Raw genomic sequence first — 138,767 nt, forward strand, 5'->3', positions numbered from 1 at the left:
TATTCAACACCATTACAATGTTAACTTAGTAGATAAATACTTTGTTACATTACTGTTGTTACAAGAAGTTCGGTGACCCAGAAAAATCTGCATTACCAAAAAGTTTTTCAAGAGGAATTAAGAGCAGTAACTCGTGCATAATAGCCGGGACATATTCTGGACTCTCTTCTAAAATATACTGTATATATTCGAATGAAAAAACGCAGTGGTGTAACGGGAAAGTCTGGTATTTTAAAGTCAGTGAAACAAATGTAAATGAGAAGTCATAATCAGTGGTTCCTGTTTTTTGTTCGTTAATTCTACCATTCGGATGACCTTCTATGTCCTTAACTCCTGTCCGGTAAATTTGTGCAGCTTTAACTCCTTTGAATGTACTGGGAGACAATCACAAGGAGTAGGAGGAAGCAGTGCATTAAATGAGGAACTTCAAAAAATAAAGTACCTCGCGTTAGTTGTGCTGCAACATTTTAAACGTTAACAAAACCTAGCCGTTACAACTTTAGCTCAAAAAAATGCACCACAAAACAAGGCATGAAAGCTGCAAGTAGAGAAGTTAACAGATCACACAAAACTATGTTACATGTCAACAGACATACTTTTCACTAACACACTGTGTTATTACCATGTGATTTTAAAATGGACTCTTACCGACATCTACTGTCCAATTACTGGCACAGCACACTTTCAGCTCAGCAAGAGAAACTTTACAAAATGAGTATTCATTAGATGTAAGCAAATAACCGCAAACTCAACTAAGTGTCTTAAGGTTGGAAGTACTGGAAAGCTTTTTCTCCATTAAACCAAATTTCCTTGATTTCTATACTATTCATATTACAGCATTCTGTAGCTTGTTGGGTCTTCCAAAAACATTCACCCTCCCATGCTTTTCTCATGACAAAACATTTCAATATCAGCAAATCTGTGAAAAGAAACTGAAGAAAGAGTACCTCCATATTCGGAAGTCATTTTTGATAAAAAGTTGTAGTTCCACTAAATAAATTTTCGTGAACATTATTTTCCTTTAAACATTATAGCATCAATATTTTAGCTGGTCAGTTCCTTTTACAGGGAGAAAAGGGAGGAGTACAGTTAAAGAAGAGGGGGCGACAAGTTGCAATAGAAACTACAGTAACTATATATACAGTACTTTACTACCTCCATACAGATAAGTAATTATAAAGCAGTGCTGTCACATCTCAAAAGGTTGCAGCATCTTTCAATGCCGTTTAAATCAGGATAGAAACGGCATCCTGACGATCAAAAAAACAATATTTGAGAATGACCACGGTTGGGGGGGGGTTTGGTGAAGAGTCTAACAGTACATTTAAAACAGTCTCATTTTTATAAACTGATGATTCTGGCAGGATAAATATGGGCTAAAATCCAGCATTTCATTCAGCACAATGAATTCTAAAGTGCACCTACAGGAACTGTTCATGACTCACAAAGATTAACAAGTGGCACATTTCCATTATTTTTATAATAGAAAACATACCATGTTAACAGGTTTGAAGCAGGTGAGGCTCGCCTTTGAATTAAAATCCAGTTCTCTACCCTGGTAAGTCGATTTTTGAACCACTATTGATCCCATGATTCATTTTCTACTGTGCACACCACAAACCTCCCCTCCTGGCCTCTTTCATCAACTATTTCTGCACAAAATGTGTTAAGAAATCCAGGGACATGAACAGAACATTTCTTTAAAAAAAATGATGTACATTTATTTGGGTTACTCCTTTGCCAGCCATCACTCAACCACAAAAAAATAAAAAATTAAAATTAAAACACTGATTTGACCATTTAAAATAAAAGTCAAGAGATGGCTGAATGGGTTACTCTATGGCCATCTGTAGTTTATTGTAAAATGTACACCAGTTACAAAATATCTAGAAAAAAATTGCATTTGAGCCAGCACACCAGCTTGTACACTCACTGCTATTCATGTTCATATGAAGTTAATATTTCAGCAATACAGGGTTCACTTAGGGAAGAATATGATTCCTTTTAATAGAAATAAACTGGGGGGCAAACATACAAATATTTCAGGGGTTCAAGTAACTGTTCAGACCCTGTCCTATCCCACTGATGTTAAGTACAATGGTCCTTTAAGAACTGAACATGTAAAGTACATGAGATGCTGAACACAGATATATATCTATAAAACAGACAACATATTATTTGTGCAACAACACAGAAACACTTCTGGGAAATTCCTTAAAGGTAAGCAATTTCAAAAGGAGGCAACAATGTAAACACTCATTTAGTTGACTAACGCGCTGATCGTGGACTGGTAGCACACACTAAACCCGGGACTTTCAAAAAGTTTGAATTGGTCTGAAGTACTGACACTAAGAAATGGCTGTATGCAATTGAAAACACTCAATGACAGGCAAGTTCTGGGATTCTAAATACCTCAGAACTACAGAATTTAATTTAAAAAGGAACAAAACCGATTCAGATAGCATTGAACAGATTGAGTTTCTGTACCACTGAGAATTCTTTATGCTTTAGTCACTGCTTTAAAACACAAATCCTGCTCCCACTACTGTCGAATAAATTAAAAATAATCTTGTTGATCCAATCAAATTTCTTTTCCTGACACCGTTGAATAACATAAGATATTCACAACTAGCAACTCGTTTCTGAAGAGCTAGGGGAAATTTTGTAAAAAAATAAGATGAATAATCCAGTGTCACAGTGTATTAAAAAGTATTAAATTCAACAGGCAATTTTAGTGTAAGGCATGACTGACCTACCACTTCCGAAAATTAACGGTTACATAGTGCAATGTAAAATATATATATATACACACACATATAAATTGACATTGTACTATTACATGGAGAAAGTGGATACATTTTGATTTTGGAGGGAGTAAACAGGATCTGAGATACCAAAAGTCAGCTTCAGTCATTCAAGTCTTATTCATTTTAATACATAACAAATTCAACAATCGCTTAGTCCGTGTGTCGCACATCTGCACAAGTGAGCTGATTGTAGTCCTTAGGAATTAAGCCAGTGCAATGAGACAGTATGCAACATTTCTTGTACAATCAGGTGGGGAGGAAGGTAAGCACACAGGACGAGAGTATCTAAAGGAAAGATTAGGAACCTGCTTGAGATGCTGTGGAAGCCTGTTGCCAGTTACTGGAAATATCTGGGGGTTTCACTCGATTATAACTACAGGTTGAATCTGAAATGGTGTTACAAATTTAAGATGATCCCAAGCAGAACATTTGCATATATGACACATGAACACTGCTTGGGTTTCTTGCTGAATATTAAACAGATACAGTTTGTTGTGCAAAGGCTGGTAGAGACAGACTTCCTAGCATGTAAAAAACACATTTACTTCGGATGACAAAAGCAGCACTCCCCCATATAAAATCTAACGAAGACCAGAGTGAAATCCATTTGACAAGTTCTCCGACATACCATCTATGAGCACCACTCCCCAAATTAAACTTCACGCATTATTTTTCTGTTTCTCGTTTGCATTAAATGCGCAAGGTGTAATAAAAAAGGGACATTATTTGAACCCCTGAATGTTTTAACAAGTGATTCTTTTGCAGCAAATCAAAACGAAGGACTGGAAAAAAAAAAAAAAACACAGCTCCCACAACCCTCGCCCCGACCCCTCCCCTCGCTGACTCTTTAATACTTTTCTTTTTTAGTTTTGCGGTTTTAAGACGTTATTTTACATTTTACAATTCCCGGAAAAGGCGTGAATCAGCACTGACAAGGAAAACGTTTAATTAAAATTTTACCATCATTTACCATAGAAACTTCGCGCCCCTTCCCCCCCTCGCCCTCCCCCGAGTTTATCCCAAATCCAGAAAGGGCCGCCGGGAGCCAGGAAGGGGATGCACAACATTACATCACGTCTTTGTGGTGCCGCATTATATGTTGGTTCTTTTCTGAGGGCCTCCTGAAGCCCTTCTTGCAGTATTCACAGCGGTGCGGGTAGTCCTTGGTGTGAATGGATATGACGTGCCGCTTAAAGCCTGATGCGTCCGTAGTGTTGTACTCGCAATACTGGCACTGGTACACTTTCCGGCCACTGTGAGTCTTCATGTGCTTCTTGAGTTCGTTCTGCTGCCGGAAGCCCCTTTTGCAGCGTTTGCACTTGAAGGGCAGGTCCTTGGTGTGGACCGACAGGATGTGGCGGCTGAGCGTGAAAGGGTCGGAGATCTTGAAGTCGCAGTGCCTGCACTGGTGGACCTTCTTGCCCTTGTGAGTCTCCGAGTGCTTCTTGAGCTCCGAGGGCCGGTGGAAGCCCTTCTCGCACACCTCGCACTTGTGCGGGAAGTCTTTGGTGTGCACCGAGATGATGTGCCGCTTCAGGTCGCTGGAGTTGGTGCTCTTGTGGTCACAGTGCGGGCACTGGTGAGTCTTGTGGCCCTGAAAGATCTCCGTGTGTTTCTGCAGCTCCTTGTCGTCGGCAAAGGCCTGCGGGCAGTGGCCGCACTTGTAGGGCAGGTCCGTGCCGTGCTTGCTCTTGATGTGAGTCTTTAGGTTGGACTGGTCAGCACAGCGGAACTCGCAGTGCTGGCACTGGTACGGCTTCTCGCCCGTGTGGGTCCTCATGTGCTTCTTCAGCTCCGAGGGGTGCCGGAAGCCCTTGGCACACTCTACGCACACGTGGGCAAAGTTCTTGCTGTGGACGGCCAGTAAGTGGCGGTTGAGCAGGCCCTGCTCAGCCGTCTCGTAGTCGCAGTACTTGCACTTGTGCAGCTTGGGCTCCTTGTCGCGCAAGATGAGCTTGTTGGAGCTCAGGGGGCTGGCCTCGCGGTAGCGGCGCGTGTACTCGGTGAACTCGTGGATCTTCTCGGTTTTGATGATCAGCTTGTGGCTCTCCAGGTGGTTGTGGAAGCTGGCCTTCTTGTTGGTGGTGAAGTCACAGTCTGTGCACTGGTACTTTTTCTTGAACATGTGGTCTGGATGGTTCTTCATGTGCCGCTTCAAGAAACCCCTCGACTTGAACTTCTTCCCGCAGATGTGACAGGGGTAGACGGTCAGAGGCTGCCCATCCGGACCAATGATCACCGCTGAGGAAGAAGAGGTAGTGGACAGTGTAACAACTGTAAAACAGCCCACAATGTTATCAAAGAGTAAGGCTTTGTTCAGGGTGCAAAAAATGCACATTGCCAAAGCCTACCAATCAAACATCACAGCAGTGCTATTTCGGCTGTTACACGATCGAATGCCTAACGGGACTTTAAGACACGTTGGTGTCATATCACACTGAACCAGCAAGAAACATTACAACAAAACTACCCCTCAAGCTCTTCATCACAAGGACTGCTCAGCTAACTGCTTTATGTAAAACAAAGCACAAGGCTTGCACAGAATTCAACAGTTCGGAGCTCGGAGGGACCCTTACCGGTCTGGCACTGTCGTGTCTCTCCCCTCTTCTTCTTCTTGGCCTTTTGCTTGAGTGCCCTGCTGGTGCTGATGCTATCGCTAATCTGCAAGTACTGAGTGGCTGCTCCATTCTTGTTCTCTAACCTGGTGTCAAGGTTGTTACCTGGTCAGGAGAGAGAATACAGTGGAAAAACCTGTTCCGAAACAGACCTAAGACAATCTGATTCCTTGGTGTTTTATTTTAACTACGTGTGAGAACTAGATCAATGGAGTCTAGCAATACATCTTCCAATATGTCAGAACCAATTTCATAACAATATCAGAAATAAATTAAACAAAGTTACCCTTTCCATTAGCTTACATATTGTCCAACTAGTTTTGCTTTGCATATAGGCTATACTGGAATTTCCTGCTGACTATCTTGAATCTGAAGCATTGTAAATTATCATGGTACTTGTACAAACGTTTTATACCTACCCTTCACAATAAATGTTTCTTTTTTTAAAGCTAGCCAATAAAAACAGCAAATAGCAATACCAAACTCATCAGGAAAGCATTAGGACATTCATTTCAAAGATCGTAATTTAAACATCTCCTCTTCACAGCAAACTTTCCTGTGTGCTAAGATTTGCAGGAAAAAATAAGATATCTTACAGGGCTTTGGTCAGGTATGTAAAAGAAACAATTAAATTAATTAATCCTGAGGTATCAGATTGCAAATATATTTACCATATGCAGCTGCCCATGCCACAGGAACGAACGTCTTGTTAACCGTAGAATCATCCAGCTGAGTCTCCTGCATAGCGGGAGCCTCCTCTTCTCCGACAATCACCTCCATATAAACCTCATCTGCAATCTCTGCACAATCTGGATAGGAATGGAAACAGGAACTGAACCCCCCCCATGACATTCGGGTTTAAGCCTCTAAAGGACTCAGCAGGTGGACCACGATGGACTTTCTAGAGCCTCTCTTTTTATATACAGACTTAGGCTTTTAAATTGTTAAATTAGGCTGCACAGATTCAGAATATTTATCACCCGGGACAAATAGAAAAGCAAAATGAAGCAAATCAAAAGCATGATGTCAGGGAGGCAAAGGGAACTGAGAATATACTCACTGATATCTTCGTCTTCCTGAGAGGTGTCCTTGACTGCCATATAGACCATCTTCTCCCTCGGCAGCCGTCCCACACTGCCGGGCTCCAGCACCGCATGGCCATTGTGGAAATCGCTCTCCGTCACCACCTCCGTGCCTCCTTCACACAACAACAACAGTTCTCAAGACCTCCTTACTGCATCTCAAGAAACAGTGTAGGACTGGCTGTGTATTAGGCCAGCTTTCTTCTTTCAATATCAGACAATAAACACTGTCTAGACATTTATACCTACATTGGTTCTTTTCATATAAAATGTCTTGCAACAAGGATGCAAGATTAAACTTATCAGTTTCAGTCACAGGCCAGCCATAAAAAATATAAAATTTTAAAGATTAAATGTCTACAAATTCATTTTATAAACTATTTTTAGCTAAAACTATCTATTTTAATCCCTCTGACCCCTGTCATTCACAACCCTGTTTTGTCTGCAGCCTACAAGTAAACATACAGCACAGCAAAATGCAAATGACTCACCTATTTCAACATCATCTTCTGCTTCAGCCTTGAAAATGTACACTTTTATGACCTCTGACCCAAACCCATCTTCTTTCGAGCCATCGTCCTGCGTCACCTCAGTACTGATCTTCAAGGGCGTGTTTCCTATGTCCAGCTTTTCCCCCACATCATCCACTGTCAAGAAACAACAGGCGTGTCAACCACACACATGCAGAATCAACTAACAACTTCTAGACTTAACTCTCTCAGCTGCCTAGTCTCATCCCAACAAAGCAGTTAAAAAACAAAAATTCTTACATCTAACTAAAGAGATGCTAAACATAGCCAGGGCAGGAGGACAGGAATGGCAGATGCCCGTTTCATGTCCTATACTTCGGAAGGACCATCATTTAAAGGAAAGCGTTAAAGCAATTGTCAGCTACTTATGAATCCATCACTGACAAGTTGCAGTGGTCACACTGACAAGCAGCCCTGGTCATAAAGTAAAGACACTCACAGGAGATCATCAGGTAGTCCTCAGAGGTGCTCTTGCCATCTTCATCGTCCTCCGTCTTTATGGTGACAGTAGAGGCCGGAACACCCTCATGCGCCTGGATCACGGTCTCCGAGTCCGAGTTTGTGACCATGACCTCCTCAGACACCATCTCGTGGCCCAAGTGGCCGTCCTGATGGGACACGAGGTCAGCCACGAATACCTGGTCGGGCACGCGGACAGACTCGGCAATAAGGTCCGTAGTCAGCACGTGGTGGTCAGCATCCAGCGCCTCCTCGATGGCCACCTCGGCCCCCAGCACGGACTCCGGGACAATCACGCCATCCGCGGTCACCACGTCGCCTTGTCCGATCTCGGGGCCCTCCACCACTTCCGCCTCCAGCCCGTGCTCCAGGGTGATGCCCTCGTCCGTCACCACATCGGACACCAGCACCGCCTCCGGCACCGACACCACGATGTGGTCTCCGTCGATGTGGGCCATACCACCCATGCCTGCTACTGAGAGAACAAATCAGCCAGGTGAACCTCTCTTAAAAACACTTAAGAATTCAATTGCAGAAAAATGACCAATTGGAGCTTGTACCCATTTGCGTCATTATCTAGCTCTGCATTTGGATACCTACCGAAGTCTTGCATTATCATTGTGTGAGGCATTTTCGAATCCTGCGACTGTAGCTCCAACCCCCCTCCTCCTTGGTCCATGTTCTTTGAGATCCCAAAAGCTTCAGAGCAGAGGAAAAAGACAAGAAGCTCCATTTCTTCCAGTCTTTACCAAACACGAAACCACTGACGTCTGCGCTGTAACTTAGCATCGCTAACAAGTCTGAGATACTACACTGCTGCCTGGTTATTGCTGCCCAGTTTATGTTATATAAATGTCATTACTTCATTAAGAACACTACCAATTCACATTGGGCTGACTGCTCACAAGGAACGCCCTGACCACTAAAGTCAGGTCCAAGTGTCATTCTCAACCAGACTGGTTTTGATTTTGATTCAAGACGCATCAGCCAAGACTCCCCATCCTACAGAGTCTTTGTCACCTTACGTCTGTCACATTTCATCCTCAATCAATAATTTAAGCCCGAGTTCCAATAAGCCACCGTCCGTGTGCCATGATCGGATTCACAACCACCGCATGTAATTCAGAATGAATGTCAAACCTACCTTCACATTTGATGCAATGTTCTCAAACAAAACAGAAAAATATTTGCCAGATTCTTTTCTTGCTTCAAGGAGGTAGGTACCTAGGAGAAAGAAATGACTTGGTTTAAACAAAGCCACTTGGTCAAAGATTCTGAACGTATACAACCGTTCCAGCTAGTGATGAAAGATCACACAGGAAGGAACAAAGAGGTTTCTTTTTAGGTTACAAACTCAAGTGCAGTTTTTAAGAAAGCCAACATGCTACTCTCACGTGCTTACAGAAACTTCACTGCACATGGTGTTAAAACTGTATTCTATCTGGCACCAACTGATCAGCTCTGCTAGCAGCCAGTAGGCTTCCAAGACATAATACTGGAGCAATTCAATCTCTACACAAAGAAAATGTGAAAAATAACTAATTACATGGCTTAGTATTCAGCTGCAGACAGCCCCAAATAAAGTGACTTGTTACAAGTTAACAGGTATCACTGTATCAATCCCAAAAAAAACATTTCTACATGGTCTTTCAGTAGTGAGCCATCCTTGTAGGTTCTAGGGTGGCAATGGTGATAAAGTATAACTGTCCACTGCATTTACTAATGACTTAAATATCATAACTTAAGTGTTTAAAAGTCTATAATGACTTACGTATTTCCAAGTCTCTACATATCATTGTTGTATTTAAAATGACCAGGTTTCTCAGATGCATACCTGCAAGCACTTTCACTCACACAGACTTTTCTAAGTACTTAGAAAACAAGGCCATTATATTTTGTCTGTGTTAAAAAGACAATTTAGGCCTCTACCTAGGGAAGCTCTACCCAGATGAAGCGAAGTGTGCTCGCATCTGACTGACATCCTTTCCGCGACGATGATGTGATGTGATGAGCACCAGATCACACCAATGAGGCAAGCCTGCCAGTGAACAGCATGAGAAGCCTACTGCAGGGGTCCGTCAAACAGTTACTCTTACAGATCACCTATTTCTAAAGAATGGCAACACCTGTGAACTACTGATGAATCAAGCATGTTACCTATACAGTTAAGGGAATGCAAGCCCTTGAGCTGGTCAAACCTAGGTGATCTCAAAATAACTTAATTTTGCAAATCACCCGTTTATTTGTTCACCATCAAACTGATCCCTACTTTTAGTTACTGGCGACCAACATAACCTGCTGGACCAGGCCTCTCCAGGACCAGGGTTGGACATCTCTGATCTAATGTACCAGTACCTGATAAGCTAGAAGAAGTTGATCAACTGGTCCAATTAAGCCAATAATTAGCTCACGCCTGTCACTACAAGGCCAGCTGGACTAGAAACTTGCAGACACACTGGTCCTGCAAGAAAAGGACTGAGTATTAATGCAATAATCTCAGTCCTGATACCTTCCAGTTTGCAGCCATTTACCTTCCTATGGGGCTTCTCACAGAAAGTGTTCAACAGGATTTAAACTCCAACTCCAATCTGCCACAAATGGGCAATTACGTCTCTTACAAAAACCGAACACAATTTTATTTGGGGTTCCTTTCTAAAAACAAAGTCTTGGGATCGGTTTAAAATTGTGGTCTTTTTCACTGCACTGATTGGACAATTTTCAAAACGGACATGATCAAAGATCACGTTATTGGGCTAAAGGCAGAAAGATGAAATACTTTATTTGTAACAGTACTGAGCTGTAAATGTAGCTTTCGGTTCTGTCTTCCTAAACCACTCCACAAAGGTACGTTAAGGTCAGTTTTGCTATTAATCAATTCTCAAAATAAATGGAGTGCAGTAAATGCTGCTCAAATATTAAATCGGAACCAATAAGAGCCATTTATCCCTTTATTAATATTATAAGATTTAATGTTTTTCTTGTACCACGTTTTCAAGTTTTTCTGGGGTTCCAACAGAAGTAACAAAGAGAAAAAAAAAATCAGGAAATATAAAACACACCAGTGTGTTAAGAAACATTGATTTTTAAATACAACTAATTACAATATCAAGAAACCCCCAAATATAACCAAATTTACGCAATCATGGGGACGTTACGTATCACTGCTCTGGTGTTTCATATTTCGAGTTTAGAAGCAGACTGAGGTTCGGAAAGCTCACAACTCCTAAGCTGTGTGTCTTAAGGTTGCTCATCGTAATGTGGAAATGACAAATAAGGACATGTGCGACAGAAATAATGTTTTTAACTGCTGCAGCATAACAAACATCAAGAAGGAAAACATCACCAGTCACGCTGTGGTTTAGCCCGCTGAGCCAAATAGAATATAAAACCGTGCAATTTGAAAAGCTAATAGGTTTATTTAAAAACATGACAAGTAATATACACGGGTCTTTGTTCTTAAAATGCGATAGCAGCCATGCATAAGCAGTGCAACAGCACTGACAGAATGCAGCATGTGTACCACAGGTTAGCGCGCCTACCGCCAAAACAGAAAATGCACGCCTTCTAAACTCATTCATAGAATAGAAGTGCAAAGTTTAAAATGTGTCAAGTTGAAACAAGTTTTTTTTGTATCCATCTGACAATACAAGTAGGCATGATCAGACGAATGCAGAAAAGACGGCTTACAACAGATTAAACACACCGATTTGCATTCGCACCTACACCCAAGTTTGCAGGTGCGATCGTTTGCCCAGAAAATATTTTAAAAAAAGACACTCGTGGATTTGGAATAAACTCTGAGGTTGACGCAAACGCCAAGAAGATTCGTATGTTTTGTATTTTTTTAAAGCAGCAAACAGATCACAAAACACTGATGTTGCACATTCACGAAAAAAAATGTATTTAACTGCGCTAATAAATGGAAGGGCTTATTTTTTTATTGAAACGCATGAATATGCCTATTAATCAGACTTCATACAGTTCTCATATCGCACACACTGCCCTTCTGCTCTGCCCCTGTCAGTCTGGCTGCCCACAGCTCCCCGCTGCAGACAGAAAAACATGGCGGGTTCCCTTCGCTAATTATCTGCAGGCGGGCTGCCACCAGACACTAGATCGTTAGTGCACAGAGCACGTCGCTACACCCTGCAAAGCCACAAGTACAGGGCCCTTATGAAGTCGCGATTCGGGTCTCTTTCAACTTTATTTCACGAGAATCCCCCCAACACCGGTGCTTTCTGAGACGTGAACGTGAAAGGCGACCTCAATGCAGACGAAGCCGCTCTGCGACAGACAGACAGCCGACATTTTGTTTTCCGCCATTTTCTACCTCCTCCTCCTCCTCCTCCTGAAGCAGAACCCCGATTCCTCTCGGCGCGCCTGAAACGTTTACCTTCGCGTTTTGAAACCGCCGGCACGGCTTTCTGGGCGCTCCCCGCGACGCACGTCGCATCTATCGCACTCGGGGCCGCAGGTTCGGCGCCGCGGCGGGGAAAAAGACGCGGGCGAGGCCCAGGCCGCTGCCGCCTTTGTTGTGCGGCTTAGCGAGTGGGATGAGCGAGGCCCCAGGCCGCGCCGACTGGGCCCCGGCCGCCCCGCCGCCGGCTCCCTCAACGGTTTCCCCTCGCGCAGACCCCCTTTACCTGCCTTCGAATTCCCTCCGTTCGGCCTCGAGGAAGGTTTTCTCCCTTCTCCCCTTTGTCTCGGGACTGTTTTGCTATTTTTTTCCGCCGCGCGGACTCCGAGGCCTGCACATTCTGGATTCTCGAACTCTCTTTCCCAGGCCTGGACCAATCAGGCTGCGCGCTGACGGGAGAGAAGAGGGGAGGGAGGGGGGGAGGAGGAGGAGGTGGTGGTGTGGGGGGGGGGGAAGCACACACAGCGCGCGCGGCCTCCTCCGCCGCAGATCCCCGTCTGTTTACGTCACTCGAGTGAGCGGCTCCCGTGCTCTTTTCTGGGTTAGACGCTGCAGGGCAGCAGCGCAGAGGAGCGACTCCTCGCCATAGAGACGGAGCGGGGGAAAATGGCGGCCCTGCTCTTTGCTGATGCTGCCGGGTGAAAGACTGTGCTGTCGGTGCGCGTGTGTGGCTCAACCCCTTCCCAGCCATGAGCGCGCTCGGAACACTGACGGGTTTTATTGATTTCTGATTAAATGATTTCTAAAAGCCTTGTGGGCTGTTCGCTTGCAGCCTACCCACGTCCATATCCTCCTGGGGCTTATATTTTAGATACGGATAAATATAACACAGAATTGTTGGTTTTAATTTGCCCGCAACTATATTTTGTCCCGTTAGGAATGAAAAAAAAAAACCTCGCAAAATCTCGATTTTGCATAAAGCATAAAAACAGACCTCCTCTTTAAATAGCCATTTCAATTAACTTCTGCGAATTACATTTTTAGAAATGAGATCTAGACCTGGTCCGTAAACATTACAAACGAGAAACTATTTTAAGCGATTTTTTGTTGTTGTTTTTCCTTTTTGGCGAAATTTTTATATAAAAATGTCATTTAAAAAAAAAGGCAGCGAAGAGTGTAGTAAATAGCCGATCGCTACAATGAATCGGTAACTGAGAAAATTACTAGAGCCTAACACAATTTAGCATATTTATGGAGTACATAGAGCGGCGTATGAAGCAGACGGCTCGGTGAATTAATAGTCGGGTAAATGATAAACGTCAAAGATGCTCGGGTGGGAGCTGAGAGGCAGGCAAGCATGCTGGGAAATGTAGTCCTGCTCGGGTTGGCCGGGGCGGGGCCAGGAGGGAAGTGTAGTACTGGCTGTGGAATTCAATACGTTTCCTAGGCAACCAGGCTTTTACGACACCCCCAGACAATCTTGGCACGGCTTTCAGGGTAAAATGAGGACATGTTCTTCTGCCAGATAGGTGCATTTTTAAAAGTCCCCGTGTGTGGTTAACCAGCAAGGTGAAAGGCAAACAACTTGGCTTTGAAGTGACATGTCAAGGAAAATGAATCCGTTTTCTCTGAAGGGAGTGCTCTGTCATCCCCCAGTCCAGGCAGAGCAAACTGAAGGAACTGATGCTGACCATTTAAGATCTGTGGCTTTATTGGGGACAAGGAAAGCCCTTACATCTGTGAAATAGTCAAGAGAGAACGATATCACCCCACAGAACGCGCAGTCCTCAACACAGTGAACTGTTTAACCAACAATGACCCTAGTGGGGGATCAGTGGCTCCTAATGCAATCGGTGCTTGAAAAACATCACTTGTGACATTTGACAGCTTTCTCAAGCCACTGCTAAGCTTCCACTCTGAGAGCGAGAGCTTGTGAAAACACAGAAAACAGTATATGCCAGAAATGAAAATCAATCACTCCTCTTTAATTGGCTTTGCGACATACTACAGAAGCACTGCACAATTTATTGTAAAGTTTCAACACATGAAATGTCAATACAAGACAACAAATTATCCCACATATCAAACATTTTTTTTTTAGTTTCAGCTGAGGGCTAAACAGTAGGTACAGTATTATTAAATACATCTGACATGGCATAAAGACCAGGAAACGGGAGATGCAAGGAATTGTATTGCCGTGGACAGCTTCCCAGAAAGAGCTCCGCCTTCGAAAGAAATTGTTCGACTTACTTAAATGTCGGGTCTAGGCGGGTTTGTGCGTTGAGAACAAATTTGCATTCTTAACACGTCTGGAATTTGCTGCTCGGCGTTAATCTAGTTTAAGTGAACACTAATCCCTTAGTTAAACACGTGGCTCTAAAAAGATGAGGTTAAAAAGAAGTTCATTTTGTGCGTGTGTGGACTGGCCACCCCTCCAGCGTGGGGGGGGTATCCCCTCACACCTTATTTTTCCGGGACAGGCTCTGAATGGCTCCCACCCACTCCGGGAAGAGACAGCTGTCTGGTAATGGATTTGGCGGGAGACGCGTGTACTGCTCAATATTAAATGTCTAAAACTTATAATAAATTAGAGTTACTACTACTACGACTAATTCCTTACAGTTATATAGCGCTTTTCTCGACACTCCACTCAAAGCGTTTTACAGGTAATTGGGAATCCCACTGTCACCACCAATGTGCAGCCACCACCTGGATAATGGGATGGCAGCCTGAGTGCGCCAGTCTGCACGCCACACACCAGCACTCGCAAAGACAGAAAACCTAATATGTGTGTGTGTGTGTTAGGAAGTGGGGAGTTCTCTCTGAACCAGAAAATAAATCTTCCGAATTTCACGAGTCATCGGTGTGTTTTCCATCACAGCCCACAGCTCTTGCCAACATGAAGGCTTCAGCTTGTCCTGTCATTCTGATTTGGAAGGGAAAGTGCATCTTAGTGCAACCGTGGAGAAGCCGAAAAGCAGCGACCTCCCCTCTCTCTGGGGGACCCTACTGCTGTCTGATCTGGGGCCTGGGCACCTGCATCTGTGTGTTGTAGTCTGACTGGGGGTACGCAGGTGTGGCAGCACTTCTGTAAGGAAGTACAGGCACAGCTCCTCTCTGCAAAACAAAACCAACACGTCTCACTGTCAGAGCGACACAAAGAGAGCAGGGTCTTCCCTACAACACAAAGAAGAGAGCAATATTGATTCGGGCAACTCGTAACTCCAGGGTTGTGGGTTCGAATCCCAGGCCAGACTCTGCTGTTATACCCTGGACAAGGCACTTCACCTGAATTTCTCTGGTAAAATACCCACCTGAACACATGGGAACAATGTAAGTCAACTTAGAACAAAGTGTCAATTACATTAATTAAAAATAACAAGAAAAGGTACTCATAAAGACAGATATATGTAGGGGATGCCTTTTCTTTCAATCAATCAATCAAAGTTTGATCAAAGTTAGTGCAGCAGTAATTGCTGGCAATGAAACGTCTTTATAATGTTTTTTATAAGATCACTTTATTGGCCATATACAATTTGTTTTCTTGTATTAGGAATTTGTCTTTTCACATACCCCAGCTTGCTCTCCATGAGACACACAGACAGGGAGAGAAGCTAGGGGTCAGAGCACAGGGTATATAGCACCCCTGGAGCAGTTGGGGTTAAGGGCCTTGCTCAGGGGCCCAATGGAGTAGGATTCCTCTGCCAGTTGCGGGATACGAACCGGCAACCTTCCAGCCACAGGAGCAGATCCTTAGCCACAGAGCCACTTATTCAGAGTCAAAGCTTCATTGCTATGGAGATTGATTCCACAGATTGATCTTTAGAAATAAATCAGCTAGCTGAATGTTTTCTTATTCTCATCATTTTTTTTTTAATAATCCGGAATAACCAACTATTTTTTGCCACATGGGTAATTACCAGAAAGCCACGTGATCAGTTGCCAAGCATATGTGACAAGTGTGCAGGCCCCTGGACTGGGTGGTGGTGTGTGGGGTACCGCAGGGACCTGTGTTAGGACCACTGCTTTTTTTAATGTACATCAGTGATTACGACTTCCTTATTGTGCTAAAAATCAAGAGGCACCGGACAGTTGCGCTCTGCCACCTGGGTTGCTACATGTATTGCGCACACATCGTTCAATCTCACATTTTAAAAACAAAAATTACAGAAGGGTCTTTCTAACGCTTCCAAACTCTCCATTACTGCTTCCCTAACAGCTCTTTTATAGGCCAGTTCATTCAAAATTACATTGTGCGTTCCACATTTCAACATCCCTTTTCGTTCACGATCTCCGTTCCAAGTCTCACCTTCCTTGGCTGAGTTTTAAACCAGTATCAGGTGTGTCACTACGACCGCCTCGCTGTCATGACAGCATGCCACTTCATACTTTGTGGTGGGTTTTTTCAATGATGTTCATTAAGAGCACCGAGTCGTGTAAGGAGTTCCCTGCCTTGAATAATTGCTTAATTATAATAATGATAATAATTGCTTACACTTATATAGCGCTTTTTTGGACACTCCACTCAAAGAGCTTTACAGGTGATGGGGACTCCCCTATACCACCACCACCAGTGTGCAGCCCCACCTGGATGATGCACCAGAACGCTCCCCACACACCAGCTCTCAGTGGGGAGGAGAGCAGAGTGATGAAGCCGATTCATAGATGAACAGCCGCATGTTCATCTATGACAATAAACATCATTTATTGTCTGTGAACAGCCGCCAAGACAATAAAGACTGCGTAAGACAGCGACACAAAGCGCCCGCCTTGCACTTCATCTTCCTTGCAGGTTCTGTGCTCGGGTCTCTGTGCTCACTTGAGCGGGACAGCTGGCCGATGTGCTGTAAAGAAGCTGGGCCACACCCACCGGTATTGCTCTGTGTCCGGGAGAGGGCAGTGCGGACTCGTAGGTCGTGTCCTCGTCAGATCCGTCAGACAGGTTCTCCCGGGGGTCCCTCCGGACCGGAGGTGCGCCACTAGGAAACTGAGGATGGGAGAACTGGCCCTGCGTCGGAACCTGGTCTTGGGTCCGGTCCTGGGTCCGGTGGGGCAGGTAGCTGGAACCGCAGGAGAACAGTCAGCAGCAGAACGTGCGGCTTCCCAAACTGCCCCTGCATTCGGATCAGCTGCTGCCCGCCTTGGGAGCCATTCAACTAATGGTTAATTGGCCCAGTTTAAAAACATCCAGCCATCACATAGCTGAACGTGGGAACGTTCAACAGCTCCTGGTCTGTGCCTGTTGAAAATAAATTCATTTTGCGTGAGGACCATTTTGTCCTCTGGAGAGGCTTCAGACAGCTGAATTCTCACAAGTCAATGAGCAATACACTATACAAATGACCATATAGCATCTTTTACAAGAGATGGCGCTGCGTAACATCTCACGCCTAACAGTACGGGCTACATGGTGGATACTGATGCTGTACACAAAACAATTCTGAGGTGTCCGTTTGCTACCAATATACAGTGCCTTGCGAAAGTATTCGGCCCCCTTGAACTTTTCAACCTTTTGCCACATTTCAGGCTTCAAACATAAAGATATAAATTTTTTATTTTATGTGAAGAATCACCAACAAGTGGGACACAATTGTGAAGTGGAACGAAATCTATTGGATTTTTGAAACTTTTTTAACTAATAAAAAAATGAAAAGTGGGGCGTGCAAAATTATTCGGCCCCTTTACTTTCAGTGCAGCAAACTCACTCCAGATGTTCAGCGAGGATCTCTGAATGATCCAATGTTGTCCTAAATGACTGATGGTGATAAATAGAATCCACCTGTGTGTAATCAAGTCTCTGTATAAATGCACCTGCTCTGTGATAGTCTCAAGGTTCTGTTGAAAGCGCAGAGAGCGTCATGAAGACCAAGGAACACACCAGGCAGGTCCGTAATACTGTTGTGGAGAAGTTTAAAGCCGGATTTGGATACAAAAAGATTTCCCAAGCTTCAAACATCCCAAGGAGCACTGTGCAAGCGATCATCTTGAAATGGAAGGAGTATCAGACCACTGCAAATCTACCAAGACCTGGCCGTCCCTCTAAACTTTCAGCTCAGACAAGGAGAAGACTGATCAGAGATGCAGCCAAGAGGCCCATGATCACTCTGGATGAACTGCAGAGAACTACAGCTGAGGTGGGAGAGTCTGTCCATAGGACAACAATCAGTCTTACACTGCACAAATCTGGCCTTTATGGAAGAGTGGCAAGAAGAAAGCCATTTCTCAAAGATATCCATAAAAAGTCTCGTCTAAAGTTTGCCACAAGCCACCTGGGAGACACCCCAAACATGTGGAAGAAGGTGCTCTGGTCAGATGAAACCAAAATCGAACTTTTTGGCCACAATGCAAAACGATATGTTTGGCGTAAAAGCAACACAGCTCATCACCCTCAACACACCATCCCCACTGTCAAACATGGTGGTGGCAGCATCATGGTTTGGGCCTGCTTTTCTTCAGCAGGGACAGGGAAGATGGTTAAAATTGAGGGGAAGATGGATGCAGCCAAATACAGGACCATTCTGGATGAAAACCTGTTGGAGTCTGCAAAAGACCTGAAACTGGGACGGAGATTTATCTTCCAACAAGACAATGATCCCAAACATACAGCAAAATCTACAAAGGAATGGTTCACAAATAAACGTATCCAGGTGTTTGAATGGCCAAGTCAAAGTCCAGACCTGAATCCAATCGAGAATCTGTGGAAAGAGCTGAAAACTGCTGTTCACAAACGCTCTCCATCCAACCTCACTGAGTTCGAGCTGTTTTGCAAGGAAGAATGGGCAAGAATTTCAGTCTCTCGATGTGCAAAACCGATAGAGACATACCCCAAGCGACTTGCAGCTGTAGTCGCAGCAAAAGGTGGCTCTACAAAGTATTAACGCAAGGGGGCCGAATAATTTTGCACGCCCCACTTTTCATTTTTTTATTAGTTAAAAAAGTTTCAGAAATCCAATAGATTTCGTTCCACTTCACAATTGTGCCCCACTTGTTGGTGATTCTTCACATAAAATAAAAAAATTATATCTTTATGTTTGAAGCCTGAAATGTGGCAAAAGGTTGAAAAGTTCAAGGGGGCCGAATACTTTCGCAAGGCACTGTAAGTGGTGCTCTATTTTTTCCATGTCTAAGTCTTATTGGAGAGTTGTTTTTCCATCTGAAAAGCCTTGGAGAGGCACGGCAACCACAGCGTTGCTGTATGTGGCTGAAGGGTCAGTATGCGGCTGCGTGATGAATTCCTCAGCACCGCCCCCTCACCTCCTTGGCCAGCCCTGGCCGCGAACTGGCGGGAGCTCTCCCCTGGGGGCCAGTGGTGGCCGATTATCTGGAAGGGGGGGGTGCAGGTGTGTAGCCTGTGGTCGTTGGATACTCTGGAAGGGAGAGGAAAGGTTAACAGACGGGCCCTGTCGGAGCCTTAGACCTTGGCATCTTCAACCCTCAAAACGAAAGGAGTTGAGATTTCCAGCAACACTGCAGCAGGATCCTGAGAACGTCGGAACAAAGATGAAACAAGACCCAAGGGCTCAAGGGAGACAATGTGAAGCAGAAATCAGGAAGCACTTCTTTACACAAAGGATTGCAGGGGCATGAAACTGACTGCCTGGCCTAGCAGAACCTACAAATCCCCTTCGATCCTCCAGGATACAGCGGAATAAGATCCTTGGATCAGTAAGATGCTATTTTATTATAACCAACTAAGCAAGGTGGGGTGGAACACCTCCTCTGATTGAACCCTTACTTGTGTTCTTATACACTCCAGCTGGAGGCCAGTCATGCACAGTATAGCGAGTATTTCAGCACTGCTAGAACCACCGCAAACACTGCAGCAGCAGTATTCCAGTAATCTAATCTTTTTTTTTACATTTTCTGTCCAATAGTGTCCTCTAGTGGACTCCAGTGTAAGTGTACTGGCTAGAAACCTACTCTTTGACAACCATGAAGTCATGTCTATGTGAACTTATGCGGTAGATTTCACACTCCTGACTGATCCTGCTATGACCCTCACAGAAAATGATATTAATTTGTGTGTTTTAATGTGTTTCTTATGTTTTCTATCAGATCTGGTAAAATGATCAGGGATGCACAGAGTAAAAATAAACTAATGTTCTTATTCAACTGTTTCATGTTCAGACTTAGAGTACAAATTGGACAAGGGAAGACACAAGTGGAAACTACATTTAAAACTGAGAACAGGAGGCACTTATTTACACAAACAGTAGTGGGAGTGTTGAACAAGCTGCCCAGTCATGCTGTTGAAGCCGATACCCTGTTTCACTGTTTCCAGTGGGTGGACTGTCAGGTCCACACAGTTCCAGAAACAACTGCATGAGATCCTGGGATCAGTTAGTTACTAACAACCATATGGGCTGTATGACTTCGCATTCGCAGCCTACAGCTTGTGCGCCATCGTATCGACTCGTTTTGACCCACCTTTCACTGGGAAACGGATCGCTCTATACAAGTGTGAGACCTGCATGTTGTATCAGAAAGTATTATCAGCCCAGAACTGTCCAGCACGCATCAGATGGTACGGGGGCACTTAGCCAGTGGGAGCACATAGACTTCACCCACATCCACTCATCTCTGAGCCTAATCCCAGTCCTGATCAACCCCCCCCGCCCTCCAGAAAACAGTGTCTTGGCTCAGCCTGTTTCCTACCGCCCTCCAGGGCTGCCCATGCTGCCAGTGAGAACGTTCCGGCTCAGGGTCGAAGGCGGGATTGGAGTACGGATTCACGGCTACGGGCCTGGCTGGGAGGCTCGTGGACAGTCTGGGTCCTTTGCTTTGCCTAGAGGGAACAGGGGAGAAACAAACCAAAGCAGGGAAACGCTGAGCGCTTTGCAGCAGAAACGCACAAATACCACAGTGGAGCATATTCCATAACCCCCAGAATGCACCTCACTATGGAAACATGCCTATTTATTTGTGTGTGTGTGTGGGAAAAGGTGATGTGTCACAATCTTTGTAGTATATGAAAATAACAAAAGTTAATTTGACCTGTGACCTTTGGCCATTTTACTGTCCAGGAAGGCTGGAAGTATCGCTAAGGATACCAGTCGTACTGGTTTCTCACTCTTCTCCCCCATTTCCCCATAAGCATTATAGGAGGATAAAGGCACGAACTTCCAGATTCAGAGACAGTTTCTTTCCACGGGCTTACAGATTACTGATCTCTACCTCTACGGATCGGCTCACACTGATGTTTTTTTTTTTTAATTGAATGTTATAGAACTTTTTGTCGTTGCTGCTTCTGTTCTGTGTTTATGTTTTTGGTGATTCCTTTAAGGTCTTTGTATTGGAGCACACCTGCGAATAAGCACTTCATTGCACTTGCGCATCTGACAAATAAACTGACCGGGACTGAACTGTGATCTGCGTATTAATGCTCAGTGCATTAGTCAAGCACAGCCGCAGAAAATAAAAAATAATTATGTTGACGGCCCTGTTTTGCCATCTCTCTGATTTAGCCCGCTGGTCCTCAGCACTCACCTCTCCTCCTCTGCCTCTGGGCTCTTTGGGGCTCTCTCACACAGCCCCCAGTAGTACACGCACTGGACCGCCAGTCCCACCAGCAGCGCCAGGCACAGGCCAGGCAGGGTAGCCACCAGGATCAGGGTGGTGGTGCTCCACTCCTGCTCACAGCCCGTTCCCAGGTACCAGTAGTCGACACTTCCCTGTCTGTAGTTGTTGCATCTGCGGAGGGGCAGGCAGGAAACACGCAGAGAGGGGTCTTTCTTTTAGTGATTCACACTGCGTAAGAGAGGCTAGAAACGAGAGCGGGGGTCCCCCCCTCCCGCTTGGAGTGAGCAGCTCATTGATCCGAAGATCTTCGACCCTGAGGGAAGCCAGCAACCAGGGTCCGGGCTTCAGCCACATGGCCCGGGAAGCGAGTTCCACACTCCCAGTTCATATACACTGCACCTACCCCCTTTCGATACATTTTCTTAATGAACATTGTCAAAGCCTATACTCCTATTTTGTCCGCTAAGAGGCAAGTCCGGGACGATTGGCCGTTTGAGAAAAGACGAGCGCACGGCCGAGCAAACCCGTCAGCGAACGTCACGGCCCCGTGCCAGCACCAGAGCTTTTAGAGCCTTACGAGCTTGAGGCCACAGCCGTGTCGTTTTTTTCTTTCGCATGCTGTCTTATACACGTTCCAGGAGGCCAAGGTCCCCCTGCGATGATCTAATGTCTGCGTGTGTGTTTCACACACAAGAGAACAGGATTGAGACGTTGCTGTGCCCGGGGCACGGCGAAGAGCTGCTGTATTCTCTTCGCTGTTATTCCATCATTTAGGAACCACTTTTGCTGGAGACGACTTAGACATTATTATAGGAATCTGGAAAATAATCTTAGAAATAATTATAGAAATCACGGGTATCTGGAATGATCTTTTGGATTAAAGGAATATGAAATTACGTGAAATATGAAATGATCAAGATTCATCTAGATTAAGATGATAAATAATCATTGAACTTGTGGAAATCTAGAATAAAATAAGGAATGCTATAAATACGGAACAATTTTAAGAATTATTATAGGAATCATGGGTATCTGGGATAATCTTAGGAATTATAGGACTCTGTAATAACTATAAAAATGATAGAAATCTGGAACAAGATATCAAGTTACATTTTTGGAGCTGACATCCTCACTTTCTTCTAGAAACAGCAGGACCACAAAGATCCACAGAGCAAATAAAAATCGCTGGCTAGAGGGTCTCGTCTCTTTTCCAGCCGGACTCAGGCTGTTGTGTTCTCAGAGACGCCATTAGGACATTGCACCAGAAGGGCACCACCAATACAACAGAGAGTAATGGAAGCAAGAGTAAATCATGGAATAGTTCTTTCAGTTTAAAAAAAAAATACATGGTGCAAAGGTTATTGTACAATACTGATCTGAAACACAGTTTACAACAAGTGATACAATAAAATACACAGAGATTTAGAGCAGCACAATATCCTAAGATATAGTTCGAGTCGGGAGCCGCCCAAGCAGGCGTAGACTGCAATGGAACGAGTTAAAGATTGATTCTAGGCTGAATAGAGAAGAAAGGAGAGACGTCCCACCCGAAGAAGGCTCCACAGCTGAAACGTTTTTTTTTTTCTCTTTTCAGCAGGGAATCAACCTTTAACTGGTTCCTCTGCAGCCTAGGCATGCTCACTCACTGAACAGGTGGGTTTTGAGTGAGCTTTTAAATGAAAGTGTACAGTTTTGGTCCGTAGACAGGGCTTTCTGCAGCGGGTGACATCTTTCTAGTGTTTCCCAAACCCTAGCACCAGGGGGCGCCCTGTGTCTGCCGGGCCTGGCTGCCAGTTCATATACACTGCACCTGCAGTTGAGCAGGGAGGAGCAGCTCTGAAGCTATGAAGGAGCGAGGTACAGTACGGGGCTGATACCATTGATCACAAATCCCTCTTGTGTATTTAGGAGCTGTTTTGGACAGTTTTAGATGGAAAACCCACCCAAATCGACTAGAAAATAAGAATTTAGGTGGAACAAAAGCTAGAGAACACACAGACCCCCTCCTCACACCCTCCCATCAGGACCAGTGCTGGGAGCCATGCAGCCTGGTCACATGCTGGGGGGGGTCGGGGTCTGTGGTGCTCTGTACACTCTTCCTGGCCAGGTCATGCTGCACCTGAACTCTTACCTGCAGAAGGGCTTGTGATCCTTACAGGAACACTTCCCTCGGTCGGCCACACACCCTGTATACTGCAAAGCGTTTTTGCATTCATTGAAGTCCTCCACAGATCCGCAGAACACTGAAAACAGATCCCAGACACAATGGAAGGTGAGTGAGCAGGAAGAAAAAGAGAGTGTGTCCCATTTTCGGTTTGAAGCCTGGAGCTTTCGGAAAAGCATCTTACACTCCTGACAAACCCGTTGGAAGTTTCTTATGTTTTCCTTCAAGGAAAACTTGTCCACGAGGGACTTTCCAGGTGAAAGAAGGAGCTCTTTCTGTCTTTGGATGTTATTTTTCTGCCTGGATGAGCTCTGATCACCTGTGCAAGCAGATGGTTTCATTTTTAAACAAGGCCTGCATCCACCCATTTTGTAGAGCTCATTGGATAAAACCCACAAATAATTCAGATAATAACCCAAATCTCCATCAAGTACAATGAGTGATCAAAACAACGATCTAGAGGGACTCTTGAGAATGGCTTCATCTGGAATGAGCATCTTTGTTTTCTGCGACGTTTCTGCAGAGCAAACAAACTCATTCAAGCTACCCAGCTGGCTACAGAGAATGGTCTCAGATAAGCAATCAAACCATCTTTTTAAAAGATGTGACAAAAACCAACTGTAAATGAAGGTGCCTACAATCACCGCTGCATTTATATAGATGTACTATAACTACTGTAAATAATGTTTTCACATACTGTGTCTGTCTCATGTTTGATCATACATTAAGTGCTGTATGTTAGTACCTCAACCTGCTTTTACTATGGTATATACGGTATATATGGTATATGGTATAAGTTATAAAAGGATCAGTGTCATCCAGCACGATCCTACATTTCCGAAAAGACAACTCTACACAAAAATAAAAGTAGGTCTTTGTCGTTTGATCTGGTTTTACTCCCCCTGAAAGCTGTGGCCAGTTATAGGGAAAGCAGCGGGTTTCCTTACCATCTGGTGCGGCGGTGGTGCTGTTTCCGAAGGAAGAAGAGCTCAGCAGCAGGACGAATCCCAGCACGAAGCACCAAGCCATGTCTCCTCCTGCCCTGATGGTGCCCTCTGCCTCTGACAAGAAGTCTCCAGCTAGATCCTCACACGTGCACTCACACACACAGACATACATGCACTAGACCAGCTCCAGGGGCAAAGATCACCTGTTTCCCAGCTCTGAATGTGCTGACAATTATTAACCTTTATTGTAATTCCATTTTTCTTGCGTTTCTGACAGTTAAAAATCCATTTTTGCTTCCTTGCCTTCTGTATCTGTTTCCAGATTCTCCTCTCTTCTCTGATGCTCCAGAGCACACCTGCATATTGCCCTCCTTCCAGCCCTTAAGATAACAGGTGGAGTTTCAAACACGAAGCCTTAGGCATTGATACATTCCTCACCTCACAAATCCTTGCATAAACAATCGATTGCTCAGCCACTCACGGGGAAGGTGAGCCAGGTGTAGGCTGTGGTGAGACGTCAGGCTAGGTTTACCCTGAAGATGACTTTCTTGCAGCAGTAGTCCAGCTCGGCACCAGACAAACCGCAAGTCCGAACACATGGGGCCTCCGCTTGGCAGAAGAGCCAATGGGGAGAACCCAGAATCTGGGGGATCCCGGAGCTCACAGATTCCCGAATCCCCCCCCCGAGAGTCCACCTGAGCTGTCAATCACACAATGAACCTACTGTAACCATTTGCTTAGGCACATAAGGGGGTGTTTCCTAAGGCCGTTTACTGCTGATATTTCAAAACTTTCACTTCAGTAGAAGTACAGTGTCTTACAAAACACTTTGGAGCCTGGTAAGAAATTCTCCAATTAAGCAGTAATTATCTCCACTCTATAGCTGAGAGCTCTGGTCACCACAGCCCAGGGGAACCCTGCAGGAATGCGGTCTTCCCCACCTGGGGTTTGCTCTAGAGATGATGGGCCTTGTGGAGCATCACAGCCCTGCACTCACACCCAGCTCAGCACAGGACTTTGAGCAGCCGAGTTACTGGAAGTCAGAACGTGTTCTTGTTAACCTTGACCTACCCACAATATAAGGACAATGAGATGAGCGCAGCAGAATACATCACAGCACGATATCACAAGACAAATTCCTCCCATGATATGGCTTATTATACAAGCCGTTTCCCTGAAGGATAAGAACTGACCTCGGCAGAAGGAGTTCCCAATGATAGCTGGAACATTAAATACTTCAACCTACAGCCACGGGAACATGGAGTGCCTGTAAAGAAGACTTAGCCTTTTCACTCCTTTATTATTTTTTAAATTATGGATATTTCTAGGTTTTAAGACTCCCCTTTATTGAAAGGGGAGACAAAGCAAAGTTATTACGGGAAAAGTAATTTAAAGAAACATGAGATCATGTGCATCTCTCTTCTAAGAGAGGAACCAGAATGGCCATGATTGGATGCAGCACAAGAGCAAACATCTAAACCAGCTGACCTGGTCACGCAGAACAGTAAGAGGACAGAAATGAAAGTTTTTCCAGGGATGCATTTTTTTTTAAATTGCAGGCACAGTTTCAACCCCTTTTACAGAAGCAGATTTTCTTCATTGATTTCATTAATGATCCACTAGAAAAGTTGATTTCATGGAAAGAAGCAGTACAGCACCTTATAAGAACATGTACAGTTCTCCAAGAGAGGGGTCCCCCAGACATTTGAGCTCTCAGTTACATACCCAAACCCTAATAACTGCTAATCAATATCATAACTGATAATAGGATTAATCTAAATTCTTCCCCAGCTTCAGGCTCCCAAACACAGTTTGTCTTTTAACTAATGCGTTTCATAAACGTCTGCTTTATCAACAGGTCGAGTTGAAAAACATCTGACGGAAGTTCCAATCAAGAAACCCATTGGTTCAATGAAGTAAAGGTCTGGATTTTACTCCGAGAGTTCCCTCCTTTCCCTCATGGGAATCAGTTCGACACCTGCCAGAGGCCAGGCCCAAAAGAGAAGAGAAAGGTCAGGATTCGTTGTGGAGATCATTCTTAGCGACATTCATTTTCCCTGTTTCAATCGCTTCACAGCTGTCGAGTCCACTGTGAAGTGTTCACCTTTCTTCCCGGCCCACGAACATCTTGCAACTTTTCCAGGACTGACAGCAGTGCCAAGATACTTCCGAAGTTGTAAATAACCTTCTGTACTGTCATGATAAAGAGTTGCTGCTTTATTTCCTTTTCACGTGTAGCAATGGCTCGACACGTTGCTGCTCTTTCCTGGGGAGGGTCACAGACAAGTCAGAGGCCATTCTGGCGGTATAAGGCGCAAGGGTGAGGGGGACACCAGTCTGTTGTGAGGCCCACGTGCTCAAACACGAGGCCAATTTAAAGATGCCAACTAACCCAGGTAGCATGCCTTTCGGATTTGGGAGGACAGCAAAGCCATTGGAGACAACACATGCTAGCACAGAGAGGACATGCAAACTCCACACGGAAGGTACCCCAGGCCGGACCCAGGAGGCAAGAACTGAGAGGCTACCCCATCACATAACTAAACTTTAAAAAGGAAGAGCAAATTAAGGGAGATATAACAGAAGACGCAGATCTGTAACCCGAGTCAACCACCTCACCACAGATGCACTCGCCACTCCCAGCTTGGTTCTTCACAACCCCTCACCAGGACACCAATGCCAGGATGCCAACGTACTCAAGATACTGACATTCCCCGTACACAATAGGGACATCACTACTCAAAGTTAGTAAGAAGAACCGTGACAGCTTGCTTCTCTCATCTACAAATGCGCCACGGCATGTCCCTCTAATCCAGAAGGCCTATGCAGTAAAGAGGTCTGTTGATGTTTCACCTGACTATCCCCTGTGCTAAAACAGAATTGGGTTTGCTGAAAGAAATAAGGAACTGAAGAAAAAAAAATGCAGAAGCTGATTAAAGTTTCATATTTTATTATCGAGATCTAGAAATTGATCATATGCAGGGACTTTCCAACGGACTTTTTATCTTGTTTCCAGAACTCCTTCCTTGTTACATTACAATTGCTACATCCCCAGTACAGCTGTTATGCAGTACTGCTGCACAGCACAACTACAGAGCAGTCTTCAGGAAAAAATATATATATTCGCAGACACACACAATACTCATGACAGGCAAAAAACTCAGCAAATTAACTAGATCCTGGATTTCAAGATTTATTGGATGAGGACTCTGCAAATGGTTATGCTTTCTATTTTATGGTTATGCTGCTAGGCAAGAAAAACAAAATGAGAATTTGCAATGAAAGCGATCACAGGGGAGCACAACACCTGTAATCATTTGAAGTGCTGGATCTAGTGCATTTGAGAAGCTGAAACGCTGGCTTTGATCCCCAATTAAAGGATAAGGATAAGAAAGATCTGCATGAGATCCAACCGGAACAGGAAGTCTGGAAACCTGCAGACAGGAGAACAGGAAGAAGCCCTGACACCTGCAGACAGCACCAGAGGTGAAACAAGGAAAAGAATAACTACGTTACGAGTATTTTTTTTTTTATTCCACTGGAATGCAGTCATGTCAAAAATACCCACAGGCAGTCCTGGCAGACTGCAAACCTAGTCCACTTCTTCCTCCTGGGTTCTGTATTGATGTGTGCAAATTTAATCACGTGCCCATTCATCTTCCCCGCACAGTGTCTACCCAAACACATACATAAGCTAAATATCTAGCATAACAAAATGAGAGGTGGACAAAATTCTGCAAATATTTGTAGGTCTAGGCTCTACACCGGGGGAGGGGGGTGACTCAAGTGTGGGGAAAACAAATGCAAGTGCCTGCTGAGTGTTTAACAGCTTGACCCCCCAGCAGCAGAGCCCCCACTATCTCAGGCAAGCTCCTGCGACACGCCCACCCGTCAGCACCCTTCGGCGCCGAGTGATCCGCAAACTCCGGCGCACCCCGACCGACGGGCTGGCGGCTGGGGAGGCTGCCTCGCTGGCGCCCCCCCTCCAGGCACAGGGGTCCAGGACACGCCTTTCTGCCCCTGCAGATCCAATCGGCCTCCCTTGCTGGTACTGTTGCACATCCTTCTGATTTAAATTTGCACATGGAAGTGATGCAGCAAAGGCACAGTCTCGGGGGGGGGGATATCGCTTGTAAATTAAGGGGTTTCTGGCAAAGGCACATCACCTCCATAGTCTAAGTCTGCATAGAATCAATAACAAATGTGATGTTGCCTGGTCGGGGTGGGGGGAAGGTTTAGATTTTTATTACCAGAACCTGCAAACATTAATGCCATGTAATCTTTAATTTGTATGTACTGCAGCTCTTAAATAAGATGTGTTTTTCGGCCCTGACAGCGGTCGGCAGGAGTCCGGACCGGCAGCCCCGCCTGGTGTCCGAGTACCGAAGGGGGACAGTCGAGAGCAGACGGGGGGGTGAGGTTCCCTCCCGCTCAGCTGCGCGTGCTGTACAGGTCTGCGTCTTCAGGGCTGGCCTGGCCGTGATCCGCCAGCCTGGGGTCAGGGGTGAACCGCGCTTTCACCGGGGCATCTGAGAACACAGAGGAGCAGAAGAGTCGGCGTCGGCCACCATGTGTCCGTTAAGCCAGTGACAGTCACACAACCACCACCACCACCACCACCACCACAGAGTCTGGCAACACAGATTCCGTTATTATTTTTAAAAACACATCATGGCTTTTTATGCCCATGCAATCTGGAAGCGGCGAATGGTGAGGCTTCCACCTCCTGTACTGCTCGGAGAGAATGAGTCCTGTAACCAGGCTCCTCCAACGCAGCCCCCTTCTGGCAAGGCCACTCGCCTTTTGCCAGGCTGCAAGCTCTACAGCTCCTGGTGGGTGAGGGAGTAGAGCATCTCCCGCCGATAAGAATGGTTACAGACCAGAGGAGGCCACTCGGCCCTCCAGTCTGATTGGTAGCTCACTGATCCCAGCATCTGAATGAAGCCAGGGTACAGGCCTCAACATGGCTAGGCAGCCCAAAATATACCACACTCCAAACAAAGCATTCATACTTTGTATTGCAAAGAGAAAGCGGCAAACTGAGAATTCTAAACTAAGGTGGGAATGTCCCAGTGCATTAAAATGAGCACCCTCCACTTCATTGATACACATTATCTGCATGCACCACCCCAGGGGCAAATGTTATCGTGCACCAGAGCTGCAGTGTCTTATATATTAAAGGCCTGACTCAGGTGACTGAGCAGAAGACTGCAGTGCTCAGGAGACGCATCGGGCTGTTCCTGTGCGTTTCTCTCTGTTTCATAGCGAACTGTGGGAAGGGTAGGGGTACACTCATTTACAGAGTGGGTCCCTTTGGTTGCCTGGCGTGCAGTGGTGTGGGTACCTGTGGGTGCGTCAGCTACAGGTGTCACCAAGCCGGAATCACTGGGCAGGACCTCTGGGGCCGAGGAAGACTCCAGGTGCTTTGGAGGGTCGCTGGCCAGGGGCTCAGGAGAGGCTGGGTCAGCGGTGAGAGGGCGGGGCTGTGTTTGAGGGGTGGGAGGAGGGGCTTCAGAGGCCACGCCCTCAGCCACAAGGGGGGCGTCAGCAAGGGGCGACTGCTGGGCAGCCTCTGGCTCAGGACCAGGGACAGGCGCAGGGCTGGGTTCTTCTTTTGCCGAGGCCGACCGCTAGGGGAGACAGAGACAGAGGGTGAACGTGCAAACGGACCTACAGCAGACTGCGTGACCCCACGCACTGGAGTTTGTTCAAAGACTTGAACAACCTTCTCTCTTTTTCCAGACAGATAATGATGCGTTTTATTATCGGGTTTAATATCCAAAAAGTAATCATTTAAAAAGCGACCGGTCCTGCAGCGGAACACGCACGGTGTCAGGCGGTGACCGCGACGCAGACTGCGCCAGTACCTCTGGGCCCGCCGGTTTGGCTGCGCTCCGTTTCCATAGCGAACTGGCAGCACCGCTGGTCCACTGGCTAGCCGCATACGCCTTCTTGCCCGTCACCTAGGAAACGCACCACGGTCCGTCAGCGCCTGGACTCCGCTGGCAGCGCCCAAGCCCACGAGGGGCACGGAGAGAAAGGGGCAGCACACACAAACGATAGCACGCACACGCATGCAGATATGCGCACACACATGCAAGTATGCACACTCCCTACCCACTCAAACACCTCCCTGGTTTGGGCCTGGAGCGAATGACAACACTGACTCGCCCACAGACTTATAACTACAGTTCGTTTGGACTTCCCACTGCACAGTGACAAGACACCCCACGCCAATAAACAAACAACAACAACATCAAGCTCTCGGGTTATAATTTGCAAAGGAAGGGTGCGTCGAAAGTTGGATTGCCAAGCAAAAATAAAAGCGTCTGTTCCGATCACACTGGTCAGGAACTGACCGGGAAACTTCAGCCCAGAGAAGGACTCGGAACGACAGCTGGTGTGCTAGGAGGAGGTGGGAAAGAGGAGTTACCTTCAGAAAGGCCACTGCCTGCGCTGGGTAGCACACAGCCGCCCCCGCTGCCACCAGGCCCGCGGGGAACACCAGCTTCTTGAAACGGGACCCTGAGCAGAGAGTTTCATATTCACCGTCACTCCTTCCACACAGGCAAAAACACCTCCCTATCGGCTCAGAATGCCAGACCCTTGTGAATTTAGCAAATAAAGGTGATCAAAAATACTGACAGAAGAATAAAACGGACCGCAGGAGCCAAAAAACACGAACCGTAGTTTCCCCAACTAGTCTTTGTTCTATTTCAGCAATACACAACATATGCAAAAACTGTAAACGACTGACGGAAAACCAACCAATCACCTTTCCTTGCCAAGACCAGGCCGGCCAATCCTGACACAGTCATGAGGCTGACCCGGGGCAGAAACCCTGGGGGCGGGTCTCTCAGGTAGATGTAGGTGTCTAAGGGAGAAGAGGTGAAAGGTGAAAGGTGATGGGGGCAGTGCAAGACTGTAACAGCACATACAGAGCGACACAGACCCAGCTCACCTTGCACAAAGTCGACGACGTTTATCACTCCTGTTTTGACTGAAGAACAGGCACCCTGGCGCGAGAAAAACAGAAGATATCGGAGCTCAAGACCTCCCAGCTCATCAGAGAGACTGCCCGGATGGCGCTAGCGGTCGTGGACATGCACCAGACACACGGTGGATGTGTCACTTGTGTCAATACGACAAATCCAATCAAACCGTTTTTTATTGGCTGAATGGGCTGGAGGGCAGCCTGCAGTTCGGGATGAGAGTGGAGATCTCTTCCCAGGGCCCTGCGAATTCCCGCCTCGCGGTCTGAGGGGGAGGACAGGACCCGCAGCTCCTGGGCCGGGCCGGGCCATACCTTGACGGAGCGGACGTAGGGCCGCAGCCCCTCCCTGGCCCCCGCCAGTCCCGTCTGCAGGCGTCCTGGCTGCTCCTCCACGAACTGCAGCTTCTGTGCGGGCGGGGCGTAGACGGACATCTGGCCACGCCGGGGGGGGGGCGGAGAGGGAGCGAGGGAGAGCCGTTAAAAACACCCCCCGCACACGAGAGTTGCCCGCTTGTCTCCTCGCTGCCTGTGCTCAACTCGCAGGACGAGCCCGGCGTGGAGGAGGAGGTCAAAAACACGTAACACTGCGATATTCCCAAGACAAGCGGGGCCAATTTCACTCTCAGGCAGCAGCTAGATCACCGGTATTCAGTCTGGACTGGATGATGCGATCTGAACCAGCTGTTCACTTACGTGGTCTGTATTAACACGGCGTCCAGGCCTTTCCTGATGGAGGACATTCCTCATGTAATCTGGGAGACCGCAGGACCGGCACAGAGGCGCAGTCATTAGCGTTGCTGCCGCGCAGCGCTGGGGTCCTGGGTTCAATTCCCAGACTCCCATCTGTGTGGAGTGAGTATATTCTCCCTGTGTTCCCATGGGCTTCCTCCCACAGTCCAAAAACATACTGGTATGTTTATACGCTTTTGGGAAAACTGGCCCTGGCGTGAGTGTCTGCCCTGTGATGGACTGGCAGCCTGCCCAGGGCGTCGCCTGCCTTGCACCTGTTGCTTGCTGGGATAGGCTCCGGCTGCCCACACAAACTCTTACTGGACAAAGTGGCTCTAGGGGCTGATGTCAGCAATACTGAAGAGGACTCCGGGTTTAACACCTGATGGCTAAATACTGGGAAACAGCAGCACTTAAGACCGATTAAGTCCACTTCCGATCCAGAAACTAAAGAGATCGAAGGCGGAATGAAGAGCCGTTCCCAGGAGCAGGGGAGAGCGTGCCCTGAGCACACAATGAGGGTACCTGCTTCGGGGACACGAGCCTCTCCTTCTCCAGCGGGTCCCCCGCCGCGCGCACCCGCAGGGCCGCGAGCCCCAGCGCCCCCGGAACCGCCGCCAGCGCCAGCACCTGCGGAGCAGAGCAGCGCCCCCCGCAGGCAGTAGGTTAACTAGCGCAGCGCTGCAGAAAACTGTGGTGTGTGGAGGCGGGGGAGGGCAATTATATGACAGAGATTTTTATGCACAGCAGTTACGCGGGGCACCTTGATTTTGCAAACGTTCTCGTGTTCAAAGACCTCTGGGATAATGACGAGAACTGGACACAAGAGCACGATCGCTTTGAACGCATCTTGCTGCAACAAGGGATTAAGCAACATTTTTATTAAATGAACAAGTAACAGGTTTATTCCATGCTGAAAAGAGAAGAGAGAAACACAACGTTTCGGCTGTGAAGCCTTCTTCAGGCGTGTGACACGCCGAAACGTTGTTTTCTCTCTTCTCTTTTCAGCATGAAATAAACCTAGTCGCAGACTACGCATACTAACGCAGCTACGCACCTGAACTATTTTTATTAAATACCCACAGAACGCTGTAGCTACGTTATCAACTGAAATTTTCAAGTTTGCTGCCACCTGCCGTTCTCGCAGAAGTGCGTCTCATCCAAATGACAGTATAATTCAACAGATTAGTTGTAGTAATCAAACGCAGTTTAGCTACTTTATTACTGTTCTTACGTGTCCTGTCTGAGATAGTCTTACTGAACACGACACACTCAGCAATAACTGCCGAACATGTGACTCACAATCTGATGGGTGATCAAGCATTAATATCACTTTCTAGCGCAAACATGCTTCATAATACTTTAGTTTTTGATAATCATAATTTTAAAGTCTCCACTATGCAGTTTTAACATAGCAAAAACATGTTTTTTGCAAGGCGAAAGAGGTTCAGATTGATGTGCTGCATTCACGTGGGTCTAAATGTTTTTATAACTGACAAAATAATTGAAATACAACAATACGGATAAAAACTGTCATGCGATTTTAATGTTTATATACCATATAGCTTCCTACATATTTAGAAAAAAATGCATGTAGTACGTCAATCAGATTAGAGTTTAACAAGACTGATGATTACTTGGCACACTTTAGACTAAGTGAAATGCCGGCAATCTCCAGCTGCGTCACAAAAGAATCACACTGTTTCCTTACAATAAAAGAAAAAAAAAGTTTCTCATTTAAGTTTTTAACTATCAATAATTTTTTCTCCAAATCTACTCGGGCGAAATGACAGAACAGTAGCTGACAGTAATGAGTCTCTCGAAAGCGATTTAAATGCTATTAAATAAACCCAAACATATAATAATACTTTAACATAAAATAAGATCTTAACCGTTCTTTCTTATAAAAAGGGGTTGGTGGGCAAATAAGTGAATGAAAGCTCCTGTTGCAAATATATCGGGGGAAAAGCTCCCCTCTCACCTTGGCTGCCATGTCACTCCGCCCACCGCTACAACTCGTCACGAAGGACAAAAAGGTTTTAAACCCTCCTTCGTTCAAAATGCGTTTTGCGAGAGACTGTATTCGCTCGAACTCCTTCGCCGATGAAGAGCTTAGATCAGAAATAAAGCATTCGCCTTGTTATTTTAACTGGCTTAAAAAAAAAACTATTCTCCGCCTCCGCTCGAATAACGACCGTGCACATAGTCCAAAATGACAGCTAATGTAATTTAACCAAGGTTGTTTTGATTGACGATGTAATAGATATTATTAGTGCTGCACAGAATCAGTGTATCGATTTCCAGTTTTAATCGTAAATAACGATTGAAACGGGTATTTTAAAGCAAGGGTTCCCAAACGTTTTCCTGGAAACCCAGTGTGTCTACAGCTTTTTACTCCAGCTGAGCTATTACGAACAGATTGCGCTCATTATTGACTTAATTGGAAAAGGTAAATAACTTCTCTCCTGAGGTGCTGTTGCTTTAAAAAAACCGAGCCAGCTTCGTGAATGAACAGTGAATCACGAACCAGAGGGGACAGATGGACACAGAGGCATCTCTTTGCACAAAGGGTGGTAGGAGAGTGGAACAAGCTGCCCAATCACGTTGATGAAGCTGATACCATGGCTTCTCTCAAGACACAGCTGGATGAGATCTTTAGATCAATTTGCTACTAACTACCAAATGGACTACATAGATCAAATTAAATTAACATCTCACACATTCCAGTATTCCTTTAACCAGGGGTGTCCAGCCTTGAAGAGCCCCAGTATAATAAATATAATAGACATTGCATCACGACTTTTAAATATCCAGTTCTATTAAACTGCGGCCAATTAAACAGGCGATTTGTTAAATTAAGTAGTTTAGAGATTATTTAAGATACAACTCAGGATACCCATCAACCCTCAAGGAGTAAAGTTGCTTTAATTAAATATTTTAGTTTGTTAGTCAATAACTTAGAAGTCTTCTTAATCTTGTTTAAAAAATCAGGTGATTTAGGGCGATTTGCTAGCTCCGTAAAGTTGGCCCCCCTACAGACAGCACAAATGATGAAACCCACCTCATTCGTTAGTGCTACGTTTGTGCCGGTTTGTGCCTTTGACAGTAGCGTTTGTGCTGCTTTCGTTCCCGAGATATAGAGCCTTGTTTTTCCGGTGATCACGTGACCATGCACGGTGACTTTGACCTCCAGTGACCCCGTCTGACGAGTTCAAGCGCTCTGTTACAGTTTAGCTCGTATCCGTAACATTATAAAGTCAATCAATATCCATAAGCATATGAGCCTCCTTAGATGTGAATAATACTAACACATGACGCATACCAACAAGTTAACCATCTATGACATAAACCTGTAGTTGTAATATATGTAAAATCACCGTGATTGTAAGATCTATGGTTTTTTATTTTCTAAGGCACGTTTTCCTTTTTTCCGCTGTTGCCAAACGCATAACTGCGGCATACTATCGCGACAAGACTTCCGCAGCATGGCATGATAGGGACCCAACGTATATCTCAGGTATATCGCGGCAGTGTATATCACGACTGGCGCCTTGCTTCCATGCCACCCTGGCACCGCTGTAGCAACAAAGGTCTCATATCAGGACATGATATACCCAGATAGGACGTGTCGCGATATATGGACTGTGTCGCGTCATGGGGTCAGCATATCCTGTCAGGGTATGTCCTATCGCAACATATAAACTTCATGTCGCGACATGGGGGCGGGGCATTTTTGTCGGGGTGTCATATCGCGATATAGGGCCTTTCATGTCACGACATGGGGGCGGGGCATTTTTTCATATCGCGATATATGGACTCCCTGTCGCGACATGGGGGGGTGGGCATTTTGGCTGGGTATATCATATCGCGATATGCGGGCTCCATGTCCCGACATGGGGGCGGGGCGTTTTTTCGGGGTTTCTCATATCGCGATATAGGGCCTTTCATGTCGCGACATGGGCGGGGCATTTTTGTCATATCGCGATATATGGATTCCATGTCGGGACACAGGGGGTGGGCATTTTGGCTGGGCATGTCCTATCGCGATATAAGGCCTTATATGTCGCGGCATGGGGGTGGGCGTTTTGTCGGGGTACGCCATATCGCGATATGAGGGCTCCATTTGCGACATGGGGGCGAGGCGTTTTGTCGTCATATCGCGATATATGGACTTAAAGATTCACCAGTCGCAATGGGTATCGCGATGTGATCGTGATGCAGGCACTCCTATCGTGACGTGCTATCGGAGTCGTGGACGCGCTGTGGATGCCATGACATTCTTTGTCTGTTATTCAGTTTTGACCTCAGTGCGACTTCTCTTAGATTGACCAGTAATTGGAAACCAACGCATGTGTTACTGTATATCCAGCGTGCTCATACAGCACACACGGTTACCCGGGGCTACAGTATTTGGACCAAGAAGAACATCCATCACCTGTGTATCTACATGTTCTCGGAACTTCCGCTGTGGCGCTTTGCCCAATCAGAGTGTCGATTCTCACTCTTCACCCAATCGCGGCCCGACCTGTTCGGGGGTTTAGCCAATCACGGGTCTGAGAGCTGTTCAAGCCAGCAGCGCCAGGTGGATCGGCTTGTTTACCGTCAATGAGAATCTATTTTTAAAATGCTTTACTTATTTGCAAAATAACTACATCGGCTTATTTTTTAACCTCTTTATTGATGTCCCGCACTCTTCGAAATAAAAACTTTTTTTGTATTTGCAATATAACTGTCTCCACGGCTTTCTGTGATGAATACATGGTATTTGAACATTTTTAATCGTATATTTAAGGTAGGGGAAACACCTTCTGCTTGAATAGAAATGTACAGTCTATGATCATTATATTATTATGCTCGTGCTTTCAATTTTGTTTTTATTGTTAAATTATATCGATCTTGAAACTAATACCTAAAAATTTAAATATGGGCTCTCGTGTTGTACCAGCGATAATTTGGAAACTGGTGTCTCTTCACCAGTGAAAGGAGTACACAAGAAATACATTTTCGAGAACATGGTTAACAATTAAAAGAAAACACCTAACCCAATGAACTAACATAGTATCTCCTCCCTAAATGTAAGACTCTTTATTCGCGTAAAGGCTGCAAAGTCTGGGGTCAACTGATCAAAAGATCACAACTGAAAGATCTGGTGGTCGTGACTTTGCTGTCACAGAGTGACGTCACAGCCAGGAAAAGAAGGCGCTATATCTCGGGAAAGAAAGAAGCTGGGAAGTTACTTTCACCGGCACAAACGTAGCACTAACGAATGAGACCGGTTTGGTTTCCCTACGACATTGAAGGGGGGGCTGAGTGACGTCACGACCCCGATAAAACAAGGCGCTATATTGATTATTGGGTCTCTCCGGCGTTAAAGAAATTCTGGGCGATGCGTCGGAAAAACACGAAACATTCCGGAGATTAGCGAAGGGAGGGAGCCGTGCTGGGCTGCTGCTGACATGGTGCCAGAGAGGCACTCTGAAACACAAATCGTTGTGATGCATCGTGCAGGATTTCGATTTAGCCCAGCATAACTACACAGTCACCATGAAGAGCGTATTTGTAACCGTAGGCACTACGAGCTTTGACGAATTAATAGCGTGCGTCTCATCCGAAGACGCCGTGCAGGTACATCCATTTTGAATGTTTCGCCGCCAGTAGTTAGCTTGGATAGCCGCCGTACGGGGCTTGTGTGGATTTCCTAAACAGTTTTTTTTTATTATTTCTTTTCGTTTTTAAATGTAATGCTGTTTTAAAATGACGCTGTGAGGAGTTCGACTTCGCTCTGCGTCATTTTTTCTGCTTTTGCTTTGTGAAGGGCTGGCGACCCAGAGCTGCAGAATGCGCTCAGTATAGAGGTGATGGCGGGTTAACTTTAATTACCCCACGTTGGGGGGGTTTATGTCCGTATGGCGCGCTTAGGTAAGCAGGGAGAAACTAAATTCAGCGATAAGCACCATAGTTCGTCTCGTCGAGGGAGTGACGTGTCGTTTTCACGGGTGACTCCAGGAGCTGTAGAGCTGTTCAACCTAAAGATGGCGGCGTCGTCCAGCTCAGAAATCCAAGTCGCCTGAAAAGTGTCCCACCTCGTATTCATGTTCCCCAGAGCGCTTGTTTTTTTAATTAACATCAAACAAAGGAGAGATAGGTATCCAGAAAGATGTAAAACGCAAAACAATACGCTGCCAGCGGTCATTTCAAATCGCAACACAAGATTTTTACATAACACCGTTTGTTTTTTGCCATGTTATTTTTCCAAGTTTATAACGGTGGTCAGGTCATTCGTTTCCATTTTAATAACATAATAACATCTCATCCATAAATAGTAAAGAGGGGAGTAGCATCAGTCCATTTTATTTTGTGAATATATCATCCCAGTGTTCTAAAAAGTAATTACAAATATGTCCCTTTTCCATATTCAGTTTCCGTATCTTGCAAAGCATAACGTAATATCAAACCCCTTAAATCGTACAGTCACATTTAAATGCTTAATGATATAGATTTGCAATTCTATCCCAAAACAAATGTCAAAGTTTATTTTCCACTAAAAGTGCTTATTACCACCAGGAGCTAAAGTCTGCGAGTCAGAGTCCTGAGAAATATTGTAAGCTGATCATAAACTCGTAGGCAAAATACAACATGAATTGCCAAGACCACATTAATAATGAAATGACATTTTCTTTAGACTGTGGCAGCAAGGCACCATGGGAAAGCCATGTTAGCACTTGGGACGATCCTGGTGAGCCAGGGCCTGACCGAGGCAGGGAAACAGCAGTCCTGTGCAGGGCGCCCACAAGCTGCAGGGACGATTCAGAGTCGCCGGTTCACTTAGCCAGCTTGTCTTTGGAAGGTGGGAGGGATTGGGAGAAAGTCCACACGGACGTGCCGACGCCACACAGAAGGTGCTCCAGGTCGGAGTCGAACCGGGGGAGACGAGGGCTGTGCAGCAGCAGCTCCAGGGCACCACCCACTCAGTCACTCTGAGAGCAAAAAAGCAGCCTTGGCGTGAGTGTTTGAGGAAAGCTATGGATATACAGTATAAAGGGCACGTGTTTGTGCTGAAGCTTGATTAAATGCTGCAGCAGTTCATAATCTGGAGCGTTTCCTTGCTCGTGAAGCCTTTCCTCTCCGGAACGGGATCTGCGCTTCCCGGCGGGGCTGTCCGTGCCCCCTCTGGAGACAGCCCGTGCCGTGAATCGGGGGGTTGGATGGGGGGGGGGCTGACGATCTCGTTAACCGGCACCTTTCTTCCAGGCCCTGCGGGCGCTGGGCTACAGCCGGCTGGTCCTGCAGATCGGCCGCGGTTCCGTCCGGCCCGACTCGGCCGCCTGCCCCGGGATCGAGCTCCGCGTGTTCCGCTACAAGGACTCCATCGCCGAGGAGATCCGGAGCGCCGACCTCGTCGTCAGCCACGCAGGTAACGATAGGAAGCGGGCTGGCTCCGGGATCTTGGAGATGGATTTGTTCCATAGGACCAGGGGCGCGAGAACGTTTGAAGGGCTGAGAACGACAGGAGGCCTTTAGGGCTGTATAGCTCATTAGGCTGCTGGAAGATCACTGGCCCCACTTTCTCGTCCATCGCCATCTTGAAAGAATGTCACCCTGCTACCCATCACTGGCAGCCCACTGGAGCTCAGCAGGTGTGAGCCTGGTCAGTACCTGGATAGAAGACTCCTGGAGACACTACTGTAAAAGGGTGCCGTCCTTCGGATGAAATGTAAAACCGAGGTCCTGACTCTCTGTGGTCATGAAAAATCCCAGAGCGTTTCTCGAAAAGAGTAGGGGTGTTACCCTGGCGTCCTGGCCAAATTTCCATGGCCTCCTCATAATCCCCATCTCTGAACTGGCTTAATCACTCTGCTCTCCTCCCCACTGAGAGCTGGTGTGTGGGGAGCGGTCTGGCGCATTATGGCTGCCGGCGCATCATCCAGGTGGGGCTGCACACTGGTGGTGGAGGAGGGGAGTCCCCATTACCTGTAAAGCACTTTGAGTGGAGTGTCCAGAAAAGCGCTATATAAGTATATTATCTAACGGTATCTGATTCAACTATTTGGCCTGGTATTTTATTCCAGAACCCTTTAAAAAAGTGCACCCTGTCTTCTCTTTTCACCACCTCTGGGGATTTTCAGTGCCTGCGTGAGGCCCACTGATTGTCTGAGCTTTCCTCCAGGAAGAAAGCCCACAGGAACCCAGCCTGTCTGGAAGCACATGGAACGCTTCCTCCCATGAATCGAGAGAGAGATTTGTGGGCGCTCCGTTTTCGTGACCGGTAGAGACGGGGGTGGATTGGGGTGGGAGCACTGCAGCAGTACAGAGTCTGTGAACCTTTCAGAGAGGAATGGCGGGAATGAGTTTGTTTTTCTTCGAGCGCAGCGCGACGCAAACTTGTCGGCCACTCGGAGGGCCCTTATAACGATGTGGTTGTGCCGCACGTCCAGCCCCAGCGTCAGTGTGCTGTTCTGTGCTGCAGGCGCAGGGAGCTGTCTGGAGACCCTGGGGGCGGGCAAGCCCCTGCTGGTCGTGGTGAACGATGGGCTGATGAGCAACCACCAGCTGGAGCTGGCCAGGCAGCTGCACAGGGAGGGCCACCTGCACTACTGTACCTGCAGGTGACTGGCCACTGGCGTGTCTTAAAGTCCCCCCCTCTGCATTTCCACACCTGCCACCTCTCCTTCTTCTTTCTCTCGACCTCTTGACCTCCCTCCCCAGTCTCCATGTACCCCTCCCTCACGATATCTCCCCCCCCCCCTTTTGTCAACCTCTGTGTGGGGCTTGACGTTTATTTCCGAGTAAAGTGCTTTTCTTGAAGCTTTTCTCTCTTAAGCGGTTCGTGTCCTAATTCAGAGAAACGCGCCACTCCCATTTAGTGTTTCAGACCGCGTACGTGTCTATAGATACACACCGTGCTGAAAGAATAGGTCAGCAGACTTCCTGTACAGCGTGAGGCGCAGATAGCCAAGGTGCAAAGACACACCAGCGGCTAACTCCCACTGCCAGCAGGATGAAAGGTGTGTCAGGCCGGATCGGGGAGAAGAGATTGTGTGTTGATTTTTGTGTTGAATCGTCAGGCTGAATCGACGCTGTGCTTTTTCAAGGAACGTCACGTGATCAGCCCCCTAGAACTGCCCTTGCTCTGCCGATAACTGCCCCTGCTCTGTCGATAACTACCCCTGCTCTGTCGATAACTACCCCTGTTCTGTCGATAACTGCCCTTGCTCTGTCGATAACTGCCCTTGCTCTGCTGATAATTGCCCTAGCTCTGACAATAGCTGCCCTTGCTTTGACGATAACTGCCCTTGCTCTGCTGATAATTGCCCTCGCTCTTCTGATAACTGCCCTTGCACTGTCGATAACTGCCCCTGCTCTGCTGATAATTGCCCCTGCTCTGCTGATAATCCCCTTGCTCTGACGATAACTGCCCTTGCTGTCGATAACTGCCCTTGCTCTGCTGATAACTGCCCTTGCTCTGACAATAACTGCCCTTGCTCTGCTGATAACTGCCCTTGCTCTGACGATAACTGCCCTTGCTCTGCTGATAACTGCCCCTGCTCTGTCGATAACTGCCCTTGCTCTGCTGCTCTTATGAGAAGCTGTAGAAGTTCGCCTGCTTCCTTCCTCCTGTCTCTCTGGGCTGTTGCTCTGCTGCAAGGTCTTTGATGTGCCGCAGTGTGTGCATCTGGTCCTGGCGTGTCTCTCTGTGTGTGAGTTGAGATTGTGTCAATGTGTGATTCGTACTCTTTCCTGAGGTGGAGGGGGTGGCTGTTCCCTCTGTGCTGTGTGCAACTGTCACATCACATGTTCCAGTCTTCCTTAATCAAAAGCAAAATAAAGCCAATATAAATAACTTAAGCGTGATAGTGAAAAAACAGTTTAACCGTAAGTTGTCGCATGCTTTTTTTGTGATAGCCCTCTTACAATGTTGCACATGACCTGTTCAGACGTTTAGCACAGGAGCAACAATGAAAACCACATAAAAAAATCCAAACTCTGGTTATCAAAGATGATGAAACTCTTGTCCGGCATCAGACTGCTCTGCAAGAATTTATGCAAAAGCTGCGGCCTCTTCAGTGGCACAGCGAGAAATGTACTGTGCCCTCTTCCTCGCTGGCACTGTAGCTCTGTCACTCAGTTATAAGGTGCTCGCGATATACAGTTATTAAATGTGCAGGATTGTAAGGGAAATGAGAGACTTGACTCTTGCAGTACGTCAGTAGACGGTTGTGGTGTAATAAACGCAGATGTGTGGCATTGCTCCTTGGGAGAGGCGAGAGGCGAGGGCCGTGAGGTTTAACCCTGGCGTCTCCCTGCCTTCCTCCCCCAGCACGCTCGTCGAGACTTTAAGGACGATGGACCTGTCAGCTCTGATGCCCCTCCTGCCCGGCCAGCCTGGCAAATTCGCCTCCTTCCTGGACAGAGCTGTGGGCCTTCGGTGAGTTTCCGGTCCGGACTCCTACAGCTCCTCCTCATGTGCTTGCAGCAGCTGAAGACACACACGCAGACATCTGTGAAGAGTTGACCACCGGCTGCCCTGACCGCCCGGCTGGACACTGGAAAGAGGAGAAGCTAGCCTGCCTGAGCAGCCCCCGCTGAAATCCCACACGCGGTGTTCCTGCATTGTGTTCTTTTCCCATTGCGGCTTTCCCAGCATGTGGAACGCTCCTCCGAATGGATCGAGAGAGAGATTTTTGGACGCTCCGGTAGAGATGGGGGAGGAATGGGGTTGCGATGAGTCTTTAAAACCGTGCTGAAAGCCTTTCTCAAAGGAATCGCGGGAATGAGTTTTTCTTTGACTTCATTGTGCATTGTGGACGAATCCGTAGCCACTCGGAAGGTCCTGAAAATGGTTAAAAAGAGCAGGAAAGAAAGCGTTAGTGCCTCGGGAGAAACAGCAGTCTTCAGCAGTCGAGTGCAAAAAAAATGAAATGGTTTTCATTTCTCTTGTGAGCTGGAATGTGACCAAATAAACCGTTAGCAGGAATGAGTTTCTAACAGTTGAGGGGTGGCTAATTCTGCTGATTTGCAGTATTTTGTGTAGTGCTCCAGTCATACTGAATAAATGCTATGTAAATATTTGTGTCACTGTGTTCAGTTTGTTGACTGGATTCTTTTACCCTGATCTTTGTGTGGAATTTCTTTTCCAACTGATTAAGCTTTGATCAGCGATGTCTGCAAAGCACAGAAAAATACCTGATAAAACTCGGATCGCTGTATCTCCAGATTCCTGAAACCCGGACTCCAAGTTCAGTGTTTATAAACTGCTTGTTTTGTAAGGTGCTGTATCAGTGGAATGTGTTCTGGTTATGTCGCACAAAGTCGGCGCCTAAAGCCTTTTCCACCAGTTCGCTTGTTTCCTCTCATGCACCCTGAAAGCCCTGCCATTTTCTTGGCCCACACTTCCTGCCATTGATCTAAAGAGTTTTTTTTATTATCTTTATCTACCCTTTTGCTCGGTCGGAGAGCTCAGGCTTCCCTCTGACCTGGTTGACCAGTCACTCGGACCTGAGCACCCACCCCCCTCCAGTAAAGAAGTCTGAGGCCGGCAAGGATTTTGAGGTGCAGCATGTGACCTTCGGAACTTTCCACAACCCAGCTTAAGCCGCTTTGCCCCCTGGGTCATGTAGTTCTTATGAGCTCTTCTGTGCCACCAAGAACTACAATTCTGCAAGTCTGGGCTATTCAGAGAAAGCAGTGTCTCAACACGAGCTGGCCGGGACGCTGGCCTTTACCAGTTCCTGTCCCAGGACGCAGTACGTGTTGTGTATAACTTCACGGAAAGTACTAAGGCCTTCCCCTGCTGCTGAAATGTAAACACAGTTTCGAGTCTCAGTGTTTAGTCTGTGTAAAAGAACAGCTCTTTGGTCAGCATCCCCGAAGCCCTCAGCTGAAACCTTCTCATGAGATAGTCAGACCTCAATCATCCTGTGAATCTCACGTTACTTTTTCCTCCAACATACTTGTGACACTTTAAAGTATTTATAAGCTTCCAGATGGACCCTTCCCACGGACTAGATTTTATCTGGTCCTCTAGTTCCAAGTCTAGTTCTTCATCATTTTTTGTCTGTCCCTTTTTTCAAAAGCTTCTCTCTCTTTTTTCAGATTTGTATTTAAAACTTAGTAGGTATGTAAAAATAGGTTATTTCCGGAGCCGACGATACCATTGCTAGTCAGGTGCCCCAGCCTGAACAGGAAACTGCAGAGCTGTCTGAACACAGCGCCACGAGGCTGAGCGAGAGAGGAGAGAGTCACAGTGCCAGCCCTCGCCGATTCAGACCGAGCTCTGTCCGGGAGCGCTGGGTCACAGTGGGATTCTCTCAGGATGATCACGGCAATCGCTCTCCTCCTTTCCCTCACATTTTTTCACCGATTCCAGGACATCAGCGCAGTGGGTGAGTACGCTCTTACCTTCCAACCTGTCCCCAGAAAAACAATTTCACCTGCGCCACTCGACCTCTCAAAACCCAGCAAAACCGATTTGTTCAATTTCTGTTTTCGAGTTTATTGTCTGACCTCTTGTCTTTTTTCTTTTTTTTTACGTGTGATGGATGTGAACGTAGCTGGTTCAGTAACAAGAACGGGTTTCAAGTTCCTGTTTTAAATTACTTTAGATTTTCTTTATGGAAATACTGGTACCTCTTACATCATGAGCATTCTGACAGGAAATCACTCAAACCTCTTGCTGTTTGAGAAAAAAAAACAGTAGTGGTGCAGTTTATGAGAGTCGTTAGTTGCTTGTTTGTTTTTTTTAAAGCTTCATGCTCCTTGTCATCTAATTTATTTGCTTGTGTCACATATGTGTACATAGGTATGTTTTTCTGTTTAAGGAAGACTGATTGTTAATTGACTTGGCTTGACAACCCAGGACCACAATCTAAAGACTTTAAAAGCTTCAAAGAATAATATAAAGAAAGCCATTTTCCAAACCAGAGCACTTTATGGAAAATCACATTGTTAATATTCAATAAGGATTTGATTTCCAAAAGTGCACAAAAGACATTTTTCTGAGTGAATTCCCAGACGTGCACCCTTTCAAAGGGGAGAAGTTGCGCCTTATTCATGCAGAACAAAAAGCCGAGTTTCACTGGAACACAGTTCCTCTCACAGAGTTTTGAATTCCTCATGGTGAGTGAAAGGGCACCGAGTCTCACATCCCTTTGTGCATCTCTCCCTGTTTGTTCCGTGGCTCTCGAATCCTCACAGCAACCTGCTCTTGCAGGTCTGTTTTATTCCGAACTCTCCCGAGTGACGCGCTATCTTTCGCTCGACACTGTATCAAATGTTCTACATAAACACATTTTCTAGGGAAAATGTAACATCTGGGGTGAACTGTTCCATGTCCCTGCAGAACTTCCTCCCCTGTGGGGAGGTGTAGTTTTAAAGATGTGTCTTTTGTTGTCTTTTATTTTTAAGCGTTTCTTAGGCCAGGGCTTCAGTCTGTCTGAACTTTTGTGGACTCACAAATGAGCCAAATAAAGGGGGTTTCCGCACCAGGCTAGTTGTGATGTCATTTTTTTCAAATCACATCTGCAACAAGTGCAACCAAAACCAAAAGCTGCTATCACTGACGGTAGTTTTATCAGGATTTTTCTATGAAATTCACAGGAAAGCAAAACTCAGTGTCTAACAAGGGTCTCCTTTTCTCTGCAGCAGTACCGTACAGAGACAGGATGTGTCACAGGCATTTTAGAAATGAAACAGCTCTTTTCTGAAATCTGCTAATCCTGGGTAGAAGAGCATTAATTGCTTTGTCTTTAAACTTTCTCTTAAAGAGGTTTGAAAATGTGTCCCATTTGGCGAATTCATCCCCCAACAATTCTCGTCAGGTCTGTGCGGACTCCAGCTAGCTCTGAGCCAGAAACCTCAGAACAAAACAGCCTGGTTAAGAAACCTTAAAGCAGGGAGCAGAGCCAGGAAAGTCTGAAACCAGTTCGAAATGACTTTTTTTTTATTCCAGCCTGAAGGCGTTGACCGTTTCAACTGAGTTTATCGTCAGTATTATCTGATGAGTACGGTTTCCTTTGCAAAGAAACTCCCACTCGCCTTGCGCACATCTCTGCTCTGTAATACAAGGACACAAGAGAAGTTACGAATGAGAGAGGCCATTTGGTCCCTCTGGTTTACTGTGGTCATGTAGACAATTGATCAAAGCACCTCATCCAGCCATTTCATGACAAAACTCAGGGTATCGACTTTAACAGCTTCTTCCAGAGTCTGGAAGATACGAATTGTTATGGAAACAATTAACAGGACTAAACAAGAGGATCACCTTTATGGAAATAATGTCTTAGGAAATAGTCATCATGGATTTAGAAAAGATACTGTAGGTCTTGCCTGACCAACTGGTTAGAGTTTCTTGAACAAGCATCGGTGGTAATGGACACACACAGAGCTCATGATAAAGTTCCCCATAAACATGAAATCTCAAATTACTATACATTCAGGCAAATGTGTGCATTTGGATTGTGAATTTGAGAATTATCTGGAAACAGAGTACAGATAAGGGGTCTGGGGTGATGTCACTAGTGGAGTACCACAGGGATCTATACTAGGACCAGTGCTCTTCCTAGTTTTTATAGTTTCCATGATCTAGATTCTGATGTAATTAGTAAACTAGTTGGGTTTGCAGATCATACCAAATTAGGAGGATTAGCTAGTTCTGTATAATTAGCAAATGAAATTCAGAAAGATTTAGATATGATTCAAGGCTTGGCAAACACTTGGTAAATGACATTCACAAGACAAGTGCAGGGTTTTTCATGCATGTAGTAAAAACCTAAACCATAAATACAAAATGTGAAACACATACCAAGAAGATTCTGCTTATGAAAAAGACTTGAGTGTTTCTGAAACTCTTTTGCTTACGTTTCAGACAATATAGAGAAGCGACAAAAAAAGGCAAACAAAATATTAGGCTACATAGTCAAAAAGGTAGAATTCAAATAAAGGGCTGTTGTGTTCAAATTTTGCAAAGCACTGATTGGGTCCCATTAAGAAAATCATACAAAAAATGATATTGCTGCTGGGGAGTTAGGCCTGGCCGGTCTTAATATAAATTGGACCCTGTGCAGAGTAGGGGGAGAACTAGGAAGATGAGAGATTTCTTCAGGCCATAACAATCCGATCCGTGAGACTGAAGTCATGGTCCAAGGACGAGGTCAGGTTAGAAGCCGTGGTTTCCTTTCAGAAAGGTTTTAGCGAAGGCGAGGTATGAACTCCAGAGAGAGAGACCAATACCGGGCCAGAGTGATGCGAAGTGAGGGTTTAAATGGGAAGGAATTTGATGGTAGAAAGATGGGGATAATTAGTTACCTCGTGCGGTGGCGCTTAGCGTTGATTAGGTGCTTGTGGCGAGTAGCAGCCGTAACAGAGTCAGTACAGAAAAAAACCAACCAGATGCATCCTAGGGCCTAAGGAATTTTCTCCACTCACCGGCTGGAGGACCTGAACCTTTTATGTCTTGATCAGAGAAGACGATGAGGGAACCTGGATACGAATTAGTCCTCAATGGCAAAACATGAACAGTGAGATGTGAACCAAAGGGCACAAGCAGAAACTGTGCGAAAGAGCATTTATAATGGGGAACTGGACACTTCTTTATTCAGATGGCTGTGCTCTTAAACCCTGCTTCTTCCACCAATCCAGTCTCTTAACTGTTTCAACCAAATGAGGGTTGTGGGGGGCGCCTGTTCCAGCAAGCTCTTTGATGTGGGGGAAATTTCCTGCAGCAAAGGCTTTTAAAGACCTACGATTAGGTGCCGATTGAGCCCCCCAGGCCCTGAGACGCCTGTGGCACCGAACGTGCGGATTCTGACCAGAGTCTGTGTGTTTCTGCGCAGAGCTGAGCTGCCTGATCCCCAACGAGGAGCGCATCCAGTGTCAGTGGACCAAACAAGGCCGGCCTGCCCTCAACTACACCTTCCACAGCAAGTGAGTCCTCTCCTTGAAAGCCTCCAAGTGAGAACTGCTGCACGGTGTTTTCCACTTACTGTAATGCAGCCAGACCGCGGTGAGAAGCATGCAGTCACAGGGGAAAGGATGTAGCTGGCACCTTGGTTTCAGAGTTAAGGATCTGTAAGCGGAGGTCTGCTGCCCTCACATTGAAACCGTACAGTGTTGTGTCAGTGCTTCAAGATGGTGATTTTTGCCGGTTCTGAATATTTAGTAGGTGAGAACTAGATTATGTATGAGAGGTCACCCAGCCCAGCTTGGTCATCTGGCATTCAGGCTTATTGTACTTGAGGTGTATCTTCACCTGCACTCAGGTTGTCACGGTGAAAACCCTTTCAACAACGGGGCTGTCTAACTCTGGGCTCGGTCCTCACTGTGCTTGTGAGTGTGGTTGTGTGTCTGTGTGTGTATGATTGTGCGTCTCTGTGTTTGAGTCTGTGCATGTGTCTCTGTGTGTCTGTGCGTGGGTGATTGTGCATCTGTGCGCTTGTGCATGTGTGCATACGCGTCTGTCCATGTATGATTGTGTTTATGTGTGTGTCTCTGTGTGTGATTATTTCTGTGTGTGTTCATATGTGTGATTGTGTGGCTGTGTGTGTGCATGTGTAATTGTGTATTTTGTCAGTGTGATTGTGTCTCTGTGTGCACAAGTATGTGTCTATGTGTGTCTTTGTGTCAGTGCGTGCATGTCTATGTGCATGCATGCATGCATGTGATTGTGTGCCTGTCAGTGTGTGATTGTGTCTCTGTGTGTACATGAGTATGTGTCTGTGTGTCTTTGTGTCTGTGCATGTGTGTCTATGTGTGTCTTTGTGTCTGTCCATGTGTGATCGAGTCTGTGCGTGTGTGTCTTTGTGTCTGTCCATGTGTGATCGAGTCTGTGCGTGTGTGTCTATGTGTGTCTTTGTGTCTGTCCATGTGTGATCGAGTCTGTGCGTGTGTGTCTATGTGTGTCTTTGTGTCTGTCCATGTGTGATCGAGTCTGTGCGTGTGTGACTGTGTGTCTATGTGCGTTGCCCATGAGTGACAGGCTTTTGTCCTCTGTCAGGTTCAAGAGCAAGCACAGCCCGGACTACACGGAGTGCCCACTGTACCTGCAGGAGGAGGGCTACAATGTTGGCTGCATGCTGCCCTACAAATCAGATATGAAGTTCAACCCCCTGTACACAAGGCTGTTGGCAGAAAACAAGAGCATGGTCCTGGAAGTGACGATCAACCTGCAAGGGCTAGGTAGGAGGCTGACGCCATGGCTGTCACACAGGGGCCACAGTGCAGATAAGGGGTGGCAGAGCGGAGCAGTGGGCAGGGCACTGGGCTTCTGGCCACAAGGTTACAGGTCCCTGACCCAGGGAGCAACAAGCACCACCAGCTGGATTAACTGGTTCCAACGTCTTTGTAATATCTGTAGCCTCTGTATGCACCTCTGAATAAAAGCATCAGCCAAAACAACTTACTACAACAACAGTGTTTTACATTAGCAGGTGTACTTGACTACAGTTAAAATGCTGAGCAAGAGCAAAGGACAAATGTGTGGTGAGAAAATTAGGGGAAAAGAAGTCCCCATGTATTTTAAATGGTATTAATGTGTTTGCGCTGAAAATCTGGGGCATGAATGACATTGATGTTTCTGTGTGTTCTGAGGCTTCTGCAGGTTCAGGAAAACCTGTTTTTTTCTAATTATATTCAAACATAGGCACCCTGCATCAGCGCTGTGCAGTGAAACACTCACATGCAGTTCAGGTACACTGATGGGTGGTGCAGACTCTGTTCCAGGTACGTGCTGCAGAGAGCTGGGCAGCCCGTGTGCAGCCCGTGTGCAGCCCGTGTGCAGCCTGTGTGCAGCCTGGCTGCGGAGGCCTACCTGATGGCGTCTGTTGTCTTGTGTCTCCGAACGCCAGTGCTGCTGAACCCCCCTGACAACCTGACGCTGGAGTTCAGCAACACCTCTGGGCTCTGGCTGTACTGGAACTTCACCAGTAAGCCTGGCTGCGTGGAGAGTGAGGTCCGATACAGGAACAACAAGGACACCGACTGGCAGGTAGGGATATTGCCCATACTGTCGTCATAAATAATTAGCCACCGCAAAAGAAGCAGCAGCAGTAATGATAGCTGTAATGATCATTTTCCCTTAGATAGCACTTCCCCTCCCAGAGAGCCTTGTAAATAGCCTTTATCCATCCCTGAAGAGCAGATCCCACCTGGGTGACGCGTGGTGGCCATTCTGGGCCAGCAGCCCCCAGCGCACCGATCAGATCAGGCGGAAGAGTGAGAAATCACTTCACAGAGGCCAGACTGTGGAAGCACGGGGTGGAATTTCACACGGCCATCCTTTGTATAATCTGGCTGCAATACATTATCCACCCAATTAAAATTGGGTGGATAATGTATTGACAGAGGTCTAGTGATGCTATATTGGACTAATTGCCTAAAGTGCATCAGAGAATTGCAGTTTCTTCTAGATCTAGTTTTTTATCTGGACCATTTTGATCATTTGTTTGCGTTCTGAGTTTATTTCCACCATCGCTGGATGAGAAAACTCCTGTCTGTGACAGATTTTGCCCATAAGTTCCCAGGACTCAGGCTTTTAAGTTTATGGTGCAAAAAACGACTGAGCCTTTTCATTGTGCACATGCATAATCCTGCATTTTAAAATCGAGGAGATTTAAGTCTCTCTCTCTCTCCCCCCAGATCTCCAAGCCAATCAGCGGCGCAAGCCCCTACAACATGGCCTTCCCCGATGAGAAAAAGCTGTACACGTTCCAGGTGCGCTCCCGGATTGCGCATCACTGCGGCTCGTCGGACTACTGGAGCGAGTGGAGCATCCCTCTGTCCTGGGGCAGCAACAGGACAGGTACTGCTTCTCCGGGATCTCCCACCTCTTCCCAGCCTCCACCTTCCTGTCCTCCTCTCTGCAGCCCTGTTGAATTTAAATTTCTTAACCTTTATTGCCCCTCAGGGAATTCGTCCTGCACATCAAGAGCTCATAACACCCATGAGGATAATACAACAGCATTACACAAAACAACATTTAACAACATCACTCAGTCAGAACTACAATCCAGTATCATAAGATTTAAAACAGAGAATTAGCTGGTAAAGTGTCTACAACAACAGTAAAAAGATCCCTGCGTCCAAACAATCTTTTCATTGTTGAATGAAATGAAATGAGATAAATACTCTATCTTATCTTTATACATAGGATCTGGTACCTCTTTTCAGACAGTAGGAGAGTATGTTCTAAAAAGAGTGTGAAAAGGGCCCACAAATACTGGTTCTATATTAAGGTCAAAGGTCTTGATAATGAAGATCTTTATGAAGGTGGTGGATTTCAAGTAGCCTCTGAGATACTGTATTCAGTTCTTTTAAACTATGAAGAGTTTAGCCTTTAGCATTAACTAGATGACCATCTGAGGTTTTATGTGCAAGATGAATAATATGTCGTTCCCTTTGACATGTTATTGAGTCGGAGGGCGCGATATTCCTATCCCAACGCCCTCACTTAAAGCGGGTCAGATGTTCAGACAGTTGGTCTGACCTTGGTCATGGCAGGAGTTGGGCACAGTCTGCCCAGGCACGGAGGTGCTGACCTTTCTGTGTTGCTATCTCTCTCTCTCTCTCTCTCCCTCTGGGCTGACGCAGAAAATGAAGATGACTCTGAAAGCCTGGTGAACCCCGGCAGCGCAAATTTGCTCCAGAAAGTGCTGTATCCCATCCTGGGTTGTGCCCTCCTCGTGACGCTGGCCGTTCTGCTCGTCCACAACGAGAGGTAGGCCCCACGGGAAACCCTTCAGTCCCTGGCCTGTCCAGGGCACTGCTTGAAGTGGTCAGTCACAGAATGATTTTTTCTTGTTTCACTAAAGCATCACAAGTAAGAACATTTCTGTCTGTCATATGCAGTTTGCATTTATAATCTATTCAATCAGGATCAGCACATCCTTTTTTAACCCCATTAATGCTCTTAAATATCATTAAGGCATCTGATATTTGGTGTCTATTTTTAAGATGCATACCTCATTTTAAACTATAATAACTGCCTTTTAAGCATCCTCTGTCCTGCCGAGGAGAAAAGTCTGCAACACTGTGTTTTAGAAACTTTTTGCAAACCATTCAAACTTTAAAAGCTGCAGATGTGTGTTTCAGACAGCACACAAGTGCATGGATATTTATTCCTGGAATAATGTTTGACAGCAGGAGTTTCGTACAAGACATGGCAAACAAATTCAGCCGTGCAAAGGCACCCTAGAGGGTGAATTAAATTATAGTCTAGTGAAATGTAAGGCAAAGGTTGAGGATCAGACAAGCTGTGTCACCTGGCAGCAGTGTTCCTATTCCAGAGGAAAAAAAACAGCAGTTCAATCATTAACGCAAGAGGAACCCCCCTTGTTTTGGAAATCCTGTCTTTTTAATTAGCAAGCCGAAAAAAGTGTCACGATTTAGGAATTTGAAAAGGGTGTTTTGCACGCTTAGGAATGAGCACCGAAAAGCTGAAGCCCTAATTATGGTTTTGGTTGGTCAGCAGAAGTCCCTCCTGTCTGCACCGCCAACTCACTAATAGAGCTGCAGACGGAAGGTAGTGTTCTGGTGGTTAGCTTGCAGACGCCACCCCCCTCTGACCTCTCTGTCCACTCTGTGCTCCTCAGGCTCCGGGTCATCTTGGTACCCATCGCCCCCAACCCGCTGAAGAACCTGGAGGACCTCTTGAATGAATACAACGGAAATGTCGAAGTACGGCACGGGAGGGCTTGGTTACAGCCCCCCCCCCCTCTCTCTCTCTCTCTCTCAGGGACCGCAGCGCTAAGCAATCCTGCTCCTACTGCGGAATGCAGCTCTGAACTTGCGGAATGCAGGGAAATCCCTTTTGGGTCTCTGTAGCGCTCCTGAAAGGGTGATGCGAGTCCGGAGTTAATTGGCTTCTGAGAAAATTGAGTGTGCATCTGTGTCTGCCCTGAGATGGACAGGTGTCCCGCCAAGGGTGTACCGTGCCCGGCACCCGGTGCTTGCTGGGATAGGCTCCGGCACCCCTGCAACCCTGTACTAGATATAACAGTTACAAAATGGATGAAGAGAAACATATTCTCTAGCTTTCTCATGGCTTAGAAGCCCAGTCACCAGGGCCACCTCTCTCCTGTCACAGACAGAGTGTTACATGTCTCCGTTAATCGAAGGCAGCCCAGGTCACACGCAGTGCCCCAGTGTCACACCCACACTGCTCTGCCTGTGGTGGTAATGCACATCACCGGGAATCACTTCAATGCGTTGGCAGGCTTGCTGGGGAATCACACTGTTTAAAACGTGCAGAATAAAGAAACAAATTCGTTTAGATGTTTAAATAGAAAAACACAAGACAGCAGCTCTATATGAGTGTTTTTAACAGCATGCGCTCCGGCTTTCTCGGGGCCTCGTTCCTCCAGGTGGGAGCAAAACCCTGCTGTCATGGTGCTGCTCCTGTTGGCCATGATGTAGGACAGGGGTCCCCAATCCCGGTCCTGGAGGATTTCCAGTCCTGCCGGGCCCTTAACAACCTGGACTGGCTTGTTATTGGCTTAAGTGGACTAAGCTACCAACACCTAACAGTCCCTTGTGTCCTACTGCTTGAAAGAGGCCTAAAAAACCCCCCAGGGATCAGGACTGAGGGACCCCTGAAGGCCATTCTCGGGGCCAGGCTTGGGCTTCCTTCAGGTGTCCATCCGTGTGATTCCATTCAGTGCCGAGAGCACCTTGTTCCCTGTGTTCATCCCCTGGCAGAAGTGTCGCATGAACCACTTAAAGGCTTTGGACCTATTTTTCTCCATGTGAGGAGATGTAGAAATCCTTCTGGAGTCTGGACGCTAAGGACTGGGTTTTTAGGAGCCCCTAAACCCCCTGCTGCAGACAGCCGGCCTGAAGGGGCGCCCCGCGAGAGATCAGAAGTTGACGAGCGGCCCTTCTGACGAGCCAACCTCTCCGTGCTCTTCTTTGACAGGAGTGGCTGCACATTCCCAAGGACATCATCTTCCGGTCCAACTTCACGGAGACGGCCTGCCCGGTGCGGGAGTACCACAGCCTGCCCAGCGGGAGCTACGGGGGCTCCGAGTGCTCCCTGCCCATCCTGATGGACGACTCCGACTGCTTCTCCACTTCCAGCGCCTCGTCCAGCTCCACCCTGCCCGCGCCCCCCTACGACGCGCCGCCCCCCAGCCTTGGATAACCTCCGGCAACACCCCCCTTCCCACCCGACCCTCCCTTCCTCCTCCTCCTCCTCCTCGGCACAGAATTCCCCAGCCATTCCGGTTTCCACAGTACAGCTACCTCTCTCCTCCCGGCAGGACAGGACTGTCACGCCCGTCGTGTCGGCACCGCAGAGCAGGAGGCTGGAAGGCCTCTCAACTCGCCCCCTCGCCTGTCGGATCCCAGGAACCCCGACAGGAGCCCCATCAGAGACAGCAGAGCCCCGGCCTCGGCAGCAGGACTGTGACTCGGCAGGGTCTTTTTCTTCTGTCCAGAATGTAGAGCGCTCTGGGATATTCTGGGATGAAAAGTTTCGCTTGAATGTGATTACTCTTTAAACAATTATCCTCATGTTTGCCACAACGTTTAGCTGCACTGGCTTGATTTTAAGAGCTGAGGCCACCCAGGGACAAATGAAGTATCATTTTACAGTATCAGAACTCACAACGGTGTTTCTTACTCATTTTCCAAAGAGGCGGTCAATTGGTGGGCGACTGGCAGCCAGGTGAAGGTGGAAATTCTTTTAGCTTTTTTTAAATGTATAAAGAAATGTTTGGCTTTATGTTGTAGAGTTTTTAGAAGAAAGCAAGGCTGATCAGAAGGCAGGCCTCTGAAGTCTTTAATTGATTCTTTGCCTTTCTCTGCTGGAGATCAATAGAAGGCAATGTCTGTTTCTTTACATAATCTGCTTTTCTACTGTGTGTCTCTTGAAAGCAGGACCGCGTGAATACCTGGGAGAGGTAAATTGCTCCAGTTAAGCCCATAACGAAGGACTTCAGGTTGTTCAACTCTGAGTTGAACTGAGAACTTAAATATACATCTAGACTGGACACCCTTGGTTTAAGCTTTTAAGTCACAGGTGCTCAAATCACAAGCTTAAGAGCCAGAATCCAGTTTTCCAGTTTTTTAAACATACCTTTTCTTAAAGTGCCAAACTGGTTACTTAATTGAAGCTTAATTAGATCATTTACAGCAAAGGGAAAATAAAAACCTGCAGGACTGGAGTTGTGCGTGTCTGTCATAAACGCAGGAAGAATAGCAGTCTCCAATAACCACTTGCCTCTCTCCTAGACATTAACAAACATATCATAGTGTTTTCTGGTGATTTCTGTGGTTTTTACACGATCCATTCATCTCACTCATTTTCAAAGAATGTGTGTTGAGCAGTTTACCTTTTTTTACTAGAATTTCGTGATGCTTTTCTTTATTTAGTGTAGTCTTTTCTCATAAGTCATGATTTGGACACTGATTTAGAATGTTCTATCCTTTTCCTGTTAAGCATGAGAAGACATCCCCTAAAATGAATCCACCACACTGATACGGATCTAAAATTAAGATACTCACCTCACCTACTGAGCAAATGATAATATAAACCTACCAGTGAGGGGCTGTGATGGCCAGGTTCCAAGCAGTCCATTAAAAGGCTTCAAAACTGGGAAGACCTGGAGAAAGAGAACACAAGCAGATCAGACACAAACATGTTTAAATTCACAAAAGAGTGTGCGTGTGTACCACATGGTGTTCATGCCAGAGCAGGGAAATCCGTATAATGCACTGAGCTTCAGAAAGTGCATCCCCAAATAGCAAAGGCTTATATAAAGGGGCTTTGTAACTGCTGCTTCATATTTTATTTTTTGTTTTGTATGAGAGGAATTAAAAGCAGCAACAAATATTCTCCGTTCCTGTACCCATTTGTTGCCTTTTTAACAACTCTCGGGTGTATTTAACGACACGGCCGGTCTGATAAACCTAACAATTTGTCTCTCAGAAATTCTCTTGCGGTTCAGGGCGGATTTTAGCTTTAGCCCGAACGTGACGTGTGAACGGGCTCAGTTATTCCGCTCTGTCACTGAAATGAAAACCAGTGTTCCAGACAGCTGTGCGCAAACATCTGGGCCACAGCCTCTTCGGGCGGGAGTCCTCTAACACCCCTGGCTGGACGAGGGGTCAGCCGCCACCGTACGATGACGGAGCCGAAATGCCACCCCAGAACCCTCCTCCTCCGCGCAGCGACGCAGAGCTCTCAGTGCCTCCTTTCAAAAAGGAAACTCGACGCGTGGATGTTGCTGAATGTAAAAAAAAAAGAGACGCATATCAACTGTTTCCAGGAGCTCTTAAATTAGCCTTCTGAAAGATTTACGTGAAATCTCAAAACTTCACTGTGCTCCTTTTTGTATTCGGAAAAAAGCCCAGAGCTTGAGGGCTTTTTGGCCTTCTGATGACACGTCCACATTACAGGGCCTTTGAACAATATTTTACTCTATAACACACGTTTCATTAGAAAATGATGGTGTGTCTTAAAGCCATTGAGACTGTACGTACCATGTTTACTGTTGGATTTTGTCTTAAGAATTTAGTAAAAAAAATAAATTTTGAAGCAAAGTGGAAGAGAAATATTGTGTGGTATTCATGTATTCCTAAACACGGATTCAGGACGTTATCAACACACGTTTTACAGTGTAACTGTTTTTTTTTAATATGTTACACCATGACAACACTCGTTGCTGTTCCTGTGTTTAGTTCTAGAGCAAAGTTAAATTTGAATGTATGACATCAATTTCTTTTAAACGCTTGTCTGGCTATGACTTCCCGAGTCCCTGATGTGCTGCTGATTGTATCAGTTTGCAAGTTTAGCTAGAACTGTGAGATGTTAAGATAAGAGATGGAAAGGACAGATACGCTTCTGCTGAAACCCTGAAAATGTCTTGAGAGTAAAGGTCATTCTGCATCAGCTTTTCTGGAGATCGCCGGAGCTCTGACATGGTGTGGCTGGGTTTTTGCTTGTGGTGTCTCGCTCAGCAGTTCCTGTTTAAAAAAAAAGAAGATTCAGCCCTATTTCTGTGACACTTGTGTGAAACTGATAAATGGTGTTTGGGAAAGCAGAGAACTTCACAATTAGTTACCTGATAATGGGGGAACTTAATTTTAAAAAGAATAGTGTGCCAAACCGTATTTTTATAACCAGAAAGGAACACAGTTTTGCCCATCTCAGTGCAATGCCCCAAAAAGACAGAACACGTTGAGGAAATGTGTCAGAAAAGCATAGGCAAGACAGCGAGCTGGTCACGGGGACAGTTCTGCACCTCCTTAGATGAGCATGTTCATCTTTCAGCACAACAGTCTTCCTCAGTACCTGCCAGGAGCCCGTGAGCTAGCAGGTACTGTAATTAATCCACCAGTTCAGGCCCCAGAGGGCTCTGCAGGAGGGTGTGATGTTGGAGCTGTAGCCATTAGGTCACACAGATGAACGACAGGCCACTCCAAACCACGTGGGAATGTAAAATCGGGAAATGATCTGCCATTCGGGGAAAAAAAAGCAACTATGTGATTTCAAGATGCTTTGCAGTGCATTTGACCTGAGGGCCTTGAACTAAATTCGAAGTCGAACATGTGCTCTGATGGGTAAAAGGCATCAGCGCCGGCCGATTCTCTCGAAAAATTGCCCTTTCATCCCTGTCCATGAAAACCAAGGTGCTCTGGGAGGTCTCGGGATGCCCAGGGACAGGAAATTCCCTGCAGCACTCCATCTGTGTATGATCACACTCGGGGTTTTCTTTTTTTTGCTTGCTGATGTGGTGGACTGTGGTTGGACCCGGGGTGATTTCAAGCCAGTAAGCAGAAAAGACACCTGCGGGTGAAGTGGGCGCAGAGGGCTCCGACCCAGACTCCCTTCTCACTCGCGCTCCGAGCGGCAGGAAGCTGCAGGCAGAGCCCCACAGGAAGAGGAAGCGTGGCGGGACAGTGTGTGTGCCGACGCTCTAGCCTGCGAGTGCTGCCTGCAGGCCCGCGCGGCGCGGAAAACCAGACGAAGGTGATGCCGCTGCGGCAGAGTCCGAAGCACTGAACGGAGCTGAAAGCAGGTGGCTTTCGCTCTTGTGGATCAGGCAGTCAAGCACTAAGCAGACACGCAGCAGGTATGTACTGTATAGCCTGGGCATGGAGCTGCTGTCTTTCCTTAAAGAAAAGCTGCATTTTTTCATGATCAGCCCCCCCCCCGGAACTGCTAAAGCTGTCTTTGAGTCTTGTCTTGCCAGAGATTCAGGGGTGACCCTCACTGGGGTCCCCCATCCCTGCTGGAGCAGAGGGGCGACCCTCACTGGGGTGCACCATGCTGGAGCAGAGGGGCGTGACCCAGATGCCTGACCTTTGAACTGGCAACATCAGCGTCACACACTCTGAGTGAGCACCATTACTGGCCCAAACACACGGCCACTCAAGACACTGAAAATAGGGGGTATTCTACTTCCTTTTATGGTGCTCATTTTTTTCAGGCATGACTGTATAACAGCTGTTTTGTCACTGTTGTTGAAGCCTTGTGCAGAAAGCACATTGCAACCATACTTCTGAGTAAGTATCTCTGGGACTGAAGCAACACAGCTCACTTGTAAAATGGAAGAAGTCTCAAGGTGGCACTTAAGTGTCTGAAACACTGTAATCATCAGAAATGTAAAGCAATGTGCAGGAGGTAAACTGCAAATTTCATGACAACTACATTCTGTGTCATTTGCAAGTCTTAATAAAGTCCCCATTCACAATAATGGGGCAAATTTTTGCTCATTATTTGTGAAGATTTTCCAGAATAAGCACCAAGCTTTAACAGCTGATGTCAAATTACCGGACAATACATTGCTGTGTCATTTTCAGCCTGCGCGGCGGGGTCGTTCCCATCTCTCTATGACGTCATAAATATGTACCACACGGGGACTGTGACATCACAAGGTAGCCACTGTGACACATTAAACCACACCATTGCAGCCACATCCTCTAACCTAGTACTGACTGTGCTGTTCCGAGGAATCAAGTTCCCAGCTCTGTTGTGTGAGATGTTCATCTGCATAAAACACGGAGGTAAGAAACAAGCATCTTGCACTCCATCTCTGTGTCTTTTGCTCACTTTTTGTCTCTCTCTCGTTCTTAGACGTGCCCAGTTCCATGATGAATTTTTATCCTCATTGTTTCATAGCCTATTACCAGAACATGCCCTGGTTCAAGTGCTCTCCAGTCTCATAAAACTGGGCATCTCTGCCCTATAACCCGATCTTTCAATATCCAGCTCCCAGTAGGAGTCTATGTGTAAACGACATAGTCTAAATGAGGAACGCGGGGATATAAACTGTTGTGGCTTGGGTGTCTGCGTGGTCTCTGCATGGTCTACAACTAGAAGCATGAGCTGTGTGCTCTTTTTGCCTGTATTAGCTTCCCTTTAGTTGTCTTGTCTGCAAAGACATTCCCCTATTAACCTGCTTCTGTGCACGTGCACTGTTCTTCTGTCCAGACAATGAGCAGTTCCTGGCCAACACAAACTGCCCCCTGGTCTTGCTGCTGCAGTATGTGAGGAACAGGCTGGGACTACCTCAGACAGGTAGGACAGCCAAGCCTATTGCCAATTATCCCCTTCAGCTCAACTGTTACACCTGCCTATTCGGTAGTCAAGTGTTTTTAAAAACTAAAGTATGAATAAACCTCATCCTGTCGTACTACAAAGTTTGCAATGTCTTGTGCACAGGCAAAACGGTGTTGTTTTTCAGAAATTCAGATGTCTTGGATATATATATTGTAGTTAATATACAAATGTGCTCTGTGGAGACATTAAAAATGCAGTAAATGAGTATCAGAACTGGTACCATTTGTTGCGATGTTAATCCCTTTCAGAGTAGGCTCTACTTTATGAAACTTCACCTTCTGTTCAGACCAGGCATAAATGTAAAGGTCATCCCGAAAAAGCTCTTTTTCAAGCATGACACGGCAGTGCTAACAAGTGCAAAACTGAGGCAGAAAAGATTTAATCACACAACCAAAAAACACCTTCGGATCGGACTGCTTCAGACATCACTCTACAGATGTCTGTATCAAACTGAAAATGACTGGTACCCAGGGCTTTTGGGAGGTTCAGTGAGATAAGAGTTTAGTAAATAGCAGGAAGGTGTTTTCCCAGTAAAAGATCTGTAAACTCGTTTGAACCAGTGACGCAGTTCTCTAGTAAGGCGGGAGAGCCGCCCAATCATGACTAATGATCGCAATGATGAGCGCGTGCTGTAGGGGGCGCCAGTGATTGCTTTCACCACAGAGTGGTATAAAATGGGCCAGTGGCGGGCAATTCCGGTCCTGGAGCACGAGCTTCCTGCAGTTCCTGGGACGCCACTCCATCACACACACACACTCACACCTGGGCCAGTTTTCCCAGACGCTTATTAACCTGCTGTACCAGTACATCCTTGGTCTGTGGGAGGAGACCACAGCAACAGAGGAAACCCACCTGAAAACAGGGAGAACATACAAACTCCACACAGAAAGTGCCCCAGGATTGGAATTGAACCCAGCAATGCTAACACGGCCTCAATTAAGGCATTACTGTCTTAAATAGAATGATATCCAGACACAAGTGTGGCCCTCCGAGGAGGAGAGCGAGCTGGATCTGCTATCAGACGTTGAGGGCTGTTCTGTAAAAACAACATCACTTTAGTCCTAGACAGGGGAGTGTGGATCTCACCAGCACAAACTGTACCTACAGGAATGTGTAGGACAAGATTTACCACAACAGAAGAGACCTGGACTAGCCTAGACTTCACCTCCACTAGTAATCTATTGATCTGAGCGACTGTGACTCTCCGCCACTGATCTGAGACGTGTAAGTGAGGCACTGTCAGCCCGAGACACACAGAGTCTAGACTGCTGATGGGCCCTTTAAATATTTTACAGAGCAAAGGTGGTGTTACTGTCAGGTGTCTGCTTACACCTTCTGCACTGGGAGAGAGAGAGAGACGCCACTTCACAGCCCACCCAGGTCCAGCAGTGTTCGCACAACCCAGCACAATGTTTATTAAAGACCTAGTAAATAGTGATGTTTTTGTAAGGGCTACTGCCTGTGCTCTACAGGGTGCGGAGTCCCTGAAAAACACATCTCTTTTGATGCATTTTTCTTTGTCAGTTAACCCCTTATGCTAGGTGCGCGTTTTTCACCGTCTGGGTCTAGTCGATTTGTGATGTCCACAGGCAGACCTGTGAGAAAGAGCACCTCGGCCGGAGAGGGACATACCCCATCTGAATGATTGTGAAATATTAAATGAAATATCCTGCTCATGTACTCAGTAGAACAGCAGTTATTCAGGTAGCAGACAGGTGTACCAGAAGGGAAATAAAAAGACAGAACAGAGTGTTAACTAATAATGAGAATAATAATCCCTTACATTCATATAGCGCTTTTCTGGACACTCCACTCAAAGTGCTTTAGAAGTAATGGGGACTCTCCTCCTCCACCACCACCACCAGTGTGCAGCCCCACCTGGATGATGTGACACCAGCTCTCAGTGGGGAGGAGAGCAGAGTGATGAAGCCAGTTCACAGATGGGGATGACAGAACAGGTTGCTTTTGCTGCAGAGTCAAATTCAACGGATTTGATCTTAATTCCTCCCACGAAGTACAAAGCACAGGGAGGTTCCCTAACCTGCTCCGGGTGATCAAACGCAGGCAAGGGCTCCTCAACAGAGTCTCCGACCCCGGCTCCCGGGAGTAGCAGCTGTCTCCCCTGCAGAGCCCCTGTTCGGTCTTGAGCAGGTGTCGCGCCCCTCGCCTGACCGCGCTGTGCCTGTGTGTCCGTGTGCCGCAGCGCTCATCGACCTGTGTGACGACAGAGGAAGCCTGAAGCTGCTGTTCCTGTGCCGGCAGCCGCAGGAGAGCGCGAGCCGGCTGCTGGCCCCGCGCGCCACGCTCGCGGTCTGCGCCGTGCACCGTAAGCACGCCGGGGCGTTGGGGTGTCGGGGTGTGGATTGGGGTGGGTGTTGGGGTGTCGGGGTGTGCCTGTCTGTGCAGGCCCGGATTGGGGTGGGTGTTGGGGTGTCGGGGTGCGCCTGTCTGTGCAGGCCCGGATTGCGTTCCTCCTGATACCCCCCGAATTATTCTAACGGAATAGGAGTCTGAACCTCAGATATCTGTGGCTTTGCACTGTGCTAAATTTCTGCTCCTGTCCGTCTGTCCTTCTTGTGTTGGGCTCTGTGCCTGATGATCGTGGCGCTTCGTTTTCACTCGTTTTCTTGTTTGTTTTTTTCTTTTTCTTTTCCTTCAGGAAACAGCAGAGACGGGTCGTACGGTTCCATCAGCCCCCTGCTCGCCAGCCCCGAGCCGCCCCTCTTGGGTAACTGGCCGGTTGGGTACTAATTCCTGCTTTAACAAAAATAAAAAATAAGGGAAGGCGATTTCCCCGGATCGCCCGGTAGTAGCATGACTCCCGAAAGAGAGAATGAAGGGGGACGCAGAAATGCCGATCCTTGGGATGCCTTGTCTGTGGATCAGACAGATCGCGTGTTACGCGCAGGCGGACGCGGCTCTCCGCCGAGACTGGTGTCGCACCGCCCTCTAGCGTGCGTGTCCCCGGGCGACACCCACCTGCTCACCGGACTCTCCGTGCGCTTTCAGAGGCCCTGCAGACCCAGAGGGACAGCCTGGAGAAGGCGCGGCTCCGGCAGCTGCGCTCCCAGGAGGACCGGAGGCCGGAGAGTCCGGCACAGGGAGCCCCCCCCGCCCCGGCGGTAAGACCGCTGCGGGTCCGGCTGTCCGTCTAACACCTTGAACTGAACTGAAGCCTCCCGGGGGCGAGCCTCAGCGTGCACCCCCGCTGCGTCTCGGGGCAACGTGTGGGGGCGAGGAGGAAAGGTCGCGGAGAAGATGATCGCAAGAGGCTGGTTTGTTGTTATGTCTCATGCCAGTTTGAGAAGAATAACGGGACACGGGAAGGTGCATCCCGGGCTGAGTAATGGAGACGAGAAACTCGACGAGCGGTTTGGGGTGGCGTGGGGTGGGGGGTCTCCTTCAGGCGTTTCTCCTCTCTGGCCTTCAGCGTGGGGGGGATGAACTTCAGCCTCTTCCTTTGCAGCCCAACGCGCACCGACGAACATCTCAAAAGGAATCGCGTAGCTCTGGCAGCATGAGGCTGTGCGATTCTGTCTCCGCAGTTTGCACAGCACGGGTGCATATAGGAATAAATAATAATCGCTTACACTTATACAGCGCTTTTCTGGACACTCCACTCAAAGCGCTTCACAGGTAATGGGGATCCCCTCCACCACCACCAGTGTGCAGCCCCACCTGGATGATGCACCAGTACACTCCCCACACACCAGCTCTCAGTGGGGAGGAGAACAGAGTGATGAAGCCAGTCCAGAGATGGGGGATTATTCGGAGGCCATGATGGGTAAAGACAAGGGGGAAATTTGGGCCAGGACGCTGGGGTAACACTCCTATTCTTTTCGAGAAACTCCCTGGATTTTTAATGACCACAGAGAGTCAGGACCTCGGTTTTACGTCTCATCCGAAGGACGCCGCCTTTTTTAACAGTACAGTGTCCCCGTCACTACACTGGGGCGTCAGGACCCACACAGACCATAGAGTGAGCGCCCCCTACTGGTCCACTCACCTTTTCCAGCAGCAGCCTGAGCTTTCCCAGGAGGTGAAGTTCTAATTGTAGGGAGCTGTGTCAGCATGCGTAGGCTGCAAAGGAACAGGTGAAGGTTTATTGTTTCAGGCTGAAAGGAAGGGAAAAGAGAGACAACGTTTCAGCTGTGGAGCTTCTTCAGGCGTGTGGAGAAGGAGTAATAAACCTTCACCTGTTCCTCTGTGGAGGCTGGTTGGCAAGCCAGCGATCACGAACCCGCAGCCAGCGGGAGATTACAGGTCGCCACGACGCGTCTCGGCCCCACCAGGGGTGTAACCCCGCTCTGTCTCCCACCCAGGGCAGGGGCAAGGCAGGGGTGCGAGCTGGGCACCTGGCCGGCGACACGGCGGAGGACGACGCCCCCCGCAGGGCTGGAGGGAAGAGGGGCGTGAGGGCGTGAGGAGCCGACCTGCCCCCAGGACCCCTCTTCTGTCCTCGGGAGGAAACGAGTGTTCACCTGCCCCCCCCCGTCCCCCCAGCGAGACGCTGTTTCATTATCACGTGCTTCACTTTCAGTTTTTTTTTCCACCCAACGTGCTTCTCCGAAGCTGCTCTGGTAACACAACATGACCCGTTGGGGAACAGAATGAGCCGTTGGTGACTGCCACATGTTTTATTTCTGCTGCTTCACTAGGCTGTGAAAACAGGGCACGAGAGCAGTCAGTGGGGTTGAAGTCAGACGTGTTGGAAATAGATTACGGGTCAGCCGTCCCCCCAGCCCGAGCCTGGACTGCACTCAGCCAATCAGAAAGCCTCCCACCGGCGCCAGCCAGCCAATCAGAATCAGGGGGGATAGGGCGGATGTGAAGGCCGCACATGCCCTGGGCGCTGCTGGGGAAACAGAAGGGGTGCAGGTTAGCGCTCTGCTCGCCAGCCGATGGCAGGGACTGTACTGCACAGAGGCACAGTTCAACAACTGCGAAGAAAAAGCAACATCAGAAACACACGAGGTGAAGCCTGAAGTGGATTTGGTGGTGAGCGGCTCAGTGGCGCAGTGGCAAGCATTGCTGCCTCACAGCGCCGGGGGGCCTGTGTTCTGGACCTGGGGTGCTGTCTGTGGGGAGTTCGTATGCTCTCCTCATGTTCTCATACTGTAGGTTTCCTTTCACAGTCCAAAGACATACTGGTCAATCAAATGGCTTCTGGCAAAACTGGCCCTGGTTTGAGGGTGGGAGTGTTTGTGTGAGCGTCCTGTCCAGGCTGTACCCTGCCTCGTGCCCATTGCTTGCTGGGATAGGCGCCCGGCTCCCTCTCGACCCTGCACTGGATGAACTGGTTAGAAAATGGCTGGATGGGTGGATGCATTTGTGTTGTGTCTTATCTGTGTGGTGTGACTGAGACTCAGTCGGTATGCTGTTTATCACCCCTGCTGGACCCCTGCTGGACTTAAACCATTTTCTGGGAAGGTGGGGGTAAACCAGAGCACCCAGTAAAAATGCACACAGATTTGTGGGGGGGGGGACATGCAAACTCCACACAGAAAGTAGCCCAGGCTGGACTCGAACCCAGAACTCGAGAGCTGTGACCGCCATGCCACTGCCCACGCGCAGACGTGCCCGTTGGGCTACAGGGAGACGGTCCTACCTGGGCGGGTGCTCTCCCAGCTCAAAGTGGGGCTCCACTTGCTCCAGTGCTTGGATTTCCCACAGAACATGCTGATCCTGGCTCTCACCTGGAACGCGGCCCGGAGCTCGGTGCTGAGCAGGGGGGCCTTGTACTCGAAGGGGGCGCGGATAGTTTTGGAGACCTGATAGAAGAAAGGGAGAAGGTCTGTACGAGGGACTGTGCGAGAGCTGCACGGGATTGTGGGAATAAAAGTGCAGCAGCACCTAGGGAAGGATTATGGGAAATGTGGACAGGAGACTGAAAGGGAACATGGATGTATAGCGTTTACACTATTCTTTCAGTGGTCATTTCTGTGTCTGGCCTGTGTTACGCTCCTGTCCTGGCCTGTCTCTGTCCAATCTGCTGCCCTGAGCACACCCTGTTCGCTTTGTGCTGCCCTGTCTGTGCATGTGCTCTTGTGTTCTGTTCTGTAGTTGTCTCTGTCCAGTCTGCTGCCCTGTGCACACCCTGTTCGCTTTGTGCTGCCCTGTCTGTGCATGTGCTCTTGTCTTCTGTTCTGTAGCTCTCTCTGTCCAGTCTGCTGCCCTGAACTCTCACTGCTTTGTGCTGCCCTGTCTGTGCATGTGCTCTTGTGTATTCGGTTCTGCAGTGGAGCTTGTCTGTTGTAGAGTTGGGCAAGGTGCCCTGTGCAGGTACACGGCATAGTTTCATTCCTGGCCATCGGCTTCTATGCACGAGAACTGTGCTCGCTACTGTGACAACATGCTTATTACCTGTCTGCTCACCTGCCATTTGGCATCATCGCCGTTCCTGTACCTGACCTGACTCTCCACGCAGTGGACCTTAGAGCTGACGTTCCAGTACAGCCAGGGGCCGGAGCTGCTGCTGACCTTCAGGGTCACGTTGTGGGGAGGGCTCAGCACCACTGGCCGCCAGAGACACAAGAGAACAAGGGAACCAGTGTGTCTCCCCTCCTCAGCACGGGCAGGCTGGTAACTCAGCATACACGCCCGCAGGCGCTCTGAGCCTCCCTGCTCTTTTCTGATAGAGGGCTCGCAGAGGATGGGCAGCTGCTTGGGACTGATCACGAGTCTTCTATCGGCTACAGCTGCCTTCCCCACAGTTCGCCACGGAGCGCTGTGCAGAATACTAGAGCAGTAAACAGTACAGCAACAGCAAACCATGGGGATCACAGATCAGAAAACCCCTCAAAAAAAAACCTCTGGGGGTCTCTGGACATGCGTTTTTGGTACGTGACTTAGAACAAATCACGAACAGCCTTTGCAAAGTCAAGGGCTGGAACACTGCTGCCTCGGCTGACAGTAAAACCTCTGAATGCGTCTGATAGATTACACAAGCTTGATTAGCTGCATTTCCTCTGAATGCAAACTTTTTACTAACCTCTTCCATTGCTCCTGTGGTATCGACTGAACTCACTCCCTCTGCCCAGCAGGAATTTGTCTGGACACTGCCCGACGAGGGCTGATTGTGCATGCCGACACGCTGGCAGGTGTTGATGAATGAATTCACCCAGAGCAGAGAGAGTGTGTGGCCCCTTTTACTGGCCAGCACCTCGGTAACCTGTGGGTGTGCGTGTCTTCACTTCACGCGCCCGAGCCCGCGCGGGGGGGGGGGCGGCCACGCCCGGTCTCTCACCTAGCCCATTCAGCTCGATGCCCGTCTCCCAGGCGGCGCTGCTGTTGCCTGCTGCCAGCCTTGCATACAGCGTGTAGAACTTCAGGTTGCTTGTGTACGGCAGCTGGCAGCCCACGTTGTAGCCCCCCTTCTGCAGGTACAGCGGGCACTCCGTGTAGTTCTGGAGCCTCCGGAGCCTGGTCACGGGAAGAGTGCATCATGGGAGGAGGGAAACGTGGCCGACGCGCTCCAGTACTGCGTGTGTTCAGGAATTGCTGCAGAAAGCCTGGCAATGATGGGGCTCATCATGCTGAAGATAGGAATGCGACTGTTGATAGAACTGGCTGACACAGCCCGTATTTTAATACTCATAAATAATTCCATACACTTATTGAGCACTTTTCTGGACACGCCAGGTAATGGGGGCTCCCACTGCCCCCACTGCCCCCACCAATGTGCAGCCCCACCTGGATGATACTCCAGCACGCTCCCCACTCACCAGCTATTAGTGGGGAGGAGAACGGAGTGATGAAGCAAATTCATAGATGGGGATTATTAACAGGTCATGATCGCTAAAGGCCAATGGAAAATTTGGCCAGGATGCCAGGGTAACAGCCCTACTGTTCTTGAGAAACACCCTCGACCACAGAGAGTCAGGACCTCAGTTTTACTCCTCATCCGAAAGACGGCACCTTTTTTTTAAGAAAGGCTCCCTCTCACTGTCTGGAGCATGAGGAACCACACAGACCACAGGGTGAGCGCCCCCTGCTGGACCCACTAACACCTCTTCCAGCAGCAACCTTAGTTTTCCTAGGAGGTCTCTCATCCAGGGACTGACCAGGCTCACACCAGCTGAGCGTCAGTGGGCTACCCGCTGTGAGTTACAGGGTGTTATGGCTGCTGGATACCAATTTCAATTTCATGCCACCTGATTTCAAGGCAGCCCTGAGCCGAACGGGGCACATGTTGAGCACGCACCTGCTGTGGAAGGTGTAGTTGAAGCGTGGGGTTCCCTTCTTGCTCCAGGTACAGCTGATGTGCTCCTCGTTGGGGATGAGACAGGCCACACCTGCGCGGAAACTCGACATCAGCGGGGACGCGCCGGTCTCTCGGCCCACAGACAGCAGGGGAAACCCCGTACCCCTGCTGCTGGGGGTCTCTGTCAGAGGGGGTCTCTAGAGCCCAGCCCTGTGATCCTGACTGCGCAACCTCTCTGTGGGGAAGATGCTCACCCCCGTCACACACACAATTCCCCCACACGTGACACCCCCAAAGGCGCACATTGCGTCTTCTAGAACTGGAGCACATCAAACCCCACAACGAGGACTCGCACCGCAACGCAGCGCCTCCTGCTGGCCACCCTGTATGACAGCACCTCTCCTCTTTCAGCTGCACCGAACCTCCTCTTTTAAACCTCCTTGAGGCATCACCTTCTTTTCAGTTGCCCTTTCCATACAGCTGCACTGGGGGCTCTGCTGCCCCCCTTCCTTGTTGCACTACATGTGCTGCTCTTTGCATCTCCTGCCTGGTATGTGCGCTTGTCCGTGTAGCCCCCTGCGATTATGGATTTTCACTCCCTCTAGACCTGGGTTGGAATGACCCCACTACTAGACACCTGCACTAATCTGTTGCTGAATGATTTACCTTTCATTCAAAGAGGAAAGGTTTCTTCAGCGGGCTGAAGACTTTACAGTTTAACTGATATACCACACCTGGCCAGCAGGGGTCGCCCAATACTCCAGTGCAAAATCAACCCTTTATACCTCGGTTTTGAATCGTTTTTGCTCTGAATGCATTCATTGTTAGCTGGGTTATCGTGTGTTTTATTGCAGTTTCTTTTATTGCTGTCAGGCGTTTGCGTTCAAAGAGCACCAAACTCAGCGAGGTGAAAAGTGCTCCATAAACACAGCCCGGTTTAGAGCAGAATCAGACACCTCCAGTTCTCACGCCAGTGAGAGCAGCACACCTGAATACTCTTCTAGTTTTCTGTTTTTTTTTCTAGTTCTTTTTCTGCTTGAAGAATCTCGCAGGAGAAAGATATTTAGCAGTCACCCCCATGTGCCGATGGCCCTCATAATTCAGGGCACATTCTTATTACATATACAGTCTGTTTGACGAGCACTGAAAGGAAAGGTACTACTTCCATACTGACCCTTGGACAGTCCATCATTTTGCAGCATGTTGCCCATCCCATTCTGCTTCTCTCTGCCTTTGACTCCCCCAACCCCCCCCCATCCGAAGTTCAAGGTCACAGACAGAGACACCCCCAATCAAACCCCACTTACTGATTTCGTCAGCGGCGCCTCCCGGGTTCCAGCACCCCACTGCGAACAGCAGGCCCGCGAGAGCCACGATCCTCTCCATCTCGGCCTCCTGCCCCACCAGCAACTGTGACAGCGGTGGCCCCCCAGCCCTCTTACATCCATTCCCTGGAACTGCTGACGTCAGCGGTCATCTGGGAAGTCACACGAAAGTGCAGTCATTTAGCCCCCGAGTTCCCTATTTAGCTTCAACCTTTGTAAAGGGGAACTTGCTGAAGGTGACAGGCTCTGCCCCTGTGCTGTGGTCAGGTCCATCCCAGCTTCCCCGCCTCAGGGGCTGCCATGCGGTTTGAGGAAGTCGAGTGGCCACAGACCTTTACTCAGGCAGCACAGCCGAGTACTGTTTTGCAGTAGTGGTGGGGGGGGGGGTTGTCAAGACAAGAACTGATTGCCTCCCGCCATCCCAGAGGAATTCTGGGAAGGTTCGCCACCATCCTCCCATGCTGAAAACGGCCTCTGCCCTTGACAGCTTATTAGAGACGGGAAAGGTCAACAGTGCCTCTACCTTGGAAGATAAGAAACCTGGCAGAACGGTTCCGTCTAGCGATCTCATCCTCAGGGTGCCTCATGCCCGGTGCTTGCTGGGATAGACTCCGCCCCCCCCTCTTCAACTCTGGACTGGAGCATTGGACGGAGCTGTGAGAACATGAAATAGTTCCATTCAGAAACCTACTGGTGAACAGAAGTATAACCTCTTACCAGGACGCAATGATCAGAAGTGAGAAGGAGCCAAGAAGCAACAGTCCTATCTACTGCACCACTGTTCCACACTGTGCTATCTAATATTTAATCTGAACCCCATTGTTCAAAATGGTTTTCAAACTGGTCAGAATGCAGTTTTGCTCTGCTGGGGCTGAGTGAGAGGCCGGTAGAGGAGTATTGGACCTGACGGACACTTCACTGGTGATGGGGACAGGATCTCACAGGTCTGTGCTGCTGCTGAACTGGACAAATAGCCCTCCAGCTCTCTGGCGCTTCCTTCCCTTGTGAAGCAAGAAGACTTCCCGGGAGAGAGCAGGTCCTCTTCGTCGGGACGGGCCGCACTGCGGCTCTAGAAGGTCCCAGTGAGGGCCCAGACCCGGACTGGAAAACAAAGTTCATTCCCCTTGCTAAAACACGATGCGCACAATGTTTGATGTCACGCACGCAATGTCCCGAAAAACACAAAGAACACAGTTTTCTCTAGAAATGACTGCATCAGCTTGGAACCAGAGTTTCAGATTCCAGAAGCAAAACCACGAAAAGGGTGTCACTTACACACTGAAGATGAATCAGTTGTCACATCATACATAACTACGTGACATTTGCAGTGGTTTGCTGTACAGTATCTCGCTGAAGTAATAAACACAACGGTTTCTGTCTAAATTCGTCCTACGAATTCATTCGGGCTGAGCTTTTTCTACCGCCTGGGCTCAGAGCTGCGGTTTTCCTTCGGTCGAGAACAGCTTCATAACACGAGGCTTGGGATGCGCCTGAACGAGATGTGAAACTTGACAAAGCAGATGCTCCGAGTGCATTTGCTTTTTTTTTTATCATGATAAGTTTACAGAAGTTTCCCGGCATTGAACAGAAACCGATACCTGCCAGAATGAGGAGAGCTGTTCCTGTGCACCAGGCCGGCTCGTGCTAACCGCCGGGCTCGCGTGGGTTGACCTGCAGGTGTACAGTATGCGTCACATGAAAGTGAAACCAGCTCGACGTTCACTTTTTTTCCTCAGTAGCCTTTGAATATATATATATATGTATTCGTCTAAGGTGAGTAAGGAATTACAAAAGCTCTGACACTGAATTATCTGAAACGCAACGGGAGAATAAGTTTAAAAACAAAATTAGTTTACGCTAAAGAATTTTGTATTGGAAAATGTGTGCATTCACTCGGTGTAAACCTATCTTTTTAATATAAGTACATATATACGGACACAATATTCATTATTTTGTATGTAATTGGGCGGTGGCTAAGGATCTGCGCCCGTGGCTGGAAGGTTACCGGTTCAAATCCCGCAGTCGGCAGAGAAATACTACTCTGTTGGGCCCCTGGGCAAGGCCCTTAACCCCAGCTGCTCCAGGGGTGCCGTACAATGGCTGACCCTGCACTCTGACCCCAAGCATCTCTCCCTGTCTGTGTGTCTCATGGAGAGCAAGCTGGGATATGTGAAAAGATCATTCCTAATGCAAGAAATTGTAAAGGGTTAATAAAGTGATGTTGTAGATGGCTCTGTACTTGAGCTTCAATCAAAATTGAAAAACCTTGGGGTTATATTCGATTCTGGCTTAACATTCGATCCACATGTACAGCATACTGTCAAAACATCTTTTTTTCCCCTTAGAAATATCGCAAGACTACACCCTATGCTATCATTAACTGTGGCTGAAAAGCTGATCAACATATTTGTATTCTCTCAAATTGACTACTGCAATGCTCTACTCACTGGGGTATCTAAATCTACTCTGAACAAACTGCAGGAAGTCCAAAATTCAGCAGCCAGAATCCTGACCAGGTCTAGTGCAAGTGTTCACATTACTCCTATCCTGGAGTCCTTGCACTGGCTTCCAGTCAAATTTCGCGTAGACTTCCTAAAATCCTCATGCTCACCTATAAGGCTCTACATGGCTTGGCACCTCAGTACCTGTCTGAACTATTATCGCCCTACTCCCCTCCTCGCAATCTCCACTCTTCAAATTCTGCCCTCCTTACTGTCCCCCAAGCCCATCTACATTGTAGGTGTGACAGGGCCTTCTCCTGCTATGCCCTCAAGCTCTGGAACCCTTTGCCCAAGGATATCAGAGAGTCACTTTCTCTAAACTCCTTCAAATCCAGACTCAAAACCCTCTTCTTCAGAAAAGCCTTTACTTAACTGGTTCCATTCTTCATCCCTCTTCATTCGTCTCCTCTATTGTTATTGTTGTATTGTTGTAATTGTAATTGTGTCTTATCTTTTGAATTCTTCTTATTTATTGTTGTAGTCTTCTTATTTATTGTTATTGTCATCCTGTAAAGCGCTTTGAGAAGCCACCTTTAAAGGCGCTATATAAAATAAAGTTTTTATTATTATTATTATTATTATTATTATTATTATTATTATTATTATTATTATAAACATCGGTACAGCATTCTTTTAAAAGGGCATTTTCTCCGCGGCACTTTTAGAAACAAAGCGCGATCTCCACGTTCACCACAAGGGGGAGGTAGAGTACCGGAACACGCTCACTGTCGGGAGAGCAGCGTCTGCCCGTACACTGGCTGCCAACTGAAAACAAACGTCAACGACTCGAAAAAAGTAATAATAGTTAAACTTCTGTGGTTCCTTTCTTAAACTCTATCACTTAAAATGCTCATTTCAGAGCGGAATACAAAGGCCTGTCAACACTTTTAGTTTCTGGCGGTGTTAGACATCCTTTTTCCAGCTCTCGGGAAGGCGAGGAGCATCAGCGGACCCCATCCACTGCGCTTCGTTCTCAGTGCATACTACTCCCATCAGGAAGGCGGTTTAGCGTCCCACATTCAAAGAAAAACATGAATAAGAAGTCTCATGCCCCCTCTGCAATAAAACCACTCAACGAATGTGCGTAAATGTAGTTCTTCCGCACTATTTCTCCATTTATTTATATATCGCATACTGATGTTGTGATTTCATGTGGTTTTAGGAGACGCTTCTGTTTTGTGTGTTTTTTGTACTTCTGCAGGAGAAGCCTGCAGTGGGCAGTAAAGTGCCGGTCTTCTCCTGCCGCTGCTTCAGCAAGGGGCCGGCAGACGTGACACCGCGGCTCCCGAGCCGACCCCTTGTGGCCCCGCGCGACAGAGGGCAGCCTCGAGGCTGTTTCCGCTCTCGAGGAATTATTCCAAGTTGCGTTTATTTTTCTTCCCGTTTTCGTTACGTCAGGCGGGAGAAGCAGCCGAGAAGGTGCTTGTGCAGTTGAAGTGCTACACTCACCCTACTCGTACACAAGGAGACGACAGTGCGGACCCGGGACGCGAACGTTTATCGAAGTGTTACTACCGGGAGTCGAGCGAACGGCACACGGCGTAAACCAGTATCACGGCTTTACTGGGGGAAATGGCAGCGCCTTGAAAAACTGTCACCAAGAGAAGCACGGTTCATGAGATCTCAGGAACCTAAACATGTTTACGCGTTAGGTGTTTATTCGCCTTGCCTCTCTTATCTCAACCAGACCGGTATATATAATTAAATTAACTTGGCCTGAATATCCTAACTAAAAGGCAGTTGCACTGCGATTTAATGTTTATATTTTCTATACAGCAGGGAGATCGATTCATTTGCTTAGACACGTGTACCGACGTCTTGTGAACGAGCGGTTTGCTTCCAAAATTGGAAAATATAGGAGCTCGAGCTCACGCCCCGTGCCGGGAGCTCTCGCGCGCGCGGAGTTCACACCTTCAGCGGGAGCCTGCCCCCCCCGGCGCGTGCCGCCCGTTCCGTCCTCGGGCTCGATGACGACTTCCGGCCAGATGCGCTCGCCCGCTCGGCCTCTGGCCTCACCGTGAGAGAGGAGTGGGAGGCCGGCAGCCTGAGCTGAAATCCGATGGGGAATGCGGGCCGACTGCCCGTAGCCTTCTGTAAGACACACAATGCAGCCGCTGTTTCGCCCTCTTTCCCCATCCAGGTCCTCCTGACCTCCCCCCCCCCGCGGGCTGCAGCGTTTTGTGTTTTGCTCCCTCTGCGTCTGCGCCCGATTTACTAATTAAGCGTTTTTAACAGTTTTCAGCCTTGCAGCTGCTGAGAGATTGTGGGGCATGTCTATACCACCTGCTGCTCTGTAGGAGCAGAAGACGTCTGATCTCCTCTAACGCTAATCCTAATCAATGCTCAATAAGGGGTTCGATAAAGAAACCCAGAGCTCATTTGGAACGAGAAACAACAGACAGTGGACTCTCATAATCCTGGGCTCAGACCAAATAATTCTTTCCACAGAGAGTTTTCTGTCAGTTATTTGCTTGTGAATTTGCATCTTGCCGATTTCTCTGTTTTTTTTTTCTTTTTTTTTTTGCCCATTTCAATATTTCTTTACGGGCTGTTGTAGTTCTGTCTGTGGGTACTTCAGAAAAACAGCATAGCCAACTCCCTGCGTCGGAACTGAAACAGGACAAAATGCTCTCATTTAGAACAAGATTGATCCCTTCTGCAATGCATACTGGCTACCATACCTTCAGGAGGCAGGAGGGGACCCAAGCACCTGAGTGAGAACAGGGGTGTACCTTGAAACTCCATGTAATAATAATTCCTAACATTTATATCGCTCATTTTTGGAGACTCCCGTCAAAGCGCTTTACTGGTACTGGGCGAATCCCACTGCCAACACCAGTGAGTAGCTCCACCTGCATGATACGACGGCAGCCAGAGTGCACCAGTCCGCTCCCCACACACCTGCTCTCAGTGGGGAGGAGAGCAGAGTGATGAAGTCAGTTCAGAGAGGGGGATTATTAAGAGGACATGATGGGTAAAGTCCAGGAGGAAATTTGGCCAGGACGCCGGGGTTACACCCCTACTCTTTTCAAGAAACGCCCAGGGATTTTTAATGACCACAGAGAGTCAGGACCTTGGTTTTACATCTCATCCAAAGGACGGCGCCTTTTAACAGTATAGTGTCCCCGTCGCTATACTGGGGCATTAGGACCCACACAGACTGCAGGGTGAGCGCCCCCTACTTGCCCCACTAACACCTCTTCCAGCAGCAGCCTTAGTTTTTCCCAGGAGTCTCCCAACCAGGTCCTGACCAGACTCACACCTGCTGAGCTCCAGTGGGCTGCCAGTGAATAATAGTGCCTTTACAGCAAAAAAAAACAAAAAAAGAGAAGCATCCCATCAGCAAAAAGCAAATCCTGGAGCTTAGTACAAAGTCTGATCGCTAGCACAAGTTCCCTTCAATCCTAAGAGCCCCTCTTTAGCTTGGAAGAGAGCCCTTTAAAATTTTAGGAAGCTTAAACTAAGAAGAGAAGGTTGCCTGGCCTAGAGCAACGTCAACAGTCCCATTTAGGATGAAGGAATGGGGAAGCAGGCCAAGAAGCAGTTCTACCAACCCGATTATGGTTCTCATTTCACAGAGGTCTTGCATTTCGACAGCTCGGGTCTTTGTCAGTGAAGCACTACGACCAGGGTTGAGGCCCAGACTGAATCTGAATTGGTTGTCTTCCAGAATGTCAAAGCCCTGTGCCAAGTGAGAAGTGAACTGTACCTGGCAGATCTAGGTAGATACCATCTAACTGATTCTTCCCACTGATTATTTTTTCATGTATTTATTTCCTGGACTAGAATTTCACAGATGCTGGGGAACCAGAATTCTTCTCCAGCAGCTAAACTGATCTAGGAGGGCCCAGAATTGGCATTCTTTACAATCCTCCACGCTGCAGCCCTCCACCCAGTTTCCAGTCCAGCTGCTGAGTGCGATGACGTTCCTTTCATTTCCTTTCCCTCCCTTTCCCTCAAATCGCAGAGAGCTTTAATCCAGACGAACACGCTGGCAGCAGAGAAGAAAATAAACTGGTACCTGTCATTCCGGAGGTCCTGACCTCGTGACGGCTACACATCGAATCCGCAATACAAAAAAAACTCGGGCTGACGATCACAAAACCAAAGCGAGCTTGATTCTGCAATATCCCCTCCCTGCCTTTTTTGGGGTGTCTCTGAAAGCTGAAAGCCTGTTGGTGCTGCAGCTGTGCAAATCTGTGGCACCCTTAAAATAACCTTTAGCGCTTTCTCAGCCAAGTCTTAGGTAAAAGCAAAGCCCTAGCTGTCTTTGAGGATGCGCGGTTTGCCCCGAATATCCTGCAGTGCTGCGGAAGAGAAGCCAGTGTAGTTCGGGCAACGCCATTTTGTTTTTGAGGGCGTACAGCAGTCTCCCATCATCCCAGAAGAGCTTATGGAGAGGGGTCGTTCTTGGCTGGAGCCGAGAGCTGATCCGGTGTGATAACTGGCGTATTTGGAGGAGAACAGCCTGCAGAACGACCTGGAGTGGGGCAGGCTGACCCTGCTACAGCTCATGTAACTGGGCTCTCTGTTATGATCCCGGTTTTCATCCAACTGGCATCTACCTGTGCCTCCTAAATCAGGTTGGGCATTCCTCCAGTGGTTCTTCACCGTTACTGCAGCCAGCAGTTAAACCCTCTGGTCCTCAAAACACGTTCTCGCACCCCTGATTAAAAAAAAATCACTCTGCAAATTGCCTTCTAAAAAATTCTGGAGAGGTCACACAAGCAGAAAGGACATCTCACACTCCCAGGGGGGTTGTTCAGAACCACTGCCCTGTGACCTACAGACATGTTTCCTGCACCGTTATTCTACAGATGTTAGGGTCATATCACGGGAAAATGCGAGAATCTGAAATTCCGTCTTGACAAGGGGGACCAACATCACAGGCCCGGTCCTCTACAGGCCTCTCTCCTTACACAAGCGAAAGTGCAGCTCGCTTTGCCAAAACCAGGCTCTTTCAGATGAGCTCTCAATGCCACTCACTGAACTGTCGGGCGCTGAAGGAAGAACGGCCAACACTAATTTTTTTTTAGGTCTTTGTTACTCCTGCAGGTACAACTGTATAAAGACAGGCTCTTTGCAAAAACACATGTAAATTATAGCCTGCCCGTGTCAGGGTTTTGATCTGACTTAAGACTAACTAGAGACCACCACAGGGTAAAATGCAAGAATAAAATGTGAGAGAAGAGAAACATGAAAAACCGAATGTTAAAAAAATCCATATCCAAAAAAATAGAGGTGTAAGGGGATGCTTGCTGTTTCCTTTAACCTCAGAATTTAGTCTCACAATGTAGCATGACTGCCTTGGAAATGGCAGTAATCTAGTTATTTACCATTACCACCCTTGACTGAAGCTGAGTCAAGGACAGAAATGGTAAATAATGTCTTTCCAACAGCCACAGGGCTGCTCTGTGCAGATAGTGTTTTATTTATTTTTCCTTCTTATTTGTCTGCTGTGACACAAACACTTGAGTTTTCAGACGATCCCTTACGGTGAAGGATGATGTCATCTCTGGCTGCTGCAATTGGTAGGTATGAATACCTGCGTGTTACCAAGCTAAACACAGCAGTGAGAAAATGAGAAAATGATAAACAGATATTATTAGAATTAAGTGGGCCGAGGGGGAATGCTTTTTTTCTTTGTTTCTTTGTCGTTTCGGCAGCACCCAGAGCCCCCTGATTAACCAAGTCCTAACACAGGGCCCCTGACATCATTGCTCTGAGTTTAGATTCTGTATGGTGGCTGGGTACAGGATCAAGATGATGCTAATCTAATTTTCACAGCAAATAATCCATATGACTCCTTAAAGCCATACGTATTATTTGAGCTCTGTGCAAATCTGGAACACTGCACTCTCCTGTACTGCCCTGCCTTGCAACATTAATTTCTGAAATCCAGTCTTTCAACTCTTTACGGCTCTCAGGGGGACATCCTTTTGAGTTGTGTGTGGCAATCGAACCTGGAGAAACACGTCAGAGCTCTTTTCCTTACAGTTCCTTGTCCTCCTACCTGCGCAGGTGAACAATAAAGATGACAGGACAGCCTGGGTCAGGAGACTGCATTTCAACAGAAGTGCCTTCGTAATCAGCAGAGGGAGAGGGCTAGTGCAGAAGAAGGCAGATGCAAGAAAAACTTACATTTACGTTCCAGGAACCACTTTGAAAATATGTGTGCAAAACAGTGAGAGAAATAAACACTCCTGCTTCTCAATGCTTTAACCCGGTTCAGGTTATATTTTTTCTCATTCAAGTCCTGAAGGTGCTTAAATACAATCAAAGCCAATCAGAAGCGCAATATTTTTTCTTAGCTTCTTTACCGTATTACTTTTATTTAGTAAGATTTGGAGAAAAGAAAATGTACTTCTATAGTTACATACTGTATGAATGTTTTGTGTTTCATCGGTATAACTTGCAGAACACTGTGCAGCTTGTTAAATCTAAAATGGCTTAAACCACAGTTTAGTGACTAACATTTTCATACCTAAAACTGCTCTTCTGCTGCCCTGCCTCCTCCTTTTCAAAGTTCTTTTGTGTATTTATATTCCCTCATCTCCACCTGTAAGCAGTGCGTCTGTTGTGCAGCCTGAACCTTGCTCCTATTTTTAATCTGTCTGTGCTCTGCAGATGCCACCGCCACCAAACCTCAGATGCAGACCTCTATTTTTTCTGCTCTTTTTTTTTTCTTTCGCTGCAGGAAATTATTCTTGCTCCTTGTCGCTACAACGGCCCACCTTCGCGGAGATGAGGACACCGCAAAAACACTCGACCACGTCGTCACGCAGTATTTAAGGCGGTCGGCCTTAGTTTGACAGCAAGCTGAAAAAATATTAGTCTGCATCCTCCCTCCAGCCTGTGCCCAGGATGGCTGGTGTTCATAGCTTCTCAGTGTTGCTTCCGGCAGCTTTTCGCCACCCTCTCCAAAACCAGCTGCTTTCCTTGGAGCCTAGCCAGCCCAAATGCTGCGAGTGTCAGCTGGCATCATACTCCAGCTCCTGGCTCTGGTCAGGGCAGCAGGGCCGCAGGCAGGGCCTGCTGGATGTCTGTAACAGTTACTGAAGAGCCAGCAGCCATGTCACCCTACAATTCATAACTGACAACCCACTGAAGCTCTGCAGGTGTGAGCCTGTCAATACCTGGATGGGAGACTCCTGGGAAAAACTAAGGTTGGTGTTAGTGGGGCCAGTAGGAGGTACTGGCTCTGTGGTCTGTGTGGGTCTTAATGCCACAGTATAGTGACAGGGACACTAAATGAGACGTGAAAATGAGGTCCTGACTCTCTGTGGTCATTCAAAATCCCAAGGCGTTTCTTAAAAAGGGTAGGGGTGTTACCCCAGTGTCCTGGCTAAATTTCCCACTGGCCTTTACCAGTCATGGCCTCCTAATAATTCCTATCTGTGAACTGGCTTCATCACTCTGCTCTCCTCCCCACTGAGAGCTGGTGTGTGGGGAGCGTACTGGCGCACTATGGCTGCTGTGGCATCATCCAGGTGGGGCTGCACACTGGTGGGGGTGGAGGGGATCCCCATTACCTGTAGAGCACTTTGAGTGGAGTGTCCAGAAACGCGCCATATAAGTGTAAGGGATTATTATTCTTATTAAAGAGAAAAGGCTCAGCAAGGGGGTGTGCAGCTCAGTTCCTCCCCAGACAGCTGTCACTGCTCTTGTGTATTTGAGAAAGGAAAGGAGCTGGTTAAGTGAGTGGTTAAGGAGGTTTTACTGTACTTCGAGAATGACATAGCAAAAATCGGAGGTTATTATTTCTCAGTTTTGCCCTGTGCACTCACTTTCCATTCCACAAAGTGATGATCGACTGTTACACTCAGTTTAGAAAAATCCCCTTCGAACTCCTGAGCGTTGCAAAAGGGTAACGGGCAGCATCTGCGAGAGTCTTGCGGACATCTTGTGGCTTCTGCTGTGAAAGCAAAAGGCTGCAGACTGAAACCCCCTGCAGCCTGCGTTCGCTGGAGGGGGTCGAAGTCAAAGACGCCAGTAAGGTACTGTCACAGCGCTTGCGCCAGCATGCGGGCAGCCCGTGCTGTGGCCACGCCGAACCTTTCTCTACGCCAGACTGTCCGAAAGCTGGACAGCAGAGCCCAGTCAGCCACACTCTTGCGATGCAGTCCAGCTGACACCTCTGTGCCCCCACGCAGGGCGGCAGAGTTTGAAAAGGTGGTTTCACCCACCCATTCGATCGTTGCAGGAGAGACACGGGGCAGAAGAGTGTACAAAGAGCAGCGAATAGAGAATAACACACTAATCCCAGTGATCTGAAGCACATAAGAGGTGAAGTAGTTTAAAAAAGGGGCGCATTGTATTAGGACTTTAAAACCAGCCACCCATTTTCTAAAACACTTTGTCCAGAACAGGGCCACACAGAACAGCGGAGCCTATCCCAGCAAGCACAGGGCACGAGGCAGGGTTCACCCTGGACAGGACGTGCTTTACAAACCATGTTAAGCACAACGCTGGCTACTGTTTCTAACTCAAGAGCTCTTCGTTTCTGCTTAAGACTACAACCTCACAGCTCTTTGGTTTTCTGTATTAGCCACTTTCTTGCATCACTCTCAGTTACTGTCAGAGCCAGGCACACTTACAGTCCCAGCTGACTCACGATGAGGAGGAATTGACCGTGGAGGGGTCATTAACCTTCTTCTTCTTCTCCTTTTTTATTTAGAACTGGCAAGGACTTTTTTTTTCCTGTTATGTGCCCACAGAGCTTGGAAACCATCTTCTGGGTGCCCAGGGAGAGAGAGCGAGGAAGAGCAGGCCGGCTCCCGGGCCACGCCACACCACACCAATCAATCCGATCTGATCCGATCCGCAGCTCAGTCCCGTTCGATTTATTTGCGTTGCGCACAAATGCAATCAGGTGCCTATTTGCACGTGTGCTCCGATACAAAGCTGTTAAGGAAAAGCCAGAAGACAAACACAGAGCAGCAACAGCAAAGTGAAAGAGCAGCACAGCTTAAACTTAAGTGTGAGTCAGCACAAGCAGCGTCAACAAAACAAAATGAACTGGTGAAAAAAGCTGGTGGCTCACGAGAGAGTCACAGGCACAGCTGGCGGCTCAGGCTCTCAGAGCCCGGCCTGCATTCAGAGCAAGCTCCTTCAGCGACTGGGCCTCATGCGCAGGTCCTGGTTCAGCCCGGTAAGCTCTTCCCCAGGCCCACTGGGGGGGGGGTTCTACTACACAGCTGTAGCCTCCACCGATCTCAACCTCGCTCCCTCACTGAGAGGCCCCTAACTTTCCCGGTTTCTCCTAGGAGGGACACCAGCATTTCCAACCACCTGAAACCGGGTGCTTCTTGTGCGAAGTATCCTGTGTCAGATGTGGGAATGTTCCCCACTTGCCGGTGTTGGAGGCGAACACGAGGAACACTTTCACAGGCCAGCTCTTGCTTCTGGGAGACTGCCCCTCTCATTTTCCAGAAACCTCTCCCTGCTCAGACCCCAGCTGCCCCCCTCTAAAAACAAGTAAAATTAGAAGAATATTCTTTTGGGAAAAAATGAATTCCTGTGGAAACCTTGCAGATTTGCATTGCAGAAAGTTGCATGTTTAAAGTAAATTCCGACCTCCAAAAGACTGAGTAGAAACTATTGATTTTTCATGGTGACTTAGGCTCTGCACTTTATAATAAACTGTAGTGGAGGTTTTATTATTGGAAGGGCTCTTTGAACTCAGCGTAGTTACCGTTCACCTTGTGTAACGTTTAATCTGAATCCGGTTATTGAGCAACAGAAAAATACATGAGCTCTGCAAATAATTCTGTTTTTTGATTCCTTAAAAATATTGCAGGGCACCAGCTAGTTGTGGACATAAAGGCTCTCTTCCAAGACTTCTGCGATGAAGCAGGACACCACAGGGCAGGACAATTAGCAAAACTAATGAGAGCAACTGTTACACTGCCCATCTTCGGAAGCGAACAGAATACTCGTGCAGTCTCACATTTGAAGAAAACAGAAAAGCCAAGAATCTCCATGCTAATAGGATTAATACAGAATTGCCACAGAGCAGTTTTGTTCAAAGTCCTTGAGAAAAGATAATTATGTTTATTGTGAATTTTTTAGAGGTTTTGGACCAGGTTTCTACAGTAGTAACATTCTCAATCTTTGTCTCCCTATTAATGGACAAAGATTAGTTACTGTGAATTCTCAAATCTGAAAGGAATTCTAATACATTACTGTGAATTCTCAAATCTGAAACGAATTCTAATACATTGCTGAAAGATGAAGTATTTTATATACACAAATAAAAGTTTGTCAACGACTTCAGAACAAGGGACTGAAAACAGTTGGGCATATGAGCCTAGCACTGGAGCATGTTCTGTTTGGAGTTTGCATGACACACTGGCTGAGCTGTCCCTTTCTGTATGAAGGGTTTTGAATGGCCATTCGAAACTGTCCTTTGCTCTGCCGCCCCGAGATGGACAGTCATCATGTCCAGGGTAGGAGCAGAACCACAAAGCTGTCCTGCCAAGACAACGGATTCTGCCTGGAGGTCATATTGCTGTGGTTTAAAGCAGAAGTCTCTCCATCTCCTGGGCTGTCCTCTTCAGTCTCCGAGAGGGGCACTTGTTAGGAATCCGGTGTTGTCCCAGTGTGAAAGCCAGTGGGATGGCCAAGTTCCTGGTTCTTCTTTGCTGAAATGTGGGAGTGGAGATGGACTTCCTGCTCTATGCTGTCCTCTCAGGGACTCTTTGTGGTACCTCTGCTGAAAAGCCTACTGCACGCCTCACCAAGAAAACCAGCTTTCTGATAACAGTAGGATGGCAGCTGGGAGGACTGCAATTCTGCAGCATAAACGTTTGTAATGTTTATTCTGCATTGTAATACTGTAATGATTTTTTGCTATTTCATATCTCGATAGTTGGGTGCACGTACTGGACTATTCAAGTCTGCCTTATACCAAGTCTGGAGGTGGAGTAAATGAACAAGTGTTGCTAGTGCTTATGGGAAATGTAGTTTCATTTTTTGAGGCATAATATTCGACATGCCCCTCACTCTGTTAAGGACTTCAAAGAATGGCCTTTTGGGACAGCTCAGTGGCCCGCAATCCCACAATGTGACTGGATGGGTTTATTCATACACAGCCTTCAACCCTAACCAGCAGGTTGTAAGTAATATTATTTCTGTACAGTGCTACACATTGCACACTTAAACCAAACTAACCAGGACTGCTTGGTACACTTAAGTATGGTTTCATATTTTTCTTTTAAAAAAACGAATTGATATTAAAACTACAATTCTGTGAAGGAACATTTTTATGCATCTGTTTTCACATACCGTAACAGCAGTCCAACAGGTGAAAATGTCAGTAAAAACTCCAATAAGCTTATTTCTTGAAATAATTGCTATTCTATCACAGTATTTTGCACAGCACACCTCTGCTCTAAAATGTATCTGGAAGTGGCAGCTAAATGGTTTCTATTCTGCATTTGACAGAGCTATTGTACCATCGTTTTTCCTCAGTGATTGAATTAATCTGGCTTCAGATCGCTGCTGTCTCTTCTGTACTGGGTTTACTATTTCTTAGACCAAAGTGTATGTATTAATGTCCATTTTACTAAATCTCTGATAATGTTATCTGTGTAAAAATGGACATCACTGAAGTGCTCTGCATGATGCCCAGTACGGCACTCTTCAGGCCCTTTAGTCACAACCTCTGAGAACCCTTCACTCTGCGCTGCAGAGCGACTTGGGCAGATCTGTTCATTCCCAGCATCCTCCGGAAAGCACAGATGTCAGGAAGGATCCTTTCCATGTAGATTTCGATTGGCTTAGAGCTTCACAGAAGTGAAGACGCAGCCCGCTGCAGCCCGGCCCGATCTTGTTGTTTAATGTCTCGTACTGGAAATCCTGTCGCTTCCTGTAAGGGATGATTGTCTTGTGTTGCAGTCTGCAGTGCTTGCAAATCTGCTGATTTGCATGCTGACATTTCACGATTGCATGAATTACGCTGCTGAAGCTGCTCACAGGAAGCAATTCTCTAAACAACAAAGGCTAGAATTTCCTTGTGTTTTTCATAGCGTGGCAAACAGTTTTAATGCTCTTCTGAAAGATGTATTGTGATCCGGCCAGTGCAACAATTGTGGAATAAAGGTATTAATTATGGCCAGTAAGGGTAAACCACAATTATACTAAGCTGATGCTGGCCTGCTTAGTTCAAGCTGTCTAAACTAATTACCATCGTGGCCTGTGACAGCAGTGGGGAGCAGAGGTCAGGGCTCTGGCCCTCGTAACTGGACGGCTGTGGGATTTAATCCCAGGTGGGTTATTTGTGTGAGGTACAGTGATCAAGGTGCTTGGCTCTTAAGAATTCCAGAACAGTTACAGACGAGAAGAGACCATTCTGTCCATCTAGACTCTGTGGCAGTTTCTCGCTAATAATTTGCAGATCCCAGCCACTTAATTTGCAAAGAGCCCAGGGCATGAGTTTCAACATCATGACTGGGCTTTTTGTTTCATACCCCCGCATCCCTTTGTGTAAAGACGTGCCTCCTGTTCTTGGTTTTCAATTATGTATTTTCCACTTGTGCCCTCTCATATTTTTCCCGAGCTCCGTTTTGATCTGGTCCTCCTGCTCACCAGTGTCCAGTGACGTATTTGGCTAAATAAAAGAAGAACAGGGTGAGCCCAGTGCTGAGAAGCTCCGTCTTCGGAAGCTAAAATGTTGTTAGCGTGCGAAAGGCAAAAGGCCGGTGTGTCCCTGACAACAGAGAGGAAGGAGCCTGCAACAGCAACGGCAATTAAATGCCGATGAGCGAGAGACAGCATTCCCAGTGCTCTACAGATCCCATAACGTCACGACCAACTCACCCGATCTGTCACTGACGAGAAGGTAAGCAGATTAGGTGCACCTGTACTGGCTCAGGCGATCAAGGTTAGGACCTGTTATCGACCCCGGACTTGAGTCACCTGAAAACAGTCTGACTTGAGCGGCAGCTTTCAGTTGCTTTGGAGGAAAGACAGTGCTCATTCTTCAGCCAGTCGAACCAGGCTGCTTCACTGCAGGTGTCAGAATAACAAAGCCTGAAACATCCCCTGTTCACAGTCAACCCGAGCTATTTTTGTGAAACATCTGCTTCTGTGCTCACTGCACTAACCCCATGCGGCGGAGAAGTTCAGTTCTCTGAATTCAGAGCTCGAAGGCGATGGGTTCCAATGCTGCGTAGAGCACTGCTCTTGTACACTTAGAGTAAGGTACTTCTCTCAGACTGATGCTGCTGTATGAATGGGCACAAATGTAAGTCACTTTGCATAAGTGAGCCAGCATAATAATGTTAAAGTTAGTGATTCAGAGGAAATGCACTATAAATGTGGTGCTATAGTCTGGGAAGAAAAGTTGGGTCTTATGATTTGGACTTTAATTAAAAAAGTGGGGCCTGTTTCTCTCTGTTAACACCCGGTACGAGGATGTCTGTGTCCGCGCTAACGAAAATGAACTGCTTCCGTAAAGGTTCAAACTTCAGCTGAAACGGACATTATTTACTTTATTGTCTTTGTTTTGGTCAGGCGTGTTTTTGGACAAACATACAGTACAATCGTATGAATCTGATTCGGTTGGCCTAAATCCGGTATTATCCCATCTGTTAAATCCGCCACACCAGGAAAAACTTCTCAAAGTTCCCTCGGTATCAGCCTCTTTCAGCTCGGGGTACTCACTTCCAGTTGGCAGGATATTCCCAGTTTAAAGGGATTTTTACTTAACGTCATTTTCAACGGCACTGGTTGTTTTTCAGAGCTTCGCGGGCACTGCGTCCTAAACTTGACCTCCTCTATTACCACAAAAATTCCGTTTTCTGGATCACATTCATAAAATGGCTACCCATCGACTTTTTTAAACAGGATTCTAATGTTTTCCGAGCTGTTTTATTTATGTACTGGTAAAACCGTACAAACCTTGTTACAAGAAATGTGGAGAGAAACCCTGGTATCATACACATTTTATACACTTTGATCAGTGAACCGGAGTTTTGTTTAGAAATGTCGTCGTTAAATCCTGTTAGTATCCCGGTATGCCGGTTTACAAAGAATTTACACGTCAGGCACTGTTTCATAAGGGGGGTTTTGCAATTTGATCTTGAACTGAATTTATCGCCTGCTGACCACACTGTTTTGGGAGCGAGTTTAACAAGATGTTTTGCGCACACAGCACAACTTTTCGATAGGATTTAAGGAGTCGGCAAAGTAGCGCAGACGTTTTTATTTGTATTATTTGCTATTATTTTATTGGCTCGTGTTCTGTAGCAGCTCTCCCTGTATTTTTTTAAAGGTTTTTGACGTCGGGGTCGCACGCGCTGGAAATCAACACTGAAAACGATTGTTATTGTTACTAACAAAGATTGCTGGGAATAAACATTATTACATTATTCTTCCCCCCACCAAATGGGCTGTCGCTCCCTTTTTTCCGGATTAAACTACCGTAATGTGAGCTTGCAGGCAGTGAAAAGTCTTATAAGAAAACGGGGGTGCAGCATACGTCACACCAATAGAGAAAACCGGACTGGTTTGCAGGTCTTGACTTATACAAAATATATACAATGGACGAGAGAAAGGAGGACGATAGAAATTAGTGTCAGGTGTGACAACAATTAATAATAGGCAGCTTTATTCAGGCACTTGATTCAGATCACCTAAAAACACAGAATGCAAATGAAGACGGATATCCCACCCAATTAAATACTTAATTACAGTTTGTGACACTGCTGTTGTTTTTGATGGAAAACTTTTAATAAGCAGATTTCCTAATATTTAACGTTCCCCTTGGCGTGAATCGATTTTAAATTAAGTGCCCCCCCGTATTCTCCTGTCTGTAGCTGTATTCATACGAGTACAAAGCAGGCCAGATAAGCCAAGGGGGTCTGGCTGCATACTGTTAATTAGTTTTTTCAGTAACACGTATGTCTGTTGTCAACGGTTAATGGCATTATTATCTAGAAATCACAGCCAGTAGTTCATGTTAAATCAGCTAACATCTCAAAAACGCCACCAATGATTAAAAAAAAAACCGCTTTCAAAATCGCCTGCGCGACTTTTGTCTTGGCCAGAAGTGAAAATGTCACAACAAAAAACGGGTCAGACCACAGACGCTGCTTTGATTTCCCACTCAAAAAGTCATCACAACAACTTCATTTCCCCCTTCCTAATGGTCTTCGAGGGTAGTATTTTCTTAAGGATTGTAACGAGGCGAGTCTGTTCAGTCGCAATTTGCTTAATGACACTCTAGCATATCTAGTTTTGGGGGGGGCGTGTCGTGTGTGCAGAGAATAAAAATATGACCAAACACAACATCCAGCTGACGTCACCCTCGGCAGCTTCCGTCCACTTCCCTCTTCATCACTACTTCCGCCTGCGGCTTCTCGTCCTCCTATTGGCTGGGCCAGCCGGGCGCTGATTGGCTACGGACACCCCACGCTGTTACCGGGCGGAATGTGGAAAAAAAAAAGGAAGAACCTAAAAACTGAAACCCGAGGAACAGAAGTCTAGTCTGCGATGCTGCTAGGAGCTTGTGCTTTTTTTTTTAGAGTTTTCCATTTTTATGGTTGTCATTTTCGCTGTTGTATTTGCTGGTAACGAGATCACTTCCCGTGCCCAAGACACTCATTTGCTCCCCGTCCTGTCTCAACGCTTATAACCGATACTGTGGAGGATCTCATTATTAATGGTTCGCTGTCCTGTACAAGGAGAAAGTTTGGTGCTGTTATTTTGGCCAAGCAGAATGAAGCATTATAGAGTGCACTGCAATCGCCAACATCTGCGAACCATCACCTTTTGCGTGATTTTAATTCCCAGCGTCTGTTTTTGAAGACCCGTGTCTGAAGTGGACCAACAGGCTGTCTGCCCCCAGAACCGGCCCAGCGGCTCACCCCTTCCCTGACCTGCAGAATCACGGCGCGTTGTGATGAAGTACCGCGAAACTGATACAGAACCCTCAGGAGAGAGCAGTTATTTATTACGGACGTTAACGTGCACAACGTTTCTAGCTCCCCCCCGTATCAAAGCGTTAAAAAAATCACAAACCGTTGATGCGGTTAATTCAGTCTTGCATTTCCATGTATTGCGCGAGACGGACCGAAATCCAGGGTTCGGTCACCTGAAGCTTCATGATGTCACTTGCTCTCTGCCGTCCTCGTGCAGTCACACATCCTCTGGGTTATGAGGTGAGGCCGAAGCCGAATCATCCTCCCAAGCATTTTGTTTTCATTTTTGAAAATAATATTGATTCGGGAGGCATGTGGGAGAAGCCCTGTGCGATTCCAGGCGTCCTCAGGCCGGTTGCTCTGATAACTGGGGGTCCCCCTCAGAAGATGAGGCTTGCACGCACAGAGAGCGTCCTTTTACCCTGCTGTGACAGGGTCAGCCTGCTGTGTGTGTGTGTGTGGGCCTCGCCAAGGCCAGGCCTCAGGGCTGAATATGAAAATGACCTGGAGCTGTCATGGCCCGTGCATTGCTTTACACAGAGGGCTGTGGGAGCGTGGAACAGCTAGCCCAGCCACATCGCTCAAGAAGACGCAGGTGTGCACGCAAGTCTAGAAGATTGCCGTTGAGTGTGAGGTCCGACAGGTGTCTCGGTTTGTGACTCTCGGTCTGAAGCGGCTGTCGTCAGTATGACGAGTGCTGTTCTTATCAGATGCACGTTTGTCCGTCTATGTGCTACACCTGTACGCTATACGGCAAATAAAATCAATATATAAAAGGAGGGGTTTTGCTTAATGTTTAAGGTGTTTTAGGGCTGCACTGGTGCAGGACCTCCAGTCTGATTCTGCTGTGATTCTTGGGAGTATTGTCTGGCTGGGAGGAGGTGCCGGAAGCTGTCCGGCCTCAGTCCTGCGTCACCGTCTTTGGGGCCGAGCCGTTAGTTTGTCCTCTCCAGCGGCGGGGTGCGGTGCGGCCCACTGTTGTCCTGCCGCGGGGCTGGGTGGAAGAGCACTCCAGCTTGAGAGCCGGAGGCCCGTCTCTACACTGAGGGTTGTGGGAGCGTGGAACAAGCCTGTAGCTGAAGACGATAATCCAGATCCCTGGATCGATGAGCTGCTGCCTGCCTGAAGGGCCTCCTCTCGACTGTAACTGATCTTCTGTTTCAATTTCTGACTGACAGAATGGTGCTATGGCTGCAGCACAGGCCCTGCATGGGGATCTTTCATCATGCAGCTGAGCTGTAGCAGGAGCTGGGATAATTGGTGTGCTGTGAGCACTTCCACTCTGATACCATCTTGCAGAGACAGAGGTGCCGCAGTGAGCTGACGTTCTCTGGAACTGGGGGGGGGGGAGGAGGGGTGTTGCTCTCTGAACCGAGACTGACTTCTCTTTGCTCTGGCTGGAGTCAGACCCCCGGTGGTTGGTTCATCCCCGGTCTCCCCGCTGGTCCAGGGGATCCGGACTCAAACCACGGAAGCAGCTTTTGTGTTAAAGCAGGGAGGCTGCTGGGAGCCATCTGTGCTGCCCAGGAGCTTGGAAGCCTGGATCTTCCCAGGGGGAGTGGAGGAGAGCAGGACACTCAGTTGCATGCGTGATATACTCTATAGCACACCTACACAGAACCTGTCCTCTTCTTTTCTAGAGTGGCAGTGCATGATGGGTAACTGATCTGTGTTGTTGTACCTCAGATGAGCAAAATCATTACGACCTGCAGAGAGACATGGAGCTGCGCCTGGACCTCAGGAGAGGCAGCTGCTGTGGAACATGTTTAAAAGTACATAGCCTTCCCCTTTCCCCCTGCACTAACCCAGACCTGTTCATCTCTCTGGCCGCTGTGAGTCATCGAATCAGACACACACACACACAACTGCCGTGTTTCTGAGCTTCTCCCCAACCCCATAACGTACCACAATTATCTTAGGTTAAACAGAGACACACAGCCTTCCTGGTGAAACAGTCAGGGCATTGTAACTCCCAGTGAGATGAATTAAAACAGGGAACTTCAAAACTAATATGCATGGTTTTGTTTTTAGAAAAGGGTTCGTAAAAGAAGAAAAAAAAAGCACCCACAATCGTTAAAACCATGCTGTTTAAAAAAGCACTTTAACAACTTGTGGCATTGTACTTCCCCAAAGTGCAACTTCTGTACCACTGTCCTAACGGCACTGTGGTTTAGCTCTTACAAATATGACGAGCTTTATCGTCCACATAATACTCCTCTTAATAAGCTCAGGAGCTCTGATCCGTCTCTTCTGCTGGGAGAAGGACTTGTGTAATACATTCATAGCTGCCTGTTAAACTAAGGGGATGAAACCAGGAAGCAGTTTAGTCCAGGATGCTGAGGCGAATAACTGCTCACTCTGACACTAAAACACTTCGGCTGGAAAAACTTTCCTAAAACACCTCCACAGGTGGGAATTAAACGTTTCCCCTTTCAACGTTTTTTTCTCTCTTAATGGACCAGTGATGAGCGTGCAATCACACTGGCCTGTGACAAAAAAGCGGGCCTTAATGATGATCCAAGCAAAATAAAATTTTGAATTAGGTTCCAGGAGGAGCTGGGAAAAAGGGAGGGGGGTTATATAAATGGCATTGACTCTATGTTCAGAGAAGACAAATAATTTGGAAGCTGAATTGCATCTAATCCAGTTAAGCAATTTATTTAAAACAGAACTGTTACTCACCAGACAGTTATGGTGACTGAATCAGCCCAGCCTACAGAGAGAAGGTGGTGAGTGCACTGCCCAAACACTAACCGCAGTGTGAGGGGCCAGAGCTGCTAAATATCACAAGGACTCCTACTGTGCATCAATGACATCTTTTTAATTGGAGCTGGATCAGCCAGCTTAGCATCGTGCCAGCTTTGATTAGCAATCGAAGCTTCGCATTTCCATTGCAAATAGAGCCTCAGAACCAGCATGTCTGAGTTACCAGGCTTCCACATGAATAAAATCTTGCTTAACCAGTTTCTGTTCCACTAAGAAAACAACCCTGGCACTCATCCCTTCAGGACGGTCTTTGAAGAGGAAGCGTGAACTCTTCCTTCTTAGTGCATTCATTTCAGGAGTTAAAATTCGGTTTCTGGTCATTTTTAAGGCACGGGGCTGTTCTAGACAGCACTTCTGCCACACAGCTCTTGGATCACAGGATCGATTCTGTGTGGAGTGCTCACGTTCTTCCCACAGCCTCATGACAGGCTGGTCAGGTGTTCATTGGTTTAAAAAATAATAATAATAATTGCTTACACTTATATAGCGCTTTTCTGGACACTCCACTCAAAGCGCATTACAGGTAATGGGGACTCCCCTCCACCACCACCAGTGTGCAGCCCCACCTGGATGATGCGACGGCAGCCATAGTGCGCCAGAACGCTCACCACACACCGGCTCTCAGTGGGGAGGAGAGCAGAGTAATGAAGCCAATTCATAGATGGGGATTATTAAGAGGCCATGATCGGTAAGGGCCAATGGGAAATTTGGCCAGGACACCGTGGTTACACTTTTTGAGAAACGCCCTGGGATTTTTAATGACCACAGAGAGTCAGGACCTCGGTTTTACGTCTCATCCGAAGGACGGCACCTGTTTACAGTATAGTGTCCCCGTCACTATACTGGGGCATTAGGACCCACATGGACCACAGGGTGAGCGTCCCCTGCTGGCCCCACTAACACCTCTTTCCAGCAGCAACCTTAGTTTTCCCCAGGAGGTCTCCCATCCAGGTACCGACCAGCCTCACACCCGCTGAGCTCCAGTGGGGCTGCCAGTGGTGAGTTGCAGGGTGATATGGCTGCTGGCTAAAGGCTCTGTTTAGGCTCTGGCTCACGACAACCTTGTATCAGAGTATGCGCTTATTGAACATGAAAGGACGGAAAAGGCTCTAAGAACGTCCTGTAACTCCACAAGCACTTTGTAGCTCCGCGCTGTCATGGCGGTGAGGAGGAAGCCAGGAGTGAGAGAGAGAGAATCCGATCCCACAGTTCCAGGGCAGGGATGACCAGGAAATATCACGCCACTGCTTTCCAGACGGGAGCGGGCGGGGCTGTCTCCCGGAACAAAGCTGGCTAATTTAACCTGCAGCTTTTTTTAGCCACTGGAAACTTTTCTTTCTGCTCTGCATCGAAAGAGGAGGGATATTTGCAAGATAGCAGCCCCCTGGCAGTATGAAAAGTTGAATGCACACTGACTGTGACCCCTCCCTCAGGGGGCTCGTCGATAGTGCTCCGAAAGAGTTGATATAATAATTTAATATGGGGTAATGCAATATAGCTATTATAATGCCTCTCCTGCCCATCTTGTTTTCTTCTACATCTCCAGAGGAAGCACTGGATTTCAACTATTTGTCCTATTGAATATTCTCAGACGAGGGCCATTTTTATGAATTGATGCAGATTGGTCTTAGGAATTTGCACAGATGGTTGCTCGTCACTGCCGTACAATTCCTTCCATCACCATTACTAACACAAACCAGTACACAATGCGAACACACAAGAAGGGTATGGGATGAAGGCTTTTGGGCCCATCTAGCCTGTGGGGAAGGCTGGAAGTAGTTAACTGATCCCAGGATCTCTTCCAGAGGCTTCCTGAAAGAAGCCAGGGTGTCAGCTTCAAGAGCACAAATCAGGACCTCATCTGAGAGCGCCAGGAGCACAGCTCACACTTCACTCCCCTTTCATGTGTGTAAAAATACATGTATCTAAAAATGAAATTGGGAATGACTGTCATTTTTCTAATGTGCAAAGCTGTGTAGTTATTATGTTTCTCTTCAGTTGAGTATGAGGCTCTCTGACACGGCTTCAACATGCTCCACACCCCCCCAGCCCTAAACTACAGTACAAAGATCACTGACCACCCGGTCTGTATTTCACTCCACCTTTTAACAGAAGCCCACTGAGGCGACTGCTGGTTAGCAGGATGGATGGTTTTTTAACAGACGTTAATAGAAACTACATGGCTGTTGAGCTGACTTCTGGGCCGTTGTCTATCTGTGATTTATACGTGACTCACCCACAGTTTAAACTGTCTTGGGGGCCATTCAGCAACTCGTCCCAGAATACCAAAAAAAGAAACACAGCTCGAAGACACACCTGACCGTTACAAAAACGACTCATTTCCGAAAAAGTGGTTGAGCTCTAGAAGTTTCTCTGGGAAACCTGGTAAGGCTATTTCACTTCCAGTCATCGGAAAAGTAATACCACCACACTAAAAACAAAAGCTGCCCTGATCCCTTTATTATCGACACATGACAGCCTCAAGCTTTCGTAGCTGGAATCTTGGGAACCATTTTCGCAGCGATCACGCACCGGTGCACACGCAACTGTTGTAAAAACACTGGGGGGCAGAGAAACGGACGAGGCTCTGAAACGCTGGCTGTTGCTCCAATGTTTTGCGAATCCAGCAGTCTGTTTTAACAGATCCTCAGGGCTGGATTTTCTCCGGGGGGGGGGGCTGTAATGACACACAGAACTACAACGCATTTCATCCACTCGGTCCCCTCTTGTATTGCAGGAGGGAAAAGGGAATATTTTGTGGAACGGGTCCACACGCCTGGTGGGGGGGGGTGGGCGAACGAGTATCTGATAGCAGCACAGTAGAAAAAAAACAGCATTAGAATAACAAAGGCAGGGGCAGCTCGGGTGCACTGTGCGGTAGGAAGCGCTGGGTGCTTTGCATGCACAGTGCCGCTTGACTGAGGATTGCGCACGCAGGCACTACAGGCCCAGGTTGGCTGGCTCAGGCCTGGCAAACTCGGCGCCCTGTTGCTGCGGTTGCCCACCGGCTCGTCGGGCCCGGGGGGCCTTGCTTTCCGAGAAGCAGCGGCTTGTTTTTTTTTGACAGCGGGAAGGATGGAGGGCGGGGCCCACGCCAATGCTTCACGGCGACAGGAAGATCCGCGCACCTGTCCCGGCCGGGGGTCTGCGAGCCGAACCCCCACAGAGGGTGCGGTTTCCAGCGCTGAATTCTGGGAGCGTGCCTGATCCCGGCTTGCAGCTCTCTGTACACCTGTTAGAGCACAGCAGGCAGAGTGTGGTGGAGCGCGAGCCCTCCTTTAGCGAGTTCTTCTAGGTTTTATTGGTTTGCAGATAGAATGAAATGCATGAATAAATCCAGAGTCTTCATCAGTCTATAAAGCTGTCAACTTAAGAACTAGTTGCCTTTTATGTCATGTTTTGTTTTCAAAACTGTGATGATCCTTAAATAATATAAAAGGACAAAAGGGGCATTTCTCCCCTTTTTTTACATTACAATTGTGACACCTCTGGGTAAAAAAGGCTTTTAATGGCAGTAGGTTTTGTGTTTATAGTTTATAAGGTAGCTACCTATGCAAAGGTTGACATCACACTGCACAGGCTTCTTAAACGAAGAGACTAGCTATGTGTCTCAACAACAAAAAAGCGTTTAAACTGAATGTGTCTTAAAGTAACTTGAAATCCAATCCGTTTGGGGGGAAAAGAAGAGAGAAATTGCATGAAGATTTTTTTTTTCTCCCAGGCCTAGAAAGGAAAGGGTTAACTACCAGGCCCCTTTTCCTCTTGCTGTCTCTTTTCTTGCCTTGTAATTTTCCACTGGAGTTTGTCGGCACATAACAATTGCCGTTTGGAAGACAGGGTAGCCGAATGGGTTTTCAGGCAAAGCTCATCTTAAATAGCATCCTAATTCACCACCCATCACCACCATCAGCCTCTGTCCTGAACTGAGCTCCTCTGCTCCTCTCTCTGTCAGTATGTGCTTGTTCATCTGGGGCCCTGTCACATTAAAATGAGCAATATGCGTGCAACACATCACTAGGCAGTTCCAAGGTGGACATCATGCCAGAAGGGCCAGACACATATGCTCATGCAGAAGACTAGCATTTATGTTCGAATTATTTGCAGAAATATGCATATATTTTTATCAATGGTCAATCAATGATCATTTATGGGGTTTTTTTGCTCTGTGCAAATTTAACATTTTAAAATGTTAAGGAGTTTAATTCATGCTGCGGATCAAACAATTCTTGTTTGGCATTATTTTTCCAATATTTACTTATCAAGTGTCATGCAAAATGATAAAATAGTTTGTTTTTTTTCAGTTTCAGAGGCTTTGCCATTGTAAAATCCGAACGAATCAAGTTACGACAGCTTCTTGGAAGACTTCTGAATCACCAAACTGTTGTGTGTAATAATACCCCCTTGTGTTGTGTTAACAAATAACCACGTATCATCATAAAACACGAATCCTTCAGCAAACGGTTTCGAGGGTATCTGCCATCTTAAGACCCGCTACAATAACATCTCTCTGCACAGACACAGCAACACCATTCGGATCGTCCAAAAAAAAAAAAAACGCAGCGCAGCTTTTCAAAAAGCACCAGTTTTTTTTTTTAATCAATCCCCCCGCCCTCTCCGTGCTCGCAGAGGGGGGGTCTCATTTCTGTCTCCACACACTGCGCCTGAGCCTTCTGCGGCAGTAGAGGGTGGGGGCGGAGCTCGGAAATTGACAGGTAATTTTCCACCAGGCGCTCTCTCTGATTGGCTCTGGCCGGGAGTCACGGGCTCGGGCCTAAACACTTCCGTAACTGAGCTCTGATTGGCTGCCCTCCCTCCCACCTGAGCCCCGGCCTCCTGTCCCGCCCCCGCCCTCCCCGGATTGGCTGAGCCCGCCGCGGACCTGTCACTCTCGGGTCTTTTTTTTTTTATGCCCAGGCTTGTCGATCTCTTCTTTGTTAGCTGGTGAACATCAGAGAGAGCGGACCAGACCAGACTCCCACCCCCCCCCCCTCTATCAATGCACTGAACAAGAAAATGATCATCTGTACGAAGAAAATGGACTACCCCATAGGAAACCAGTGCCAGCGAGTCCAGAACCAGGTACCGTGTCGCCCCAGTTCTGCACAATAAAAGCGAGAGAGGTGACTGGTAACGAGCGGACCTCATATTCATCCTCGGCTTTTAGAAAAACAAGTTGTGCAGGGAAAAGTTGGCCAGTCTTGTCGCTTTCATTCATTCGATGGACCGAAATCAGTTGGTGCTGTTGTTGCCGCTGCTGTTGTTTTTTTTAATTCGGGTTCCGAGGTGTTTTACTTCTTAAAAAATAAAATAAAATGCGATTGCTGGCTATATGCATCCTCTTACAGCAGGAGAGCGATTCGCATTTTTAATAACTTCTTGACGAAGAGGTGACAGTTGCGTAGCGCCCGTCCTTAAGTCTTTTTGAAAGGGGGGGTGGGGGCTTTTAACAATTTTGGGGGGTTCCGACACTCATGTCTCTTGTATTTTTTTCTTAACGCGAGTTTATTGTACCTCATGCCGTCCTTTTACCCTTATCATCGACCATAAAATACGTCTCGTATTTACAGTTTTGCCTACAGAAACACGTTAAGGTGGTAGCTCAGCAGCAGAGGGGAAAAAAAAAGAGCACAAGAAAATGAATTTCGATATGCAAAATAACGTTATACCTCGCCAGGACAGTACAAAAACACGTCCCTCCTCCGTTTATCTTTGCCTTCGGAAACTTTTCAATGCATGACCAACCCCAGACTGTAATTAGTAATTAGCTTATGAAATATTAATTACCCCCCCCCCCTCCCCACCGAGTAAGCATTTTAAAGTTATATGATAAATGTATAAGGAATACTTTCTTGAAGGATGTTGAATCCATTCCTGGAGTTGTGTGCGTGCAGTGTGTGAGGGGTCTACATTCTGTAACTGGGGGTTCAGATGTGAAACGTTGAGGAAACGGTTTGAAACGGAGGAGACAAGAACAGATCCATCAGCTGTTTTAGGCTGAGAGCGGATCTTAATGAGTCCGATCGTTTGCAATAAGACCGTGCGTAGTGCTGCTAGAGACGGAAGACTCTGCCAGTTATGTACAAGCATTCAGACCAGTATGGGATGTGTTGTTGTTGTTGTTTTTTCTGCTTAACGCTTTTGTTGCAAATGTAAGAGACGGATTTCCAGTCGTATTCCTACCGATGCACAAGAAACTAATGTCTTTCGTGCCTTGTATCTTGTGAAACATCCCTGGACTTTCCAGTCCCCCCTGACTACAGCAGCTCCGGAGGAGGGACGGCTCCTACAGTATGTCTCCACTGGGTCCTATGAACATGGACAGTCGGGTCGTGATTCCTGGGGGTTCGCGTGTAAGAGTCGCGGGCAGACTTGATTGTCCCTCAAGGTTACCGTTTTGTGACTCGTGTGAGTTTGTTTTTTTTTATTTTGTCGCTTGTGGTGGTCGTTGAAGTAAGGTGGTGGTGGTGGTGTTGGTGTTGTGATGCGAAATGAGTGGAAAGGTCGTGGTTGCAGCAGTCCGGGGCTGGAGTTGTGCATCTGTGCCGTGCTTGGTTGCCCGTTGTGTCCTCCCGAGAGATGGGGAGCTGTCACTTGCCTTTCCTCTCTCCGTGGTCGTGGATGTTTTTAGGGCAAACTGGATAAGGATCCCTCGCCGTCTTTGTGCTGTGATGCTGGATGCTGCCAATCAAAGTTGTTTTTCTCCACTCCTGGGTGCAGTGCGGTAGATCACCGACGGGGGGCGCTCCTGGCGCTCGAACTTGTTTACTGCGATTTTTCAGATTGGGAGAACAATAGAGGAATTTCATTACTGGGTGTTTTTTCCCCCCTAATTAACGTGATCAGACCTTTTTTTTTACAAACGCGAGTGTTTTAATTTAACATTCCCCTTTCTATCTACGAGCTTCTTGTGCTGAGCTTCTCGACCGCTTTCCTGTTTTCCTAAATTCCCTTGTTCATATTATTCATCAATTTTTCATTTCTTTTTTGGTCTCCTTCTTCCCTGTCCTGCAGTGGCTGAGAAAGCTGTTGGCGAGGGTGGTGTGAGTGAGCTCCTCTGATCTTTTACATTTTTGTCCTCGGACTGCGCTGTAATAAAGTACAGTAACTTGGCATTAAAGTTTTGATTCCTGTGGTCCTTGATCTGTAAAACTCCCCATTCATCGGCAGCGTTGGGGCAAACATTCTTTTAATGACACTCGTGGATGAAAAAAATCTTTTTTTCTTTCACATCTCTCCTTCTTTCATTTGGCGTTACGCCATCGGCAGTCTTTTTCTGAGGTGCAGGCGGTTTTGCACGTCCGAGCGATGGAGGAAAATGAATTTCATTCCCAGAAGTTCTTTTATTGCAGTTTTTGAAAGGGCAGAGGAGTGATGTCATCTCGGCCAGCTCTGCCCTCCTCAGAATGGTGTCTCTGTGGCGGGGGAGATAACTAACGCTTGCATAGGAATTTCAGACTGAGCAGCAGAGAAAGGTGGACGGAGCAGCACAATATTTTTATAGTTTTTCTTTTCCCGGCACTGGGACTTGGGGGGACCGAGCAGGCAGTACACAGGAGTGCTCTTGCAGGAGTGTCCTTGTCCAGACCGATCCGTGCAGACCTGCTTCTCGCCGGCCAGTGGGTGCTGTTCGTCTGTGAGCTGTGAGGGTGCCACAGTCCAGTTCTGTGCACCAGGGAGGACTCTCCTCCCTCCCTTCCTTGAGAGCAGAGCGCCTCTCATTCTCTCGTCCACTCCCTGCCCCCCTTCTCCTAGTCCGCACGCACACACTTGGCCCCCCCTACCGCACGCACGCGCGCGTGCACGCACCAAAAAAAGCTATAAAAATAACAAGTGCTAAAATGAAATCTTTATCAGCTGACACGAGCTTCGCATGGGAAGTTGAACTGAATTCCCCTGCTGCTGCTGCACTCAGGGAGGCCCAGAAAAGCTGGAACATTTGGAAACCTGTCGGTAGATGGGTGAGGGGGTGCACCGTGAACACCACAAGTCCCCAGCGTCTTGGCAGTGCGGTTGCCCTCTCTTCTGCACCCCCGCCCAAAAAAAAAGAAGAATTTGGGACCGAGCTTCTCCAGTGGAAGCTCCCGGACGGGTCGCTGAAGGGGCAGGCAGGGCCACGTCAGCGTTTCCCTTCCCTGTGGGGTTAATTGCACCCCGCCGCCCGGAGAAGACGGAGCGCGTCCGTACACTCTGGGCTCCCCGAAGTCCAGCCGAGCGCTGTTGTTCCCCTGCAACGCCGGCGAGGAAGGCCGAGCAGCGGCGTGCTTGGAAGTGACCCCCCAGGAGTGGAATCCCAGTGCCAGGAGACCAGTTCTCCAACAGCCTGAAAAACAAAAGGATGTCAGGTTTTGCACGGCTAATGGCAGCTCACAGGACTGGCCTGTTTCTCGTGAGGCTGCAGGGAGGGCCGAGCCCTGGCACCTGTCCGCCCGGCCGTCTGGGCGCTGCTGTGCTTCCCCAGGCAGTACCTGTTTGCTGCCTGCGCTGCTGCAAAACGTAAACCCCGGCGTAATGGAGGAGGAGGAGGTGGCGTCGTGCAGCTCGGTCTTGGTGGTTTGCAGCACCTTGTCGTGCACGCTGGCAGGGCTGCTCTGCTCTCATGGCGGGGTGCCGCAGTGCGTATGGGGAAAGGGCCCCGAGTCTGGTTGCGAGCTGGGAAAGGCAGCAGATCGGCCGTCCCACTGAGACTGCCCAGGGCTTCCCCTCTGTGTCCTCAGCTCTTCATCCCCCATCCCCTCGAACCCCGACCCTGAGCGAGGGAAAACGTCTGTTGAGCAACGCTTCCCTGAAGTCCGACGCCGCCGGCCGGGCAGGCAGAGAGGAAAACCGTCTCGTGCCGGTCCAGCTCCGCGTCGGCACTAGCCTTCTTTCTGCGTCTTAAAACGAAATTTTCGAACTGCGGGCGACCGCCCTCTGCGTTCTCCCTTTTGAAGACGCCCGCTCCGCCGCCTGCCCTCTCCGCGTCTCATTATTGAGAGTGAAAAAAAGTTTCCTAGCTCGGCGACTGTGTTTTCATCGAGAGGGTCCCCCTGGTGGGGGGTGGGGGGGCGTTTCACCCCAAAGTCTGCGTGCTTTGAAATTCGCCCTTGGCGGGGAAGGGAAATTGTTTTTGTGGCTTTGTATTTTGTGGGTTTGCACGTAGCGGCGCTTGGCTGCCAAGGAGGACTCGGCCTGTTTGTTTGACTAAGTGCTTCACTCTGTAGACGCTGCCCTTCCAATCTTCAGCTCAGATATTGAATCTCTGAATGGGCTCAGGATCCTGTTATTTATTTCCACATTAAATTGCTGAGGTGCACCTGATTACTGTACAGCATGCTGTGGAAATGAGTCATTTTTTTCTACAGTACCCTTGTTCTTGGGTTCTGCAGACAGCTTGCGGTCATAATATTTCCACAAGAGGTTTGTTGTGAAAGAGGTATTTGATGAAAGGGTCTGCTTGCAGAGGAAGTCGGGGGGGAACAACATACAGGCAGAGGGCTACTTTCTGATTGAGGATTCTCTGTAAAAATTGATTTCATTTCAGTGGAAATTTCTTTTTTAAGAATCGGAAAATGACTGGCTTGTACCGGTTATATGCACCGACTTTATTGTGGAGGCACAGTTCAAGGTAGCACAGCAGGACCCTATCCTGGGGGCTTCATGTGAGAGAAAGTAACACAACAGTGAAAAGGGCCGTGTGTTGGAGAGAGAGAGAGAGCAGAGGCTAACAGTTGTATCGGTGGGTGAGCTCGTGTGGAGCTGAGCTCTGCCCTCGCACCTTGCGCAACATCTGTAACTCGTTCCCCTGTCCTGCTGTTTCGGGCTCGGGTTCAGGAGAGGGTGATACAGCAGGGAGGGGGGGACTGGAGTGGAAAATCACTGGATAGCGTCATCGGCCTAGGTCCGCGTCGGGCTTTCAGAGAGCTCAGTGCTGCGCTCCCCATTCATCGGGGGGAACTGACATTTCCCAGAACCAGCATTCTGGGGCGGACGTATCCCCTTCATTTCCCTTCTCGCTGGCGCTTGTGGAGAGGGGGGGGGACCCGCCTTCGCGATTGCCTGTACCTGAGCCGCCAGTCTCGTTGTGCCACTGTGTTCAGAGACACCCCGGCCTCTTTTCTTTTTATGTGTTGATGGGGTTTCCTCGAAGACGGAGGCAGCCAAAGCCAGTTTGAGATGGCCATCAAACGACAAATGACTGAGCAGTGTCCGAAGCATCGTTCAGGGGAGATAAGGGCCGGCTTTCGTGAGCTAGGTGTTGGATTGTGGATGCACGGATGAGTAGAACAGAAGATGCCAGGTGCCAAAGGCTATTGATTGGAAGGTAACAATATGCCATAAAAAAAAAAATCATTCACAAAGCAAAATAAGAAAAACCCATTGCTAACTCTTACAGAGACAGTCTTCAAAAATGCTTCTGGTAGCCTTGTCCTCCGATGTCCTGCAGGAGTAAGGGATGAGTTCGGAGTTGCTCATCCCCCTGTGTCCCTGCTGAGCCTGCTAACCTGTGCTCTCGGCTCTCCGACTGCACTCTCTCCCCGCCTTGCAGAAAACAGCCTTTCAGTCATGGGAACGGAAACCGTTGCAGAAGCTAGTCGAGACTCACTCTCAGGTTGGCGGGTGCAGCAGGTTTGCAGGCTGCGATGTCATTTCCTGGCAGCCGGGGGAGCCGTGTCATGAGTGCTGTCGGGGCTCAGCTGCATGGCGTTCGCCCGATGTGCCCGGGCATGTGAGAGTGCGAGGCGACGCACGTTCGTGGTGACACGTCCGCGGTGAAGCGTTGACCCCACCTGACCCCCCCCTCCCTGTTGTAACAGGAAAACAACCACTTCACTGTTGGGGGAAGAGAGAGGGGGTGTGGTTGGTTTGTCAAGTTTTAAAAACAGTTGTGTGCACAAGCCTAAAGTGGCAAATGATGTTGGTGTAAACATGCAGCAAGGGCTTTTGCTGTTCTCAAATTAGATTCAGGGTGCAGCTCCAGTCTGTTCGTGCTTGAAAAGAAAAAGGCCGCTTCAATGAGGAAAAAAACAGCCCAGCGGTCAGCGTGTCTGCTGATGTTGTACAGGTCAGACCCCTGGCATTGCAGCCACCAACAGCTCAGTCTCTTGTCAGTGTGGGAGACTCGGAGTGTCGTTCCCTTAAGGTCAAACGCTGTTGCTGCTAAACTGGTGAAAAGGGGGTTTCAGAAGGGTGTAGGTGGCTAAAGCCCTGAACGTATAGGTGTCCTGAAGTCAAACCTACTTTTAATAACTAAAGGCAAGACAAAAATGTTTAAACCTGCGCCATTAAGACGCAGTGAACAGTGAGTCTGTAGGGCGCTCAGCCCTTCTAGCCCACTCAGTTGTTCAGTTGCAATTGAAATGGCTTAGACACCAGGGGGCTTGTTCCAGACCCCTGCAACTCTTGGTGTAAAGTTCTTTTCTCAGCGAGGCTGTCTTTGCACATGGAACCTAACCTAGAGGTGGACCACTGTATTAAAGAATGGAGGTTTTCTCCTGTATACAAGCTCTTCTCAAAAGCTTCTTAAAAAAGAAAGCCTTTTCTTCAGGCTTTTGCACAGAGTTGTGACATACTGAATGATGCTCTTTGTAAGTGAATGTAAGTGTGCAGAATAAATTTAGGTTCCCAACCCTATCATCCCCTGTGCTGACAAATTGTGCGACTGAATAAAATGTTCTTTTTTCCAATGATTTGGCAGTAACTTCTCCCTAACTGGTCTGAACCCCCATAAAAGCTTATCATGGTAAACCAATAGTGTTACCATGTCTTTTTCCCATAATGACCTTTAACCTTTAACATTTAACCTTTACTGTGGGGCATCACAAGGTTAGTGCTCTACTTTAATGCCCTGTAGGATTTGTGCATGGGGAGGGTGTGTCTTCAGCAGGCAGGTCCCCTAATCTCTTGTTGAGCTCCACACTCCACACTCAATTTTTCCTGAGAGCGAGAAAACACAACAGACATAACCAGCTGCTTGTGAGCAGGATAAACGAGGTTGTTTTAATAAGGCGTTTGTGTTGGAAAGAGGCAGGTTAATTAGAGGCAGAGCTGGGGAGATGAACAGGCTTGGTATTAAGAGGCGGCTGAGAAGCACTAGACGATGACCTCCGACCACCCCTAGCTCTGTCACGATAACCAGAGTCCCCAGATCTCTCTCTCAGATGTCTGCAGGGGCAGAGGGCCTAGAAGTTATTTTTAAAAAAAGGAAAAATAAGTTCCTGTGATGCGGCTGGAGGAAGGTTTTATTGACCTTTTCCCCTCGAGGAACAATAACTCATTTCACCCCGTCTTGAAAACCTGTTTTCATTTTTCTCCTTGTTTTTAGTTTGCGATTAAAAAAAGGCCTTTAGCCCGTGGGGCTTCTGACAGGCTGTCACCAGATCATGCACACACAGAGTGTTTTTGCGATCAGGAATGGAGGATTTACATCTTTTAAAGGCAAAATCAAAAAGAACTGCTGCGTTGTTCGCTGTGGGGCAGCAGAGTGCATCTGGCGCCGATTGTTGGTTTGAAAATTCAAAAAGATGGATGCATTGTAAGAAATACAGATCGGTATATATTTCCCCACATACTATTCTCTCAGGTGGTTCTTTCTGGCCTTGTCCTGTAGCCTGCTTGCTTCGATTCTGAGAGGCAGGGGGGTGAGGAGGGTGATGGCTTGTGTGTCTCTTTGCAGTTCTTTACTATGTATGAAGCTGTGGATATTTTATTCTGGGAGGAATGTAAAATAGCCAGTTACGTTGGCAGGGAGGTTTCTGGAACGTAGCAGCTCTTCTGCCTCAAAAAGAAAGCATTCTGGGTTCTTTTACTTTTTCTTTCTCCTCTGAGGGTGTGTGTCTTCAACCATGCCCAGAAAGTACCAGTGTTCCTGTACAGAGTCCCTGCTTGCTGTTTGTGTACCAATCTTTAATGTATGGTCTTGGCGGAACTGGCATTGCGTCATGGACCACAGGTGCACCCGGCTGTCCTGCCTCATGAGCTTGTCCCTGCTGTGGTTTTCCTGCTGCACAGGAAACCGGTCTTAAACAGAACCATCCTCCTGATCCTTGGCCACTGAAAATGAAAAGGCCACTGGCTGTGGTGGAATGCCAGGTCTGTGGTGGAAGGCCAGGGTTGTGCCTGGCAGAGCATGTGGTGGAACGCCAGGGCTGCGCTGGAATGCCAGGGCTCCGGGGGAACGTCAGTGCTGGGCCGGGCAGGTCTCTGGTGGAACGCCAGGTCTGTGGTGGAAGGCCAGGGTTGTGCCTGGCAGAGCTGTGGTGGAACGCCAGGGCTGTGCTTAGACGGCACAGCTGTGCTCTGGAGAGACGCTGTTTAGCTAGACATGATCTTCTTCCTGTGTCTGCTGCAGAGGAGGCAGTGACCATAGCTGCTGTTGTACTGCCAGTGTGTTGTACTACTCAGACCACAGCTTTGAAGCTTTGAGACATGACACATGTTCTGAGGTATTGTTAAGGGGGGAGGGGGGTCATAATGGTCAGGTGTTTTGTTCCAAAAGCTCCTAATTGTGTATTAAGATATTAATTTCTCCCCATTTTTCCACATAGCAGTTTGAGGGCGATTCAGCTTGGAGCCAGGGTTGGCAGGCCTGAAGATGCTTCAGGCAACAGCTGTTCATGGCGCCCCTGAACAGCTCACTGACTGTTCTAGGGTCGTTCACCCATCCCGGCACAAACAAAACAAACAGTCTAGAGACGACCGAGACCCTGACCCACAGGGTGTGTGCTCCAGCTCCTGAGCAGGGCCCTCAGTGATGTAATCATCTGAGTTCAAGTGCTTCCTGATCTTGCAGAGCAGTGGATTTCAGACTGCAAAATGTTGAGAGAAGTTTTAAAACAATTCCCACCTTTTTATTGGGTTGCAAAAGAACATAAAAGTTAGAAACAAGAGGGGCCACTTATCTCCTGAAGTGTGGTTGGAAGTATGTAATTTTCTGATCCCAGGATCTTATCCAGACACTTCTTTCTGCTTTGACAGCACGGCTGGGTAGCTCGTTCCATACTCCCGCCACCCTTTGTGTAAAGAAGTGCGTGTTTCTGCAGACCCGGTCCTCTTGACAGCCGCATCACCGTGAGTGCGTGCCTTTCCCATGTCGAGTTTTGACAGCTTTACACCGGTAGTGTGTGTGTGTGTGCGAGACAGGCTTGGCCCGGCTGTCCTCCCTCTCAGGTTTCCAGTTGGTAGTGGCAGCGGGGGGCAGAGGGAATGACAGCGATGTGGCAGCGGGCAGATAAAGTGACAAGACACATGTGCATCGGACTATAAATATCCGCCAGATTCTGCGGCTGTTTTCCTTGAGAGACAAAAGTGGATCAGCCCACTCAAACCCGTGCTCGCGCTACACTGGACAAACCTGCTGCCTGCCTGTCTTCCACCCCCCTGCATGCACACACACACAAAATAGTTTAATTTCCCTTCATTCCCCCAGCGAGATCAGAGAGGCAGCAGGAGTGACCGAAGCAGGCACCAGGGGTGAGAGCAGGCTCTCCTGCCCCAGCGCGCGGCGGCGGGGGCGAAATCTTACTTTTTTGGGGGCTTGTTCTTTAGGAACGCTTGACTGGCAACGAAGCATGTGACAGGGGCACTGATATCAGGATCCCGTTTCCGGCTGGAGGTGCTCGCAGTCGGGTGTCCGAGCTAAATGAGCAGCTGAATTTGCAGAAACGCCTCTCTTCTTTAAACCAAACTCTTCTTTAAATAGAAAAGAGCACCTCCCCTCCCTCTTCCTCTCTGTGTGCAGGATAGGTTTCCTCCCGTTCATCTTGCTCGCTAGGAAAGATGAAAGAGAGGCTCGTTCCGCAGAAGAGAAGCCGGGCCTCCTGCTCGCGCCCAGTCGCCAACGAGCTCGCAGCGCGGGGCCGTTCGAACGGGGCGCCCGCCGCGCCGCGCCAGCTGGGGGGGCCACGCAGACGGGGGGGGGGGGGCGGGCAGGTGGCAGGAAGTCGACCGCCCGGCGTGGGTGGCACCACATGTTTCCCAGACAGCCCACCCGCTGCGGGTCAAAGATCGTCTGCCATGGCAGGGCGCAGCGGGGGGGGGCGGTGCCCGCGGTGGCTGTGGTGGCCTCCTGGTGTCGGGTGCGAGCGGCCGGGCTGGTTTTCGCAGCTGCAGCGGCTCGGACTGCCCTCACCTGCAGCACGAGCGCCCTCCCACCCGCGGGCGAAATGGAGCCGGCATTGGCACGGGCGCACAAATGCCCGCGGAGAGGGAGCAGGCCAGGCGGAAGAGCGCTGCGTGTGCGATCCTCCGTCGCAGGTGAAGCTCGCCACGGCTGCCTGCCTACCGTTCGCGGTGAGGGGCCGGTAACACCCCTCTCGGGGCCCCGGGAGCCCGTGGCCGGCAGGGGGGACAGAAGGGGCATCTCCTGGCTGGTCACCCGCCTGCTCGACTGCAGCCCAGCAAGGGGGAGCCGCTGGGCCCGGAGTCCAGCAGCATGACTGTTCTTGAGCCCCAGCCAGGACAACTCCAGCAGAGCTGGCAAACCTAGACCATGCCCCCCTCCCCACGCCCACCCCTCTCTCCGGCACTCTGATTTACACCCCGACTCTCAGGACCCTATTACACTCTCACCCCCTCCCTCCGGAGGGTGATGTACGAGTGAATGAGTACAGGTTGTGCAGCAGATATTTCACAGCAGAAATATTCCAAAGTGATCAGCATGCAGAGTCAACAAGCAAGCAGTATTTGTCGAAAATAAACATCTCGGAAGTCAAGAGCACTATTTCTGTTGGACTTAAAGAGCTGTTTAAAATATAGTAGTGCCACATTACCTTACCTGAAGTTTTGTTAACTTGTTCTGAATTGCAGGCAATGAAGGCAATTGGCGTTGCGTGTACCTGGAAATGTCTTCTATTTTGTGATGTAAATTGGAGGTTTTAAACATTACAGTGTACATCGTCCTTTCATGGTGGTTTAAAATGCACTCATCGTTTGCGATTCAGATGCTGTTTTTTTTTTCGGGGTTAGAGAGAACGCCGATTCTTTCGTACTCCGAAATATAAAAGCAGCGTTGCGTGTTCCCCTTTAATCCCTGGGTGTCTGTCACTCTCCCAGGAAGCAGCTGTGGCCAGTTTGCTTCCTCACGCAAGAGCTGTCGGGGGGAAAGAGAGAGAGAGAGAGGGAGGTCGCCTTACTCAAACCTAAACCTTTCTCTAATCCCCCCAGTCGTCTGCTGTACTGCGCTGGGGGGAGAGGTAGGGGGCGTTTCTGCCACTTCATCCAGGGCGATCTCGTCCTCCTCCTTCAGACGGCTCCGACAGCTGCCAGGGCCCTGATCATCCAGCTCTCCGTCGGTCCTGTTTGAAAATTTAGACCCCGAGGGGGGGTGATGACTGGGTCGTGGCTCCTGTGTTTCGAAGGGGAGCGGGGCTTGGCCTGCTCATTCACGGGGCGCGAGGGAAATCGGCTCCAGCCGTTTTTGGTGGAGGTGGGGAAAAGGGGGCCTTATTTCTGGTATTGATAAAACAGTGGCTTTAGGCAGCGGGTGCGGGTGTTTCAGTTGGCTGGTTTCGGGCGGGATTCACTGCGAAAAGCTGGGGTTCTAGAGGAAAGTTTCTGGAAGTGAATTGGCAAGCATGATGGCTCCCAGCATCCACAGGGGCTGTTCCCTTCCCATGTGCGCCCCACGACGCCGGGCAGCGGGTTCTGACAGCACGACGTCATCGGGAGCGACGGGCAGGTTTTAGACGGGGTTTGTGTTACTGGTGCTTCGACAGGAACGCTGCAGTGGGAAATTGGGCGCGCGCGTTGTACCTCGCGCGGAACGCAAGCTTAGAGACGGTGGGAATCTTCGCAGACTTCCCAGTTAGACTCTGGCAATGGTTCCGCCACACTACCAGCCAGGACTACACACACACACACACAACCCTGCAGCTGCAGCCTCGTCCTGTCCTCCTGGGCCCCGCCTGCCTTAATTAAGAGCATCCATTTGCTTAATTAGTACGAACTGGTCAGGTTCTCCAGGTCCAGTCGTAGTGACTGTTGAAGGCAGTGCTGGAGGATCTGCGGGGGTTTATGGGTAGCCTCAGGGAGTAAAGATCCAGAACCAGTGATCAAACAGACCGATGAAACGAACCGCCGATTCGGATAAAGTCATTAAGAGCCCGGGGTGAAATGAAAATGAAAAGGCATGGTGTGAACTTCAGTGAGCTGCAGGACAGAGGCTCTCCAGAACCACTTTGTATATACTCAGTGACCAATACTGAATATGCAAAGATGGAAGATGGGGGCTCGGCTCAGACAGTCTTTGCATTCCTGTATTCTGCACTTGGGTAGCTCTCCAAACTATCCCACAAAAAGCTCCTAAACCACCTTTTTTTAAGGGAGGGGATTACATTGGGAGTAAAATGCACTACACTGATCTAAGTACACAGATTGAGACGCTTGTCAACATATTTATTACTGAGCTCAGACCTGCAGTAGGAAGAACAGAATATGAAGAATAAGGAACAGTAACTAAAACCAGGCTTTCATCTTGTGAAAAGCTTGTTGAACCAAGGAACAAGGAATGTGTGTGTCTTGTAATTATTGTTTTCATAAAACCTTTTGAGGAGATTTGTTTGTGCTGTCATTGTGTTTTATTTGAGAGTGTTCCCTGTAGATTTTCTAAAAGTCTTATCACCAGGTGGAGATGCCCAGGCTTGTATTGTGGCTTTTAATAAGGGTTGTTTTTTAACCCATTTAAAATCTTTTGAGTTATTGTCATGGGTGTAAGAAAACACAGGAAAAGAAAAAAAAACTTTTCTAGTGTTGGGTGTGTATGAGGCTGTCCTCTTAAAGAGGAGGTCAGCATCAGTCTTCTGTAACTTAGCCAGATTTGTAGAGCACAGAGAAGAATGTTGATTTGCAAAGTGATGTGTGGTCCTATTTTCTGCTGGAAAGTAGTTTTATTTCCAGCGTTTTGTCCTTTACCGAAAAAAAGTGAATAGATACTGCAGCGCTCTACGACTTGTTTAAAGAGTCCAGGGCTAACTCATTTGAATACAGTGTGAACACAGAGTTCATTTGCATATGCCAGGCAGAGCTCCAATGTCAGCTGTGCTTATTTATATCAGTGATAGCGGGGGCTGATTGGTGCTGTCTGTGTGTCCTCCTGGCCAGGTGGTGAAGATGAGCTCAGAGAAGGAGCGGTCCCAGCTGCTGTGTGTGAAGGCCCTGGCCAGCAGGGGGCGCCTGGACTCAATCACACAACAGATGGGCTACCACCCGCAGTACCTGGAGAGCTTCCTGCGCACACAGCACTACATCTTGCACATGGACGGCCCCCTGCCTCTGCACTACCGCCACTACATTGCCATCATGGTGAGCCACATGCAGCAGGCCTCTGAAGTTTACTGGGGTATAGCATAACGCAAACAAGAATGCGTAGCGAGTAGTGGTGCCTTGCATTAATATTGTGCTGAGTTTGGAAGTGTGGTTGCTGACCCTGCTGTAGTAACCGTTCCCATCTGCCTGTGTCCCCGTCTGTCTCTCTGCGTCGTCCCCACGCAGGCTGCTGCCCGGCACCACTGTCGCTACCTGGTGTCTCTTCACTCCGCCCACTTCCTGCGGGTGGGCGGGGACCCCTTGTGGCTGCAGGGCCTGGACTCCGCCCCCCCGCGGCTGCGCAGCCTGGACCAGCTCAACAAGGTGCTGGCGCACCGGCCCTGGCTCACCGCGCGGCAGCACATCGAGGTACGGCGGCCCGGATAGGGGAAAAGAGCGAAAGGGCAGCGCAGGTCCGCAGGGTCTCCCGTCATGGGAGAGGGAATGTTGTAGAGGTCCGAGTCCTGGCCTGGCTCGAGGGAATTCTGAACGGACTGGGACTATAGAGCCCCCTGCAACGCTGCTGTAATTCGGGGCCCTGTGAGAAATACTCCTCATGTGTGCGTCCCCTCCAGCGTTCTTCCAGACACGGCCGTTTTGGTCACGAACTGAACTCATTTCTAACCTCCCCTAGTCTGTGCTGTTGCGGCCCTACGATAGGAAGCACATACCTGTATCTGTACCGTTCCCTGAGTGAGTCATTGGCATGACGATGTGATGAGGCCTGAGAGATATTAATAATGCAGAGGAAAAAGCCAAGATTTTAAATGGAGGGTCTGAGGCTGTTCTAGAAGCCCCATGTCTCTTCTGGGCCATTCTAGAAGCCCCATGTCTCTTCTAGGCCGTTCAAGAAGTTCCGGGTCTACGAGGCTCTTCAACAAGCTCCATGTCTCTTCAAGGCCGTTCTAGAAGCCCCATGTCTCTTCTAGGCCATTCTAGAAGCTCTGGGTCTCTGTCTCTTCTAGGCCGTTCTAGAAGCTCTGGGTCTCAGAGGTTGTTCTAGAAGCCCCCATGTCTCTTCTAGGCCATTCTAGAAGACCCATGTCTCTTCTAGGCTGTTCTAGAAGCTCTGGGTCTCTGGGGCTGTTATAGAAGCTCTGGGTCTCTGGGGCTGTTCTAGAAGCTGCAGGTCCCAGGGCCTTTTCTAGAAGGTTCTAGAACACCTCGGAGGCCAGGCTTGGCCTGACGCTGTGGGACTGGGGATGAAGAGAAAGGGGTTCATGCCTGAAGCTGTCCCTCTCCCGCAGGCGCTGCTGAAGATCGCCGAGCAGTGCTGGTCCCTGGCGGAGCTGGTGCAGGCCGTGGTCCTGCTGGCGCACTGCCACGCGCTGGCCAGCTTCGTCTTCGGGGCGGGCCTGGAGCAGGACACCCCCGAGCCCCCCGGCCTGGCCAGCTACTGCTTCTGCGACGCGGCCAACGGCAACGCGGCCGCCCCCCCCGAGGGGCTGCGCTCCGCCCGCCGCAGGGTGAGTGTGCCGTCGCCTGGCAACGCCGGCACCTCCGCCAAAAAAAAAGGCAGTACCAGTCGGCACTTCCCCGGGGTCGGTTTTCACAAGACGTGACGCAAAAGAGCAGAGGAAAGCACACTCCCAGCAATGAAGGAGATCTGTGGGGTAGGGGAACCTCTGCATATAAGGGGTTCTCGATAAGCCAAACGCGTTCATCCTGATCTTGTGCTGAAATGTAGGCAGGCTGGAAAATTAAAGACGCGTTTGGGAGTATAGAGTGTGCATTCAGCAGACCCTACCTTTCAGATTCCATAGAAGACTCGTATCCAAGCTCTAGCCAGTTCCTGCTCCCGAGCAGCTGTCCTTTAAGCAGTGTGGTTGCATCTTGAGAGTACCAGGGTATGTAGCATTATAGCTGTATTAATAACACTGCTGAGAGCCCCTGGTGAGTACCTGTCCCTCAGCCGGTTCTGCACTTGGGACGTCCAGAAGCCCAGCTGTGCAGTCCGGACCACTGCACCGGAGCCAAAACAGCCTGTTCTGACGCACTATGGCGGAAACCACGGGGCCAAGTCAGACGCAGCCCAAGCGACCAGCCAGTTGCTTTGAGCAGAGGCACCTCAAGTCCATGCAGAACAGCGCGATGTAATGCGATCCACAGAGGATCACGCCGTGAAGCTCAGCCTGGTGTCGCGTGACATTTTCCAAATCCATCCCGGTCCTGCAGTCCTTGAGCCTGTTGAGTGGGACGGCACGCAGCAGGCTCTACATTGTCGATCTCCTTTATTAGTTAGACATGGGTTGCGTCTGAACTTGTAATTACAGTCTGCTAGAATGGCTGGACTTGAAAAAGTCCCGCTGCCAGGTGTGGATGGTGACTTTGGATGGCAGCAGGAATAATCAGCAGCCCTCTGGGCGCAAATATGGACCAGAGGTTTAAGAGGCGGATATAGGAATGTTAGGGACGTGGTGAGTTCTGCGGCAAGCTTGCTTGTGGCAACAATCACCCCGATTTCATCAGAAGCAAGTGTCGTATTTTCGCTTTGGGAAGTGGCATCGGTCAGACTTCTTTAAAAAAGGCGTGGCTTCCGAAGGGGAGTGGGCTAGCGACTCCTGTAGGGCGGGGCCTCTAACTGCAGCCTGTCCCCGTTGTCAGTCGCTGGACTCCAGCTGCGAGGGGGGCTGTCTGCAGGAGCGAATCCAGTGGGTCCAGGAGGAGAAGGAGAGACGCGGCGAGAGGCGGATTAATGCACAGCCCCTCCTGTACACAGGTAAGCAACAGCCAACCCGGCCCTTACCCCCACCCTGCAGGTGAGATCACTCCGCGGCCCTCATCTCCCACCAGCGGGAAAGGTGCTGATGCTAAGATCATGACTTTAGCGCTCACGTTCCACCACGAACAGGCATGTTTTGGCAGATAGATTTATGAGTTTCTTCGACGGGCAGCAGAGCATTTGTAAAAATAATTATAGTGGAGTAAGGCCATGTGAATTATTCCTCATATTAATCCTTTTTAATTCTTGGCCTGTGGCATGCCAATGATAGCAATACACATGGCTGCCGATAGATTTTGCAGTGCAGACTGCAGCTGACTGAGGGTACAAAGTGAGCTGTGCTCTTGGGCCCCTGCTGTCTCTCCAGAGCGGCTGAAAGTAGCTCCCCCATTCCTGAAAGATTTGGTACAAGAATAAGAGGTGCAAATTACAGATTAATAAAAGTAGGTATAGGGGCAGCCTTAATCCAGAGCACAGTTCAAGAATTGAAGTGGGAGTTGATCTGGGGATAGATTGAAGTAGCTTGCATTTTCACAGCTGCTGCACAAAGCTCTATGGAGCAGGGAGGTGGTGTGTGTGTGTGTGTGTGCGTGCGTGCGTGTGTACCGCGCACTCAGTGCCTGCCTGTGTGTCTGCAGAGCTGGAGGAAGAGGAGGAGGCGCCGTGCTGCGCAGACCCTTCACGCTTTGTCTCGGACCCCGAGTTTGGATATCAGGATTTCGACCGCAGAGAGGAGGACCACTTCCAGGTGTTCAGGGTGCAGGTGAGGATCCCCTGTTTTGCGAAAGCATTTGGTTTGACATCAGCCACCCCTGAGCCCCGCAGAAATGGGCATCGGAGCTGTGTCAGCCCTCAGTTTGAATGTCCTTTGCATTACTGCTTCACAGTAGTGGCCAAACGGGTGGCCAAAACAGGTATTTAGAAGAGGCTGTGTGCTGATTGCCTTTATAAGCACGTACCTGGTCTGTTTGGTATTATCATAGTTGAGTAATGGGGCGGAGCGGTGGCTCTGTGGCTCAGGATCTGCACCTGTGTCACCTGTGACTGGAAGGTTGCCGGTTCAAATCCCGCGGCCGGCAGAGGAATCCTACTCCGTTGGGCCCCTGAGCAAGGCCCTCAACCCCAACTGCTCCAGGGGCGCCGTACAATGGCAGACCCTGCACTCTGACCCCAAGCTTCTCTCCCTGTCTGTGTGTCTGTGTCTCCATGGAGAAAAGCTTGGGTATGCGAAAAGACGAATTCCTAATACAAGAAATTGTACAGGGCTAATAAAGAAACATTATTATTATTATTATTATTATTATTAAAGCAGGTGATAAAGGTAGCAGTGGTAGCAACATTACAACACGGTGCAGTCATGGAGCGAAACTGAGCACGAGGTGCCGTTCCGGCAAGCATCTCGGAGAGGAAAGGTCACCTCCGTGTCTCAATTCTTTTTGTTTTGGCAACAGGACTATTCCTGGGAGGATCACGGTTTCTCGCTGGTGAACCGGCTGTACTCGGACATCGGCCACCTGCTGGACGACCGCTTCCGCACTGTCACCAGCCTGCCCAACAGCGTGCTGTCCGGCGGCCAGGGGTCGGAGGTCAAGAGAGCCATCTGGAACTACATCCACTGGATGTTCGGAATCAGGTACCCTTGACACCCTTGACCTTGACACCTCGGCGGCTCTGACGGACCCCTTGACCGAGTCTTACTGACCCGGCAGCTCTCGGATTTGAACCTGCGCTCCTCTGTGCTCGCCCTTGCAGCGTCAAGTCTAGATACAGCATCGGCATCAACTCAAGGGATTTTTTTAAACATGCATATATGTCTGTGTGGCTCTACTGTGTGTCTTTTTGGACACTATTTTAGTGCAAGTATTTCGAAGCCTCCCCGCCAGGCTGAGAGATGGGCAGTGAGAAGGAGAGACCCTAGTGAGTTTTTTGGGAGATGAGTCCCTGTGGTGCCCCAGTGTCTATGCGCAGCTGTGTGCTGCTGGGGTGCTTTTCATTTGAGTTAAACAAACCGAATCGCTGATCATCTCTGAGCGCACTCCGCAAATATCCACCAGACCACATGTTCTTAGCTCCCCAGTGTTGCGCCAAAAGCCATTCTCCTGAAGACACTGGACCAATAAGCCTCCTCCCTGCCATAACCGGCCCCCCCCTCTTCCTTTTTCCCTGCTTTACTGAAAACGCCAACGTTTTGTTTTTCTCCCACGGGGCGGCCCCAGTGTTTGCAATCAGTGTCAAAGTTGTCGCCGCGGTGCAGCGTTTAATTGAGTCCCCCAGGTGGCTGTCGCGTTCTGTCTGCCTGCCTGGCGGAGCAGCTGCCAGGACCCTGGGGACCGCATTAACCGAAACACCTGCAGCAGACAGGCTGGAAACGTGTTTTGTAGACGGGGCCAGGGAAGGTACTGCAGGGAGAGGGTAGGCCCACTACAGCCCCGTTGGCTCAGGGCTCTGCTGCTAATTCACGCGCCTGTGTGCGTCCATTTCCCGGTAGGTACGACGACTATGACTACGGGGAGGTGAATCACCTGCTGGAGAGGAATCTGAAGCTCTACATCAAGACTGTGACGTGCTACCCTGACAAAACCAAAAGCCAGCTCTTCCCCCGGCCCTGGAAACCACTGAAACCAGCAGAGAAGGTAGGGCGACCCTCAGTGCCGCGTGACCAGCATCGCCGGTCCGGTTTTGCTCTCGCCTGGACGTCGCTTGCCGGAGCGTCGCCTCTTCTGCCCCGCCGCACGCCTGCGAGAGGCTGATCCCCCCCCCCCCCTCCAGAGCTGCTGTGCGTCTCCTCTCCACACGGGGGCGTGGTTTCAAGTGCAGCGCAGTGTAGTTATACACGTTCAAAACCGGAATCAAAAAACAACTCCTGCAGCACACTGTCAATCATGTGGCAACACTCACTTCCAGAATTCTTGTCACAGTCGAGCGGGGGTCCCCCAGTCCTGGTGACCCCGACACCTGCTGGTTTTCACTCCCTCCCGCCTTCATTACGTACTTCAGCCCTCAAGTGAGCTAAGAAGTGGCTTCATTGGAATATTTGCATTTTGCTTCCAGTCACAGGTTTGGGATTGCATTGCCCTTACGAGACACAGAGGTTAAAACTCCAACCCAGCCGCTGAAGAGCGGGGAGCAAGCGGCTCAAATGGATCTGATTATTAAGTCAATGAAGGGCTTGATTGTGTCACTGAGGGCTCGGCTGGAGCAGAAACCAACAGGTGTTTGTGTGTGGGTCACCGGGACCAGCACTGAGAACCACTGCTCTAGGTGGTGTCACTGGTGTTACAAACCACCCAAAACATCACGAGCGAGGGGGGGAGGAGAGAGTTCATTTGATTGAGTCACAAGTGAAGATTGGTGTCGGTCAGGGAACTGGGTGCCGAGGGAGGGAACAGAGGGTGGCCTTGTTCTCCCGAGAGCTCACTGTGGCTTTTGTCATCTCCCCCAGGTCCATGTGAACTTGCTGATAATGGAGGCCAGGTTGCAGGCGGAGCTCCTGTACGCCTTGAGAGCCATCACCCAGTACATGATCGCCTAGGCTGGGAGAGGGTGCGCGCGTGTCTGTGTGTGCGTGAGTGCGTGCGTGCGTGCGTGTGTGTGAGAGATGATGGGGAGGGGGGGGGCACGTTGGAGAGAGCGAGAGAAAAACGCACCTTCCCCTCCCTCTCCCCCAACCCACTCCCAACCCCCCCCCAGGGGAAGAGATGGGAAGTGCACTTGAAGGAGAGCGAGAGTGGGAGCAGAGCATGATGGGACTGCGCGAGAGTGCGAGGGCGCAGAGGGAGAGTGTGAGTGTGAAAACAGTGGAGGAGGAGGAAGAGTGAGGCATTCAGCAATACAGAACTGTTAGAACAGTATCTTGATGGGAGACCGCGTTCTTTAGTCCTGGACAGGGAGCCTGTTCAAGTCTAGTTTGACGGGACTCTTTGCATTGCTTCCTTGTTTGTTTTTTCTCTTGCTGTTATTTTGTTTTGCCACAGCTGTGATGCTGTGACAGGTAATGTGCAATTATTATTATAATTATTATTGTTATTATAAATCTCTAGACTGTGATGGAAGCTGAAGTGGGGCTCAGAGAATTGTGCACCGGACACCGTGTGACAGAGTGGGGTTAGTTTTGCTGTTCTGTTTTTTCTTTTCCACTTTTTACGGTTGCGTTGTTGCGGCGCGCCACCTGTGCGGTACAGTGACTGATCACTGCTCGTATCACCGGGATCTAAATGGTTGTTTTTTTAACTTGGGAGATTTCACGCAGCATTTCAAACTGAAGAAATTCAGAGATTGTTCTTTCCCCAAATTGTTCTTTTTGTCTCGGCACCATCCCCTCCCCCCACCAAAAAAAACAAACAACAAACAGAATGGTCCATCTGAATGGCCATGAGACAGACACAAGTGGAAAGGTCAAAGGTCAGGGCTTTAGGTTTTAGCAACATGCAGAAGGAAGACCTACTCGAACAAAAACACTAAATAGAACACTTTTACATAAGCTATTAAGCTCCTTATGATGTTAGAAAGCTAAAACTTTTGTTTTTGCAAATGAGAAGCCCTGACAGTAAAACATAAAAGTATTTAAGCAGTTTGCTTTTCTCCCAACATCCTATATAAATTTCTAAATGCATCGTAGCACAAAACCCACACCTACCCAACTATGACATGCGCCATTCTCTGGTGCTCTTCACATCTACTGTTTTAAACAAAATCAACTGACCTGTAACACTTCACTACCACCCAAAGAATCTTTTTAAAAAAAAAAAAGGAAAAGTGGATGAAAGATTTCCTGTTTGTGAAACTTAATTTTAAGTGAAGAAAAATATTTTGTTTTGAGTAGCTCATATAAACCTCAAAACATTTGCAGCTGCTGAAGGCAGCTCGAATGAAGGACCGTCTCTCTGGACAAACGGGGAACTCCCTGATGCTGACATGCTCATTGGCTGTTGGTTGGACAACTGTGGGCAAGCTGTTGGCAAAGCAGATCTTTAGACAGAACCAGGAAGGGCTGAGGGAGAGGTGCCGTCTGGAGCACTACAAGGCAATAACAGCCATTATGAGCCTCTTGCCATGAGACCTACTCATTCAGCCTGAGTGCTTCCAGGCTGCTGTGACAGTGCAGGTGAAACAATCATCTCCCATTCTGTCTCGGTGTGATCAGACATACTGGTCTTGGCAGGAATGCTACAGACCTTGACTGGAGTGATGTGACTCCCATGGTTTACTTACAGATAACCCCGGTGCGTTTAAAAAAAAAAAAAAAAAAAGCGTTATGGTACGACTTGGTATTACATCTCTGGTCCCCACCAAGAAAAAAAACAACAACTTTTGTTTATCGTTATTTTTGTTTTATTTTGTTTTTGAGTTCGCTGCTAAACTCCACCCACTGTATTGTTACCCTGAATATTTCAGAGGCAGTAGGTTTGGAAGGCCCATTGCGGGCGCCTTTGTTGAAAAAGAATTTGCATCTCTTATCTCAAACAAAACAAAAGAAGAAAAACAAATGCACATGTCTTTGGTCTGAATGATCCGTGAATCCTTGGGATTTTGACTGTCTGTGCTCCCCCCCCATGCGTTAAGCACAGGTGCCTTTGTTTCGGGGTGGCCTGGAGCTCTGCCCCTATCCGAAGCCAACTGTACTGTACGCCCGCTGCCAACGTTGTGCTGCTGGCTGTGGGGGCACAGGGAGCACCAAATGAGGCCAGCCCACATGCTCTCTCAGCTGTTCTCTCCACACTCTCAAGCCCAGCAGCCACAGCTTTACAGGCGGACTGAACTAAAGAGCTGCCGTTCAGCTCCATTCCTCGGCCCTCTTCGTCTGGAGGTCAGAGCTGTGGTTTCGGCCTTGGACTGGAATCTCCAGCAGTGAGGACGCTGGCCAGGGACTGTAGTTTGTTTGCCAGTGGAATCAAAGAGACATTTCTGCCAGTCTGCTCCAGCAGCTGTTACTCCTGCCCAAGTGCACCCAATCACCGTTGAGGACTCCTAAAACAAGCTGTTCACACTCCGGGCCCTGTTCCGGGAGGTCAGGGCAGAACGGATGGGGGCACTTGATACCATCACTGGATTATTTTCATTGGCCACCGAGACTGCTTAGTGACATCACAATGGCACAATCCAATCCCCCTTCCCCTACCGCGAAAGACTGGAGGGGAAAAAAAAACTGGAGGGCCACGCCCCCCTCCCCCACCTATCAGATGGTGAGCTTCAGCCATCACTCACATGGCTCCGCCCCCCCATCTTCAGCAGAGCAGCGGCACAGTGCAGACCCCGAGGGTGACTGAGGGTGCATGGCTACAGCCTACTTGTTCAATATTTACCGCGTAAATGTATGGACATAAAAACTGAAACAAAAAAAATTGTTTTTGGAAACAAGAAAGAGACTTATTTTTTCTATAAAGATAAATATGTTTGACATGTTCGATCTCTGGTGTGCGTGTGTTTTGTCCTTTGGTGTACTCTGTTTTTCCATGGTGTCTCGCATCAGCACGTGCCCAGGGAGGCTTCCAGGTGCTTGATGAGCCCTGAAAGCTGCAGCCCAAACTCCTGCAGATTAGGACAAGAAACGTTCAGCTTCAGGAGAAAATTCTGCCTTCTTGTTCTTGAATGTCAAAGGTAATTTCACGCCACGGGACGGGCCAAGATATTCACGTTGGTTTTCGCTAGAATTGAGTATCTTAGGTAATGTATTAACATGCTGAACAGCTGCAGGTTCAAGTGGGCTTCTTAACTGTTTTTAAAAAACCGTATCGTGGAACAGAGATTCCAGGCGTCTGCAGCCCAGGTTGTGTGGAACTCAGTGCACCTGCTTCTGTTTGTGAACAAACTCATTGACATGCTGTTAATTTTAATTTTATTTAATTAATTGTTTTGAGTACTTGAAGATGTTGGGGGGGGTAGTTGCTTTTTAACTACAGCTTTTCAGAGATGACCTTTGATTTGAAAAAAAAACACTTTGCAAACAAGTAAAGCCCTCGACAGGAAAACGAAATCGGCAGGGGTGGGCCTTCCCAAGACCAAGGTTATATTGTCGGAGTCTGGAGCAAATCACCCACCCAAGTTGTTGAAACAGATACCCTGAATTCTTAGAGGAAATGGCTGGATGACACCCTGGGATCATTTCGCTCCTAACTGCTTAGCAAGCTGGGTGGGGCGAACAGTCTCCTCTTGCTTGTTGTTATTTTTTAACATTCTTATTATCCCAAGAGTTGGGAACAGGTTCGCAACTGCGAGACACTCGTGGTGGAAGAAGCAGTACATGCTCGGCGCCAGCAGAGGGCGCGCAAGGGTCGTGGTTGTCCTGGTGCGCTGTACTGTAGCTCGGCCACCGCTCTGGGCCGTAAGGTGTATAGCCAAGAGCCGCTACTTCAACATTTCGTTCACGGCGGTTCAGCAAACCACGAAACCAGAAGGCTCTGGTTTTCGCCCAGAAACGCCACCCCCAACCCCGCTCCAGTGTCAGCGGTGACCGGGTAAGTACTCAGGAAGTGAGTCACAGCGTCCTCCCCGCTGCTCACTCGCGAGCAGTGTGCTTTCCAGTACGTTTTTTTTTGTGTGCTACATCTTCTAGAAACCTCCTTAGACTTGTCTTGGGTGGTTTGGAGCCGTTTCGGTTAGGGGAAATTTCTCTTCAGCTCAAATGAAGTGCTACCTTAATTTAATTCATCAACTGGAGCTGTTTTTTTTTTCATGAAAAGTAGGGATATGTGAATGTATTTCTAACGCATTCGAAATGCCGAATGACACGACAGAAGGAAGGGCTTCATCCCCCTGTAGGTGATGCTCCGCTTGCGGGGATGGATGGCGGTGCAAAACGCTACGAATTTAGAAATTGGTTTCTAAGGCTCTGATGCAACTGGTTTAATGCCATGAGATGCGTAACGCCTTGCACATCGCTCGGTGCCAGCAGACCACCTCCAGAAACGGCTCAGTCCAGCCGCAGGTGTCTGATCTGCTGATCCCCCGAGTCGACAAGATCTGTTCAGCAAAATGTCACATCGCCGTCTCGACACGTACAGTAAGCGCTCTGACAGTAAGGGCTGTAGATCTGAAGCTGCCTGAGTCATCCGCTCGTAGGCGTCCGCCACACATTTTCAGTTACTTAAAGCGACTTTCCTTGCTCTCTTTTTTTTGGCGAAACATCAGCTCTGGATGCTGTTATCTAGAAGTAAAACAATGTTCCTATTTGTGACATTATCGCTCCACCTAGTGGCTTGAAATAACGAAGCGTTTTCACAGCACAGCCAACGAAGAAAAAGCGTTTGGCGTAGATGACGGGTTATTGCGATATGTACAATATTTTAGTTCTGTTACTTATCGGGAAATGTATCGCTCGCAGCACGAAGCTCTAGTCATCCTGTCGAAGAAAGAATGGTGTTTAACATGCGTAATTACCCTTTTCCAAGAAAACCTACATTTAAAACATCCACGTTTCTCTAAACGATTAACAGAGATAAAAACATCTAATGTTGCTTGTGAGATAAACGTGTCAATGCAAAGCGAGGACGAGCAGCCGATCAGGAGGAAAAGCAGTGGTTGTAAAAAATATAAAGGCTGTCAAAATCGAAAGCAATCAGTAATTGTTATTCTTGTGAATGGAGTAGACATTAACAGGAGATGTTAAACGGAGCCTAGAAATGATGCCATTTGATCCCACCTTCGCGTATTTTACTTTTTGATACACTCAAGGCAATAGAGCCTTGAAGGGAGCCCAGCCTGTGCCCCCTGACGTAACGCTGTCTCGGTGGTCTGGATCAGACGCCTTCACCCTCTCAGGTTTCTACCACAGCACCCTGACCCCCCTCCCTCGGCGTCCGAGACGGCCGCCCCAACAATCCATGCTTTCCGGAGCCGTTTGCCAATCCGCTGTCTCCCAGGTTAAAGGCTCGGCCGGCCGGTGTGGGGGTGGCGAACTGGGGGGGCTGTTGTATACAGCGCTTGACAGCCCACTGCCTCACATGAGCCAGGAAAACTTCACCGCAGCTGAGCTGAAGGACTGGAGCTCGCCCTTTAAAGAGTCCCCCACACGGAGCGGAGCAGTGGCGCACCTGTGGGCTGGAAGGTTACCGGTTCAAATCCCGCGGCCAGCAGAGGAATCCTACTCGGTTGGGCCCCTGAGCAAGGCCCTTCACCCCAACTGCTCCAGGGGCCCCGTATTAAATGGCTGAGGCTGCGCTCTGACCCCAAGCTTCTCTCCCTGTCTGTGTGTCTCTTGGAGAGCAAGTTGGGGTAGGTGAAAAGACAAATCCCTAATACAAGAAATTGTATAGGGCCAATAAAGTGCTCAAAGCACTTCATCACAACCTCAGCATGAACTAAAGTGCACGGCCTGGATCCCCGTCAAAGGCTCTGTGACAGCAGCCAGGGTGTGAGCGTGCTCATGACCACGAGAACGCAGACTGTCCCGATTTGAAGCAACAGTGCTTCCCGCTCAGTTTCATTATCCCTAGCAAAGGAATCGCTGTGACCCCTCCCTTTCCCAGCTGAGGAACAGCAAAAAAAGACGATAATCTATCGCAGACGTGCAGGAGAAGACGCCACTTGTTTACCACGGTTCGGAAGCTGGCGGAAAACTACGCAGCCTCCCTGCTGGAAAGGGCTGGCCGCGTTTCTGGACTGCTGACCGCAGCTGCGCGGATCGCGGCGTGGGCTGGGCTGAGCTGTCAGCAAACCCGGGGGCTGGAGCTCCGCTCCGGAGAACGGCAGCTCCTACCTTTTCCTCGCCCTTCACGTCATGTCCAACAGGATTCGGCTCCTGGATTTACCACGTACCCTCATCCCCGGTGAAAACATGGCGGGGCTGAAGTTCCCGTTAGTTATTTAACTGCGAAGGAAAAAGCTCAGAGGCCCCTGCTGACACTCACACGGCTGTGGTTCAGGGGAGAGGGCGACCGGCCGACACTGCAATAAGCGGTAAAGGTTTCACAAGGACACCCAACGACATCATGTTTCCTACCGTGGATCGAAAGATTCAGTTTTGAAATACACCAGCAAACTGACAAAACCGTGCTCTACATAAGAATACAAAAAAGGGTTCCAACGAGAGTACTTAATTGAATAGCAGTCTCTTGAAAGAAGCCAGGGTATCGGGTTCCAAAAACAAGGCGGAGCAGCATGTTCCACACCCCCACCACCCTTGGTGTAAAGACGTGCCTGTCGTTCTCAACTGTAAATGCCTTTCCCTTCAGTTCCCACTTATGTGCTCTGGTTCATGTTTCCCCGTTACCACAGAAGAAGCCCAGAGCGTTGATCTTTAAGAAGAAAGGCTTTTCTTGTGTTTTTTTTATTAGACAATTGCAGCAGAAGATTCGTGGTTGATTGCACATTTAACGTTGTATTCTATCTGACACTTAATAAGTATATACAGTAGCAAGATTGCAAAAGCATGCTAAGGAAAATGTATGCACTACTTCATTCAGACACTGGTAGTGAGATAAGGCTGAATAAGGAGGACAGCCTCTTTGGCAAATATGACACTCTTAGATAAGGAGTGTGGGGGACTTTCTTGATGTATTAATCTCAAGGAACTACATAAACACTAAACTGTTTTTTACGGGTGAAAAAACACCACACTGACTCCGGTCTATCAAAAGATCAACGTCAGAGCAACTCAAGCAGGCTCATGGGAGCAGTCCTGTAGCTGTCAAGAGCACTGCAGCTCCGGGCACCAGGAAGAGCAGCAGGAGCTCACGGCAGACGTTTCTGATCATGGCAGACGTGAGGCAGGAAGTTCAACCTCCAGACTGCTTAAAGAGAACAAATACTGAGAAACAGGGCACGCTGCTAATACAGGTCACTGCAGAAAGGAAATAAACATATTTTATGCAGCACTTTAGCACACTCTGCTACTGTATATGCAAAAGGCGTACTGTAGCTGTGGCAGAGGTCATTTCAAATAGCCTTTCTGCAAAACGGCCAACGTCTCTCTCCTGTAAGCCTGCACACATGAACGCTCTAGGTTGGCGTTTGCACCCGCCCGTCTGTCAGTGTGGTTTTAGAAGGTCCTTGTCCGTACAGAATGGTTTGCTCAGTGTGGCCCGCTGTCCGCTGGGGAGTGGGCGGAAACCATACTGCACGCGTCACGATCTGCGGCGAGAAACTACGGCAAAGGGGCTTGAAATTGAGAACAGGAAGCACCTCTGTTCATGAGGAAGCAAGGCGGGAAGCTCTCCAGTCATGTTTGTTGTCAAAGCCAAGAAACGGGGGTGAAAAATCTCAGATCAATGATCTACAAGCAGTCTAGTGGGCTGACCGTCCTCGTCTTGTCCATCAGCTTTCTTCTGTTACAATGGCTCTAGACTGATAGAAACTCATTCCTCAAACCTGAGGAAATTACCTATTGCAAGGGGTCTGAATAACAATTAGTTGCTCTACAAAACTAACACAAAATGTAAGAACATTCGTTTCGAGCTGGAGGAAGCCACTTAGCCTGTCATGCTTGTAGCTTGCAGCCAAATTTATCCCAGATAATTACGCAATTTCCTGGCATGGCTGACGGTTTGCGTAACACCGTGCGTGTGGAAATGCATGTACTAACTACAACCTTGCGTGATTTCGACCTTGTGTCCCCCTGATCTGAGTGTACCCCAAGACATGCAGATGTCCTGTAGTGAGGACAGGCACTGCAACAGCCTCTGATCATTAATATCTAATACTAGGTTATCAATAAATAAGAGCCGTGTCCTTCCTGGCTTTGTGAACAAAAGTCGAAGAAATGCAGGGAAAATACTCAATAAAAAATTATTTTATTGTGTTAACAGCAAAATTTCCTTTCTTGGACTTTGTCAGACATTTCTGGATACTTTACAATATGTAAAGTGAGATTTAGAGAGGATAACAGCTAATGCATCTGAATTAAGGTCGCAGATTAAATTTAACATGTATTGGCTGTGCACAACCCTGAATCCACCACACCACAGACATCCCACCACACTAACTTTACTTCACCTGCAATGACTAAAACTGATGCAGAATGCAATGGGATGATAACAGTTTTCTTTCAAAGCTACACACTACTTTTCACCCTGCTGAAAAGAAAAAAAAGGAATACAAAACACAGGGAGAGAAAGGTGAACATCAACACACCTGCCCAAACTCCGCCAGCAAGGCTGATCGCCTGCACATGCTGTCAGGTGGAGCTGACCTGCAGTGTTTCAAGGGTAAAAATGTCCACAGTCTCTCCCCCATCTCTCACACACACACAGTCTAAAAGTCCTGAAGAGTTAACACTGCACGGCTTTCGACTGAACAGGAAAAGGGATTCCCCGATTTGCAAAATGAGAAATTATAGTTTTCACCTGTACTGAAATTATTCTTCCTACGCATGTCAAAGACTAAATAAAATGTTAACTTCTTGAGTATTCACACTGCCAATGAACTTCAAAACACCCTGTTTATGTTCGCTTGAGGCCCCAGTGTCGAGAAAATATGTTTTTATAAAATAATATGAATTATGCTTTAGTCGGGGAAGTTCATCAGCCTGGATCACAGCTGGTCCTGGGACTTCGGTCGTAAAGTAACTTTTGCTATTCTTTATTTCAGACTTGGAAACTCATCTATGACTCACAGGTGACTTTCATGCGAAATGTCTTTGTGAAGCTAGGGCATTAGTCCAGGTAAAACAAAAATCAAATCCACCCCCCCCCCCTCTGTGTTAAATTAGAAAACCTCCCATATCCTGTCTCAGGGAACTCGCAACACAGGGGTTTTGCATTCGTTCCATTTAAAAATCTTTACCAGTTTAATCTCACAAAACATGCTCACAGACATGTCTCGGGATGAGGAGAAAAAAATCATGTACCGACAGTTAAGAACACGACGAGGGGAACGGTCTTTTGAGCACGCTGGTCTAAAGGACTACAGCCCGGAAACGCAATATCGCGGAGGTGAGGCTGTGCTGACTTCCATGTCCCACTCTGGGGGGACGAGACCTGCGAGAACAGGTGCTGAACAGGTCTGGTTTAAAGTAGAGGAGCACAGCTCCAGCCTTGGAAGGCCTTTTGTGTCTGGAGGTTTTCATCCCCCATCGGAGTTCTTAAATACCTCATCGACCTATTATGAGCTAAACCAGGCCAGATGAGCTGCCTTCCGCAGTTTCTGGTGCTGAAGGTACAGTATAAAGGGATCTTCAAGGCGCTCTGGAGTGGGACCTTCCATGATGGAGCTGATTTCTGTAAGGCTGAAGGGACTCTAATCTTTAGGTCTCACCAACCACCGCTTAAGATTTTGCCTGTAACCAGATTCTAGCCTCAACGTTCTCAACGGATCTCGGACACCTCCCTGCCATCGCGAACTGGGAAAAGTTCAGCCAGTGGAGGATTTCCAAACACATCCTGCTAGGACACTGACAAGGATTTCAAAGGAGACGAGCTTCAGTTCCCAAGCTATCCGCTACCTTCGGGAATCAAAAAGAAAACCAGACCAGATAAAGCATAACATCTCAGCTTAAGTCTGTGCACGACGGGGGTCATTCAGAAGTGTTCATTATAAGGCTTCTCCGAGGGGCACCAAATCGTTGCAAAACGAAAGACGGCTTCCTCAAATTAAACAGAGCTGCCAGACCCGATAAGACTGCCACACTGGGAACACCTCGGACCACGCGTGCTGCCGGCTGGGAAGAGCCTCGCTGACCTTGGCAATCCGAGCTGCAGGTCCGAGCCAGCTGGCCTGGCTGCAGCACTGCGCGCCCCCCACTTCTGCAGGGCAGGACACCCCCACCACCACCTCCTACACCGCGGAGGAGACTGGGTGCAAGTTTTCCAGGCGTCACTACAGAAAAGTTTTATTTAAAAAAAACAAAAGGAATCTGGGATTTTCTTTTTCTAAGTGCAATGAGATATTTTAGGATTCTAAAAAAAAAACCCCAACCACACCCTCCCCTCCTCCTCTATTTCTACCCATTCCACCACCGGGACGCCCCAACCTCCGCCCCTGTCCTGCTGGGGCTCTCGGCTGTTTGTTTCCAGCGGCACCAGCATCTTCCCTGCAGGCAGACCTGCTGGGCCCCCCCGACCCCGCCACAGTGGCCCTCAGGGGCCGGGGAAAACCTTCCGACTCCTCACTGAGCTGCTCGGCGAACCTCCTGCCCCCAGCTAGGACGCTCTGGTCCAGCCCTTTCTAAATACTCTGTCCGTGAGCAGAGAAGGGCAACTGAAAAACGTCAGCGAGCACAGCCAATTCTAATCGTCCCACTAGTGCTATTTACAGACTGGCAATTCACTACAAGCCAGAAATAATAATAAAAAAAAACACATGAAAAAGCTCATCCGTCGCTCAAAAGTTGCTACAATGCATCCGTTTGTCTTTTTTTAAAATGTAAACAAAGAAATGCTTTGCAAATTTCAGAAGCAAATAAGAGATTCTCCCTTTTTAAAGTTTATCCTTTATAGAACCTATTGCCTTGTTTTTTCTATAATGATTGCAGTCTCCTACATTGTTTTAGCATGATTATTTTAACCACCCTGAGAGTTAATGGCTAACTCAAAATGCAGCCTATCTGAGATTATTAAAAGTTTGTGTACTGAGGTGTAACGAACATTTGCTTAAAAATAAAGAAGTTGTACAGAAGGCATACCAGGGACCAACTTTACAGCTGCAACAAGAGAACTATTCATTCTTTTTCATTTTTAGCCAAGCAACACCTGGACTGCGTGGCCTACTGAGTCCGAAAAGTGCCAAATGGATTTCCGCAAGTGCTGTTTCTTTGTGCATGCAAGTTAGTAAAATCTTCCAGACTGCTCCGTCCTGATCGTGTCACATCTCAAACAAGAGACAGGCAGCTCGCTCCCGTAGAGGGGCAAATTTCATGTGGAAAGAATACAAAAGACCAGAGTTTTGGCCTCGCAGTGTTGGAGTAAGGGGGAACCCCATTCACACACAGGCCTGCCACTGTTGGCCTGGGGCCTCTGAACTGTGGTTCCACACTGGCGACTGAGCAACTCTCCCAGTTCACTTGTGGGAGGGGAAAAGGAGAGGGGAAATTGGGGGGGCAGGAGGGTCCTGGGGACCCCCACACCTGCTGGCACTCATGGCAGCTCAACTCTGTACTTAAACCCAATCTGACCCAACACGTTGACTGGGTTGGAACCTCTGCAAGTTTGTTTTTTGTCTGCTCAAAGCTTGACACCCTTTAAGTCACTTTTAAAATGCAGAAACTGGAAGGCAGCTTTCCTGCCATGCTAGGAACACAACAAACCTACTCTCAGGCGCACTAAGAGTTCGCCGCCGCCAGCAGAGCAATGCAACTCCAGTGTCCGAGAGGGCCAGAGTTTGAGTTTGACTGGTTTGTTCTTTGTCCTTTCTGTTCGTCCTCTGCTACACCGCTGGTAGCCTCGCTGTCGAAAGCTCTTTTGTTCACTGTGAAATAGGCTGCCTCTCGGGCTAGCGAGTTGCCCCCAGGCGCCTGCTTCGGCTCTCCTCGTAGACCGAGAGGCATGCGAAACGTTGCAAAAAAAAAAACGTTGATGCCTCTCGGTCTGCACCAGGGGGCCCTCGGTCCTGGCCTGAAGGGGGCGATGTGTCTGCAGGGGTTCTGGGTCTCTCTGGAGCAGCAGCACCTGAAGAGCTCGGAGGAGCTCTTAAATCGGTCCAATTCAACCAATAACGAGCTGACTTGGGTCATTTAAGGCCCAGCTTGCCTGAAGACCTGCAGATACACCAACACTCCTGAACCCCAACTAGGGCACCTGATTTATAACAAGACATTCAAGACACTACAAAAGCTTCCAAGTCTGACCCTTTCGTTGCGTTTTAATGCCTCTCCGTATATTTATTTTTTAAGCAAATGTTTAAGCTTATAAATGCTGAAATACTTTTGTCTGCATTGCTCCCATGTTGAACGCAGTGAATTAGTGTTCCTTTGGTTATGTACAAATCTACATGTATTTCATCTTTTACAAAATAAAAGACTATATAGAAAATGATCGTTAAAAATGATCTGAAATTCTGCTCTGATTTCTTTCCTATTAATATAGTTATATTTGTTAATGTCATTTTTAGATACCCTCCAACTGTATCTTCTATTAAAATTATCATCAAATATAGCTTTTGTTTAGTTTTTCTGAATTCATTTCTTACAAAAAAAACGTTAGTATGTGGAAAAAAAAGTAATCAGTTGTAGAAAATATTTCATTTTTTTTCAAATTCAGCTCACACTGCCCCCTCCTTAATGTGGGACTTTAAAATATCTTTCTAGAGCTGCCTTGTTTTTCTATTTGTAAAAAAAAAAATACAAAATGCTGAAAGAGAATGGTACCTTATCCTTTTCTTGTGAACATTGCATGTCTTGAAGACCACTAATCTAAACCTTTTCGTTTTTTTTCTGCAGCTGTTTTGCCTACAGCCCTGCAGCTGGGTGGACTTCTAGAACCAAACGATTCGAGAACGTTCTAGAACCTGCCTTGTAGGCATTAAGTTGCATTAATCTGGGGCACTGGAATCCCCTGAAGTAAAAAAAAAAAAGGGTAGGTATCCCATCACCCATCACCTCGGAACATAGAGGTTCCTAGAATGCCCATTTTGTTTGAGAGAATTACGCACTCTCGAGTTTTTTTTTTAGGAAAAAACGCGATTCCACTTTAGCGCCTCCTTCCACTGTGCGCCGCGCCGCAGACTGGGAGGCTGGATGTGAGCAGAACACATTTCCGGAAGCAACGCCCTTTCCAAGGGAATTCCGGGCCTCGGCACAGATCCGACGGGGCATCCGGACGCCAAGTGCCCCCGGGCCTCATTCCGGACGCCTCCCGGGTCTGGGCGCCCCTAGACGTACCCCCAACGCAACGTCCAGATCCAGCAGAAACACCGTCTGTCGCAGTCTCTTTCGAAAGAGGAGAGCAGGGCGTGGGCACGGGAGTGACTCCGGCGTTCCCCACGTCTGCAGGCGAGCTGGGAAGAGTCTGCTGTCCGGGCGGCGCTCCTGGGCGAGTCCTTCGTGCTCCGGAAGGCGAGGAGCTCCCCCAGGGGATTTAACGACCCAGAGGAGAGCTTGTACCCAAGGCCGAGCGACCCGGTCCTTCAAATCCCTGGCTGCAGGCTCCTGCGCTCCCGGGCACACACACACACACAGACACACACACACAGGCTGGGAGGGCGAACTAGACCACACACACGCACAGGGCCACCAACACAGCCAGGCGTCTCCCGGATAAATAAGAGATCCTCGTGGGAAAAGTGCAGCCCGCACAATGAAGGCGCTTTATCGAGGTAACCTGGACCGCTATTTACACAGAAGGGTCTGAGAAACTGAGGGGGCACCTGCAGCAGGATCACCGTGGTCAGACTTCAGCTTAGGGGTGGCAGGATGACACTGGAAATGGACAACCAACCAGTTGCCGACGCGTTTCTGGCGTGTTGCAGATGGAACAAGATCTCTTCTGCGCACAGCCCCAGGGTTAGGGGTCAGACTGATGGGAATTCCGCTACGGCAGAGGTTGGTTATGACTCCGCTGATCTCGCGCTGTTCAGCCGCGGTTGATACACCTCCATCTGCGACCCCTGACCTGAAGCGCTCCCCGCTGCTGCAGGAAGTGCTACCCCCCGGCGAGCACCATATCGCTCCCCGAATCGGCAAGGGGATGGACCCACTGCTGAATCTTAAACGTCCAACTGTCGGGTTTTTGTTTCCAACTATTACTCCGCCCCTCGGCCAGACGAAGAGACGCGGCGACTCGGTTTTCCGAAACCGGCCCCCGGGCACCAGAGGGGAGAGGGGGCGAAAGTTCTTCCAAGAGACGGAGAAGCACCTTCGTTGCCTCGCACCCGTGCCGCCCCCTGCCCTCCGTCGTTTCCGCCCGAACGCGTCCAGGGGCGCGTCCAGGGGCGGAGTGTCCGCTGTCCTTCTTCGCCGGACGCTGAAGGCCGGACACGTTGTTCGGGGAGCTCCTGTCCGCTTGAAAACTGTTACTTGGCACAATTGAGGCTGTGTTTCTTAAAAAAAAAAATAAAACCCTTAAAAATACCTACCCACCCCCTCAAACCCCCAGGTCAAAATTAAACAGGGGATTTGCAGCTGATAGACCTTGCGAAGAGGTGGGATTGGAGTGTCGTGCGTCCCCGCAGTGAACCCCTAATTTCTTGCTCTGGAGGGGGCTGCTGTTTTGGGGGTTCTTAAGGGGGCGTCTTCAGAGCACTATTCCTACAAAGCAAAAAAAGGATGCGATTCAATATGAGCACATCACAAGTCTAGCACTAATGGACACACGGGAGGACATGATAAACTGCGACGTGTTCGTGCTCTGTGATTCAGGGCTCCTGGAGAGCACCTGGACACACTGGTCCTGCTCTCTGGAAGCTGCAGTTATACGGTCTTCAGGAATAACCACCGGTGAGGCCAGCCGGGCCCTGCAGGTGGGGGGAGAGGCGGGGGGCTGTGCCTTAAATGAGGCAAAGCGAAAAGGCAGAGTACGGACTCGAGAATCGTTCCCAGTTAGCCCCTGCTCCAGAAGGCCAGCCGGCTTCCTGAAGGATGCGGCCGAGAGGTCCGAGGAAGTAAAGGCACACCAGCCAGACAGAGTGTGTGCGTGGCGGGGAGGGGAGTGTGTGTGCGTGCGTGTAGCTGAAGGGCAGTGTGTGTATGTGCGTGTGTTGGGGAGGGCAGTGTGTATGCATGTGTGGCGTGTGTGTGTGTGTGTGTGGCAAGGGTGTGTGTGTGGCGGGAGGGGAGTGTGTGTGTGTTGGGGAGGGGAGTGTGTGTGTGTGTGTTCGGGAGGGGGGTGTGTGTGTGTGTGTTCGGGAGGGGGGTGTGTGTGTGTGTGTGTTCGGGAGGGGGGGGTGTGTGTGTGTGTTCGGGAGGGGGGGGTGTGTGTGGTGGTAGGGGACTGGAGGACTAGAGGACAGGAAGACAGGGGGACAGGGTGTGTGTGTGTGGCAGGAGGGGACAGGGGGACAGGGGGACTCTCCAGGTGGTCGCTGGGCTTCACAGAGGCTGCGTCACGCAGGCAGCAGTACCAGATCCCGCCTGCCGCCCACGGATTAGGGACCAGGAGGCACATCCAGATAAAAAACAACTTGACTGTAAGGCAAACAGAAGTTTGCTGCGCCAGTACTTTTGGAGGGCACTGTAGACGATCCACACCTTGTGCAAGTCAGACGAGGGAGGCTGCCTCACTCGTATGTTTTGGAGCTGAACGTGCTCACACCAACGGACGCAGAGGCGCGACCTCACCTGTATCCATCCGCCAGACAGAGCTGACCCGCGTGACGCATCCCATCTCGGGAAAACCTCGAACTTATTTCGACAGTTTCCGTAAAGCTCAGTGACACCGATCAGCTTCCAAAGAACGAATTTAATGACCACATCGCCAGGGACACACACAAGCCGGAGAAAAACAAACAGACAGCTGATGTGGGGCTGGGCCCGCGCCAAGTGACCCAATCAGTTACCTACCTGGCGCTGGGTGGGTTAACCGGGTACCCAGCTGTGGGAGGAGCCCTGGGTGGTGCTGGAGCTGGGGTAGCTCTGGCTGGCGTTGAGGATGGGGTCGAAGTTGAAATCTATGCCCTCGCCGTCCATGAGGTCACTGTTGATGATGTAATCCACGTCGCAGTCCAGGTTCTCCGTAAACATGTCGATGTCGAGGTCGGTGGGCAGCTTGTCCTGGCCGGGCAGGAAGCACCCCGAGCTCCCAAAGGGTACCATCCCGGGAAGGCCGGAGGTGGGCTGGGCCCCCCCAGCGAGTAACAGCCCCGCGGAGGGGCTGCCCTGGCCCTGAGCCAGCTGGGCCTTCAGAGCCGAGAGGTGGGCAGAATCCTGACCCAGTCCCGGGACCGGCAGGCCCAGTCCCAGCTGCTGGGGGGGGGTTGGGTCCCCGAGCTGGGACAGGGCGTGCTGCTGTTGCTGCAGCGGCAGGGACAGCGCGGCCGCCAGAGAGCTCTGCTCCGGGCCCTTCTCCAGCGGGTGCTGGCCCGGCGCCTTGCCCCGCCCTCCCAGCGGCCCCCCCAGGACCAGCAGGCCGGCCGCCGCCGCCGCCGCCGCCCCCTGGCTGGGCATCAGGGGGTCCACCTGGGTCATCATGACATCGCTGGGGGGCGGCGAGTCGGAGGTCAGCAGGGCCTCCAAGGTGGAGGGCACGTGGCCCCCGAAAGGGCCCGCCCTGCCGGGGCTGCTGCTGGGCTGGGGCTGGAACAGGGAGTTGCTGAAGCCGGAGGGAGTGCTGGGGCTGCCGCCGCCCTGCGCGCCGGCCTGCTGGGCGGGCTTGCTGGGCTGCAGGGGGCGGTAGCCCGGGAAGGCCGTGCCCCGGGGCAACAGCGTGGCGGCGGCCGGCAGCGGCGTGGGGGCACCTCCCGCGGGGGGGGGCGCCGCCCCCGCCGCAGGGCTGCCGCCCGGCTGGGGGGCCACGAGGGTGAGCCCGTCGATCAGGTCCAGCTCCTCCATCAGCGTCTCGGTCAGGGTGGGGGGCACGCTGCCGGCGGAGTACCCGGCCAGCGCGGGGCGCAGCTCGTCGGGCGCCGGCTCGTCCTCGTCCTCGCGGCCCGGCGCGATGGGCGACAGGCGGCCGCTCAGGGTGCTGGCGTTGGAGCTGGTGCGCGGCCGGAAGCCGGTCCACACGTCCGGCTCCTCCGGGCCGCCGCGGGGCGGGGGGCTGGCGCCGCGCGCCCCCCACTTGGGGTACGGGGCCGGGCCGGGGCTGTCCGCGCCCCCGCCCGGGCCGTCGGCGGGGCCCGGCGCGCCCCCCGCCCCCGCCGCCGCCCCCTGCTGCTGCTTCTTGGTCTGCTTGGCGCGCACGCGGCTCTTCAGCAGCTTGCTGCTGTTGTCCATGGAGGCGGCCCGGCGCCGCGGCGCCTTCCCGCTCTTGCCCCCCTCGGGGTTCAGCATCCACCAGGAGCTCTTCCCCGTGGACTCGTTGTGCACCCGCAGGAACTTGCTGTGCAGGGACAGGTTGTGGCGGATGGAGTTCTGGAGAGGGGGGGGGGCGAGAGAAAGGAAACGGAATCGGTCGGCATCGGCGGGCATGTAAATGGGATCCGTACAACTGCGTGGGCTGATCCTGAAGAGGGGGGGGGGGAGAGGGGGCGTCGTCCTGGAAGTATCAAGGACAACCCCCACCTCCCTCCCCCCAACACAGATGGATCCCCACTCCCCTGCAGGACCCTGGACAGAGCTACAGCTCTGAGAACAGACAATCATCCCCCCCTCCCCCCCGGGGAAGAGGCCCGGGGGGGCCAGGACCGAACCCCAGGTGCTGCGGGACAGCGACACTGATCGCCATGCCTGCACGCCGCCCGCGAGAAAGTATCTTGCATGCAATAACAATCCTAATTCCTCACACTTATACAGCGCTTTTCTGGACACTCCTCTCAGAGCGCTTCACAGGTAATGGGGATCCCCTCCACCACCACCAGTGTGCAGCCCCCACCTGGATGACGCACCAGTACTCTCCCCACACACCAGCTCTCAGTGGGGAGGAGAGCAGAGTGATGAAGCCAGTCCAGAGAGGGGGATTATTAGGAGGCCATGATGGGTAAAGGCCAATGGGAAACTTGTCCAGGATGCCAGGATAACAATCCTGCTCTATGCCTTTGCATACGCACAGAGTAGGGGTGTTAAACCTACCCTACGCATGTGATCATGTTTGCGGGCAAAACACTGCTAAACCATCCACCCTCCTGAGATGAACCGGTCCCGTGTGTATGAGTCTCCCCACACGCTGCCGAGACATACCAGTGACCTGTATTCTGTTTCTTTAAATCGCTGAAAACACCAGATTCAACCACCTGTGATAAGAACAGATACGCTAAGGCCACGAGCAGAGGCTGGTGATGGGGGGGAGCGCAGTCACACGCGCGGGCGCTGTCTGGCCCCCCCGGCGATGGGCGCTGTCTGGCCCCCTCGGCGGGGGACACGCGCTGACTCAGTAACACGGGCGCCCGAGGAACGACTGCTCCAGGGTCGCTGGAGCCGGTCTCTTCCAAGGCACCGCCAGGTAATTAGTCCATTAGCTGCACTTCAGCACAGCCATGTTAACGAGTGAAGAGGAGCACCGGGGCTCAGGGCGCCCCAGGGTGGGGCAGGGGGCACAACTGCGAGCATGTGACCCAGGAGCAACGGGGTTAACGTGATAATAATAATAATAATAATAATAATTGCTTACACTTATATAGCGCTTTTCTGGACACTCCACTCAAAGCGCTTTACAGGTAATGGGGATCCCCTCCACCACCACCAGTGTGCAGCCCCACCTGGATGATGCGACGGCAGCCATAGTGCGCCAGAACGCTCACCACACATCAGCTATCAGTGGGGAGGAGAGCAGAGTGATGTAGCCAATTCATAGAGGGGGATTATTAGGAGGCCATGATTAGTAAGGGCCAATTGGAAATTGGGCCAGGACACCGGGGTTACACCCCTACTCTTTTCGAGAAGCACCCTGGGATTTTTAATGACCACAGAGAGTCAGGACCTCGGTTTTACGTCTCATCCGAAGGACGGCGCCTGTTTACAGTATAGTGTCCCCGTCGCTATACTGGGGCATTAGGACCCACATGGACCACAGGGTGAGCGCCCCCTGCTGGCCCCACTAACACCTCTTCCAGCAGCAACCTTAGTTTTTCCCAGGAGGTCTCCCATCCAGGTACTGACCAGGCTCACACCTGCTGAGCTTCAGTGGGCTGCCAGTGATGCCAGTGATGCCAGTGATGCAGCCCCCGGGGGCAAACTGGGAGGGCAAACCGGGGGGGGGGGGCACCGACAGGCCTCACTGTCGTAAACACAGGGACAGAGTGAGAAATGACCACAACCAGCTGTCCCGACACAGGAATCACGAGCCCCTTAAACAACTCCTGTTGGTAACTGTGAGCACACAGCTTGTGCAACTGGGCCTGGTGCTGCAGGTAAGCCTGTAGAAGACTTGCGTTGATACCAAAGGTGAAGATATAGCCCACAAACTGGCAACTTTACTACTTTCGGTAAGGGTCACTCATATGACCACCTGAGCTCTGTCAACAGTAAACATCTGTACGCGCACTCTTTTAAGGGCATTCAAACACTACCTTCCATCCCGCAGAACTGTTGCTGTCCCCTTTATCCTTGAAGTAAGGCACCGTTTTGACCATCCAGTCGTATATCTGGGCTAAAGTCAGTCTCTTCTCCGGCGAATTTTCAATGGCTTGGCTGATGAGATCCGCGTATGACTGATTACCCCAGGCATTCCTCCGGGACGAGCCTTTCCTCGGGGTGACCCCGCCCACGCCCGCCGGAGCCCCGCCTTCCGGGATGACGGCCTGCTCGGCCTCGGAATCCATTGGCAGGGGCTCCTGCTTCTCTTCCTCGGTGGGCGGGGTCGCCGCGGCGGACACGCCCCCGTCCGCTCCCTCTTGTTTGACAGTAGAAATATCGGGCCTGGGCAGCGGCCATGTGCAAGACCTGGGCCGGCTCTGAGGCTCAAAGTCCGGATCAATCTCTGCGATTGCTGGTACCTTTTCTTCCTCCATGCCTCCTCTGTGTGCGGTCCTAAATATCCCTTCGTTCTCCAACCTTACATACAATGTCTATAAAAATTAAAAAAAACGAACCAAAAACTAAGTAGAAAACAATGCCTGCAGATCTATATGCGCTCTAAATACAAAACTCTTGATTTTTTTTTAAAAAGGGGGGTTTTATATAAAAAAGCGTTAAAACGTATCAAAACAAGCGACAATGAAATAAAAAAAACCGCTGAAAAAAAGTTTGTTTTGAAAAATCGTCCGTCGATCGCGTTAAAAAAAAGGCGATTATGGTTTTAAATGCATCGCAGCCCACTAAATCTAAAAAGATTGACAACTCAGTCTCGACCTCTGTTTATTTCCCTGTGGCTGTGTCAATTAAATCACGCTCTCTCACCCAGACACAAAGCATTTCCCACTTAATGTAACATTAGAGCAGCCGCTAGTGAAGATTTACTATAATCCGGATCTGACAATATAGCGTCATCTAATCCCCCAGTCGAGAGATCAGAACGGACAAATAATCTCCTTAATAGTAAAATCTCTCGGGTTACAGGAGGGCGAGACACGTCTGGTCAGGATTTTAGCTGGTATGAGGGGAACAAAGAGAACCTCATCAAAACATCTGGCCAGCGGTTCGCACGCATCAGACACGGCCCTGGCAAACGACTGGTCCCGAGAGCCTACCTGTATCTAAAGAGCACAGCGGCGCGAAATATATTATTGGTACCATGGACACAAAACGTGTCCTTAAAAACCTGAAGCCTTAAAGTAATTTCAAAGCATTTTTCTGATGTAAAATTTGATTTTTAGCCAACGAGCAAAGAGATCGGGAGCCGATGTGACTAAAACTAAGATAATACAGCCCCCCCGGGGGAATGCACTAGTCGGAGTATTCTTTGAAGAACTACCACGTCTTGCATCTTTTCGCAAAATCTTATATTAAGTTTTAAAGGCTGCTACATCCCCAGCGATTTCTCCCTTTTGGTGACCAGAAACCCGGCGGAAAACCCGTCCCCCCACGTCCACTCGCTTTCAAAGCAAGGATTACTGTACTACAGTAGGTCAGTATTACGCGGGTATGACGGTCTGACAGCTATCAGTTTCCCGTCTCGTAAACAAAGTACTTTCTCCCAAAGAGGAGGAATCACAGAGCCCTTGCAAGGCTCACAAACCGTTCTATCATACTCGAAAAGTCAGCTTCAAGTCAGAGATGGAGAGATCTAAAAGGAAAATACTACCGCTCAGCAGCACCTATCATTTAACCTGCTTTCTTTAAATCCATGCGGCTTTCCCACGCCATGCACGAACGCGATCCTCTCTTTTGTTTTAGAAATTAATAAAATAAATACCAGGAACGCGATCTTGTATTTCGGTGTTAAGTGCACGATTTCAATTTTCCAAATATTATCAAATATTTTTCCTCCGGTCCTTTTTTTTTGTTTGTTTTAGTGATAATCCATGGAGTACCAACTAACCACAGCAAAACCCACCAAAACAAAAAAAAAATCAGCAGAGAAAAGCTTTAAAGGTTTGCTGAGTCACGAAGCGCATAGCAGCAGAGTTGCAATCCGGCACAAAACAAACGCCGTCAGCACGCGGGAGTAACAGGTGAGAAAGCGAAGCCGCGTGTCCCCCTCTTCTCACGTTCGCACGCTCCTCGGGGCAGGCTGGCGCGTGGCCCCGTCTGCCATATTCTGCGTACAGTCCCGCTGCCTCGCGCTTCCCGGGAGGAGAAGCCCGTCTCGCGCACCTCCGACTCGAACTCGCTCCCCGCGGCCGCCGAAAACTCCAAACTTTGTACTCTTCAAAAAAACATGGCAATCGCCCTCCTAGGCGTCACGAAAAGGGGAGACCGGCAACCCATTCAACGCCGGGAGCCCGCGCCTGTCTGCGGTCCTTGTATTTAATTCCCAGTCCGCGGATCCCAACTCTTTCCCTCGCAGCTCTTTTTTTTTTTGTTTTGTTTTGACTCGACGAAGACTCCCTTCTGACGTCTGTTTACAACAGCAAGGGTAAAGCTCACTGCGCCTGCGCGGAGCGGCAGGAAGTGGAATGCTGGGAAATGACGTTCTTTGGGTACAGTAGCCGTGTACAGTAGCGCTGTAGAAGACAACGCTGTCCGGCCGTGTGCTTTCCCGCTCGGGTGATTTTTAGCGATGGCAGTCCTAACGACGTGCGATACAGCCCACACACGAATAAAACAATACATATTTTTAATTAATGTGACTTCCCAGTAGAATTCGCGGCCGCCGGTGTGGATATCTCTGTCCTAATGCAACTTTCCAAAACGCTCACACCCTGATTCACCATGAAATCCAGAGATGGCATCCTTTTCAAGATTGCACTTGAACAACAGACTGAAAGGGAAAATCTAGTTTATATAGCAATACACATTCCCTCCTGATTTTTATGTATTAATTAATGTGTGAGTTTTCACGGAAACTACACACGCACACTGTATAACTGGTGTGCACAACAGAATAAGCGGTAAAATTAAAAAAAAAACATGAATTGAACGATTAAACACTTAATCCAATCGTTAATTTTAAAAGTCATCACGAGGGTATACGCCTTCGACATAACTTCCTTGTATGCTGAAATGCGTTCTATTCCTAAAAAAATACCATGTAAAAGGGGATACTCCGCGTGCAGAATTGGGAATAATGGAAAAGAAAACTACAGCCCCCATAATTCGCACCGCCTCGTGCGACCCAGGCGGCAGTGCGGATGGGAGGGGTGCACGAGGCGGTTCGGTATGATGCAACTCAGATGAAAAAGCACGAGCACATGGAAGACCGGAGCTGTGAGGTTACATAAGACTGGTGTGATATGGGTGGGAATCAGGCTTGGAAAAAGACCATATCGCCGCAGTCAGAACTAACAGAAGGGATTTAGTCGTGAACCTCAATCCAGGAGTTGCATTCTTCTAATTAGGAAAAACAAAACTGGGCGCATTAAATACAACTTTAATTTGTTGCCATCCACGTGTCCTAAAGTCTCGAAGACAATAAAGCTCATTTAACACCGAAGCTTCGCCCGAGTGTTAAACTGTAACGTATTGTGATGCCGCGGGCGAGCATCTGAGATTACAAATAAATGGAAACACAGCTCAAACCTGAGGTTTACATGCATATGTTGAAATCTTTGCAGAAGACAAAACAGGTTGAGTTAATTGCGGATTTGTTTTTTATCGTTACAGCGATACTTGGCGCAAACCTGACTCCCGAGTTCACCTGTGTTGACTTTACTAATTGAAAAGTACATAATGTTCTCGAGGAGGTACCGTCACCCGTCCCGCGTGCTGTTACGTCACGGCAGATAAAAGGTCTAGGCCGTTCTGGCTCGGCTCGCGGAAGGTGAACGCGATTTAAACACAACACCGAGACCCACCGTGTGGGAGTGAACGAAGCACATTTCTTGTACAGAGATTATCTTGTAGATAATTGTTCTGAAATCTTTATGATGGACTAGGCGTATTCATTTCTTTTGTCTCTCCTGGACTAATGATTTGCAGCAGGTGTATCGAATGCCTAAGATATAAATGTCCATAACTGCCCAGTTTGTTGTAATTCATAGAAGAAAACACTTTTTGTTCTGGAGATTTTCACTACGCTGTTAGTTTTTATGTGTTTATGTTGAATATTCTGGGAAATTGGATTTATAGTGCCCAGATCGACAGCCTCCACATCAGCTAAACTTAAATGCCACGTCTGGAATAGGAACTGAGTGAATTCGCTGCCTTCTCACTGAGGAAAGATGTCATTGTTTCCCCCAAATCAAATTTAAAGAAAGCCTTGTCGGCCTGTGGGGAAAAATAAAAAGTTAAGACATTTCATGCTGGAGCTGTATTGAGTTTTTTATTTAAAAAAAAAAGATACTTAAAAAATGATGT

The 138,767-nt window shown here is 48.7% G+C and overlaps 9 protein-coding genes across 14 annotated transcripts; 4 read left to right on the top strand and 5 right to left on the bottom strand.

The window, feature by feature from the left end:
* Positions 1-1,799: 1,799 nt before the first annotated feature.
* Positions 1,800-12,326, bottom strand: znf711 (zinc finger protein 711). Of its 4 annotated transcripts, none has more exons than XM_069193598.1 (9): positions 12,141-12,326; positions 8,638-8,717; positions 8,094-8,192; positions 7,474-7,968; positions 6,996-7,151; positions 6,483-6,617; positions 6,094-6,231; positions 5,384-5,527; positions 1,800-5,048 (listed from the first exon to the last, which is right to left on the bottom strand). In XM_069193598.1, the coding sequence occupies exons 3-9, from the start codon at positions 8,170-8,172 to the stop codon at positions 3,874-3,876; spliced, it is 2,322 nt and encodes a 773-aa protein (XP_069049699.1). In that variant the 5' UTR covers positions 8,173-8,192; positions 8,638-8,717; positions 12,141-12,326; the 3' UTR covers positions 1,800-3,873. The 4 variants fall into 4 exon arrangements, with proteins under 4 accessions (XP_069049699.1, XP_069049698.1, XP_006632917.1 ...); XM_069193597.1 differs by having other exon boundaries at positions 6,483-6,620; XM_006632854.3 differs by having other exon boundaries at positions 6,483-6,620; positions 12,137-12,326.
* A 1,488-nt stretch (positions 12,327-13,814) lies between these two features.
* On the bottom strand, positions 13,815-24,658 carry LOC107077889 (uncharacterized). Its single transcript, XM_015351534.2, has 7 exons — positions 24,481-24,658; positions 23,501-23,612; positions 21,337-21,540; positions 20,506-20,635; positions 19,105-19,217; positions 16,721-16,910; positions 13,815-14,967 (listed from the first exon to the last, which is right to left on the bottom strand). Exons 1-7 carry the CDS (start codon positions 24,650-24,652, stop codon positions 14,857-14,859), a joined length of 1,032 nt encoding a protein of 343 aa, XP_015207020.2. The 5' UTR covers positions 24,653-24,658; the 3' UTR covers positions 13,815-14,856.
* A 2,755-nt stretch (positions 24,659-27,413) lies between these two features.
* Positions 27,414-34,264, bottom strand: apool (apolipoprotein O-like). Its single transcript, XM_006632935.3, has 9 exons — positions 34,185-34,264; positions 32,729-32,833; positions 31,787-31,906; positions 31,442-31,496; positions 31,256-31,354; positions 30,914-31,005; positions 30,348-30,443; positions 29,825-30,110; positions 27,414-29,009 (listed from the first exon to the last, which is right to left on the bottom strand). The coding sequence occupies exons 1-9, from the start codon at positions 34,194-34,196 to the stop codon at positions 28,912-28,914; spliced, it is 963 nt and encodes a 320-aa protein (XP_006632998.2). The 5' UTR covers positions 34,197-34,264; the 3' UTR covers positions 27,414-28,911.
* Positions 34,265-37,472: 3,208 nt separating this feature from the next.
* LOC102688248 (UDP-N-acetylglucosamine transferase subunit ALG13) lies at positions 37,473-43,270 on the top strand. Its single transcript, XM_006632856.3, has 4 exons — positions 37,473-37,828; positions 39,455-39,617; positions 40,671-40,809; positions 42,522-43,270. The coding sequence occupies exons 1-4, from the start codon at positions 37,748-37,750 to the stop codon at positions 42,631-42,633; spliced, it is 495 nt and encodes a 164-aa protein (XP_006632919.1). The 5' UTR covers positions 37,473-37,747; the 3' UTR covers positions 42,634-43,270.
* Positions 43,271-44,337: 1,067 nt separating this feature from the next.
* il2rgb (interleukin 2 receptor, gamma b) lies at positions 44,338-55,356 on the top strand. The gene is made up of 8 exons (XM_015351758.2): positions 44,338-44,586; positions 48,034-48,124; positions 49,194-49,375; positions 50,044-50,183; positions 50,834-50,996; positions 51,785-51,911; positions 52,786-52,870; positions 54,108-55,356. The coding sequence occupies exons 1-8, from the start codon at positions 44,517-44,519 to the stop codon at positions 54,330-54,332; spliced, it is 1,083 nt and encodes a 360-aa protein (XP_015207244.1). The 5' UTR covers positions 44,338-44,516; the 3' UTR covers positions 54,333-55,356.
* A 3,736-nt stretch (positions 55,357-59,092) lies between these two features.
* On the top strand, positions 59,093-64,370 carry c8hxorf65 (chromosome 8 CXorf65 homolog). 2 transcript variants are annotated; one of them, XM_015351567.2, is made up of 6 exons: positions 59,093-59,200; positions 59,628-59,714; positions 61,960-62,082; positions 62,416-62,484; positions 62,766-62,878; positions 64,079-64,370. In XM_015351567.2, exons 1-6 carry the CDS (start codon positions 59,176-59,178, stop codon positions 64,178-64,180), a joined length of 519 nt encoding a protein of 172 aa, XP_015207053.2. In that variant the 5' UTR covers positions 59,093-59,175; the 3' UTR covers positions 64,181-64,370. The 2 variants fall into 2 exon arrangements, with proteins under 2 accessions (XP_015207053.2, XP_015207054.2); XM_015351568.2 differs by lacking the exon at positions 62,416-62,484.
* An 8-nt stretch (positions 64,371-64,378) lies between these two features.
* On the bottom strand, positions 64,379-69,907 carry LOC107077891 (cytokine receptor common subunit gamma-like). 2 transcript variants are annotated; one of them, XM_069193600.1, is made up of 7 exons: positions 69,808-69,907; positions 69,267-69,436; positions 67,960-68,050; positions 67,003-67,178; positions 66,132-66,271; positions 65,365-65,527; positions 64,379-64,608 (listed from the first exon to the last, which is right to left on the bottom strand). In XM_069193600.1, exons 2-7 carry the CDS (start codon positions 69,343-69,345, stop codon positions 64,517-64,519), a joined length of 741 nt encoding a protein of 246 aa, XP_069049701.1. In that variant the 5' UTR covers positions 69,346-69,436; positions 69,808-69,907; the 3' UTR covers positions 64,379-64,516. The 2 variants fall into 2 exon arrangements, with proteins under 2 accessions (XP_069049701.1, XP_069049700.1); XM_069193599.1 differs by having other exon boundaries at positions 64,379-64,611.
* A 25,493-nt stretch (positions 69,908-95,400) lies between these two features.
* Positions 95,401-117,879, top strand: sesn4 (sestrin 4). Its single transcript, XM_006632857.3, has 9 exons — positions 95,401-95,553; positions 108,550-108,750; positions 108,940-109,122; positions 110,001-110,219; positions 111,358-111,472; positions 112,114-112,238; positions 112,927-113,108; positions 113,964-114,108; positions 114,918-117,879. The coding sequence occupies exons 1-9, from the start codon at positions 95,488-95,490 to the stop codon at positions 115,005-115,007; spliced, it is 1,326 nt and encodes a 441-aa protein (XP_006632920.2). The 5' UTR covers positions 95,401-95,487; the 3' UTR covers positions 115,008-117,879.
* A 5,303-nt stretch (positions 117,880-123,182) lies between these two features.
* foxo4 (forkhead box O4) lies at positions 123,183-136,887 on the bottom strand. Its single transcript, XM_069193601.1, has 3 exons — positions 134,441-136,887; positions 130,839-132,347; positions 123,183-129,587 (listed from the first exon to the last, which is right to left on the bottom strand). Exons 1-2 carry the CDS (start codon positions 134,879-134,881, stop codon positions 130,854-130,856), a joined length of 1,935 nt encoding a protein of 644 aa, XP_069049702.1. The 5' UTR covers positions 134,882-136,887; the 3' UTR covers positions 123,183-129,587; positions 130,839-130,853.
* Between the last annotated feature and the right edge of the window lie 1,880 nt (positions 136,888-138,767).

Source organism: Lepisosteus oculatus, chromosome 8 (genome assembly GCF_040954835.1).
Source record: "Lepisosteus oculatus isolate fLepOcu1 chromosome 8, fLepOcu1.hap2, whole genome shotgun sequence".
NCBI lineage: Eukaryota > Metazoa > Chordata > Actinopteri > Semionotiformes > Lepisosteidae > Lepisosteus > Lepisosteus oculatus.

Coding starts and splice junctions, on each gene's coding strand:
- znf711 (XM_069193597.1), bottom strand. CDS start 8,172: ATGGACCAAGGAGGAGGGGGGTTGGAGCTACAGTCGCAGGATTCGAAA. Junction 6,621..6,995: donor AGAAGATGATGTTGAAATAG/GTGAGTCATTTG, acceptor TGTTGTGTGAAG/GAGGCACGGAGGTGGTGACG. Junction 5,528..6,093: donor GGCATGGGCAGCTGCATATG/GTAAATATATTT, acceptor TCTCCTGACCAG/GTAACAACCTTGACACCAGG.
- LOC107077889 (XM_015351534.2), bottom strand. CDS start 24,652: ATGTATGTCTGTGTGTGTGAGTGCACGTGTGAGGATCTAGCTGGAGAC. Junction 21,541..23,500: donor GATCACAAGCCCTTCTGCAG/GTAAGAGTTCAG, acceptor GCCCCTCCGCAG/ATGCAACAACTACAGACAGG. Junction 14,968..16,720: donor CCGGACACAGAGCAATACCG/GTGGGTGTGGCC, acceptor TTTGTTTTGCAG/AGAGGAGCTGTGCCTGTACT.
- apool (XM_006632935.3), bottom strand. Junction 31,006..31,255: donor CCTGGTCTTGGCAAGGAAAG/GTGATTGGTTGG, acceptor CTCTCTGCTCAG/GGTCCCGTTTCAAGAAGCTG. Junction 29,010..29,824: donor TGTAGCTGACGCACCCACAG/GTACCCACACCA, acceptor CTGTGTTCTCAG/ATGCCCCGGTGAAAGCGCGG.
- LOC102688248 (XM_006632856.3), top strand. CDS start 37,748: ATGAAGAGCGTATTTGTAACCGTAGGCACTACGAGCTTTGACGAATTA. Junction 37,829..39,454: donor CATCCGAAGACGCCGTGCAG/GTACATCCATTT, acceptor CCTTTCTTCCAG/GCCCTGCGGGCGCTGGGCTA. Junction 40,810..42,521: donor CTGCACTACTGTACCTGCAG/GTGACTGGCCAC, acceptor TTCCTCCCCCAG/CACGCTCGTCGAGACTTTAA.
- il2rgb (XM_015351758.2), top strand. CDS start 44,517: ATGATCACGGCAATCGCTCTCCTCCTTTCCCTCACATTTTTTCACCGA. Junction 49,376..50,043: donor GATCAACCTGCAAGGGCTAG/GTAGGAGGCTGA, acceptor TCCGAACGCCAG/TGCTGCTGAACCCCCCTGAC. Junction 52,871..54,107: donor AATACAACGGAAATGTCGAA/GTACGGCACGGG, acceptor CTTCTTTGACAG/GAGTGGCTGCACATTCCCAA.
- c8hxorf65 (XM_015351567.2), top strand. CDS start 59,176: ATGTTCATCTGCATAAAACACGGAG. Junction 59,715..61,959: donor GCTGGGACTACCTCAGACAG/GTAGGACAGCCA, acceptor CGTGTGCCGCAG/CGCTCATCGACCTGTGTGAC. Junction 62,083..62,415: donor CGCGGTCTGCGCCGTGCACC/GTAAGCACGCCG, acceptor CTTTTCCTTCAG/GAAACAGCAGAGACGGGTCG.
- LOC107077891 (XM_069193599.1), bottom strand. CDS start 69,345: ATGGAGAGGATCGTGGCTCTCGCGGGCCTGCTGTTCGCAGTGGGGTGC. Junction 68,051..69,266: donor AGGCGCCGCTGACGAAATCA/GTAAGTGGGGTT, acceptor GTTTCCGCGCAG/GTGTGGCCTGTCTCATCCCC. Junction 66,272..67,002: donor CATCGAGCTGAATGGGCTAG/GTGAGAGACCGG, acceptor TCTGGCGGCCAG/TGGTGCTGAGCCCTCCCCAC.
- sesn4 (XM_006632857.3), top strand. CDS start 95,488: ATGATCATCTGTACGAAGAAAATGGACTACCCCATAGGAAACCAGTGC. Junction 110,220..111,357: donor TGCGCTCCGCCCGCCGCAGG/GTGAGTGTGCCG, acceptor CCCCGTTGTCAG/TCGCTGGACTCCAGCTGCGA. Junction 111,473..112,113: donor ACAGCCCCTCCTGTACACAG/GTAAGCAACAGC, acceptor GTGTGTCTGCAG/AGCTGGAGGAAGAGGAGGAG.
- foxo4 (XM_069193601.1), bottom strand. CDS start 134,881: ATGGAGGAAGAAAAGGTACCAGCAATCGCAGAGATTGATCCGGACTTT. Junction 132,348..134,440: donor ACAGTTCTGCGGGATGGAAG/GTAGTGTTTGAA, acceptor CCCCCTCTCCAG/AACTCCATCCGCCACAACCT.